Source organism: Amblyomma americanum, chromosome 3, assembly GCF_052857255.1.
Source record: "Amblyomma americanum isolate KBUSLIRL-KWMA chromosome 3, ASM5285725v1, whole genome shotgun sequence".
NCBI classification, from domain to species: Eukaryota; Metazoa; Arthropoda; class Arachnida; order Ixodida; family Ixodidae; genus Amblyomma; species Amblyomma americanum.
The window spans coordinates 132,883,917-133,026,159 of NC_135499.1; the positions used below are offsets into that span (position 1 = coordinate 132,883,917).

Consider the following 142,243-nt stretch of genomic DNA (forward strand, 5'->3'; position numbering starts at 1 on the left):
TATCCAACTCGACAATATAACTTTCAAAGCACTGCGCGATCTTTTCAAAACGAAGTAAAACGAGATTTTGTGTCTATAATATTTCCCCATCAATGTATTAAAAATGTGAGCACGTGTTACACTGAAATGTGGTAACAGTATATATGTTTTAGCGTTTTTCTTGTAATATGTTGTATTTTTCACTTTTTTTTTCTTCTTTACATGTTGTGATAAAATATGCTGTGTATAAACTGTTTTTACGTCATTCCGCAAACTGCCAATGAAAGGGGGCCTGTGGCCCTGTCAAGCTGGCTTCTGGCAGCTTTTTCTGCAGGCTTCCAGCATCATGTAATGTGATGTGAATAAACTTCTTCTTCTTCTTCTTCTTCTTCTTCTTCTTCTTCTTCTTCTTCTTCTTCTTCTTCTTCTTCTTCTTCTTCTTCTTCTTCTTCTTCTTCTTCTTCTTCTTCTTCTTCTTCTTCTTCTTCTTCTTCTTCTTCTTCTTCTTCTTCTTCTTCTTCTTCTTTTCTTCTTCTTCTTCTTTTTCTTCTTCTTCTTCTTCTTCTTCTTCTTCTTCAAAGCCGCGCAAGGACGCTTGTGGGGTATTGGGAGTTTATTAACATGAGTGTTAATCTCAAAACTAGCCATCCCAGAAACACAAAGCACTGGTGTGGTGCAGCTTATCCTTCGGGCGCTCAACGAAAGAACTAACGGAAGCCCAGTAGGAGAGCCCTCTAACCTTGATGTAAAAACAAATTATTTAAGAGGCGATCACAATCTGAAATGGTTGTCACCTGGTTTCCATGATAAGAAGGTAACTTACCAAGAAAGGAGGCCGTGCGAAATGCACTACAAAGCCTTCCACAGAAAGTGTGCCTATGCAATTGCTCCCTTATTACCTCTATACCACTAGGCTTTTTCTACGTCTACAGTTTTCTAGCTTTAAGGCTGATAAAAGGTTCGGCATAATTTGACAGCCACAGTTTCCTCTGGTAACCCTTCAGAAAGCAGGCGCTCCCTGTAACTACCTATGAAAGGAAAATAAAACTGACCGAACGTTTATGCTACGAATGCTAATGTGAATTTTAGGGACATCTGTGGCAATGTGAAACGCTGATACGGTCGGAGTGTTTAGTAAATATGCAAGGTTACTGCCCCCAACACACAAAAGCCAAGCCGCCGTTGTGGCTCAGTGGTTTGGTGCTCGGCTGCTGACCCGAAAGACGTGGGTTCGATCTCGGCCATGACAGTCCTCAAGGATGTCTTCACAGAAATTCTAGGTGTACACGTCAGTTCGGTCGAACGAATACATAGAATTGGTCGGAAACAACCCGACAAAGTACGACCGGTAATCATAAAGTTCTACGACCACCGCGAGAAAATGAATATCCTAAAGAATTTCTTTAAGCTAAAGAACGGAAGTGTGTCTGTCTCGGAGGATTTTTCCGCAGCTACAAGAATGAAAAGAAAGCAACTGTGGGACAGTGCCGCTTCTAACAAAAAGAATGGTCAAAAAGTCAAGTTCATATACGACAAGCTTAAGATAGACAACGACTTGTTCGAATGGGACGAGGAACGAAAGGTCCGAGTTCCAGTTAGCCGGAAAGATAAACAGAGTACATGAACCGTAGCCCCCGAGGATAGTTCGTTTGTGTGTATTCAGCTAAATGCGCGAAGCATCGTTAATAAAACAGTTGACCTAGAAAGTATCGTGCTCACACACAGACCACATATCGTATGCCTAACAGAAACCTGGCTGCACACGGATATCGAGAGCGCTGAAATAGTACCCGTAGGCTACCGAATGTTTCGCAAAGATAGGAACTCTCGGGGCGGTGGCGTAGCAATTATTTTCCGAGAGTCATTGCATGTAACCAGTCTTCCCGACATACCCGATATCGAATGCATACTGCTAAAGGTTTCTTTAGCCGAATTTACCTTGATTGTAGGTACATTCTACCGGCCGCCAGATAGCAACAGCACATTTTTTGAAGCACTGAATGAATTCCTATGCTCTAGTAACATTGCTACTTGCAACACAGTACTTGCTGGAGATTTTAATATGCCTTCCATCAAGTGGGACAGTGAATTTCCTGAACCACTATCTGTCATTTCTGAGCCATTTGTAGATTTAATCTTTTTTCACAACTTTACTCAACTAGTTAAAGAACCCACCCGCATAAAAAAAAAACGCTAAATCAATTTTAGATCTTTTCCTCGTGAGCAGCAGCCTGCTTTGCCGAAATCCGGTTACGCATGTCTACGATGGCATATCTGACCATAAGATGGTATCGCTGAATATCGCATGCGCTCCTGCTGCTAAGAAAAACAAAGACATACGCGTAGTCCCGCAATTCGCACATGCCAACGACGTTGCTATCTTAGATTTGTTGGACAGTTCGTTCTCAGATTTTGTTGCTTTAAGTGAATCTACCGATTGCTCTGTTGATGCTCTGTGGTGTTTTTTCAAGAGTCTTGTTATGAAGTGCGTGAATGATTTTGTGCCGGCTTTGACGAAACGAGTACGAAATACTAGTCCTTGGATGACTAAAGAAGTTATTCGGCTAGAGCGAAAAACAAAAAAGTTAAGAAAGCAAACCCGGCTTTCTCCTTCAGCGGCCAACAAAAATAAGCTCTGTGTGCTACGTACGCAGGTAAAGGAATGCATAAAAAGGAACAAGGACTACTATTTCAATGTCACCATGAAGAGCTTTCTGCTCACCGCGCCAGAAAAGTTCTATCGGCATTTGTCTCCTAAAAAGAAAATAACATACAAATTGTGTACAAATGGCGAAACAATAACGTCACAACCGCAAGTGGCATCTGCTTTTAATCAATTTTTCTGTTCAGTATTCACAAACGATGATGGTAAGAAACCACATCCCGACTTAGTGTTACATTGTCTGCCAATTAATAATGTTATTGTTTCTGAACAGGGCCTTCTGTCGTTGCTGAATATCGACAACAAAAAGTCACCAGGTGCTGATGGTATACCCAATGCTTTCCTTGTTAGGTATGCCGAGTGGTGCAGTAAATATTTATGTATTATGTTCAATCTTTCTTTGACTAAAGCAGAAATTCCCTTTGATTGGAAATGCAGTAAAATCGTGCCGATACCCAAAGCAGATAATTCATCATTACTTTCGTCTTATAGGCCAATATCATTATTGTGTACATGTTCCAAGGTTCTTGAGCACATTATTTTTAATCATATCTCGACATTTGTTGAACATAATAATCTAATCGACAGCAGGCAACATGGGTTCCGAAAAGGACTCTCCACAGTAACAGCACTCCTGGAGCTAACTCACGATTTCGCAACAGCCATTGACATTCAAAGCCAAATCGACATTATATTTCTTGATTTTGAAAAGGCTTTTGATCGCATCTCTCACCCTAAACTTCTTTCAAAACTAGAACCGCTGCTGAAAAACAATTCTCTTCTTGCATGGATCGAAGCTTACCTATGTGGCCGATCCCAATGCGTCAGAATATATCACGTGTGCTCTGCTCCTGCGCCTGTCAAGTCCGGTATACCGCAGGGATCTGTTCTCAGGCCCTTATTCTTTTTAATATTTATTAACGACATAGTTCATAACCTACCCGTTAAAATCAAGCTATACGCCGATGACTGCATAATCTATCACGAAATTCACAACTCCAGCGATCAGGCTCTACTTAATAGTGCCTTAGCAAGGAGTGCAACCTGGTGCTCAGACTGGCAGATGTCAATAAACACAAAAAATCTGTTGCGATGACCGTAACACGCAAAAGGCAGCCATTAAATTTCTCATATTCCATAGGCAGCAGCACTCTCGCAGTGGTAAACACTATAAATACCTGGGCATAATCATAACATCGGATCTAAGGTGGAATGAACATATATCGAATATTGTGAAGAGGGCCATGCGGAAATTAGGTTATTTAAGAAGAACTCTGCGACAATGTACAAACGAAGTTAAACTAATAGCATATAAAACCTTAGTTCGACCAGTTCTAGAATATGGATCAATTGTTTGGGACCCGCACACTCGTGGCAACATAGACAAGCTCGAATCTGTACAAAAGAAAGCAGCTAGGTTTATATACCGATCATATAGCTGGCGTACTTCCGCGAGTACTCTAGTAAAAAAGGCAGGTTTAGACAATTTACAAAAACGGCGTCAGTATGATCGATTAAAATACATGCACTTGCTGTTTCATGATAAACTAGGTATGAGAAAACACGATTACATAGAGCCTGTACACCGACGAACCACCCGATCGCATCATAGCAAAAAATTTAAAGATTATTCCTGCCACACTCAAACCTTCGCTAACTCTTTTTTTCCGAAAACTGTCCGTGAGTGGAACCGGCTTCCGGCCAGCATTGTAGAATGCCCTACTACTGAAGCATTTATGAATGCTGTCAGAATGCGGTCAGATAGTAATTGATGATTACGGAGTGTTCTTGAGATTTTTTTGGGGGGGTTTCTGCACGCAACTTTCCTTCATCTATTTTCGGTTGTGAGTGCATCTCATTTGTTGAAGGCAGCGTGTTGCGCCTTGATTCGTTTTGCGCATGTCACTTATGTTTTTTTTTATTCTCCCGCTCCTGCTTACAGCCTCACCTACAGGCTAGCAGTACTGTGTAAATAAATAAATAAATAAATAAATTTCGATGGAGGCGAAATTTTAGAGGCCCATGTAATGTGCGATGTCAATGCACGTTAAAAAATCCCAGGTGGTCCAAATTTCCGGAGTCCTTCACTACGGAGCCCTCATAGCCTAAGTCGATTTGGGACGTTAAACCAAACTAAACTAAACCGAAACACAAATGCCACGTCCAACCCCTTAACTTGGCTTTCGTGCTTCTTCAGCATTCTCGCTTCCTCCCCCAGAGCCCTTCACTACGGAGCCCTCATAGCCTAAATCAATTTGGGACGTTAAACCAAACTAAACCGAAACACAAAAGCCACGTCCAACCGCTGAACTTGGCTTTCGTGTTTCGTGAGCATTCTCGCTTCCTTCCTCGGAGCCCTTCACTACGGAGCCCACATAGCCTAAGTAGATTTGGGACGTTAAACCAAACTAAACTAAACCAAAACACAAATGCCACGTCCAACCCCTGAACTTGGCTTTCGTGCTTCTTCAGCATTCTCGATTCCTCCCACGGAGCCCTTCACTACGGAGTCCTCATAGCCTGGGTTGCTTTTGGGACGTTAAACCAAACTAAAGTAAACCGAAACACAAAAGCCACGTCCAACCGCTGAACTTGGCTTTTGTGCTTTTTGAGCATTCTCGCTTCTTTCCCATGTTCGCTGAGGTTCCTGCTTTAAAGCGACAGCTGTACATGGGTACGTTTTTCACCAGCTAGTTCCGAGCGAATATTCGCCCACGCTAGGGCTGGGGAGAAGCCCCGAGGCCGGATTGGACGAGCCCGCGGAAAATGTTCCCGCGAGCGCCATCTCGCTGGCGGAGTGGAGCTCTGCGTCGAAACGACCGCGCGCGTCGAGTTCCCGAGGCCTAAGAGGGAACAAGCTGTCTCCCCCCCCCCCGCGCCCGCAACAATCACGCTGTCTCTGGCGTTAGTGTCGCTGCGACACAGGGCCGCTCCAATTTTAATTAATATAACTAGGGAGGGCGCATGGCGGGGAAACATACTTAAAGGTACAGAGCAAGATCATTCCTCATGTGCTGTAAGGCAGTTAGGTGGGCGGATGAGATTAAGAAGTTTGCTGGCATAGAGTGGGCGCAGCTGGCAAAGGACCGGGTTAAATTGGAGAAAAAAGGGAGAGGCCTTTGCCCTGAAGTGGGCGTAATCAGGCTGATTATGATGATGATGCATGAGCTGTCGCGGCTGGAAACAAATTAAGGAAAAGGTAACGCCCACACTCACCTGCATATATGAAGAGAATGCTGGTACGAGCAAAAGAATTCAAAAATAAAATTCCCTGCCCGTGCGACCACGGAATAGATATGAAAGCATATGCACGCGCAATAGTAACAAGAAGAAAATGAAGATGCCGGCATCCTGGCCCAGTCTCTTTCGCCTCTGCCTAAGAAAGCGAACTGCGAAAGGCTAATTCTTTCCAGGACGAAGCTTGTCTCCACGAAACCGAGCCATGACCGTGTCGGAGTGCGTAGGCTGCTCCCTGATCGCATTCGGACCATCGCTGGCCGCCTTCTGGCTCACGGTGGCTGGCGAGCCGAGTCGGATCATCGTGTTCCTCCTGTCCGCGTTCTTCTGGCTCCTGTCGCTGCTGCCGTCGTCCATTGCCTGGTCGCTGCTGGAAGCCCTGTTCGGCACGCAGCTGCCCGTGGGCGTCGTCACGTCGGTCTGCTTCCAAGTATGCCTCCCTTGGCTGGCAGCCTTCTAGTGCATCGTTCGAACAGCACCAGCGAATTGGCTTCAGCGGTGGGCTTCCCTTGTTTAGGATTTTGGGATAGTACGGTATGGCGGGTATGATATGGTATGGTATGGCACGGTATAATACGGTACGGTACGGTATTCTATGGTATATGGTATGGTATGGTATGGTGTGGTATGGTATGGTATGATATGGTATGGTACGGTATGGTACGGCGCGGTCTGGCATGGATTGGTATGGTATGGTCGATGATGATGGGAGAAAACAGGGAAAACAGCATGACAACGAAACATGCCATAACTCCGAGGAACAGCTGGCAATGTTCACAAAAATCTTGAGTGACGTGCGATATTTTACTTCTCTGGAAGTAAGTTGGTTCAGAAAGAAGAGGTCAAATTGTCTTCCACCTAGTCAAAAAGAAAAAGTGATAGAATCATGTCCAAAATACGACAAAGTGGTTTGTTGCAACGACACATTTTTCTGAAGTGCTATAGTATTTTTGTGTTGTACTGACGTATTTTCCAGCACTTCTATCGCTACGAGGAGCGGTAGTGGAATACTCAAGCAAAATTTAATAATGTGGTCGCATACGATCCAAGTCTGCAGTGAAGGTCTGCCGGAATTCAGGACCGCAGAACAGAATTCCTGCCCAAAGCAGACCGTTGTTAAAACTTTTCTTGTTACCTAAGAAGCTAACCGTAAGACGCAATTATAAATTCAAGAATTTCGATGGTTTCGGCTTGTTTGATACAGTCAAACACTAAAAAAAATTGACTGTTGACTGTTGTGACTGGCCAGCGGAATAATACAGGACGCCGTGGACTCTGGCTCACCGTTACCAACTGGAGTTTTTTTTTTTAGCTGTATCCAGCTACACACACAAAAAAAAACTTTTTTTGTTACTGCAGGTTCATGGCCAAAAACACAAAATTTTGTAATGACAGAAGTTTCCTGTTGTCTTTTTCGACAAGGCACCAGCGATACACGGTATTCTTTCAGTGGTACATATGCATTAGAATGATTAGGAGTAACAGGCACAATGCTATGCCTTTCCACGGTGATAAGTACTTCTCTTTTTGATAACTCGCGCCATCTACTGGCTGTTTAGCTCGTCCGCACAGAAACTCCACACCCACGGCGTAAACGCCCTCTCACCCTCACGTCGGCATGCGCGTCGTCCCGGTGTCGCGGCTTCTGGGCGATGTGAAGAGGGAGGAATCGCAGTAACACACACGCGCTGCCACCGGTAACCCGAATACCGTTCGGACTGAAACATTGAAAATTTTCTGTCTCCGGTTCGGCTTCCTGTTCGTCCACAAGTTCGCCGCGATTCCCGGAAGTTGTTCGCCTAAACGTGCCGAAAATACTAGCTAAAAGCATGTCATATGCTTTGAACGCATAACGGTTATGCCTGTGACGATTCTGAGACGGCGTGAAAGCATTACGGCCGTATGGAAAGATGTGCAGCATTGCGTACTCACCATTGTCCCGGGTCAGGAATGCTTCCGCTTCCTGGCGTTCCGGACACTGCGGAAGGCCGAGACGGTGCTCAGCATTGTGGAACTCGTGGGTGGCGACGACGACGTGGCGCTGTCCCGCTACCGCACCGCCTTCTCCTACGTCTCCGGTCTAGGCTTCGGCGCCGCCAGTGCGGCCTCCTCGATGCTCAACTTGCTGGCCGACGCAGCCGCCGGACCAGGCACGTCACAACTCAAGTGCGAAGGCTCTCCTGCGCCCGCATGTACTTTTACCAGTACCGCGTGTTGGCCCCACGTTCCTAGTCACCTTTTAAAGCGAAAGCTTTACTACGCCAGCCAGCGAGCCCTTTCGGCTCGTCGCGCACTTCAGCCGTATGTCATATGCGCTGGCCCACGAACGACCTTGAGCCGCCGTTGCATAGCAACGCCGCAGCCGCGCTCCAACACAGATGGCGCCGCCGTCGACACCGCTGCTGTCTCCGCTCGCTCCGCGAGATGTGTTTCTCTGTCACATGTCACACACTGTTTATTTATGCCGAAAAGTACATAAAAATTGCCGCTTAAGTATGTTTGATCATGCTTTTTTTATTCCCTTTATTCCTGCAAGTCACTTCCCTGCCGCGAGATATTTAATGTATACTGTCGACTGAAAAAAAAAGGTTACGCAGGGGTGAGCAGACTTTTAGGGCTGAAGTTTGAATATAGGCACAGTTAATTAGTCCCCCAAAAAAGCGACCAAAACCAGCAAAATTTGGTCAGACGAGGCGGGTGAGGCTTTTTGTAAGCAGCTATGCTCTTATCTAAGCTACATCTGTGAGCATCTTCCTGCCGTACCGTCTTCATTCCTTTACTTGGATCGGTGTTTTATTTGGTCAGGGCAATATAGAGAGCCCTCTATATAATAGTGACTTCCAATCGCAGAGTTGGAGCACTTCGGGAGCAACGTTTTCTGCTCTTTTCGGAGCAACTGTATTCCAAACGCAGATCTGAGCCACGGATCGCGTCTTCGAATGGTAGACAGGGAGCGGTTGCCGAGCCGAGATTGCTCCGTGGAGCAGTCGGAAAGGAAACATTGAAATTTGTTGCTCGCTATGTTCGAATTACCTTAACATGATGCCATCGTCTGTGACCAGCTGTGGTTTACAGAGAGATTATATGGGAGCACCGAGGAAACGTTATTTATTAGTCTCACCGGCAATCCGGCCGCGCCGTCCAATTCGGCTGCAGGCACGCCGGGCTTCCTCGGCGAAGAGTCGCGAGTGAACTACGTCCTGTACTCGGCCACGGCCGCAGCATTCTCGCTGCTGCACACCTTGTGGAGCGTAGTGGCCTTCAACGCGCTCCTCTTCCGCCGTTGGTGCCTGCTGCTGTTCGTACCGGCCGCGCACCTCTTCGCCTCGTGCTCGACTACGCTCAGCCAGCACGCCCACCAGGACGACCGCTACGCCCTCGTACCCGTAGCCACCGTCGCCACGGTGCTGTGCCTGTCCGCCGTCACGGCCTTTTCTACGGCGGGCGGCTCCCTGAGGTCTCTTGGCGCTTGCCTCATCGGCCTGGTCAGCACCGCCAGCGTCCCTGGCTCAGCAGAAGCCGTGAAGCCGCAGGCGCAGCGGAGATAAGAGCGTCACGTGGCGGCGCATTGAAGACGTAGAGATTGATTGAAACGGTGGGCAGTGCTGTCTGGACTAAGAAATAATGGCGTATTTTATGTTATGTAGCGTGTGACACTCGTTCGGAACACGCACTACGTCACCAGAATGAAGAAAGGACAAAGCGGACAACGGAAGTTTAAAGGTGCATTAAGGCGTAGACACGTAGAACTTCATCGGGTTTCTGTATTGACGGACGGTTGCATTTGGTGTTGCTGTTGCTTTTAGTGGCTGTTTGAACACACCATGCAATTATTTCTTTATGTGAACAGGCTAAGTTGTTGATGCTGATAGTTGAACGACCTAGAGAACGATATCCTAAATACCCTTTCGCGTTTGTGGTATGAGGCCCCAACTACTACATCCGAAGATTTGTTCCACGTATGTACGCTTTGCTGCATGCCACCTTGTTTTAAGCTTCCTGAAATTTTAAATCATTCATAATTCGCCCAAATGATAACTGTGGTCATGTTACTGCCATTACACAACTATTCCACAGGCGATTTCGCACATCACCCGGTCTTAAGCCGCAAACTCGTGTCTTGCCGCTTTATTATAAGCTTAGAACAACCACGCTTTTAAGCTAGCCTCCATGGTGCCATAAAACTAGACTTGTCAAGCGGACTGTTGATGTTTTGCCTGGAAGGGATTAGCTATTCTGCACATTGTACAGGCCCTAGCTGCTGGTGCGGAGACGCTAAGTAAGGAAGGCCTTGTCGTTGAGTGAATCTAGAATACATGGCTGCAATTTTTTAGTGCAGTGCTTTGGTAACAAACTGAGACCTGTGCCAAGCGCTAAACCGCATGGAAAGGCAAGCGCATGGACTGGGGACGCTAGCACCAATTGCAAACAGCAGTCGGATTAGGGCTGTTCAGAGTTTAGAGCCCGGTACGTACATTACAACGTGCGGGTGCTCCACCATGCTGTAAATTACTCTTGCGCTCCGTGATGAGTCTTGCATGTCAAGCGAGGTATCAATTGGAAACAGCGGTCGGCTTCAGAGTTTAGAGCCTGGTACCTTCCTAACTACTCGGGGGTACTCTACTGATCAGCAAATCCGTTGCGGTCAGTGACGCGTGTTACGTGTCAAGCGAGTTTTCTGTACTGTCCTCGCCCTTCAAGTACCAGTACTTACATTTGACGGAGAAAACAATACTGAACTTTGAGAACTTGTATCGGACGTAGAAAGAAACACTGTGCATTCAAAGTAGGTGGTACGCTGCGAAAACAGCGCGTGCACGGCGCTGTTTATTATGAACGCCCCGGCTGAGGCAATTATTGCCACGTGGCATGATTGAACTTCCGTACATGAAAAGGCGGCGATGGGCGACCAGAATTATGAGGCAGTATCTCAAAAAGAGCTTGATTTTTTTTTATTTGTGTCAAGGTGACACGTCTTCAACCACAGCTCTCATTTCCACTCTTGGTTCATGATGTAAAAGACTTGGCGGCGCAGAAACACGGCCAGGACTGGCGAAGCAACACAAAACACAGAATCGCGACAGGCAGGACCAGCGCCAGTCGTCGGTCTTGCATTCCATGGGCAATCCTATATTACTCTTTCTGCGCTCCCAAGTCTCTTGCATGGTGATGTGTGTCCACATTTTCACCTTTGCACAATGTTGATTTTCAGTACGCGAAAAAGTGACAGCCGCAGGACGAAGTGAACCGGGCCAAGAATTTTCAGGCAAAGTTAACCCGCCCTTTCCCCACTCTCATCTGATCCACTGAAGTGGGTTCCTACCAACCAACCATCGTCGCGAGCGGCTAGTAACTAAGCGTTATTCTTCACAGAAGATCCACGAAAACTTAACAAAGGTGAGAGACAGCTACGCTGGAAGGGCGATGCTAACATTACTTACAATTGCGTTTCTTGCGTAACAGTTTATAGTCACCGTTTTATATCTTAAAAATCTGAAAGTTTCAGCAGAAATCTGCCTGGTAGGGAGAGGAAATAAAGAGCAAACTGATACTCTGACTATATTCCGAAGAAGGTGCAAACTCCGCACCTTCTTGACGATTAAGTGCTAGTGTTGCGATGCGCGATGCTTCTCGGTCGACGTTGCGGGTATGGTCTCGGCGAAGGCACGGGTGGAAGGGAAGACTGAAGGAATCCGGTCAGCTTGCCGGCAAAGAAAAAAGGCGTTGAACTCTTCCTTCTTGAGCGACTGCTGGCATTCGTGAGCACGCGCGTTTAAGTATCTTTCGGCCTGGGAAATTATCTTGTTACCTTCTGGCGCATTAACAAGGCGCTTCAACAGCAAGCTTTTCGGCACGGTGTCGAGGTCTCGGCACGTGTTGGTAAATTACATGCGAGTCCGAAATAAGTGTTCTTTTCGGAGACAGTAAACGTAACGCTTTGAAAGCCATGCAGTCTCTTGTCTGAAGTCAGTACCTAAAGATTGGAACGTCAACATTTCGGCAGAATTCTGCCTGGTCGGCAGGCGAATGAGAGAGAAGACTGATGCTCCGACCAATTACTAATGCGAAAACCGAAGTTTCGGAGCCAACTCGGGTTGACTGCTCTGAAGATGATGCCGCGTTGGCACTGAAACGCTGGCTCTCCCATGAGAATTTTGCCGTTGTATGACAGTTTTCTCTCTCATTTATATCTGTTGCCGGCACACACCAGGTGACCAGTGTCAGTTATGACAAACTTTTGCAACTTTAATGGGCACGCAATGATTTCACCATTTATTTATTTTTAAACAGTGACTTCTTTGTCTTCATGTCACCTTCTTTTTCTATACCTTGGTCAAGATGACTGAGCTTTGCATTTGTATTCATTTTCTTTGTCTCATCTACAGCAATAAGCCAATTGTATGTATTCGTGTATATTTATATGTACAGGAGTCCGCATGACACATAAATAATATCTACAAAAGCTGTATTTCTGAATTTTATTTTTAATGTTGCCGAAACTGTATGCGGAGGGAAGGCCCCATCAGGCTCGAAGCCTTTAGCTTTCCCTTCGATTTTTCCTGTGTATATAAACAGGAAAGAAACCAATAAACTCAACCTATCAATCTCGATAGTAATAAGTCTGTTAAGCTCATGTTAAACACGCAGAAAGAGAACACAAATAAAATTCGAATGAAAGAATGCTGTCCGACGCACAAAGTAAATCTGTCCTTGCCTTTTCCATAAAAAAAGAGGTAGCGGCCATACGGCATTACCTCCTCGCCCGGGGGTTACAGGAAACAGGAGCTTTACGCGATAGTTGGAGCACGAAAAGCTACAGAAGGTTCACTGCTGCGGCCGATAACAACAGGTGCGTTGCGGGACTACGCTTGACGCGCCATTCCATGTTGCTTGCTGGTGACCGTCCACCCGGCAGACGCGTGCTGCGGCCAGTGCTCAGTGGACGTGGCTGAGGCATGCCGTCTTGCCATTGGCGCGCACCACGGTGAGCCGACGCTGGGCGTGCGTCCACAGGTGCGGGTCGCCATTGAAGCGGGGCTGCAGCCGCTGCGCCTCGACCAGCACCGCGTCCAGAAGCGGGTGGGCTGGGCCGCACTCTGGCGAAGCCCGAAACGCGTCCGCGTCCAGCTGCTTCAGGGCCACGCCCAGAAGGCGGTGCGCTTCCGCAAACTTGACCTGCACATGGGTTGAGAGAAAGGGTTACTGAAAAACCGTTCACAGAAACTATAAAAAAATGTAAATTTTCCACTCCCGAGCTTTGAAGCATGCCATGGACAAGGACCCCAGATTATTTGAAAATGTCCAGATATCTTTGAACAAAACAATACCTCAGTCCATGAAATTTTTTGCGCATCGTGGAAAAAAAGCACGCCGTAAACAGACGAAAGGCGAAGCACAGAATGGAGGCCAAAGTTATTTTCTTCTTTTGTCAGTTTAAGTTGTTTTCTTCCCAGGATGCATTGGCAACTATCTCAGTAGTCCTTGTTACATTTTAGACGTCACAGCAGTGGAACACTGCCGGCTGAGACTGGGAATCAAGCCCGTTTATTCGTACTCAGGAACAAAACGCCATAGCCACTGAGAGAGAGAGAGAGAGAAAGAGGCGCTAATATACAGGTATTGTACCTAAGTCTTTACACAATAAAAAAACAATTTTGAGTTAGAAGAGCGCTTTTTTCGGCATAGTACTGTCAGCATTGTAGTACACCAGAATACAGCTTAGACGTGCTAACTAGCATTCTGGTTAACTAATGCTAAATAGTTAACTTTTTAAATAATATTGTTACACTCCTTAATATTGAGAGGCCCGTAGCCCACCGTAATTAATATCCATATAAGTTTTTAGAATTTCGAAACCGCGGTTACCCTCGACGCTTTAGCCCTACAAATTTTGGATACATCGCTCTTAAATACACGCGCTTTTGAGAAGTTTGCACGCAACCTCTACAGCGTCAAAAACGCAAAATTTGTTTTACCCGCCACGGTGGCTCAGTGGATAGGGCGCCCGGCTACTGATCCAGAGTACCCGGGTACGAACCCTGCCGCGGCGGCAGCGTTTCGATGGAGGCGAAACGTAAAGGCGCCCGTCTGCTGTGCGATGTCAGTGCACGATAAAGATCCCCAGGCGGTCAAAATTATTCCGGAGCCCTCCACTACGGCGCCTTTTTCTTCCTTTCTTATTTCATTCCCTCCTTTCCCCTTCCCTTACGGCGCGGTTATGTCCGCCGAGATGCGAGACAGATTTCATTTCCTTTCCCCATTTCCTTTCCCCTAAAACCAATTTTCATTTTCATTTTTGTTTGGCCATAGCGCCAAAGGTAACCATGTTTTCGAAATTCTAAAAACTGATATGGATATGAATTGCGCTAGGCTATACACATCTAAAAAATTAAGGAGCCTAACAGTTAAAAGGTTAACTTCAATATTAGTCAACCAGCGTGCTGTTAGCACGTGTTAGCGGTATTATTATGGTATACACGGCTGACTTAGCTATAGCGAAGAAAGCGCGTTTCTAACTAAAAAGTATATTTTAAAAAACTGCGTAAAAATCTTAGGTGGAACATTCTGTAGAGCTGACATTAGACTGACGCCGAGAATAAGGCTGAATGGGGGACCACGCTCGCGTGACGCAATGCAGTAATAAGTGGATTACGTTGGAATAAAGAAACTGAGAGGAGTGCTCGTCGACACATTGTCTTTGTGTAGACGCCTGGTGTACTCACTTCTGAAAAAAGAACAGTGCAGTTTTAGGCATGAAACTATGTCAGGACTACCGGAAGGTAGCAACCTCTCAGTTTTGTTCACGAAGTTTGGATGTACTTGACCTGTACATGCGTTAAGAGAAAGGGTTTGTCCTTAAGCTTGTGAAAAAAAGTTGACAGAAATTAAAACAAAAAAGTACTTATTTTAGACCCGACCTTTGAAGCATGCCGTGGACAAGGACTCCAGATTAATTGCAATGTCCAGATATCTTTCAACAGAACGGTACCTCAGTCTATGGAAATTTAAAGTCATGATCTCGTAAGCTGACTGTGATGAGAAAAGCATAGACGGTGCCTATTATTACAATGCAGAACAGAACAACCCGCTAGCGATAACAATTATGTGTGCTTAAATATATAAACAAACAGCACATCAGAATTTTCTGTTGGATTAATTTCAATAAGGTATCTTACCTGACCCGACAAGTCCCATTCTTCCTTTACACAGGAATAGAATAACTGACATTAGATATCTTACCTTGATGCTATAAAAGATTCTTCAAGAAGCTTTGAATTTTGTGTTCAGAGTACCGCAACACCTTGTTAACGTCCGCTCTACCGTGGATGCGAATATTACATTCACAGCTGCCATCGCCAACTTACTTTGCAGATGACGCTCTCTCTGTCTTCTAAAACAATGAAGCGCATGTCTTTGGCCTCCATGTAGCAGTAGTCGTTGTCCTGCCAGACTTTCGACCAGGAAGGATCGTCCACGATTTTGCACACCTATGAAGCAAGGCAGAAAAAGCGTGAGAACAACAATGAACATTTCGCACGGCCCGCATCTCAGCTGATCGAAAACCAAGACCCTGGAAGGTAGCATCGCTTCACACCACCTGGCCGTTTCACGCTGTAGTCACCTTTACCTGTCAATCCGTAATCGCCCATAAAAGCGCGCAGCCAAACGCGAGATCGGCGGCTGAACCAGCACGCGACGTCTTGCCTAAATGCGGTATCGGGCAGGGTTTATCGAAAAAGTTTTTCCTCACCGCAAGGACACAAACCCATGAATGTCTGTACTGACTCAGCGCATAGCATGTTTAAGTAAGAAGGCCACCGCTCATAGAAACGCGGACGCGCGCTGCGCCGGTAAGTGTGTTGATGTGCAAGTAAGGAGTACGAAACGGGCTGCTACTGTAACAAGGGTGTCTAATTTGGGGCGCTGTTCTATGAGCCACTAAGAGCTGTTAGTTATTGTCCTATGAGCGATTCGTTGATGTGAGAGAGGGACGGGAGAATTTTATTTGAATTAAGGGAAATAATTCAATTAACAGCTGCGAGACAGCCGCCGTACGGGTGCAAAATATCGCAGTTCAGCAGCGCTGAACCTTATAAGTTGAAAACCTCAAAAACCTCATGCCCCGTTTGGAAGAAATTGACTGTGCTACATGGAGCAAGAACGAACGTGGACATGGGAATCAGGTGCACTAAAGAGGACTCTGAACTCGTCTTTTTATCGAGGGAACTCTATCTACACGTTCCGGGCATTCTTCAAAAGTTCGAATTATTGTCCTGTGCGGCCGATTTTCCTATTTTAAGTCGGAATAAACGTCCCGGCTCCCGCCTTTTTTGAACTCAATGAGGTAGGTGGGAGGAGTCAAACGAACGCGTTAGCCAGCCCCGTGCCGGCTTGCCGCTCTGCCATCGGCGGAGTGATACGTAAATCAGAATCCACGTGCATTTTTATTTCTGTGGGCCTAATTTGCGACTATATTGTCTGCGGTGAAACTGTTTACTCATAGATCTAAAAAACAACATAAAAGCGAAAGCGAAGCTGCCACTGCACTGGCTCAAAAGCACTCCCGCGTGGGCTGACTGCCTACGCGGAGTGCTTTTGAGCCAATGCAGTGGCAGCTTCGCTACCTACCGCGTTGAGCCCCCCCCCCCCCCCCCAAAAAAAAAAAGGCGGGAGCCGGGACGTTTATTCCGATTTAATTAGTGCAGTCGGCCGCACAGAACAATAATTCGAAGTTTTTAAGAATGCCCGGAACGTGTAGATAGAATTCCCGTGCTATAAAGAAGAGTAAAGATTGCTCTTTAGTACACCTTTAATTCACTTTTTGCAAATTTTGTTCCCAAGACATGGCTTTAACTAAATCCCATTATTAAAAGAAATGCATTTGAGGCGTATATGATCACCCATCTCAAAACGCTAGACAATTCTCGAGGCACTTACGATGCGTAGAAATAGTTATAGGAAGTCTCAATATAGGTACTGGCTACCAATGACAGCAGCATCCAGCTAAAAAAAAAACTCATACTCCTTAGCGCTAACTCACCTTCGATTTCGGAATTCAATCACTGCCGCTTCATTCTCATTCCGCGTTCAAGAAAAAAAAAGTATAGAAGTATATGCAACAAAAAAATCGGAAGGGACACTTAAGCTCCGCATTGAGGGCACGATGCGATAGATTAATGGGTATAATGACAATATATGCAGAAGGTCACTCTCTACTTAGCATTCAAAGATCTCCGGTAGTCCTCGTACCACGCCTGGCGCAGCGGTGCAGCGGTTAAGCGATGCGTCACCGCCCTGCGATGGCAGGTGCTCCCAGAGGTCGGGGATTGTGCAGCCCAGGTGGCTCTTCCCGAGCGACAAATCCTCATTTAATTGCCACCTGCCACGGTGGGCAGTTTTCTCACAATCTGGGGGCCGGTTGTGATGACGCCACATGGTTTCACGTGACCTAGATGGCCCACCTGCTCGCAGATTTCTCTTCTGAAGATTTTTCTCGGATTTTTTGCTCACGGTCAACGACGCCGACGGCAACGCCGGATTTTCTGCGACACGAGCTCCTTAAAGCTGTCGCGTTAAAAAGCAGCGAAGATTTTCAGGAATATTCGCTAATCTTCCAACCACGCGCCATCAGCGGTTTTTATTCAAGCTTCTGCTGCAGTATTCAGTATTAAGACAAACTCTAATGAGAAAAGGGCATAACAATCATTCTAAGCCTCGTGCTACCGGCTTGGTGATTCTGCAAAAAGTAACGGATACGGAAAAGCTAATACGGGCAAACATAAGAGAGACAAAGATAAGAAGCGTAACAGGCTGTGTAAAGCTAAAAAAGAAAAATAATAAACTTCAATAACTGTGAAAACGTGAAAGGGGTGACAAAAACAAGAAAGGTAACCATAAACAGATAAGGCATGACCGGATGAATGGGAGGCCCTGAAAGGCTCGAATTCCATCAACATACTTCACCTCGGACACCCAACCCGTGTTTTATGGGCCTCGGGCTACGAACCCACGCACCTCGAAGAAGGCCCTCGTGCCGGCAGTGGAATGGTACTGCGACGATTCGGCCAGTCCACGGCAGCCGAGACCAGCGGACACACTGTTGGGTCCATCGAGCGGTTCTTGAAGCTGGAACTCGCGCGACGTGAACGGCACGACGGGCACCAGCCGGGACAAAGAACCCGTGTGAGCGTACACCGCCGCCAGGCTGCTGTTCTGCACGGACCACGCCAGCGTACGAAGGGAGCGTTACGGCGAGAGCCGTTACTGGGTAACCCACCCATAGTAGAGTGTAAGTGAAGCCCACTGTAGTAGTTGAAGTTGTCGTAGAAATCCCCAAGCCAAGCCAAGACAGAGCAGAAAGAAATGAGGAAGAAGAGAAGAAGCAAACAGAAACCAAGCCAAGAGAGAGAAAGAAGAGAGAAAGAAGAAAGAAGGAAGAGGCGAAGAAAAAGAGAGAGGCCCAACCAGGATAGTGAAAAAGAGGATGAGAAGAAACAGAAGAAGCAGAAGAAAAAGCAAAGAACTCAGAAGCCAAGTCAAGAAAGAAGAGGAAGCGAAGGAAAGAGCGGCAGGGAAACGAAAAAAAAACAAGAGAAAGGAGAAAAGGGGAGAAAATGGAGGGAGAACAAGCTCCACTACAGGCCGTTATCAAAATCTTTAGAAACGTTTCAGAACTTTATGCACATTGCCTGATCAAATTTGCACAACAGTGCATTCAGCAACAGCTCAAATTCACTGGTGAACGCATGCGCTGCAACTGAAAGCAGATGTGTGCTAAGGCAAACGTTAGTCGAACTATCACGTATGGTGTCGCCGCCACACGGCCGTCTCCGGTACCTCTTGAGAGTTGATACCGGGCGTCCAACTTCATCTGGCGGCTCCCGCCCAGCTTCAATATTAGATTTTTTTAGCATACCGGAGACGTACTATCGGAGACGTATACCGGTTTACCGGACCCCTCTTGAGCACGCGCAGTGGCTCCCTCTCACCCCAAACAATGCCACTGCGCATGCGCAAGAGGGGTCCGGTAAACCGATATACGTCTCCGGTAATACGTCTCCGGTATGCTACAAATATCTATGGTTAGTTAAGTCGCGCAGCGCTTTTAGCATGTTGTTGCATTTTGGGTTGCGTTCTGCACACCAATGCGCAGCAGGTTAGTATAAAATCTACGTACGCGTTCAAAACACGCACTATGGGCAGAAAACAGAAAACCAATTACAATTTCTGTCTACCACAAAACTCTAACTGTGCGGTCAAAGCAGAGATAAATCTGCGTAAATTCCATTTAAATTCAATCTAAAGAAGGACGTATAACCAAGTAAATTAAAATCTTGGTGTGGCCAAATCAGGTTACTCATCATCAAAATTTAAAGCGATCTGATAGAACAAGGATGGTGCTGAAACAAACAAACGACAGGATTTTTTTTTGTTTCTACGACTGTCTCGTTTTCTCGCGCCACTTTAAATTTTCGGGATAATCAAACTTCCTGTTGAAAACTCTGTGACCAAAGCCATGCTGGTGTGCAGTGTGAATTTCAGCTACGATTATTTCTGGAGCGCTATCGGTGAGCAGCGATTTTAAGCGACGTAAATTGTGAACTAGCCTTGACGGATACATTCTTCAGCAGTGACCGCTTAATCATACAGGTACTCCTTCAGAAAAAAAAAATGTGTTTCCTGAGAGCTCCTATAACGCTTACAAGCAGCAGCTGCCGGATTTTAATTCTGAGTTTGTACAGAGCTGAACGGAGACGTGGAGATACCTTCGCAGCATGCACACCTGTAGCTGCGTAAGTGGTAGTGAAGAAGTGTACAAGTTAACGTTTCTCTATAAAACCGCAGCTGTTTTGCTTGTAAAGCGATCCCTGCTTGAATACATTTGTCTGGGCTTGTCCACGATTTACGTCAGGGAAAATCGGTAAGCACCGTTGGTGCCCCAAAAGAAATGATCGGGGCTGAAATGCGAACTGCAGACCGTCATTACTACTTTGCACCTGGTATCTGGTGCGCCCAAACCGCAATTATTTGTTTCGCCAGCTCCGACGGCCCTTATGCTGAGGTGAAATACTGTCACTGGCTGTGAGCACGGCATATATTTTATATATATATATATATATATATATATATATATATATATATATATATATATATATATATATATATATATATATATATATATATATATATATATTGGAGCGTGCTCATGGGAGCGCGCCGACGATGAAGACGAAGTGTGCGTGTGCCGGTGGACAAAGACGAAGTGTGTGTGTGGTTCGGACAGCCATCTTGTGAGTTTCTTGCTGTGCGCTGGACTTCGCTGAGACTGTGATCTGTGCCGGTCCTGTCTTCGTTACAATATATATATATATATATATATATATATATATATATATATATGCGAACAGGCGCGTGAATGCGCGCTTTTCAACATATTGAAATGCTGGAGGCCACGAGTACCAGTGAATCAGACAAGAGCCGAAACTTTTCTCGGCACTCGCATTTGGACTCCGCATACGTGCCAAGTGTTTCCTCGCTGTCTTTCCTGAGGCGATAACAGCAGCCACGGTACGTGAAGAAAACGCCGCTCCGTGCCATAAGCAGCCGAATGTCTTGCATACAGACCAGCCACACCTGTGTCATATGGTTCCTATCGCACCTGCAATGTCTGTGTACAATGAGCTTGCATGGTGAGAGATGATATGGTGAACATCATCACCATCATCATCGTCATCAGCTTGGCTACGCCCACTGCAGGGCGAAGGGATCTCTCAATGTCTCTACAATTAACTCTGTCCTTTGCTAACTGTCGCCACCGTGTCCGCGCAGACTACTTAAACCCATCCACACACCTAACTTTCTGCCGCCCCTGCTACGCTTGCCTTCTCTTGCACTCGGAGCTTATTCAACTAAGCAAGCAAACTCGCACGAACATAGGCAGCACAGCGCGTCGTAGCTCAAGGCTACCGTGGTTTCCGATCATTTCTTGAGCAACTATATCCGACTTCCAGTGGCGCCCTTTATAGTCCGTGAAAGTTCCAAATAGCCCGAGACATGCCGTTGCAGTGAATATCTGAGCGCACTGTCAGCGGCAGCCAGCACTCTCACCCAGGAGTCCTTTCCATAGAGCGCTGAGTGCGCCGCCGTGAACTGGTCATCGTTCACCAAGTCTTGAGTGTTAAGGACCAGGATGTCGGCGTCACTGCAAAGCGGTGAAAGAAGCGCTTCTGGCCACCTTGTGTCCGCGAAAACACTCAGCACCCACACAGTTCCAGATATTTTACCAGCAGGTTAGAGCGCGGGAAACCGTACAGTTGGTTAACGATCGTTTTTTCATCTGGCGAGCTCCCCCATCGATTAAGGTATATGTTACCTTGCAGATTTGTTCCATGTCTTTTTTATTTTAGGAGAGTTTTTATTACTGCAGTCAGTAATGCTCAAGAGCCATCATGATTGTTCAACGCCTTGACACCAGACAAAACTGGACCAAAATAAAAAAGAAAAAGATCAGACACTTTGCGTAACGTGTGTATCAGAGTGGACACCACAACTCGCTTGGCAAGCAAATGGCACGAAAACTGCAATGTCTCTGGAGCTATGAAAACGCTATCGTAATAGGTATAAGCAAGCTGCGCTAAGTATCTCTGAGAATAAATTGCCTCTGAACAAAAGAATATCATCTTAAGGCCAGTTCAAAGTGTTCAATATACATAATTCACTTGGCCATAAATTAAAGCTACACGATACCTCAGAGCTAAATATTATAAAGATTAATTTCAGGGAAGAAATAACTGAAAACCACGAACAGATTTAGCAGGGAACCACATACCCCACTGTCCAACCGAGAAACTATCGAAGAGAGGACTACACTGAACTGCATGCTTACGACGAAGAAAGTGCGAGAAATGGGTTGCGCAAATATGATGTCCTCTCCCACCAGTTGTCTCCTTCAGTAGTTACCCGTAAACCCGCCTCCCGTGGCTAACTGGCGCGCCTTCCCCCGGGTGGTAGTAGCAGTTGTAGTACGGTTGGCGTGAAGCAAAGCCTGATGCCGCCAAAATCTGGTATCATGTGATCACTTTCTAACCAATGACAATGCACCACTTGTGGCCACGATACAAATAGGTCGATCAGGACCATGTTGACCTGGCAATGAGACCTCTCGTGGAAATGCGGTGGCTGCGTAGCTATCACGCCTACATGGCCTGCGCCCCCCAAGGCAGCCTGATGGCGAAGAGGGGGCGTTATTAGATTTTTGTCTACGACGTGCTGCGGCGTCATCACTGCTGTAGCTAATACTGCGAAAACACAGCATTCTTGATGACCTGTATACTCACTCGTGCAGCTGTTTTAAGTTAACGTGGTTCATGAAGCTGCGCGTCGGGTATATATTCACGCTGAAGATCAGTCTCTGGGCCGGGGCACGTAGCTCGGATGACAAAGCCTGCAGCGTAAACATAAGAGTCAGTCACGTTTTTTTAATGCCACAGCATTAGAGTCGTCTTCATACAAAAACCCCGCGGATGTCTCAGACGAAATTCGCAGATGTCGAGAGAGGTCACATGATTTTGTGTCGCCATGACAGCCTGCCCTCGCGCGTCACCCTGACTGGTTGAGAGAAGTCGCGTGACCATGTGACGTCATCAGAACCTTCCAATCGTGGCAGGTGCCAAACTGCCCACCGAATTCTGAGCAACCTGCCCACCATGGCAGATGGCAATTAATGACTGGTCAAGAAAGGTCCCACGAGCTTGTGACGTAGATGGAGCAGTCTATAGTCTGATAAAACTTATGTCTGCAGTGAAGCTCCGCCCATATATAGGGGTGCCGCACAGGATTCCACCACAACAAAAAAAAAAGTACGTTGCCGGACTTTTCTTGGTACATAAACAAGAAGCTAACCACATGAAAAAAAAATTACAAGCTCTAAATGTTAATGTCTCTGGCTTGTTTGATCTAGTAAAACATCAGAAAGCTGATTTCGTTTACTGCTGTGATTGGAGAACGGAGTAACACAGGGCGCCGCGAACTCCGGCCTATTTGCCAACTACTGTCTTTTAAAGCTGTATCCAACTATTATTACAGCACCTAGCAGCCAGAATATGGCAGTTTATGAACCAAAAATGGCAAAGAAATTGACACAAACACACGCAGAAACTGGAAAAATGGGAAGTCTCAAGCTGTGCTTCGGGCATATGACTCAAGCAAGTAGAGCTGCAGCCGCATTAGATCTCCCTTAGATGTTTGCGGTGCACAAGAAGGCAGGAGGAGACTAAACGTCTCATCGACTTGCCTTTACTAGCGCGTCGTAGCCCACGAGCGGCATTTTGTGCCCAACGTCGAGCTCCAGCCCCTGGAAGCCTTGCTGCCGGAGCCACGTGCCCATGGTAGCGGCAAAATCCCCGGCGTCCAGCACTGCCACAGCAATATCCACCACAAGCACGGACGCCAGGACGGACAGGCCACGCCGCCTCAGGGACAGGAAGCTTACCAGCGGTGCTGCCATGAAAAGTAGAAGGCAGGCATACAGCAGGCAGCGAGCATGCTCTAACTTGGCTGTTGTTACAAACCATGTTCTACAGCAAGAGAAAGGGCGATCGTGGCTGAGTTCCGACGCTGAGACTTCCGAACAAGTCTGTAGAAAGGACAAGACCTCACAGCACTACCGCAGCCTATGATGTGGATGGAGGAAGTGACTTTCAAAAACTGCTTTCCGATCTCGTGGGGCTCCCACGCCAATTCGTTGTGGGGCTATATTTATACCCGTTAATCGTATACCCCGCAAGCGACAAGCGTTGAAATGCATTCCAGGTGTGTTCAGATGACATGCCGAAATTATGATCAGGGCATGTCTCGCGCAGTGCAGAAGGTTTTCCCATTTACTGTAACCGAACCAGCTGGTATACCTTGGAAATGATAGCTGAAAGAACGAGACGAAATCAAAGGAACGCAACTGTTCCCTTGCCTGTGATTTCCCGCCAATGCTTCAGCCCACACTTACAAGACTATGTCATAATCTTCGTTGCCTCCTCAATATAACAAGGTTAGTTTAGCTGCCCCTACATACCTGAGGCGTGATCGGGCAGCTCGACCGTGCGGTTCCTGTACCGGGCGCCCAGGAATACGGCGTGGCTGCAGTGCTCGTGGGGGAAGTGGCGCTGTAGGTCGTAGGCCCAGGCGCCACGCCGAGTCTCGTCGGACCACGCAGGGTCATAGTAGCAGCACAGCACCGGCGACGTGGGCGCCGAGGCTGGAGAGTACAGGCCGCGGGTCTCCGCACGGGGCTCTACGCCGAACGCGCGGAGGCCAAGGCTGCCGTGGTGGCGGCGGATATGTGCGCGTATTTTCTGCCGCTAAGAATCTGCTCGAAAGGCCACGCTTTATTGACGGCTAGAGGTGATCTCGATCACTGGCCGTCGTTCATAGCTTACCTTACGCCAGAATAGCTAATAGGTAACAAGATGGCGCCAGTGGCTGGTTCTCTTGTATCTGAGACGATGAGAGCGGACTCGCGTTCGCAACTTCGCAGAGCAAAAGACAGCAGCAGTACAGTAGAATATGTATACGGCTATCCGAGCGCTTCCCGCTCCCCGTCCTACTCTCGGCTTCTTGTCACTATGCTGGCACCACAGATAACAGACAGAAGCAATCTCTTTCTGGATCTGTGTGCAAGCAGATCTATTCATTCCGCGAAATTCTCTTCTTTTAGCTTGAGACGGACGACCCATTCATCGCAGAGTGTCAAGACGCGAGATTACGTGAGTTTCAGTGTTTACGAAGCTTACTGGGAATTCCATGAGCCGCGTTATGCGAGATTTTGCGCACCTTTCCGCGCATAACGTCGGAAAGCTATGTGCGCTTTATATATCCTGACAGTTGCTTTTTTTCTTATTGCGATTATGTTTTCTACAGTGCACAGGTCTCACTGGTATTCTGAACCGTATATTCATATTTTACAGGGCATGCCCAAAAAATATATTAACTGGTCATTTTGAGAGATGAATGACAATTCTACCAAACCACTTCTCAGCGAAATTTCAAAGCTTCCTATTCATGTATGAATTTCGAAGACCGCCATTGGTGGGGGATGAGAGGCACAGGCAAAATTGATTTGCAAGGAAATTTCACATGAACGACCGAATCAGTACTATCGGTACGCTCGGGCAGCAGAGGAGAGTAAAATTACAAACACGGCGGCCTCCGCCGTCAAGAAATGTGCGGACTATCCCTGGGTGTGCGTCCGAAAGAGTGGCTTGATTCTGCTTAGAATTTAGTTCATAGCCACATGACCAGTGATCAGCAAAGGTATTATTCTGTGAACCCTCTTCCCAACGATAACTACGCGCACCAGCCACATCTAAACGTGACTGCGTCCACATATCGACAGCAGTCGCTGCGTGCAAATTCTGGAGTTTTAACACATAATAATGAGATAAAAGACACTTCTTTCCTTGTCGCTTTGAACACCGTGAACGTCCAATAAACGCAGGCTTACCTTTAGCTGTAGACGCTGAGTTATAGCCTGTTGGGAGACACGATCGTCGGTAATGAACTTGGCAGACGTGCGCAGCTAGGGGGCGGTGCTGCGCAGTTTTTATTCTCCATTACCTTCGCCACCTTCCCGCTAAACGTTTTGCTGCGTGTATATAAATTTTCAGTTGTTACTTGCGGCCGTGTGTTGCGCCCTCTTCTCGTGCTCCGTGTGAACGGGTTTTCTCATCATGTACTTTAATCGGCAATAAATTTACATAGTCTTTGGTCAGAACATCAAGTAGACTAAAATGTAATCCGGACAAACTGGGCGTGTTCGGCAAGCTCAAATTCTGCATGGAACTGACCCCAAAGGCATCAGTAATTCATTAGGCAAGACCCCTGCGAATTTATCGAGAACTCTACTACAGTCACATTATCATCTCCATGCTAACAGCTTGGCTAGCCGGCGCCGTTACATTGGTGCAGTGTGAAAAAAGTGTCTCAGGCAGCTTGGAGTACCACTAGGAAAAAAATAACCATGCTCCAGTTGTGAGCGCGAGTTTGCGCGTGCAGGCATGCGTTACTACAGCTGAAGCTTGGTTCCAGGTGTCAGTGAGTGAACAGCCACTTGTAAAGCAAGTCTTAGTTTAGCATCGAGAAATGTTTTGACACGAAATGAAGTCTCAAAGGGCGCAAAATTGGCAGCGGTTAAGCGATGGCCGAAGAGGATACTATACAAGATAGTATAGTGAAAAAGTTCGGCTTACGCATTTTCATGATACCTACGCGAAGAGCAGGAAATGGTAAATTTTAACCCGCTAACATTTTACGCACTGATTGTGCCCTATACTTTACTCCTCTTGGCATCGCTCACCGTGCGTTTCGAAGACGAAGTAGACGGCTGCGCCGAAGATGACAAGAAGCGTCAGAACAACAGCGGCGAACATAGTGGGAGCCATGCTGCTCTGCACCTGGTACGCCCTGCGCACGGTAATGGGTGTGGTACGTTACGTCAAAGAAGAACTAGACTTTCTACTGCAGCCAAGACATTCCATTAGGAAACGCAAGGAAACAGAACCATTAGGCCAGCTTAAAGTATAATCACATAAATGTGCTGATAGTTCAAGGCCACCGCCCACAAGGAAAATAAAACGAGGTACTGCACTCTCCATATCTTTGCAATCCACTCTAAAAGGCGATGGTAAGCGTTGGGTACTCGCATGATAAGCTTACGGCGCAAAAAAACGTAGGTAATTGCGGAGCATCGATGTTCGATGTGCGCAATATCCCTCTCAACTGCAGTAGGTGCTATGTTCTCAAACCGGCCGCTGCTACTCAGCATTGAGAAGCAACTGAAAGGTTTGTTTGGCGGGAGCCATTCATGGCCACATTCGAAGGAACATTTCTTTGTTTCTCGTATTCGCTGACTAACTTGTCGGCTCCTTTTTATCGCACCTACGAATCTTCTAGAAAAACAACGGACTTGCGTAAATTGAAGGAATGTATGCGACCAGTTTTCCTTTCTGCCGTTCTGCGGGCGGCCGAGCTGAAACCTGATACCGATGCCTCGGCGTCAACTTATTTCGCATGGAAATGTAGAGAATATAGAAGGTTCGCGCGGCTAACGTTCCCAGTAGCCAAAATGGCAACTGGCCGAGCGAAAGATCTTCCCGCTCTGGGCTCCGGCATTTGCCCCATGCATGGTTCCTTAATTCTGCCGTGTTGGGGGCTTCCCAATCATGCGTCGCACCTTTCTACTAGTGCCTGCATGGGCATATCCAGACCCTCGGCTTGCTGTACTTCTCCCCCGTGGACCGGCAGGCCGTTCGAAGGTGCGTTCTCGCCACTGCAAAGGAAGTTGTCGAGCATCAAGCACCGATGGGCAATGGGCGATTACGGCGTGCATACATCAACAAGATTTACGCTAATAACGCAACCTCACTAGTATTTTACAAAGCGGTGCAGAAAAAGACGCTGTACATATACGAACTAGTATCCTTCTCGAAACCGGTATTGCTATTTGGGACTAGCGTAGCAACACCGGAGCAGGACACGAAGGTTCCGTGTAAGTTAAACAACAATGCTTGCATGACACCACTGCGTGCTCCTTCACTGCCAAGTCCTAATCTTATGGAGGTGAATTAAGGAATGAGTAACTACAAGAATCCAGGCGTCACTACAAGAGCACCAAATGAGAGTTGGGTGCGCTATTTAATTTTTGTACTTATTGCTTCGGGCGAAAGGTCCAACGTGACGGCAAAATGGAAGATGCAGGCGACCGCACAGCGTTCATTTTTGCGTCCCAAGTCGAGCGATCAGTCACGCTGTTCGTAGCTTCCTTTAAAAGTACGCTTACAACCAATAGTGGCTGCGAACTTTCCGGTAACTGCTGGGCGTATGCAACCGCATTTAAAGCTGCATCTTCCACAGTATGCCTTTCAGCTCAGAACTGAGAAACCAGCTTAGATTCGTCAAATATGAGCCGCTCACATTGCGCCCGACGTTGCGGCCATGGCGTTCTTCTTCTTCTTCTTTGCCTCAGTAAATATGGCACATACCCACGCGTAGGGGATTGCGTTCCAAATCCTTCTTCGTTTTCTTGTCGCAAGCAGCGCGGAAGCGGTGCTGACCACGATGACGGGCGTATGCTAGCGGTTCAAGGCTGTAACTGAATGCGGGAGGGCGACTGAACGTTGTAAAGTTTATATGACATCTGCATGCGACATTATTGCTGTTATTCGATGAGTTTTGCGTCTAGCAGGTTATCATAGGAAAAACAAATCGAATCGAGAAAGAACGACACACTACAGCTGGACGTGCTGCTGTGGCTCTAACCCGCTAGCACGAGTAATTCTGCACCAATCTCTTCCGGCACCCATGCACATGCGCTCCAGCCACCATCCTCTTCAATAAACGTTAACTCACTCAACTCACTCAGTGCGCTAGTTACGCTGCAGTTAGCAAGTTGACTGTAGTAAAAAAGAATATATGCTGTTGAGCGTCGGCTTGAAAAGGTTTTCGACACGACACAAAGTAACTGCAGTAAAAAAAAAAAAAAACGTTAGCCTGTCCCTTCGCCGAGAATAGGTGTAAGCACTATATGCGTTGCAGGGAAGGTTTAACACATTTCCAGTAGCCTCGCTCGCTTATTGGCCAGGTCCTTCGGCTGCTGGATGGACCGTCACTTTCACTCTCTTCATCGAATCGGGCGGCGCGCGCGGTCTACCTGCTTGCATTGGAGTCGTGAAGAGATGCAGCCATCAGACGCTTCTTTTCCAGCTGAATAGCGCACCACTGGCGTTGACATTTCGAAGTCGTCATCATCATCATCACGAGAGAGAAACAGAACACACAATGCGAACTAAAAAAGGTACAGACCTTAAATCCAGTCATATGGACTCCAGGACACTGTGCGGATGTAGGACACGAAGGCGCCCATGCCACTGTCCGCGCGCTATTACCCTATGTCCCCCGACATTCGAAGGAACATAATTATTCTGAACCACTCTTAAGCTATAGGGGAACAATTGAGATTAATGGGGAAAGTATACGCCGAACCGCACAAAAATCTAAACCGGGAGCAAGGGGTCATTTTAAGGAAATTGCAATCGAATACTTATATAAACCCTGTCAAATCCATCTATATATGTTTTCAAATTCGTACGATCTGCATCTCGCCTTCTGCGGTGCAGTGGCTGACTTATACCATATCGTATGGCATGTCAGAAAAACCCATCTATACCAAGAACCAATAACTCAACTGAGGACTGGGAGGCTGCGCTGTCCAGATCACATTCGGAAGACCAGCTATGGCGGGCAAGAGTGACGGCAAAAGCCAATGGGCTCCTGGAATGAGGGCCCACCCAGCCATTCGATGTATTAAACGTTTTTCTATCTCTATCTCTCTGCGGCGATGGCAGACATAAAGGACGAACTATATCTCAGTCATCTGTACCTTGAACCACTTTGCCTCAACACTTTTAATAACGCAACGGCGCTAGGTGGCTTGAAACCCATGTTTCTTGGCGACCTTCAGGGCCCAACCCACTATCCGGAGTTGTAACTCCGGGTCAGGAAGGAGCAACGCAGTCGCCCACTGACTTTGGTTTGAGATTCGGAGGATCACAGGTGGTTGGTCCTCGCGCACTCGAATAGGATGTGATTGAGGTTTGTTTTGTATTCCGCAGGATACATCAGGGAGGGAGTAAATATAAGGATTTGGAAATGTACCCTCTTGAAGTTGCCGCCAGGCAACCTGCTCTGCTTTGGTGAGAGATTTGTGCGGGGTGGGTATTTGAGCTGATCATTTCAATAGTGGAGACTGATTTCATGGCAAGTTACCAGGCGATCTCCCCAAGCCAAGGGCACCGGTCGATCTGTGGCCGGCTGACGAACCTTCAGTCTGCAGATAGCCGTCAGAATATGGCAGGTGATGGACCGGCAATTTCAAAGAAACTGTCGCAAACATAGAGAAGTTGTAAAAAAAGCTATGGCCAATGTGAAACCTGACGTTGTCGCATTAGACTCTTAAGGTAACTTAAGCGTTCCCATTGTTTTTTGTTTAAAAGCCTCAAACTAGTACATGTACCCGAGGAAACCTGTTTCCTTTGTTCGCATGCGAGCGAATTCTTTCACGCTCTCATTCTCAAGGATAGCCAAGTGTCCTAGCACTGACACGATGCGGTAAAGCAGCAGGCGGAAGCGGCAAGTGCACGGCTCGTTACTCGTGCATGTGGCGTGGATGAGCCTGCCTTCTTTGAAACGTCTACGAGCGTCCTGCGAGTCAGTGAGGATTATACCAGACTGGTTTGTACTATTTGTACTCGCGCAGTGCACTGCATGGTCTATAGCCCTTGCTATGGAGAGCTCTTAGAGGTCCGGGGAGGTGGTAGCGTTAAGTCCGGTAGCAACAACTAAGTGCCGCAGAACTGTCGGTCTTGGCTGCTACAGTGGTTGCTGCCCCGTATCCTGGCAGAAGGGGTGCGTCCTCGCATAGCACATGCTCGGGGCCATCTCCTTGGCCTTATCGCTTCTGAATAAAGCTCGCACGGACTTGTATTCCGGCCGGATATCTGACTTCTGACTAGGGGGAGGGGTCAGGGGGCAGTATACAACTACGTCCCCTTTCTCCTGAGCGACAGCACAGAAACCATTCAGTTCGGCGACGCCTGCTCGAATGTCATCCGGTTCCATGGACGCGGTGCTGTCACCCTTTGCTCTTCAACCTAACACTGGCGGGTCTCCCTGCCAGTCAAAATACCATCGACTGCATAAGACATGCCATTTACGTGGACATTACCATATAGACCACGACGGGCGTTGATGCAGACGTAGAGTATGCTCTCCAGGAGGCAACGGACGCTACCGCATGCTACGCGCAGCAGGCGGGCTTTATATGCTCCAACGAGAAGTAGCAACTGCTCCTGATATGCTCAAGACCTCAAGACCTGCTACGCCTCATGGTATGCCTCAAAGGGCAACTAATCCCCAACAAGGACAGGACCCGGGTCCTCGGACTCTACACAATACCCAATGGCAATGCAGACTTCATGATACAGTTAATCCAGCATCAAATACACACGGTCACGAACACGATAAGGCACGTGTCCAACAGACGATGCGGATTAAGAGAGATGGACATCCTTTGAGTGACACAAACTTCAGTCCATTCGCACCTCACTTGCCCCTTCCCGTACAATAATTTCACCAAAGAAGACCGGCGCAAACTGTAGGCGGCTATACGCAAGACTACGAAGACTGCTCTTGGGCCATCGACACGCATAACTCTTCTTTCTGTCGGCAAACAAAATACGCTCGATGAAAAATGTTAGACGAGCACAGAGTAAGCTAAATATAGCGCCTGCGTGAAACTCCACAGCGCTCTGATGTCCTCGCGCGCCCTATAGCTTCGCAGTGCCCGAGACTACCATAAAAAAAATACAACTCACCCCTGACGAGCGGCCTTGGATTTGTGTCTGTCCCGAGAGTGCGATTTGGTCCGGGGAGTGTCTGCGGAGTTTGTGGGCGTGCGTCTGCCGCCGATGCATCCATAAGCGTTTTGATGTTAATGCTTGCGGTTCAATGCGTGAATGTGGTGGGATACTATTATGCGGCCAGAATAATTGAGGGGTGAGTAGGTTCGGATTTTTTCCGTTTCACTGCTTTTTTTCATGCAATAACCATTTAAGTGCCTCGGACGAAAGTCCCTCGAGCACAGGTGTTTGCCAGATTTTGCCGCTAACGAGTGGTATAATAATAATTGGTTTTGGGGGGAAAGGAAATGGCGCAGTATCTGTCTCATATATCGTTGGACACCTGAACCGCGCCGTAAGGGAAGGGTAAAGGAGGGAGTGAAAGAAGAAAGGAAGAGAGAGGTGCCGTAGTGGAGGGCTCCGGAATAATTTCGACCACCTGGGGATCTTTAACGTGCACTGACAACGCACAGCACACGGGCGCCTTAGCGTTTTTCGAGTGGTATTCGTTTGCATATTCTGGACTGTGCCCTACGGATCACGCTCGTGCTATATTAGTCCTTACAATTTTGTCTTCGAGGTAGTGGTTAACATTTTATTCAATGAAGAGTTTAGCGCCCCCCACCCCCGAACTAAGCGGGGCCTTTAGCCCAGGGCTCCTACGGCCTTAGCCGTGATTCACTGTCCTTGGTCCTCTATAGCTCGAGCTGGACAGTACGGCCTTCCACTGCTCAAGTTGTGGGTTTGGGATCTCTGCAACCGCCAATGTCCAAACACCACTTCATTGTGTTTTGGCGTGTCTTTTGCAATAGGGCCTTAGAAAAGCATTATACTGTAGCTATAGCAAATTTTAATCATGGTGTCCATCTGCAAATCGCAAGCTTAGTTTATTCGAGCTCGAATTATTATTTCAAATTAGACAATAGCGCTGGTAGTACCATCTCGCCGATGGACATTGGCAGCATCAGTGAGTCGGAGGCAGATGATGATGCAGTAATCTACTTCGCTCGACAATGGATAGCGCAGAAGCCATGTTCAGTGGATGGACGTGGACTTCGTGCTTTGGTTTAGTTTAGTTTGATTTAACGTCCAAAAGCGACTCAGGCTATAAGGGCTCCGGAAGTAAAGGGCTCCGGAAATTTAGACCGCCTGGGGGCACTGACATCGCACAGTACACGGGCCTCTAGTATTTTACCTCTGGAAGTCCTCGGGGATCTACCTGTGAGCTTGTGAGAATTGGTTTGGTTTATGGCTTATGGGGGTTTAACGTCCAAAAGCGACTCATGCTGTGAGGGACGGCGTAGTGAAGGGCTCCGGAAATTTCGACCACCTGGGGTTCTTTAACGTGCACTGACATCGCACAGTACACGGGCCTCTAGTATTTCGCCTCCATCGAAATTCGACCGCTGCGGCCGGGATCGAACCCGCGTCTTTCGGGCCAGCAGCCAAGCGCCATAACCACTGAGCCAGCGCGGCGGCCTCCCTGCGCGTAATCATATTGCCCGCTGGCGATAGCACAGTGAAGTGGCAGCGGAACCGGTTTGCGACAATCTCGAGATGAGGTGATTCTGCAACCTCCCTCGTCTGACGGAAAGGTTGGCGGGGTGATGTGTGCGTTAGGTTGTATGGCTCTTAACGTGAGTACGAGGTGGTAAACTCGGGTTGTGCTGGACGTAATATCTGAAGAGAGTCTTTAAAAAGGGCTCCATGGTGCGTAGTCATAGCGGTCGTTAGCGCTAGCACGGTGGAAGTGGCAGTAGAACCAGTTGGTGACATCCTTAAGAAGAGGCGTTTCTGCATCTCCCTCTGGAACACCTGCGAATAAACTTGTCCCCCTAGGGATGTAGCAGGCTTTAAATGGTGCAGTGATGCGTGTGCTCTACGGTTTCTCTCCAGAATATCCTGCCTCCCTCATCTCTCTCTCCTCTTTTTGACTTCTAATCCATCATGTAAACAGTTTGTATACTTTTCTCATCTCCTCATCCTAACCATGTCCTCGACCTCCTTGTCCCTTCTCCGGGCCAACCCCGCTACTTGAATCCCAACACCCTCAGGAAAAATGTATAAAAGCTGTACTTACCTTTTCTCAAAGGTCCCCAGGGGACATTACATGTGGGGTGGGCTGAAAAAAAGGTGTATTACATGATAACAGATTGTCATCGATGGCAGATTTGAAGTAAATGGGAATGATGGTATTACCGGTACTCACCTATGGAACAGAAACGTGGAGGCTAACGCAAACGGTTTGAACACTGGGGACAACGCAGAGCTATGGAAATAAACATGATAGGTGTAACGTCGAGACCAGTAGAGAGCAGACTGGGTAGGGAACCAACGCGTGCTAACGACGTCGTAGTTGAAATTAATCAGAAATGATCATGGCCAAGCTCATTCTGATGTAATGCAAAGGCAAGGTGAAAGATGGTCGTTAATGGTAAAGGAGTGGATTGAGGGCGCATTTATAGTCCGACGTGTTCAGCACGCGGGCAGTCACGCGGCGATCGTCGACCTGCGGGCAGTGTGAATTCCGTTCGCGCCTTTTTCTGCGTCTCCTCATCCGTTTCGTTCCATCCACGGCATTGCGGCTACTATACGAAACATGGCTAGGGTGTTATCCTCGCGACAGAACCTAGCTCTCGCGTTACTAGTCCATCGCTTGCGGCGAAAGCACAGGCGCTCGATGTATGTGCGAAAGATCGGTCTCTCCACGGGAACAACCACCCGTGGGGAGACCGGTGCATCGCCTTCTGTTCCCAAGCGCTCTCTTTGCGCTAGTGGTCCCTGAAACCCAGCCGTTCGTTGTCGTATACACAAGGGTGTTGTTTGACGGCTTCGATAAACCGTTCCAAACGATATCCGGCACAATTTCAATATTTGGGCAACTCGCGCCACTCACGTACGCCGCTCGCACTGGAATCCGCCATTTTTCTTCGCGCGATGCATTGTGGGTCGACGCGGTCGGCGGCGCCGGCGGCCCGTCGGGGCACGCTGGCAGCCGCCGGTTACGTTGGCCGCTGCAGTGCGTCGAACTATAGACAGCTGTTTCACCAACGCAACGCAGCGTGCGCGCGCGCTCGCTTGCGTTACGTCGGACTATATTCGCGTAGTAGGTGGCGGCAGTCGGGTGGGCTAATAATATTGAGTAGTTTGCAGAAATAATGGCCGCGTCTGGCACATGACGGTTAGCTGCCGGGATATGGGAGAGGCCATTGTCCTGCAAGGACGTAGGCTGATGATGAATAATGCCCCGATATGGAGGCCACCAAAATTAAGCTCCGCAGCGAGTCGGTCCCGTTATGCCTACTACGAGTTATAATCCGCTCGTCAAAGGAGTGAACGCGCAGTAAGCACGACCACACTAAGTGCAGAATATCCTGCTTCACAGTCTGACATCTCGCAGGACACTGCACGGGAGGCGGTGCGACAGCTTACGACATTGCGAGGTCGGGTTGTACATGGTCTATGGTTGGACTGGCAAGCCAAATGGGCCGCTTCTAGACTGTTGCCACCACGTTACTGACCCAGCAGCACTCCATACTGTTTTTTTTTCGCACACTAGCCATAAAGGCATAATTAGTAGCGCAGGCTGAGGCATTTTTATTCTGACTTTCTTCGAAGCCTCACCAAAACTTTATGCGGCCACCACGTGGCGACTTCAGCGGTGATGGCGAAGACGAAACGGGAACAGTTCATGAACACTTGCGACCCTTGGGCAGACAATAAACTTCATTAACTGAGTGGGGGGAGCGGAGTTTCCTCATAAAGCGGCATACTAAACTGCGCCTCTGTGACCAACTCAGACCGTTGGACGAGTCGAGCATAAAGGCCCTTCCCCAATGCCTATAGGCCTTTCCCGCTGGAAGCAGTGGGGCCGACCCTCGGAAAGGACCGTGTCATCGGTGTTTACAGGCACCGTCGCTTGGAGGTCGAGACGTCGGCGCTCCTTGTCAAAATTTGAGTGCGTGCAACCATGTAGGCAGGCCCCAGCTCATTGGCGCGCATTTCTAGGGTACCCCATTTGACCGGATACCCCCTCGGCACGGGGAGGAGGAACTTTATTTTAAAAAAAAAGTCCTCAGAGGTGGGCTTCTACTAGTCCAAGAGTCCATGGGCCTGAGCCTCACGGTTGGGGACATTCCCACAGGTGTGTATGAGGGTGCACTTGGTCGCCCAACATGCTCAGCAGAGTGGGAGGATGGCGGTAGGGTGGCAGTGATGAAGGACGTGAAGTGAGATGTAGCAGTTTGTATGCAGTTGCTGGCAGACCACATTGTATTTTGAATCCGTAATGGTGTACGGTGAGTTGGTGGGAGGGTGAAGCGGCTGTTTTTGTAATGAGAGGCGATTTGGTGGTATGCGATTAGAGCACGCGAGGTTTCCAGCGTTGACAGGGGTACCGGATGTGTCTCAATTTTAATGCAGGACCATTTTGGTTCAGTGGGCAGGAGAATGCTTGCGCGGAGGTCTGATGAGGGCCCGCGGGGCATCACCACAGTTTGTGAATAGGTCGACTGGATTGTAATAGTGCAGAGGGTCGCCGTACGTGGCGCACCAGCCGAATGCCCTCGTGACGGGAGATGCCCTGGGAAGAGCCGCCGAACGTCTTGGAGATGTAACAGATCGAGTACAACGGAGTCGCCACGAGGTTTGCGCTGCTTGAGCCACTCTTGGGGCTCCTCGGTTCTGGTGGAAGGGCACGCTGTTGTGCTCGCGCTTCCTTCCTGCTGTTGAGTTCGGCGAATTTAGACATGGGGAGGATTCCCTGAGGACCACCGCGAGGTTGGGTGAGCCCTCTGGGGGAGACGTGGCTGGAATGCCGGAAGCAGCGACGATAACAGCGTCCCCACGTGTTCGTTCCGGTCATCAGGCGACGAAGTACAAGATCAGTGTTGCCCGCTTCAGTCACGCTGGGGTTTAACAATTGCCCGAGTGCCGCACCTTCGACAGAGGTTCCGCGTTCCGGTCATCAGTACAATATCTTTCAACCACTGCTGGGAGACAGCCTGCATTCCTGTGTCACGCAGGCGCCTTCCGGGTCCACATGGGTGCGGTCCGGACACACGTGCGCGCCCACCTGGAGGCCGCGTGGACGACGTGACCGGGTCATGTTCCCTTTCCCTCGACCGAGCTGCGAAAGAACATCAGGACCGCCCTGCCGTGGGTGGTACCATCAGTGCCATCGTGTGATTGGACATCATTCTTCGAACTGTATTCCCCAGCTAGGGATCTGGGGAATACGAAGAGTATTTAAGGAGCTGCTGGTTTGGTACCAGAGGAGAGCGCCCCTCTTGAGAGCTACCCTTTGCTTGGAGAGACTCCCGACTACTAAGAAGCTCTCTTTACTGAGAAGCACTCTCAGTTGCCCTTACTTGTACGTTATGTAAATAGCCTTTGTATAAAGTTTTCCAAGTTTTCTTCCTCCGATCGTCCTCGTCTCTTCTCCGGCCGTCACGCTACCTGAATCCCATTACGCCCAGTATACGTACCCAGTCCTCGGGGGCGCTCAGTCGCAGTACTGCGCAAAGTCTAGTCAGCCTTGGCCGTAGACACTTCTATGCCCGTGGGAGGATAGCGTTAGAAGCGTCCAGAGATCGGTGCAAAAGTTCCACGGCTTCGTCAGAAGAGATGGCGCGGTCGCAAGCCACAGTCCTGATCGTGAGGTTGTAGGCATATACCGTGAAGCGAGCCCTGGGTTTCGAGGAGACGCCCTTGGACAATCGAGAGAATAGGGTTGGTGGGTCCTTGAAGGACGCCGGAGCGGTTGATGGTGTGGCGTGTCCGGCTGACCAAAGACGGCGTCAGGATTCATAGCTTGATGGAGAGTAAAATTTTGGACATGATGCCGCTGTGGTATATAGCTGCTCAAAGATAAATACATAAAATGAAAATATATAGCGGAGATAGCGTCACATACTGACCCGAGAGGGTCTGAATGAGGGCTGAAGCAAGCGCTGAAATTTTTTCATAAGGGCTAGCAACTTTTGGGTTGGTGGACGCCACCCCCTTGGCGCTCAGTTGGCCAGATCGTATTTGGAATGTACCGCCTGCCAGAAACGTCCACACTGGCTAGGCTCCTGCGGGGCCTCCAGCTACGCCTCCTGAACGGCAGTGTCGAAGGCCTAGCGTAGGCAGCGTCCTGTCGCTTACTTCACGCGCAGCTGAGTCGCGGAATACACAAGGTCCCGCGCTTCCGGTTTATTCCCTCGGGACGGGCAGCACAAGTGTGCGGCGATGGTTTGTTACGACAACGGCAGCCAGTTTGCGTTAAAGAACTACGGCACAGCGCCCTTTTAGCCGACCGTCGGCCTGAAGAAGTCACGTGCGTAAGGACCCATTCTCCTTGGAAGGTGGAACCTCCAAGGAAAGGCCGTCCAGAGGAGCGCCGCAAGAAATACCATTACGGGCCGAAATGACGGTGGAACATCCAACGTATCAAGCAACGAGTCATTAAGCTTTCCACCAAGAGTAAGCCAGGACTACCGGTTCCGAAGCCCAACGCTATGCGCTTGCTCAAAGCTAGTTTCCCTTCTCTACAAGAGGCGATACTGCGACGTCATCAACTGCTTCAAGTACGCGGGAAATTCAAACGGTCATTTTGAAAACTGGAAAAAGAATGGGTCAAAGTTAACTCACGCAAAGTTTGGTAAATGTGGTTAGCATCAAATTTTCGAAGCAAAACTCACGACAGGATCTTCGAGCTCTAAAGTTTGGACACTCTAACGACAGCGTCCGTAACTGGAGCGGTCATCCAGTCCACGGTCACCAACTCACGATGCATCTATCCCCTGGGCAGTCTGATAAATGCACCTGCGCTTGAATTCTGGAAGCATGCAGTAAGAGGACATGTTCACTCCGGCACATGTAGGTTGGTTTGTTAGCTTCTCAGCGTGACGACACGCCTTCCCTGAACTCGGCCGAAACTGCATTTGCCATTGCATTCATAACTGCAAGGCGAACGCAATTGTAAAAACATTTGGCAGAAATCGAACTCGTACTAAAGAAACACCAAAGGGGAATTACCAACCAACTATGCAAGATACTGCGCTAGACGGATAGGTTATTCCTCGGAACACTACCAACGTTTTCTCAGTACGGAGATGTGCCTGCGTTGCCAAAATACGTAAACGAAATTCCTGATATTCTCACATTTATGACCCCCCGAACTTGCGAGACGATCCCATCACTGATGAGGTGTCAGCCGAAACTGCCCAGACAGAGGCGCCTCAGCGCGAATGCCGTCGAGGGCTTGCAGAGTGCACATAATGAGAAGTGAAACCCGGCGCGTTTGTGTCCAGACAGCACGGTAGTTGCCCACTGGCAGCGGAGAATGCACGTCACCCAAAGCAGTTGAGAGAATGGTTTTTTTCACACTTGTTCTTCGCATTGGCGCAGTTTCGCGACCTATCAGCCGTTCTCGGTAAAAATGAATTTGTTATCACGCGACTCTATCCTGTCAGCTTAGGTTAAAGGGGCCCCGAAACACATTTTCAGTGCATTTTCGCCTGTCGGTTGCATAGAATGAGTTATAGTGATGCTATTAGCATCGGTCGTACCACGGTTTTTTAAATTTTAATTAGCTCGCAAAAACAAATTCGTGGCGCTGACGGTGTCACCATACAGTGGTGGTTTTTAGCAGCGGACATGACGTCAGTTAGTGGGAGCTTGATTATTGGACAGAGTAAATATACTGCAAATTGTGTTAATAACGATATACGTTTTGTCAAGTTTTTGTTTCATATTACATTAACAAAACCAACTTGTTTGCCCTAGACAAAAGCACTGTAAAGCAAGTAAAACAAAAATACACCACCTGAGGCTCTCGCTACTTTTTCCATCGAAGGACTTTGCGCCTCTCTGTAAACATCCTACGACCTAGCACTCAACACTTATGGCTACTCACTGAGCGGCTTTGCGGAATAGATCCGATCGACACATTGCACTCTGTAAACGTTCGTTTAGGTCCCAAGGAGGGATACGTTCGTTTCACATTTAGCAGGCAGTGCGCATCGTCAGCTTGTGGAGGATCACCGGGCGGCGGCGCCAGCGCCACGTTCCCGTCAACAGCGCGCGCTCCTTGCTCGCCGTGACCAACCAGCGCGCTAGGAGCGACGGGCGATGGTTGGCGGCAAGCAGTAGCGGTACGCGCTATGCTGAATGTGTCTGATATATTGCGCAGACTGTCACACCGCCGCAGTATCTCGCGTTCGGATCCATAAGGGAACGCCACTGATCAGTGTTCCCTTCTGCGCCGTCGACGTGACGATGAAGCATCGCTGGGCGTTCACATCGTTGTTATAACCATGCATACGGCGCTGCCAGCCTTGGCATGAACGAGTTAGAGAGCAGGCAACCATGGAGTGCAAACTTCCGCGACGTGCTCAGATAGCCTGTTTTGATTGGTCCCATCAAGTGTCGTCATTGGGAGTGAAATGGGAAGCTGCGCGAAAATCAGTTGAGGGCAGCATTTTGTTTCCTTCTATTTTGAAATTTCCTCATTGAATAACCTCCGTTCCTATGCATCGATTCTCGCAATTCTTTTTGAGACAGCATCTGCATGACAAAATATCCATCTGAAGTGTAACCGCATCCGTTCAAACGGTTTCGCAGCCCTTTTAAGTTAGTATTCCCCTATAGTGTCAATTTAATCTTGTGCAGCATAAGCGATTAATAGGACATAAGGATTAAAAGCCCACACAGAGCGCAAATGTTATTTGCACACGTAAGCCACACTTACTGGTTCTGCTGCTTGAGTACTGGGCGATGTCATCGAACGCTAAAAGGAGAATTGCGACGCATGTTGGTTGCCGAGCTGACGGGCACCCCAGCGATAAAATTGCTTGCCGCTTGCAGTCTTTTAGAGTAAAAAAAAAAAAATGCCCCGTCTAAGCCATGCCCAATTGGACAAGTCCGCATAACGCGTAGTTCAAAAACATGGCCCATGCTTAGAATATCCTAAAGGGGAATTGCCATTTTGATTTTGATGTCGCAACAACATTGAGGGTGTCAAGCGACATTTCTCACACTGCATCAGGACTAAGGGGCTTGAATTGGCTCTAGATGACCAAATTTACACCCATCACAATTTCCGGTGCCAGTAAATAAAGCAATGCCGCCACTGCACAGCCAAACGGTGTTTCGGAGCTTTCACAAAAGCCGCGAAATGTATCTTAAGCACCGCCCACATCAAGGTAAAACAGGGCAAGTGGCCAATGCCAAGTATTCTATGGGGCCTGGATAAAGCATGTCTGCCTCGCGACAACAATATGCTGCTTTTGAAGCCCTGCTGAAGTGACGTACTTCAAAGAAGAATCTGAACTCTCACCTTCCGGGCATTCTTACACACTCCGAATTATTCTCCTGTGCGGCCGATTGCCCTAATTAAATCGGATTAAACATTCCGGCTCTCGTTTATTTTTTTTTAACTCAATGCAGTAGGTAGGAGTCAACCAACGCGTCAGCCAGTCCCGTGGCGACTTGCCGCTCTGCCATCGGCGGAGTGATACGTAAGTCAGAGCCCACGTGTACTTTTATTTCCGTGGACCTAATTTGTGACTATACTGTCTGTGACTGAAACTGTTTGCTCACAGAAACCGGAAAAAAAAAGCGAAGCCGCCACTGGACTGAAACGCACTCCACGCGTTGGCCGACTCCACCTACCGCGTTAAAAAAAAAAAAAGAGCCGGAACGTTTAATCCGAATTAGGGAAATCGGCCGCACAGGACAATAATTCGAAGTTTCTAAGAATGCCCGGAGCGTGTATATAGTTCCCGCGATAAAGAGTTCAGATTCCTTTTTAGTACACCTTTAAGTCCCAATAAAAGCTTTCATAGTAGGGCAAACTGAAATGCCTCAAAATGTTCAAAGCATGAATCAGACGAGACTAAAAAAACAACCTGGCCTAAAGTACTGCACAGTGGCCCTTGTAACTTCAGTCGTCAACAAATATTGGGCGTCGCATGTGGCAGAACTGTTCTGCTACCAGTGCTTCCTGGAGTCCAAAGAAGCTCACTAATGTCGCCCACAATGAATTCTGTGCGAGTTGTGTCCAGAGTTTAATTGGACTGGATTCGGTCTTATGTACATCTGTACTTCATTGTTGGCTTAGATTCACATACGATTATGTTCTACAAAAGCCCATCCCGGCTTGACAAAATGTCATTCGTCATGTAATTTGTGTGTTGACCCTCTTCCTGGGCCGCCGAGGCCGACACTACATTGGCGACGAGGATGGGATTCGTTAGGCCTACAGGTCTAGCGAGAGTTTGCTGTCACGAGCCTTCAGTGAACCTGCCCTAGCAGCATTTAAGCTTGCCATGCATTTAAGACCACTCACTTCTAAAAAAAAAGGTAAGATATATTTGGGATGAGAATATTGTTCTTTTATGATTAAAATGTTATGTTATATAATGTCAAATGTTCATTGTTCTTTTGAGATGAAGTATGAAATGTTTTGATTCAAAGCTAATTTCTTTGTTCATATATTTATTCATGTTTGCATAACTTTGTATTAAAAATTTTTTCATTCAATTTTAAATCTTTCACTAATGTTTGCTTTTCCCCAAAGGGGAGGGAATATGTTGTGTCCCGAGTGTTTCGGTTTTTTATAATTGAATTGGATTTGGTCTCATGTACATCATTGTTTGCTTAGATTGCCACGTGATTGTTTTCTATAAAAGCCCAACCCGGCTTGAATAAAACGACATTAGTCATGTGATTATGAGTGTTGACCTGCTTCTTGGGCCGTCCAGGCCGACATTACAAGAGTGCTCAGATTTTACCATGCAGCTGCTCTAAGAACACAAACAGCCCGGCCATTTCACGCCAGCCCAAGCACCTACTGGTGTGTCCATGGAGTTTCCACAATAATCCATGATGCCATTCACAATGAGCCATTCATTCCACACTTTGAGCGTGCAGATCTCATCACCTCAAACCTCTCAAGTCTGGACTAGCAGCATTATGTCAGACACAAAAACACACATGCACACAGATGAACATATATAAAAAAAGACCTGTATTGCATCCAGACTCTCATACATGTACACTTCGAGAGAGGGGAAAAAATTGTTGCACAAAAACAAAGCCAATTCTATAATTATGCCAACAGAAACTTAAAGTATACTGCCACATTTTAAGCACACACTAGGAAAAACTGAATAAGGGCTAGATATAATTGAGGACAACACAGACCACCTGCAATTTTCCTGGAACGCCACACAGCCAGCCAAAGGTGCAGCCATATACCCCAATTCTAGCAATGTCAGAACTGAATCACTGTCGGTTCGAGTGCAGCGCACCATATGTGAGGCTTTGGTAGCAAGTTCTTCTGCATCAGATGACGAATCAGTGCTAAGATGGCCAGAAGTGCTGTGCCATGCAGCTGTTTTCTGTAACCGCACCAGTAACTGCATCACCAGTACCGGTACTCTAAGAAACCAGGCGACAGGAGAACCAGCAATGAATAGTCGCAAAGCCTGTGCACAAGGAGAGAACCCGTGAGAATGCTGTTGATCGCTTCCTTCAATCATGTTGGAGCTACAGTATCTGATAGGCTCGAGCATCGAGGAAAAACAGTGCCGCCATGGTTACATCTTGGCGAGCAACAGCTGTGGGCACAGACATTACCAACTGCAGAAAGGCGAAGGAAAAAAAAGGAGAAAGTGACGCACTGCACACTTCCATACAATATGCAATTTAGTAGTGCTCCCAAACTAACGTTATTCAGACAAGATGGAAAGAAGAAAGCTGCAGGTTTCATGCAGAGTAGCGACAAGAACTTAGCAGTACGTGCCTTACAAAAAATTATTTCACGCTGAAAGGCTTCAAACAGCCGACACATAGACAACAGCATTACAGCCAATTATGGAAGCTACTCTACATTCCGTGTAACAAACGAAAGAGTCAAGGCAACTAACTGCTGCTGGGAAACAAAATAAGTACACACTCTGAAACCGGCCACAGTTTGACAATACTAACAAGCTGAAGAGAACTGTGTTGCAGCACTGAGTTTTTTTTGTGTGTGTGTACCAAACGCTAAACACAGACCTGGTCTCATGCACAATATTACTGTTACAATGCCCTGCCTACCAAAAACCCACGAAGAGCAGACTGGAGTTAGCTAATGAAATACATATGTGAAAGAAATACTAGCGTAACAAATTTTCTTCCTTCCATCTCAAGCAAAAACATATGCCAAGCTACAAAAGCCAAGTACTGAAAAAGGTGTTTTGCTAATAGCCATGGGATAACAAAATGTTAGAAAAACTAGCACGAAATGCAGCTTGAGGCCGCATTCCAATCAGCTGTGACATAATTCCAGCCAAGTGCAGTAAGGATAAACAGCAGGAAGCCACTGCTATATATGAACCAAAACACTGCCGATGAAGAAATGTCCCCGGGGCAGGCACAAGAGTCAACATGTCTGTCAAAGCAAGAGCTCCAGCCAGCAACAAGATACACGTCAGTCGAAGCTCAAGCAAAAGCTTGAAAAAACAAAGCAACAAAGAGAAGGCCCAATGTGTCTAGGAACGAACTTTACCCTAAGAACCAAAAATCGCAAGGTAACAGCCACGAACAAGAAAAGGCAATAAGCTATGGGCAGAGTGGGGCCCTGGCAATGAGCCAGGAGACTGCATGCAGGGCAGCAAAGTTGAAAACTCTAGGGGCGAACAGTTAAAGAAGTGCACTGGTGTAGAATCAGGCACCATCAGGAGAAAAAGGGCTAAGCGCCACAGAAGCTGATCCCTTGAGCAATACAAGGGATAGCCTGATAGAAATCATTCCGTTTACAGCTGCTGCCGCCACCTCGCCAGACATAGCAGCAAACACTTGCCAAAGAAAAACGGAGCAAGAATAAGGACTGCACAAGGGAATGCACAACTGCTCTTCCAGACCAGCAGCCACAACAGTGCCAGGTGGAAGAGAGTGGGCAAATCAGTTGCACAAGGGGCACGGTGCCCTCTCCAGAAATATGGTCATTTGTCACTGTCGTCGTTTTCATTTTTTTTTCTCGGTACCCACTGTAGGCTGCAAATACCCCCATTTCTTTGCCAAGGTCTCCCTGCTAGTCGACGCTCACTGCTGCTGAATGCTAGCAAAAGCCCAACCAAGCAAGTGCTACTCCCACAGCCAAGACAAGCCAAATTCCAAGTGTGAGCGGGGGTAGCAAAAGAAATGGAGAAGAAGCAACCTGTGTAGCACAACTCCAATGCCTGAAAAATGCAGCTGGAAAGCGTGAGGAACGTTGTCATTCTTCTTAAAAAATCCACACTGCAGTAGTTCAACTCTCTCTCCAGAGCGGTGGCAATGAGGAAACATGATACCAGGAAAATCTGACGAGGAACAGCCTTCCCCTTTGGGGCAGCTGTCCTCCGTCCCATCGGTAGTGCAAAAGCCGAGTGTATAATGAGGCAATTCAGGACATGGGAGGAATCAATAAGCAGGTGTCACGGTGAGGTTTCCACTGCTAGGGCAGCTCGTCCGTCTCAGCCTGTCATGTCAACTGTTAGCCTTTACTCGCATTTGTAAGGTGGTCGTGGTCATTGAGGAACTCTGGGAGTTCCTAGCTAGGAGAATCAATCTCCCCCCCGTTTTTTTTATGATACAAGTGAGGTAGCGATTGAGGAGCACTATTCTTGAGAGGAGCTCTGAAAGAGGCACTGCAGGAACCGTGCTCCTCACCAGTGGACTCAAATGTTTCGGGTACTTAGATACATCCTCAGAGAGAGAGAGTAGCACGGTGTGAGAAAGTCAGTAGTCTGTATCCTGAGGGAGGGGCGTTGGAATAAAAACTGGTGTACATCGGCGCAGATTCAGCTTGCCTCATAAAAAGCATACTTGCAACAGTTATGAGTGCTTTAGAGCCCCCACCCTCACAAATCAGCAGGATTTAAAAGTGGTGACGCATGCTGATGTCCGCAATGCTTTCAGGCGTCCTAGTTCCTACTGCTAAGGGTAGCTGTATTCAACCTATTGAGAGCCATGGTCCAGTCAAACCAATATTAAAAACAGTAGTTTGTTTGCAAATACTCAATGCACCTAAAAGAATGCCCAACTGTGACATGCATTTGTAGGCACACTTTTACTGCAGGCTACAACCAGAGCAACTAAACCAGCAGCAATAAACGAGAGCTTTTCTTTTTTTGTTTTCCTGTGGTCTTAGCTTCCCTCAAACGTCCACAGGTAGCACAGCAGGCAGCCATGATGCTGGTTCTGACAACTGCTAGTAAAAAGGGTAGGGGGTGGGGGGGAACAGCTGAACTTATTGGAGAAACTTGCAAAAATAATTCATCTTCCCTTCCTTTCTTTTTGTTTTGTCCTTCACAAGCAGCACATACTGCATGTAATGGAGGTCTCAGAACCCCTTACACCCTGCAGACCATTCTAATGTGCAACATGTCCAAGGAACAACAGCAGAAGCATGAAAAAGGCTGCCGGCAATTCAGAAGATGTGCACGAAGTTTTTCAGCTTTCTACTATCTGACCGGTAGCGTCAATAAATTTTCTCTGCTTTTTTTGATGCTTGTTTTCATCTCTCGGACAGACATTTTGCTTTCTTTTACATTTTTTTTCCCATCGCACACAAAGTCCCGTGTCTCATCAGGTCATCGAGCATCACAAGAAAAAAAAAAAAAGATTGTGTGTCGTGGCAAAAGGCGCCACATTGTCATGGGACACACATACACACGAGCACGCAAAAAAAAAGTTTCTCCAACAAGTATCAAAAATAAAAGCTCTCGTTCATCATTTAACATTTATACAAAAAAATAATAAAGAGGGAGGGGGAAACACAAAGACAGGTGTTTCCCACAGCTGAAACTCCTCCGCTCGGCAAAAAGGTGGGGGCAGACCTGTGGCGAAGGCAACAACGGCCAGCGGACAACCCCCACCTTGTGAACAGCCGTTGTTTATTTTTTGTCACGAGTGCTGCTCACCGCACCCACAGTTGTACACATGCTCTCTCGCGTGCGCTTCACACGCGACATCATCTCGAGCTGCGCACATATGCCTAAAAATAAACTTTAAAAAAATTTGCGACATCTATATGACCCAGCAACCGTCCCCTCCCAAAAAGCCCAAGGTTGCCGAGCCTCTGCGCCCAAAGGGAAGGAAGGAAATGGCGTCCTCGATATGCCGCAGTCACTACTGGAGGGAACACGAAAAGCCCCGCAAAAGCAACAGCTGCTTTTCTGCACACCTTCACTTTCCTTCCAGTACGACAGAAGCTCTTTCCTCCTTCCCCTCCATGTGTGTGTCTATGGTACAGTACAATGCATACTCCTGCACACTCCCTCCCTCATCACTACTCCATGCAGGAGCACTCTCTCTCTTTCACACTTGCACTTTGTGCCGCTCAAAACCACTTTCTCCACATTTGTTTCCTAAAAAGAGCAAAAAAATGACACGTTGATGAAGAACAAGGTCAACAACATCATCAACAAACAGCCCCTCCCCCATTTTCTCGAGGCCAACACTTCTGTACTAGACAAAGAAGACAAAAAAATTAAAACAAAAATATGTGCACAGCATTGGCCCACCTTTTGAGCCAAGACAGCTTCCCTCCCGTCAAACCAATCACTCTCGACTTCCTACTGTCACGCTTCCTCACAAGGGGGGCACAGGCAAATGCACGCAATATGTACAATGCAAAAATCATTCGTCTTTGGTGATGCCAGAGCCCCACTTCTGAAGACCATCAAGGAGAGCCGATGAAAGTGGCAGCGCAGAAAACACTACCTACATCAATTTCAATAAAATGTTGTTGCAAAAACAAACCTTCACAATGTCCACAAGCCCCTTGCCCTAAAATGTAATCGTAATGCACCACAACTTCAAAGAAAATCATGTCCAAAAACAATACTAATCTTGCCCAAACCTAGGCACTTAAAAACTCAGATAACCACAAACAAGCCAAGAGGCTGAGCAGCAACCCACCTCAAAGAAAATTTCTGAGGCCAAAGGAGGCAATGGTATTTACACTAAGCACTGGCACACAGCGGCACAGTTGAAAAAAAAATACAAACAATTCCAAATGCATTTCAAATAATGCTCGACGGCAGGAAAACAAAAACAATGCTTGCACAGCTTACTTAGCCCTGCACCAAGATTTGGAACACAAAAGCTAGATTAAAACCATCCAAAGACAAAGTTCAAGATCAAGGCAGGCGCGATCTGCTGTTTCCACATTGCCTTCAGTGCAACACACAGCGTTAGGCACAGCCTCTAATTAAAGATGCACCCCTGTACACATTGCCACTCTTGCAGCGACAGTGGCTGATTAAAAACTAAGTGTTGATAAGGGGTACCTTTGAAACAAGTTTCCTCTGCAACTGGAAATGAGCACCCGGTAAGAGAAAGCATGGATAAGGATGCCAAAGTATCTGCACACTTCCTTCAGGGGCAACAGCTTTGCACTGCTCGGCAGTGTGAAACAAACTGTGTGCATGCAAGGAAAAAAAAAAAGCACAGCTCATCTACAGGGCAAGAAGTGTGGCCACAAGAAAAGGGGGGACGGGGAAGCTGTGTTAGCCCTTGGGGACTCAGTTGCTTGGAGGCGAGTCAGCCTGCTGCTGCTGCGGCTGCTGCTGTGGCGGCTGTGAGGAGGAGGAAGAGGACGGGGGCGAGTGGGGTGCCTGCTGCTGCTGCTGCTGCTGCCTGTTACCCCCCTGCTGGCCTCCGACTCTACGTGGTCCCAGCCGGGAGTGCATGGGGTAGGGCCCCGGACCCACCATCTGATTCCTGCTCACCAAGGCCCGGATCTGGCGCTGGGCAGCCTGCAAGGCACAGGTGACCAGGGTTTCACGCCACCGAACCAAGGAAGCTTTGGCCAACTTCAAGTTACTGCTATACACTATTGCACTTCATTGATAATGCGATTTTCAAGCGCAGCAGCTGCACTAAAAAATCGCAAGGCTGCCGGTGAACCTTGCCATGGGTAAACAGCCAGCGCATTTACAGAGAGCACTACGCTGGGGCAATCCCTTATCAATGATATCACTTATGAGCAGACAGCACACCCCACAGTGGTGCCGCGGGTCACTGCCTCGTGACCTCCCTCCACGCTACTGCCATGCACTCCTCCTTGCTCTCATTGCTATCAGTCTTACATCCTCCACTGCGCTCCATGCTCAATTATGCCGATGACTGCAACGCACACTGCTCAATGCGGGAACGAGCACCTAAAAGCTGCACTCGAAAAGAAAAAATGTACCAGCTTGCAAAGTTTTCCATTCCTCTGGGCAAAGCACCCAGGCTTAATAATATGCTGGGTCTCAAACGAAATAGAGTAGAGCCCTGGCATAACATCCCAGAATGCTACATTTTCCCGAATGGTATGTTTTAGTGAGCCAAGGCCGCTCTAGCTCCCATAGGACACCCAAGCAATGCAAACTCTGCTGTTGCATCGCAATTGCAGCGGCAATGTCACATGATACGCGGCATGCCAGGCATCGTGACAGCCTATGTTTAGCGTGTGCAGAATGGCAACAGCAAGCCGGCCAAAGAGGAACTCTTATGTTCCATCAGCGCTCGACTGCTCTGCTGACACTGCACTCATGCCTTGCACATTTATGAGTGGTAAAAATTTTTGCTGCGGCTGTTAGTGCAGTTCCATCATCACTGCAACGAGAGTGCAAATGGCCAATGGCGCAAAAAGGAAACTACGCTGCGAGAGAAGGCACACAGGCAGCCCTATATGAGATGCAGTTGTGCAGGTTGGACCCGGAGCTTTTGTTTCTGCCACTTGCATTTTTCTGGTCTTTTCCAGTTTAAAAGCCGCTTTTTCTAGATTCCATTCAGAGCGGACTGTGAAGGAATTACCCTATAAACACATGTAAAGGCCGCACCCCGTTTCCCCAAGGAAATAATAAAAAGAGAATAATATTCCTGTAAGAGCCGCACCCAAACTTTCCACGGCCTACGCAGGAATAGGCTTCGAAATGCACGCGCCGTGGCCTCTGCTATCAGCTCTGGCTGCGAGGAACGGCGCGCTCGATCACGAAGGCGACGCATGCACAGAAGAGCTTCCAGCTGCTGCCCGTGGATGGCGCCTTAAGCCACGGCTCATCATCATCGTCAATGTTTTCCTCTGCTGTGAGCTCCCGCTATCCATATTGGCATCAGTATCACCAGCTCCAGCCTTTTGTTATGGTGGCTACTTTTGTCGCTGTCAAGGGCACGCGAGTTGTGGCAGCGTCAGTAGTGTGTTAGTTCACCGTGGTTGTGGCTTTCATGTACTTTCGTCGAGCGTTGCAGTTTTAGAACGATGGGCAAGCACACTAACAGCTACACGGCTGTGAGTTCGCTGTCGAACACGGCAAGCAGGCAGGAAATTTGACGTAGCCGAGAAACGCGTCCGACGATGGTGCAACCAAAAGAATGCACTGAGGAACACAAACTGCAAAAAGTGCGCTTTCCAAGGCAAGGCGTGCAAGTTTCCCGAACTGGAAGAAGAGCTGCTCTGCTGAGCGATGCAACCGTGGAACAATGGCAACGCGTTGGCAGCGGACATGCCGCGCTCCAGCTCGGAGTCGGAATACTCCACGAGTGATGACTGAACATGGAATAAATGCCGCTCATTGCCTGACTGGTGAGTTTTTACATAGAAAATTTTTTTTTTCCCACACATCCCATGTATGGGCTGCACCCCGAAAATCAGCCTTCAAATCTGGAAAAAAAGTGCGGCCCTTACACACGTTTATACGGTAACTGGCTGCCATGAAGACGGCGCACAATCGCATGCGTGCTGCTACTTTGTCCGCTTGGTGCACGCATGCGCTCTCTCATTGCCACCATCCCTTCCACAGACAGCTGCACAGGCAGCAGACAGTCATCGCTGAGTGTTATTACAGACGTTCTACACAGCCACAAAGTCTTGCAAATCCCAAAAAAGCATGGTGTGCTTAAAAGAAATAATATAATAAACAGCAGATGACGAACTTTTTTTTTTTTCATGCTGTGTGTTCGGACACTACCGTATTTACAAGACTGCAAAGTTGACCTGTTCTTTTAAATTTGAAAATCCGAAGCGGAGGGGGGGGGTACTTACAACCTTTGTCCATAAATTTCAGAGACTCAGTCCATTAAAAAAAGCGTTTAACATTGAAATCAATTGCGCAGCGCCCATTCGAAATAGTCTCCCTTGCAGTCGATATACAGCTTCCAACGCTTATTGAGGTCTTGGAAACAGTTGCAGAACGCTTCTTTTGGCAGGGCTATCAGGTCCTTTGTCGTGGCATCTTGAATGGCCTCCACGCTCCCTATCCAGCGACCTTTTAGGGCTCTCTTCACACGAGGAAAAAGGAAAAAATCGCACGGGGAGAGGTCATGCAAGCATGGCGGATGGGGAAGTAAAATATTCTGTGCTTGGCGAGAAATTTTGTCACAGAACAGTGTGCGGCCTTGCGTTATCGTGGAGGAGGCTCCACTGTCCAGATGCCAATAAGTCGGAACAAAATTCGTCACAAAATTCGGTGCATATCCGAAAAAAAAAAAAAAACGGCGCTACGCGTAAGCAATAGCGTCCACACGCAGTAAAACAAACAAAAAAGAACAGCGGAGGAGGAACCCCAGAGAGCGCGTAGTTTTTGGTTTGCTGCTGCCCTTTCCGTTTTGCTCGCCGGCGCGGCGCCAACGGAGACATGGCCGCGCGTGCCATCAATTGTTCCAGAATGTCGTAATATTTTCTACTCGTTGTCGATGGAAAGGGGGGTAACCTTGTCCGTGCTGAAGTGATACCCTCTCCCCTTCGCTCTTGCGTTGACTTCACGTTGCGAGAAGGACCCAGATTTTTCTGGAAGGCGGGCTCCGCGCTCGACCAATGGAGTCGTGTGTCCAGGGCGAGAAGGAGTTTGTGCAGTTGATACTGCGTGCATGTGTGCGCCTGCCTTGGCGCGGAGAACAGACGCGGTCTGCACCTATAAATGAGGGGCTTCAACCGCTGTCTGTTAGCCCGAGCCGCCGTTTAGGCTTCTCAGAAGCGCGCCCGCTCGACTCCCAGGAGAACACCACTCGCTCAGCCATGGACCAGCAAGGCTATGTGCACCAGTCTGCGGATTGGCCCCGTCGTGCTCCTCAGGTCGTCGGACTGTCGCAGTGCCCGGTGAACAAATTGTGTTTTGTTTGATTGTCTCTCTCTGTGTTAGTGCACTTTAGGTGCGAAGATTCTTTTGAACTGTAATCTCTCTCAAGTGTTACTTTGCAAGAGTTGCATTGTATTTGTAAATCACTTTGTATGCGCTTGTATGAGTGATTGCAAAATCCTCTGTATCGTCTCTTCGCTGTATAAACTTTTTTTTGTTTTGTGAACCTTTGGCTCCGACCCATCCTCTGGCTTGCGACCGGCGAAAGCTGGGCACCAAACGAACAACCCCCTTGTCACTTGGTAGCCGGTCTTCGGCTGAGCTTGCCATGCTGAGTCGAGGGCACCTCCTTTGTGACCGAGACCGCTACCCCCACACGCTCTAAGGGTGTCTGGGAGCGCACGCAAAAGTGCGCGAAATGGTGACAATCGTGCACGTGTTGGAGCACGCGGATATAAAACTCCTGATTCACTGTCTGCCCTTGTGGGATGAACTCGTGGTGTACGACACCTCTGACATCGAAAAAAATTATCAGCATCCTCTTTGTTTTGGTCTTCTGTTGCCGCACCTTTCTCAACTCCGGAGAGCTTGTGGACAGCTTTTCGGTGCTCTGCCTCTTTGACGATTTCGCCATGTTTCGTCTTCAGCAATGATGCTGTCGACAAATGCAGCATCCTTCTCTGCCTCGGAGAGCAAATCAGCACTCACTGATGCCCACGTGTCCTCTGGTCCTGTGTTTGGGAGTGCAGCACAAGCCTGGCATTCAGCTTTCGTTTCCCAAAGTTCTCACGCAAAATTTGGTGTCTTACTAATGTCGAGAGCATCTGATAGCATGCGGACTGCAATGGTGCGGTCTTGCTGTACGATTTCCCTGATCCGAGCCACGTTGTTTTCATTCCGTGAGGTTGAAGGGCGCCCCTGCCTTGTGTCGTCTTCATCGACGTTCTCCCCGAAGGGAAGCTCTTGTGCCACTCGAAATCTTGCGCCCGCGATAATGTCTCGTTGCCAAAAGCGTTCCGGCAGAGCTCATACGTCTGTGTGGCTGTCTTGCCAAGCTTCACACAGAATTTCATGTTTGCACGCTGTTCGAGGTGGACGCCCATCTCTCCACATTCACTCACAGTAGAATGTGCAGACGACTAGTGACAACGTATTTTTCTACATGTAGTGCCATCTAGTGGCTGCCACAGCAATCAACATAAATAGCTCAGGTTAGCCCGAAAATGTAGCGCAACACATACGCACCAACATTTGTTTTGGGGAATCATTTCTAGAGAAGAAAATAAATCAGTCTCGAAACTTTACGGACGACGGTTGTACGATTGAAACCAAAGCACGGCACTGCCAATAAAAGGAAGACAAACCATGCATCAGGCACGATAAAGGCAGGGTTACAGGTTTATGTTTGTTCTACGGCTCTAACCAAAGCAAGCTAATAATTTTTGATTTTTTACTTTTACTCCACACATTGCACTCACGGAAGTGTTGATAGCTGATGGAAGGGCTGCTATTCCAATCACGAAGACTGTGGTGGTGACGCTTCCAGGAAGTGTCGATGGCTAGCGGAAGAGCTGACACCGATCACTCGTTTTTTTTTTTTTTGTGCTGCTTGGAGTTCGCATTCACAGCAGCGTTCAAGAGGGCGACCATCATTTACGTCGGAAGAAACAAACAACTGTGTAGCAAGCCGCATGCGAGACATTTCTGAACAGGTGGTGTGGGAGTGGCGGAGGCAGCAAGGCAAAATTATCAACTGTGTCGCCAAGTGAAGAGGTTTCCATGGGTCGAAGTCTGGACGCTTTCCGGAGCTGGAGGCTGCTTACAGCGTATATCACTGAAATAAGTGATTGGTCCCTGCCAGTGACATGCGAAATGATCACGCAACAAGCCCGGGTCTTCGCTGCAGAAGCTACGATACCCCAAGCAGCCTTCAAAGCCAGCAGAGCTTAGGCTTCGAAATTTACGAAGCGGGCTGGCTTCTTTCTTCATCAGTGTACTAGTGTGTGCCAGAAGCTGCCTGCCACTTGTGAGGAGAAAGTTCACGCCGTCCATAGGCACCATCTCAAACTCCGTGACTCATGGTAATACTTGCTCATCCAAATCGGCAATGCCAATCAAACTCCTCTCTACTTTGACATTACGAGCAGCGCGACGGCGAGTGTGAGGGGGAGCTCGCGACGTGAAGCTTCTCACAACAGCAAATGAAAAACTGCAGTTCACAGTCATTCTGTCGGGCTTGGCAGATGGCACAAAGCTCCGCCCATACAACAACTTCAAGCAAAAGACGCCACCGGAAGTGTTCTCCAAAGCAATAGTTGTACAAGTGAATGCGAAGGGCTGCATGAAGGATGGCATGGTGGTCCAATGGTACAGTTTGGTGTGGCTTCTGAGGCTGAGGGCATCCCTCAAAGATCGCACTCCCAACCTCCACGTATTGAACTCGTTTCGAGGCCACCTTACAGGCAAAGTGAATGAACAGCTGAGAAAAGAGCATATGGACATTCTCGCAATTCTCAAGGGTTTGAAGGGGCAGCTGCAACCTTAAAACGTTTTCGTAAACAAGCCTTTCAAGGATCTCCTCCTCCACCGTGAATACGAGTGGCTGGTGCGGCTGTTCCACGTGATGTTCTGGCTCTTTCTTTTGCGAAGTTTGGGATTTTGCTGGAGGACAATGTGCTGTGGGGCCATAGCAGTGGTGACTACTGCAGCACTATTGAGGAACATACCACAAGTGGGAACTGGCAGTCCAGCCAGGTAAATTTTCGTTGCGGAATGCGTTGTGGAACCAGTATGGCACCTCCACCGGACAAGTAATTCGGGAAGGGGGGGTCGAATTACAATCGTGTAAAATACGGTACATTTTTTCCCTGTGAGCTAATGAATAACAGCAGGATTTCACCATAAAAGCCACAAAGCTTAGAAGCACCAGCACATCATCGCTTACACTGCATCCCTGTTCAAATAGGCAAGTGCAGTCCCTTAGCAAGGCAAAAGTGGTAAAGATGAACCAGAGGTTCAGAACGAGACTATAAATGATGACTGATGGGTACTGCAGCAGAGTAATATGTCAAGACCTGCCTTTGTCTTTCCTGTCAACACCAAGAGCAAGGCAGCTGGAACTTACGTGGGTGCTGAAAAAGTCACCCAAGATATGCACTGGGGTCTCCTCTGTGTTGGCGTTCTGGCTCTCCTCAGGCAGCTTGATGAGGGCACGCGTCAGCCGCTGCAGCTCCCTGACCTGCATCACACACGCATGGGAGGAAAGGCACCACGATGTTAAAGGGCTGCGAAACACTGCCTGAACGGATGCCGGTTACACATTTAGATAGATTCTTTACGTCACACAGTCTTTACGTCACACAGATGCTGACTCAAAGAGAATTACAAGAATCGATGCATAGGAACAGGAGTTATTCAATGAAGAAATTTCAAAATTCAAGCAAACAAAATTCTGCCCTCAACTCTATTTTCGCGCAGCTTCCCACTCCCATTTCACTCTCCCAATGACGATACTTGGTGGGACCAATTATAACAGCCTATCTGAGCACGTCGTGGAAGTTTGCACTCCATGGTTGCCCGTTCTCTGTAACTCTGTCTTGGCAAGGCTGGCAGCGTCGTTTACATGGTTACAACCATGTGAACGCCCAGCTGACCCAGTGATGCTTCATCGTCACGTCGACGGCGCAGAAGGGAACACTGATCAGTGACATTCCCGTACTTTTGGATCCGAACTCGAGCGCGAGATACTGCGACAGTGTGACAGCCTGCGCAATATATCAGACACATTTAGCATAGCGCGTACCGCTACTGCTCACCGCCTACCATGGCCTGTTGCTCTTAGCGTGCTGGTTGGTCATGGCGAGCAAGGAGCGCGCACTGTTGATGGGAATGTGGCGCCATCTAGTGCCGCCGTCCGGTGATCCTGCACAAGCTGACGATGCGCACTGCTAAATGTGAAACGAGCTGCTTTTTTCTTTGCATCCTTCCTTGGGACCGAAACGAACGCTTAGAGTGCAACGGCTCGATCGGGTCGATTCCATAACGCCGCTCTCAGATACTTAAGCCATAAGTGTTTAGTGCTAGGTCGTAGGATGTTTACAGAGAGGCGCAAAGCCCTTCGATACAAAAAAGTAGCCAAAGCCTTTGGTGGTGTATTTTTGTTTTACTTGCTTTAAGGGGGGACATGGGTCTTTCGGGCCGAAAAATCTCGAAAAAATCAGTTTTTAGAAAATGTTATTTTCGAAATCAGCAATCATTTATCTACCTCTCTGTTAAATTTCTCGCCTCTAAGGTCAGTATTTTACTCACAATACCAATTTATATAATCCATGTCGCCCGAATTTGAGCTGAAATCGGCGCAGAAACAGCAGTATTTCGCAAAGCGTAGCTCCCGTTTCATGCGCGGCACCGCAGCCATCTTGGTCTCATTTGAAAAAGCCGCCTTTCGCCTTCAATTTCCCGCCACTACGACTTCCGTTCGCTTATTGGTTGCCGAGAAAATAGCAAAAAAGAAAAGGTAGTATTCAAAATTCTATTGGCTGCCGCGGATCACGTGACAGCAGGTCGTCATCCGATTGGTGGAGCGGGCTGGCAGCGTCTGCTTGACGCGCCCGAGCCGCGGGGAGACGCGACTCTTTGTGCCGGACCGTGCAGTGCAAGAAACGCGCAGCGATGCCTGGTTCAGCGCGCAAGGTGCACTCAAGGCATAAATTCGGCAAGAAAAGGAAGAAGTCGCTGGTCGATAACCTCAAGAGACGCCCTGCTGTGCGCCCCGACAATGATGAAACTCCTGCGCTGAACGATCGTGTCGGCGAGGCCGCACAGGTAGGCCTAACGCGCTCCGCAGCACGGGAAGCTGTAAGCGGCAGCGCCCGCATCCGCCGTGATACAGTGATGCTGGAGCCCTCAGATGTGCTCCAAAATAAGATGAAGACTGAACAAAAACTGCGAGAACTCGCCTCAACTCCAGCAACGGAGCGGAAGTCTCGTTGTTTACGTGACGGCAGCACGTCGGACTGTCTGCTCGACGAGGCAAGCTTCACGATCGTTTGTTTGGAATCGCTCAACAGTTTGTTGAAACTTGTGAAGTGTAAAATTTGTGGCGGCAATGACTTGAGCTTCGTAAAAGATGAGCGAGAATACGGCCTTGCCGTTAAACTTTCTCTTCAATGTGCGAGCTGTGGAGACGCATCGTCTACATGGAGTTCGCCGCGGGTACGTGGCGATCAGAAGATCAACCCTTTTGTGGTGAATGTGCTCGCTGCTCGTGCAATGCAGAGCACTGGCAACCAGCAGACAGCTCTAAATGACATTTTTTCATCGCTGAACGTTTCGCGCCGCGGTCTCCACAATAAAACGTGGCAAGACTATGTGAAAAAAAAGTTGACACCTGCAGCAGCTCGTGCAGCCGAAGAAGTTGCACAAGAGTGTGCGCGGTCGGTTCGAGAACTTTATAATGAATTGAACCTTGGGAACCCCGGCAATATTGCAGTATCATACGACGGCACTTGGATGACACGCGGCCACACATCCCACATTGGTGTGGGAACCGTCATCGAACTGTTTACCGGGCTTGTGCTGGACTATGTTGTATTGTGCAACTTCTGTGCCGGCTGCGAGCGAGGCCCAAAAGGTGACCCATCATACCAGTCCTGGAGGGCTGGGCACCTATGCCAAAAAAACTCAGAAAAAAAGGCTGGAGAGATGGAAGTTGAGGCAGCCCTTATTCTTTTTGAAAGGTCGTTGAAGAAGTGTGGCCTTCGCTATACCACAATGCTTTCGGACGGTGATAGTCGGGCTTTTCTAGCTGTGCAAGAGGCAGATGTGTATGGATACATCAAAGTAAAAAAAGAAGACTGCATAAACCACGTGCAGAAACGTATGGGAACAGCATTGCGGACTTTGTTGTTCAAACACAAAGGTGCCGAAAACCTTGGAGGAAAAGGCAAACTGACAGGCAGCCTCATAACAAAGTTAAGCTCCTATTATGCCTGGGCTTTAAAATCCCATAATGGGGATGTAGAGGCTACGCAGAAGGCTGTGATGGCCACCTACCACCACATTACCTCTACTGATGAGGCATCAAACCATCGGGACTGGACTCTTGGTGCCAGCAAAATGCGGCAGCAGCCCGAGGCGAATCTGCTCCAAAGCATCGGTACAACATTCCAACCCATGTTGCTAAAGCATTGCTCCCTGTCTATGAGCGACTGTCGGATAGGAAGCTCTGCCATAGCGGTAAAACCCAAACAGTAATGAAAGCCTACACTCTTTGATATGGGCCTTGGCACCCAAAGAGCGCCACGCATCATTGTTTACTGTTGAGGCTGCCGTGGCTGAGGCAGTAATGCGGTTCAACGCAGGCAGCAAAAGAACTTCTGCAGCAATATTACAGGAACTGGGCCTCAATACGAATTCTATGAGCGCAAAAAGAATGCGAGAGAAGGATGAGCGCCGAGAGCAAAAGTGCGCTCGAAAGCATTCCATTGCGGAAAATATTCAAGGAGTGCTCAAGAAGCGGCACCTGGATACTACTGGCAATCAAAAGGACTACATTCCTGGTGGCTACTAGCCATTTCCTATTGTAAATATATTACTGCACTTGTAAATATTTATTAAACTGTCCCCTGCTTGTTTTTGGGGCTTTTCTCAAAATGCATATGGTTGACTGCTAGCAGTCTTGAGGCCTTGATATCTCAGCAACCAAGTCACATAGAGCTGAAATTTTGGTTGCAATGGAAAGCCTAATGTATGCTGTGTGAAATGTTGGGAGCAGATTTTTTCATTTTACCTTAAAAAAATAATTATTTTCGTTAATTTACCATTACTTGGTACACACATTTTTTATACTGAAATTCAGAAGGTTGTAAAATGAGTAATAATTGACATATCAAAAATCTGCTCTCAACATTTCATAATTCACTATTCTGGCTATCTAACCATGCCTTAAAATTAATTTTAGATGAAATCATTATTTTGCTATTTGGGCCTCAAACAATGGGCATTAATTGTTAATTATCTTGAAAACTAATTGGCCTACACCTAAAATAAATGCATATTTGAAATCAGCATAAAAATTTGAATAAGTCTATGCATTTTTATTAAGATTGGTCAAAAAACAACAAAAATAGCTTTAAGACCAGTGTCCCCCCTTAAGGGGGGACGCGGCCCTTGAAAACCGAAAAATCGCGAAAAAGTCGATTTTTGGAAAAGTGAATATTCCGACAGTTTGTGTCATAAACTACCTGCTCTGCAAATATCAACGCCTAATTCGTCGTGAAAGTATTTCAAATTAAATATCGAACAAGCCGCGGCAGCCGCTGAGCTGCGAGAAAGCGCCGAAAATACCCCAACTTCAAGCACATGCCGTTTCTCGGCCAGCGAACCGAGCGCCGCCATCTTGGTCCTGTTTCGTTCGTGAATTCTTGCTCTTTTTTTTTGCCTCCTCTGACGACCGCGGCGGCAGCACGGTGGAAGCGTGGCTTGCTTGTGATTGGGGCCCTCAAAGCGCCTTTCAAGCTTCCCGCATTTGAAATGCGAGGCTGCGATTGGCCGAAGGGCGCGCTCCTCGAGAACGTGGGGGATCGTGCGGCCGCTATGGGCTGCTGCACGCGCTGACGAGGCGGTCCCCTTTCAGCAGCGGCTGGCGCATCGCCTGCACTGGCCGCCATGACCCTTTCCTTTTCTCGTTGTTGGCGGTCTTTGTAGTTTGTGCGCTCTCTTCACATTTCGCCAAGTTTGTGTTCGCTGTTGTCACTGTCTTTACGATATCTCGCCGTGCCGTCCGAACAGTTTCCTGCAGACTGTTGCGCGGTCAGTCACGATGCGTCCAATAAAGCGAAAGACGCTACACGCGTTCGGTGCGCGGAAGCGTGCTATGAAGTTGGTTTGTGCGGTGAAGCGTGCCACCAACAGCCACTGTGTCGATGCTTCCAGCCGCGTAGCTTCTGCTACATCGCTACCAGACAGTGACTGCGTCGCCGCTTTCAGCGACGTACCAGCAGCTCTTTCGGTGCATGAAAGCGTTGCTTCGGGCACGCCTTGTGTACCGAACTCTAACCTCAGCGATTGCGGCCTCCAGCTCCGGTTTGGAATCTACCCCGAAGCGTGACAACACGTCGCGCGCCGTTCACTTGGAAACATATTTCCTGACGCGCGAGGAGATCGAGGCGGCAGATGCACAACGTGCTGTTGTTACAGAAAGACTTGGCGCCATGCCAGCGACACAACGGAAGCTTGAAGCGATGACGCCCGATCCCAGATCTGCCACCGCTACAAGTGAAGGTGCGAAATTTTGCCTTGTGCAAATGGATACCCTAAGCGACTTGCTCTCCAGCACCTTGTGCAAGCATTGCCTTGCGCCCGGGTTGACCGTTCAAGAAGGCACCCAGCTTGGACTGGCAACAAAGCTTGAACTGATGTGCCCACATTGTGGGATGATTGTAAGCTCGCGGAACTCCCAACGCCAGAATGAAGCAATGGCCTTTGAAGTGAACATACGAGCCGTTATGGCAATGAAGCAGATTGGCAAGGGCCAGACAGCTCTCAACGACTTCTGGGCAACGATGAATGTATCTCACAGAGGGCTTCACCATAGCACATTCCAGAAGCACCTGAAGAAGACATTCAGGGACAGAGAGATCCAGTACATAGACAAGTTCTACGCCGAATCAGCTGCTGCAGTGAAGGAGGTCTACAAGGAGATGGACCCAAGCTTTTGCAGAGACATCACTGAAGCATATGATGGAACTTGGCATAAGCGTGGCCACACATCCCACATTGGAGTTGGGGCGGTGATTGAGTACCATACAGGCCTCATCATGGATGCTGCGGTTCTGTCTAACCAGTGCCTTGGTTGTCAAGTAGGACCAAAACCTGGAGATGCAGATTACTCAAGCTGGCATGAGCATCATGTTTTCCAGAAAAACACTGATGCTAAATCGGGGAGGATGGAAGTAGAAGCAGCTTTGATTCTTTTCAACCGTTCAGTCTCAAAGCACAACCTGCGTTACACAATGCTTGTTTCTGATGGAGACAGCGCCACCTTCTCAGCCCTTGTGGAAGAGAACGTCTACGGACTAGTCCCCATTGTTAAAGAAGAGTGCCTCAACCCCGTCCAAAAGAGGATGGGCACGGCACTGCGGAACCTTGTGCAAAAAAGTGAAAAGTCACTGGGAGGGAAGGGCAGGCTGACAAAGGCTCTCATTGATAAACTGACAGACTATTATGGCTGGGCCCTGAGAAACAACTCCAACGATGTGGCTGCAATGCAGCGTGCAGTGATGGCACCATGCTACCATGTCACATCAACTAAAGAGGAGCCTCGCCATGACTTCTGCCCAGAGGGTGCCAACTCATGGTGCCGTCATAAGGTTGCCGAGGCAAGTGATTCACCACAGCCAAAGCACAAGTACAGCCTTCCAGGCTACGTCACTGAGGCTATGCTGCCTGTTTACCAGCGCCTCTCGCAGGCTTCTAACGCTGCCTGGGTGCAAAGACGCAAAATGCGTCCGAGTCTTTCCACTCTGTCCTATGGTCCCTGATGCCAAAGGAGCAGCACACGTCTTTGATTGCTGTGCAGACAGCACTGCATGAAGCAGTGCTGAGATATAATGCCGGTTGTCAAAGGGCCACCAAAAAAATCTGTCAGTGGGGCTCACACCTGGCCACCTGGTCATCCAGCGAGCTGCAGAAAAAGATGCCCTGCACATGGACAAGGACGAGAAAAAGGAATCTGGTGAAGAATGAGAGGCGGCAAAGGAAAAAAGTGCGCAAGGACACCACCAGCTATTCTGCAGGGTCATTTTAGACCTAGGAATAGGTTTGAAACTTTCTCGAGGGCCATGTTTAGAAATGACTTTTTTTCCTGGTGTGGCTGCTCATTCTGACTGCATTTCGGGAACCACTTATCGGATTTCCATGGATTTTTTTTATTTCGTACCTGAATAAATTTTTGAGGGCAAGACAAGCCCACTTTTCCAAGTTATTGTATCTGAAATTTGTCATAAGCAATTAAAATTTACCTAATGAAGGTCTAATTAGTGACACTAAATTCAGTGCTGTGCTAAAATTTTTCAGCAAGGAAATTCAGCAAAGGGCCTTGTCTTGCCCTGCAGTACCTATCTAGCAATAACCATAACGAATTTCACAGTGACAGCGCTGTTTTCAAATTCTCCAGGCCTGGAATAAGTGACCTATGTGAACCATTTTGATATACTCCCATAAATTTAAAGCCAGTGTGCACAGCTTCATGAAACTTGGTATTTCTTCAAATGTCTGTGTTCTGAGGCTACCCTAAAAATTTCATTCAGATATCTCAAGAAACAAGAAAGCTGGTGTTCTTGCAACCTTTGAGGGCTGTTTTCTCGGAATGTATTTTTTGCCTGGCTTGGCTGCTCATTCTGGCTGCTGCTCGGGAACTCCTTATCGGATTTCCATGGTTTTTTTTTTATTCCATACCTGAATAAATTTCTGAGGGCAAGACAAGCCCGCTTTTTCAAGTTATTGTGTGAAATTTGTCATAAGCAATTAAAATTTGCCTAATGAAGGTCTAATTGGCAACACTAAATCCAGTGCTGTGCTAAACTTTTCCAGTAAGGAAATTTAGAAAAAGGGCTCTGTCTCACCCTGGGGCACCTATCCAGGAATGACCACAATGAATTTCACAGTGCCAACACTATTTTCAAAGAACTGGTGCCCACAGCTCCATGAAACTTGGTAGTTCTTCAAATGGTTATTTTGTGAGCCTACCCTGAAAATTTCATTCAGATATATCAAGAAACAAAAAAGTTTGTGTCCAAGGGTAGCCTCCCCCCTTAAAGCACTTTTATCTAAGGCAAACAGGTTGGTTTTGTTGATGTAATATAAAACAAAAACTTGACAAAACATATTTCTAGTTATCAACTCAATTTGCAGTATATTTACTGTTTGTCCAATCATCAAGCTCCCATCAAGTGATGTCATATCCACAGCTAAAAACCGCCACTGTATGACGACACCGTCAGCGCCATGAATTTGTTTTTGCGAGCTAATTAAAATATCAAAAACCGGAGTATACCGTATTTATTCGAATCTAGGCCGATAGTTTTTTTAAAAAAAACGAGATGTAGAACTCTTATGTCGGCTTAGATTCGAGGATTTCGTTTCGAGGTTTCGTATTCGTAAAATACGAATAAATGTAGCACGCAGGTGGCGCCCCCACAAAACGCCAACGAAAGACAGCACTGTAGCCGTTGCTATCCGTAGCCGATACTGATCAAAGCACACATGAGCACTGGCTGCCATTTTGGCCTTGTTCTGTTCTCGTGCGGTGGCGTGAGCACATTCGCAGCAGTGAAGTTTTCGTGCGTAGTTTTTATCACCAACACCATGGCACCAAACAGGCGGTGCCATTATAGTGCCGCCTTCAAGCGGAAAGTTATAGTCGCTGCAGAGCAGTCGTCAAATCTTCAAGCCGGGCGGGACTTCGGCGTGGATGAGAAGAATGTTCGCCGTTGGAGGGGGCAGCGTAACGAAATTTTTGCTTGCGCGGCAACGAGAACGGCTTTCACGGGCCCCAAGAAAGGCCGCCATCCAGAAGTGGAGGTAGCTCTGGCCGAGTTTGTGGAGACGCAGAGGTCAGCGGCACTTCCAGTGACCACGGAAGTGCTGCAAGCCAAAGCAAGAGAGCTGGCGAGAGAGCGAGGCGTCCCCCGGGAACTGTTCAAAGCCAGCCGGGGCTGGTTGCAGAAGTTCATGAAGCGCTTTGGCTTCAGCCTCCGACGTCGCACGTCCATTTGTCAAAAGCTGCCGGGCGACTTCGAAGAGAAGCTGATCTCATTTCAGCGATTCGTAATAAGGAAGAGGATGGAGCACGGCTACGCCGTAGGACAAATGGGAAACGCTGACCAGACGCCGGTATGGTTTGACATGCCAGTGGCGTGCACCGTGAACGAAAAAGGTGCCAAGGAAGTGAAAGTGCGCTCGGCCGGATACGAAAAGCAGCGCATGACTGTAATGCTGGCCTGCACGGCGGATGGCCACAAGCTGCCGGCGTATATAATTTTTAAGAGGAAGACTCTACCAGCTCGGGAAGTGTTTCCAAGAAATGTGATCGTCCGCGCCAACGAAAATGGATGGATGGCGAGCGATATGGTTGAGCAGTGGATCAGAATGGTTTGGCAGCGGCGTCCAGGGGCCCTCTTGGCCAAACGTTCCCTCCTCGTCCTGAACTCTTACCGTGGACACCTCAGACGGCGTAAAAGCTGCGCTTTCCGAAGCCGGTACCGACGTCGCCATCATACCCGGCGGCATGACAGGCCAGCTGCAGCCTCTTGATGTGTGCCTCAATAAGCCTTTCAAGGATCGGCTGCGCAAGTACTACGTGGAGTGGCTTAGTGAAGAGCGGCGCGAGCTTACACCAACAGGCCGAATAAAGCGCGCCTCACTGGGAGTTGTAGCCACTTGGATAGCTGCAGCCTGGGATGACATCCCAGAAAGCTTGGTTGCACGCTCATTCCGCAAGTGCTGCATCTCTAATGCACTTGATGGCAGTGAAGATAGTGCACTGTTCGAGGAGGCCAGCGATAAAGAAGTCAGCGATGATGACGACGAATGAGCGGGGGCTGATCCCGGGCTGGCGTTGCATGTCTCCTCGCCCAACGCCGCCTCTCCTCCTCCTCTTCTCTCAAAGCTCCTTTGGCAGCTTTTTTTTTTTCAACGGTCCCTCTCGGGGCCATCAATCACGCTTCGGCAGAGCATGCAGGCACGATGCTTCCCGCTGTGTCTCACTCGAGTTCCTCTCTCTACACCAAGTCGCCTATGCGCAGACACATGGTGCAGTCGTTTCGCGCCACGCACTTTCACGTGCACGGCGACGTAAGAACAGTCGTGTCGCGTCATAAAAATAATTGTGATAATGAGGTATAAACCGTGTTGTTTTTTCGGCCGGCCTACAATCGAGGTAAGTTTTTTTTTTTCTGTGGCCTTCAACTTTCGGGTCTCGGCTTAAAATCGTGGCCGGCCTAGATTGGAGTAAATACGGTACGCAGTAAGATCAAAGCTAATAGCATCACTATAACTCATTCTATGCAACCGATAGGCAAAACAATGCACTGAAAATGTGTTTCGGGGCCCCTTTAAGAGGAGAAGAGGGCCTTAAGGGGAGAGGCTCCTCGAAAAAACTTGTTTTAATTATGAAGTTAGAGGGCTGAAATTTGCACAGCTGGCATAAATTGAGCTTCTGTTTTTAAATATGTAATCAGTTTCTTGATAACTATAGAAGTTCAATTTTTATTCTCAATGAAATGTATAATTAGCTTCTTTTTTGTGCACACAATTTTTATTAGTAATCATTATTACAGAGAATTTTAAAACATCCTGGGTAGTTCATTACAAGCTGCAGAATGTTGAAATCTAGGTGAAATTATATTTGTCTGCATCTTTTTCAGCCAAAAAATTCATGAAAATTAGGGTGTCATTTTCTTTTGTACTTCAGTCTGTTGGTATGATGCTCTAATAAAAATATTGTAAGCCTAATTATATAAACTAGATTTCCACACTCTATGCACCCCAAGGAACATCTGTGCAAAACTTCATTGTGATCCAAGAAGTACAAGAGGAAAAAATTGTGTGCACAAACTTTAAAAACGGGCAAAAACACCAATTTGAGAAAAACTCAATTGAAAGTTCATTTGTATGTTGGGGGCCAAAATTTTGTCTCAAATCACATAAAACTTGGTGGCAATATAGTTTAACATGTTGGCCACTAGCCCACATGATTAGAACTCTCCTGCAGCATATGTTTGGCCCTCACGGTTCTTGCGAACGGAGTGCTCAGTGTGTGCTCGCTTCACCTGGCTGCGGCGATGAGACTTTGCTTCAGCAGTCAGCTTGGCAGACATCTTTTTAACTCTGCTCTGGTCACTTTCCAAGCTGAGTCTGACCAGCTGCTTAGAAGGGAGGATTCCCAGTTCTTCTAGCACCTTTTCGAAGCTGGAGTGGCCCCTGTTGAACCACAGGACTGCAGTCCGTGATGCGAATCGGCTCTTTGGACACAGCATCCAAATCTTGCTGTTGAGGGATTCAGCAGCGTTCCGAGTCTTCCCTCGCAAACAGCGGGTAAGCAGTTTCGAGTCTGTCAAGCGTTTGTATATTGGCAGCACTGCTTTTCCTTGGGCTTTGGTTAGGAGGGGGGTGTGGTCCGGAGCTGGTTCTCCCAGAGCTTGGGCTCTCTTCTGCCTGCACCAAGACTCATTCCCATCAGGGCAAAACCTGTGGCTGCTTGCACCATTGCTGGAGCACGAATGGAGGTAGGACGCCCAGATTGCACAGTACATGCCTCTTACACTGCCCCGGTTGCTTGTTATTGCAATCTGATAATAGTTTTGCAATTTCTGGATGGCCTTCTCACCAAGTTTCTGCCCACGTGGCAGTGGTGTCTTCAACTTCCTTAGTGCAGTGCCAAGACGTTTAGAAACGTGGTTTGTGCAGTCCTCTTTGGTCACTGCTGTCGGCCCATAAACCTGTGCGTGAGAAACTGCAGCATATGCCTTGCTGTCACCATCACTAAGAAAATGTGGTGAACCGCATGTTGTAGGACTGCGTCCTGCTCCAGATGCGTAGTGCTGCTTCTGTTTCCATTGCATGCGATGAGCACTCAACATTTTTTTCACACAAAGGAGAATGAAAGGCCTTCCATACTTCATCCTCTTCGTCACCAAGTGCTTTGTGGCTGCTACAGCCGTGGCAGTAGTTGGTCAGCACTTAGAAGTCTAGGCAAAGGCCAGTGTCCACAGAAATGGCAGTGCCAACACCGTTGTGGCTCTTGTGCCCACGCTTCTGCCAGGCTCCATCAAACATGACCGCAACGTCAGTCTCAGCAGTCTCCAATGCAGTTATCCGTCTTGCTTCTGCAAGATTGGTGGCGGCTGCTTTGGTGGCGGCGATGTGTATTTTCTTCGCTATGTTTAGGAATGTCTTATGGTGAAGTGGCTTTTGTAGGCCAAGAACGCCGCAATAATGCAAACAAGTGCTCGGTAGCCGTGCTAGGCGATGCAACGCGAGCGGATACGAAAGTGCGGAGGTGGCTCCACTACACGGCGACAGCCAATGGCGGCCTCGGGTTCGTGTCACGTGACAACAGGAGCGCTCCGCAGACGCGGGAAAAAAGCGTTTTCTTTATATTTTCTCGTGAAAATACGAAACTGACGGAGGTGCCAGTCGAAAGAAGAAGACTTAGCCTAAATTTTGCAAGTGGCCGCAATGGCGGCCGGCGCCGCTGCCATGAGCGGCGGCAGCTCAAAGATGGCCGAAATTGGGCAGCACGCGCGACTTTTCGGTCACCGCGGGTCATTTAGACACGTTTTTAACGAACTTCTCGTACAAATCTCACTTTCATATTTTGCTGCATGAAAGTAGGATGTTCAAAGATGATAAAACAAGCGAAAACAAAATTGAAAATTTTCAAAATAATGTCGATTTTTCGACCCGCGTCTCCCCTTAAAAAAATGTTTTGTTAATGCGTGCAGCAGCACTTTGGCAGGCACTTGGTGGCCGATCGCGGGCACTCAGAGTTTGATATATCCAATGTGAAGTTCATTATAAAAAAATACACTTTACACGCATAATGCTAGAACTTCAGAGTGTTCGAAATAAAGCATAATCTGCTCTATCCGAGTTAGGTATATTCGGGTTTGACTGCAGCAATTCAGCAAAGAAAAAGCTCACCATTTATGTTTTCCGCTGACCATAGTTAAGGAGAGACGCGGGTCCAAAAACTGGCATTATTTCAAAATTTTTCAATTTTCTGTTTTCGCTTGTTTTATCATCTTTGAACATCCTACTTTCATGCAGCAAAATATGAAAGCAAGATCTGTATGAGAAGTTATTTAAAAAAGCATCTAAATGACACGCAGTGACCGAAATAGTCGCACATGCTGCCCAATTTAGGGCATCTTTGAGCTGTCGCCGATCAGCAGACAATGAGCAGTAACATGAGCCACGCGAGAGAAAATAGCGATGAACCCTGCACCTAATTTCATCCCCACGGGTTTATTATGCAAATGGGCATTTTTGAGTTTTGTACGAGGTACGTGGCCAGACACATTTTCTCACAATCAGAAGCAGATTGCCACAACTGCTGAGAGGCTCGGCTGAACCATTCAGTGACAATCTACACAACTTGAATGCAACCCACTCCTTGCAGGAACACTATGCCTTTCACTCGCTAAAGGGCCACTGATAAATGGTTTTCTGTTACTCAGTGAGCATGGAGCACCCCTCATCCCTTTCGCACTGAACTGGTAGTGGCGGAACTGCACACAAAATACCACTACAGCGCCCCTCGCCTCCCTTGCAACTACTCACAGTCTGGCCACCCTTGCCAATGATGCGTCCCACTTGGCTGGAAGGCACAAAGATTTCCACCCTCAGGGTACCGTCCTGGTTGGCCACGCAGCCCTCGTAGCACACCTTGTTGAAGATCATGCTTTGCGCCTGCGATGAGGCAAGGGGGAGGGGAAAAAAAAAGAAAACTCCGCGTGAAGTACAAACACTCGTTTCTGTATTGCTCTCTCTCCATAGTCTACCACAGCAAGGCAGGTTTTGTTTCAAATGATGTGGTGCTAACAGCCATGCTAAGCAGAACTTAGGGTCACAAACAATTTCAATGCTGAAAACCAAATGTTGGACACTGATGGTGAAGATGGCAGGTGCATAAATCAGACAGCAAATTTAAAAGCCGCTTTTGGCAACCTACTACGCGACTCTACATCTTGAGCCCCAAAACCGCACATGCCTTACCTGAACGGGACGTTAGTTAGTTCCACGTTAGTTGGTCCGTTAGTTCCTTATGGAACTAACGGATGACGCCATAGTCAGTAGCGTGCGCAGCACTGACAAGAGCGATGATGGCAACGAAATCGCGACCAAGCAAGCGAGCCAGCGAGATCTGTTTGACGCACTCAACACCATGCAGTCATTCCTCGTGACGCATGATGACAATGTGGCCATACAACAAATTCAGAGTTGTGAGGATCAAGTGTTAAAAACTCCTCCGAGGCCGTAGACCAAGATTAGGCAACTTTTCCAATAAAACGCGGTTCCTGTGGTATGCACTTTTTTTGGCTGAGTTTTCCATTTTCGCAACAACGAAATTCTCGCCAGAACAAAAAAAAAATTACTGTCCCTGATGATTTCATAATTGCGGGGTTCAACTGTAATAGGCGTGACTGAAGTTGACAGACGAAATCACCCACCCTCCATTGAGACTCTGGAGTTCCAACAATGGTGACCTTCCTCTCGTGAGCATCAGCAGGGTCATCCTTGTTTGGTTGAGCAACCTGCGACAAAAAGAGGGTGCAAAGACAAGATGTTACTGCCGCCACAAACCATCCTTTAGAGCAACACAGCTGCGCTAACAATGGCACACATTTTCGAATCTCTATTACCGTAAAACCCGGAATATAGATCGAACTTTTTTTAAAAAAACCACGGTGAAAAGTAGACCCCCGTTTTATATACCGGTCATTGGCGGAAAAACTACGGAAGTCTTGCAACAATGGGCGGCTGAAGTCAACAGCCTCCATCACCATCGCCATCAGCAGCAATGGCGCCATTTTGCGTTTCTGTAGGTGCAAAGTGGAAATTGCCGTCGCCTTCAAGAAAAACACGATCGAGTACATGGAAGCTCACGGCAACCTGGATGGCACAGCGCGAATTTGGAGTATCCAAAAAGAGCATTCAGTACTGGCGGAGGCAGAAGCTGCGTATTACAACTTGCAGCAACCAGAAGAAAACATCATTCCGTGGGCGGACCGCAGCGTATCCAGAATTGGAAGGAAATGTCGCGCTGCGTGCAAGATCGCCGCCTGTGACTGCCGAATGCATCCGCGTGAAAGCGGTAGAGATCGTGCGTGCCTCTAGACTCACGAGGGCGCAATTCAAAGGCTCGCTATCCTAGGTGCGGCAATTCATTAAAAGGAAGGGCTTCGCTCTAAAAGGCGCCTGCATGCGTGTGCCAGAAACATACACGCGGGTCGATGGGTGCGCGATATTGTTGAAAAATTTGCCGGGTGTACATACGAGCAGCATTTAAATCAAAATAAATACTGTCACCATTGTGTAACCTGTCGAGTCGCATTTGTTTCAAGGTAAGGGTGTCTTTCGGTACTTTTTCCATTGAAAAGATTTTTTCCATTTTTAGAATTGGTTAGTTAGGGGGTCGACCTATATTCCGGTCCGACCTATAGTCCGGATTTTACGGTAGTTTTATTTCATCTTTGTCACTGTCCATCACTGACCCCAGCTTTGCATCACTGGTTCCTGTTATCGTTCAAACATGCATTCCGCACTAATGGCAAACTGGATTTAGTATTGCACCTTGCTAATTTTTTGTAACGAGATATCAGGGACACTACGGCTAATCTGCGTGCTTTTCTTTTTGTTTTTAACCGCATACTCGGCACTCATGGGAGTGTCGGTAGCTGACGGAGACCGCTGTTCCAATCAGAGAGGCACTGCCACTCGGAACATCAGCGCTTCCGGGGAGTGTCGGTAGGTGATGCGAGAGCAGACGCTGCTCACGTACAGTTCCCCTTTGGCTCTGCTTGACGCATTTGACATGTTGCACCGGCCATTTTGAACCTGTTTCTACTGTTGTGCTTCGTCAATCGTCCTTATTGCTCCGGGTGCAGTAAGCATTCGGCGCTCGTTCATGAATACATTCAAGATGGCTGTCATTCTTTGCAACGAAGAAACAAACTGCATGCCAGGCTGCAAATTTCGACATTTCGGGACAGGTGATTCAGGTGTGGCGGCTGCAGCGAGGCAAAATTTTTAGCAGTTCTGCATGATGTCACGGTACAGTTGTTAGCGAAGTGCGGAATTTCGGTGGATAATGAGGTTGGGACGCATGCTGTGGTACCTTAACAATGATGACGACAATAACACTAGAGGCTGGTTCACATGCAAGCGATTGAGTGGCACATCGTAGTGAAAAATTTTCAACTTGACGTTCGAGCCGCTGTAATGGCCTGACAAAGGTTTCTCAACTGTGGCGATAGGAATCGTGAGCATGTTCACTTGCATGTGAAACAGGCTTGAAGACAATGGCTAAAGTGTGGACGAGCAGCCCAGTGATGAGGGTGGGGGCGACTTATATTCGAGCCGACTTGCAATTGTGCAAATACGGTAGTGATCACAACATCAGGCGATAAGCGGAGTGAGTGTGTGCCTCCATTCAATGCCCACGATACGTCCTGCAAAACTGTCGATCGCGGAGTCTGCCATGTGCAGACAGCACTTAGTGCTTGAGAGTGCAGTCACTGCTCGTGCATTCATATCACCTGCAGTGGCATACGAGAGTTTTCAGAGCGCCCAAAATTCTGCTAATTCTACTCAATGCACTCTGGCCAAAAAATTTCGCAAATTCGCATCACCCCGCAAGTCATATCAGCCGTGATCGTACCAAGATTCTAATGAATAAGGGACCAGCGGAGTGTGACGGTAATAATAGTTACAGGCAGACTAGACTGCGCACACCTCTGCTAAGCAAGTGTCACAACTATGAGTCGCACTACACAGTGCAAGACCGACACAGAACCCGTGCAGCACTCTCTTTGAACGCGCACCTTGATGGAGGCCCCTGAGATCATGATCATGTCACGGATGCTGCTGCCCCCCGTGCCAATGATGGCGCCGACGGCTGCGTTGGGGATGTACAGGCAGACCAGCTCCCGGCCCTCGCCCCCCGGTCCGGCCGGTGGGAAGCCCATTGGGCCATGGGGGCCCCCCATGTAGCCACCTCCGCCAACGGCAGGTGGGTGAGGCCCACCCCCGTAGGGGCCCCCACCACCCCCGCGGTAGTGGGGTGGCCGAGCGGGCCCATGCATGGGTGGTGGGTAGGCCGACAGCATGGCCATTGGGTGCAGGCCAGGGAACATCATACTCTGGGGCGCCAGGGCCGCCAGGTCGCTCTCATACGACTGGCGCAGCTTGGCGCTCACCAGCTGCTCGGCCCGGCACACACCCTCAGGCTTGCCTTTGATGCTGATCACCCGCTCCAGGTGCAGGGCACTGCCATCGTGCAGGCTGAGAAGAATACGGCACACAAGGGTACAGTTGACAGCATTAAAAGATTTATAATAAAAGCAGGAAGAAAAATCTCTGCCTTTGTTAAGATCTGAAGGCTTATCACGAATAAAAACCACATTTTTCAAAGAAGCACTTCAATCTCTGGCATATTCTACTGCAGAGATATTACAAAACACCAAACAATCACAGGCTGTATCATTACGCATCCCTGCGCAAATCAATGTTGCCGCTCCGAGAATAAAGTTTCACTCACATCAGCACAGTACTTTCTGCCCAAAAGTACAAGACAGCAAACTGAGCCCAAAAAAATCTGCAGTGCTTTCACAATGCAGCTGTGCTAGCAAAAATATTGACTTGCACACCACTTACACATCTTGGCATCTACAGAACAGGGTTAGGCTGCAGCAAGTTTTTCTTCAAACCAACAGGAGCTTGAGTTTTTGAGCAAGGCATTTACAGTCTGAGCATTTGCGTCCCAACACAGGAGGTTACCGTATTTACACGATTGTAAGCCTACCCTTATTTTGAAATTTAAAATTCCGAAGTGAGGGGGTCGACTTACAATCGAAAACGAAACCTTCAACTGCCAATAAAAGCAAGAAAAACGATCTATCAGGGATGCTACTGCGAGGTTGCAAGTTCTTGTTTGCTCTATGGCTCGAAGCGTAGCATTCAGGTATTCCGCGGGCTTTTTGCCAAGGATTTTTCGTTTTTTACTTTTACTGCGCACACCGTTACCCGCCGCGGTGCTTCAGTGGTTAAGGCGCTCGGCTACTGATCAGGATACCCGGGTTAGAACACGGTGGCAGCGTTTCAATGGAGGCGAAATGCAAAGGTGCCCGTGTGCTGTGCGATGTCAGTACAGCACATTAAAGATCCCCAGGTGGTCGAAATTATTCCGGAGCCCTCCACTATGGCACCTCTTTCTTCCTTCACTCCCTCTTCCATCCCTTCCCACTGAGATTTGAGACAGATACTGCCCCATTTCCTTCCCCAAAAACCAATTTCATGTCATTTCACTCGCGGGAGTATCGATACTTAAGGAAGGGCCGCTGTTCCAATCGCGGAGTCTGCGCCAGCGCCCGGGAGTGTCGCTAGCTGATGGAAGAGCCGCTATTTGTTGGTTGCATAATACGACGGCTAGATGATTATACGCGTAACAACGGCGCTGCTGGGGAATGCCGATGTTTGCTGGAAGAGCCGATGCCCCGACACCGATCACTTTTTGTTTGGTGGTTCTTGGAGTTGGTGCATTTGACGCGACTGCCGGCAGCGTGCTTCGCCATGAGCTGTCCAGGTTCGAAAAGCATTCGGCGCTCACTCACTGCAGCGTTCAAATGGGAGGCCATCATTTACGCCGAAGAAACCAACAACTGCGTGGCTGGCCGCAAGTTCGACATTTCTGAACGGTTGGTGCGGGAGGGGCGGAAGCAGCGAGACAGAATTTTCGACTGCGACTCCAAGCGAAGAGGTTTCCGCGGGCCGAATTCGGGACGCTTTCTGGAGCTGGAGGTGAAGCTTGCAGCGTATGTCACCGAAATACTTGATCGGTCCCTTCCAGTGACATGCGAAATGATCACGCAACAAGGCCGGGTCTTCGCTGCGGAAGCTGGGATACCCCGAACAAACTTCAAAGCTAGCAGGGCTTGGCCTTCGAAATTTCTGAAGAGGGCTGGCTTCTCTTTTCGTCGGCGTACTAGTGTATGCCAGAAGGTGCCTGCTGCTTATGAGAAGAAAGTTCTCTCTTTCCATAGGCACTGCCTCAAGCACCGCGACCCGTGGCGGTACTTGCTCGGCCAAATCGGCAATGCGGACCAGACTACAGTCTACTTCGACATGACGACCAACACAAGAAGTGAGCGTGAGGGGAGCTGGCGAGGTTAAGCTTCTCACGACAGGAAATGAGAAACCGGTTCACTGTTATGCTATCATGCTTGGAAGATGACACAAGGCTCCGACCGTACACAGTCTTCAAAAGAAAAACCATGCCACTGGAAATGTTCCCGAAAAGTGTGATTGTGCGAGTGAATGAAAAAAGCTTCATGACAGACGACTTAGTTATTGATTGGTACCGTTGGGTGTGGCTTTTGAGGCCAGGGGCATCCCTCAAATATCGCAATCCGAACCTCCTCGTGCTGGACTCATTTCGCGACCACCTTACCACAAAAGTGAAGGCAGAGTTACGAAAAGAACATACAGACATGCTGGTGATTCCTGGCGGTCTGACGGGGCAGCTGCAGCCGCTAGACGTTGGCATTAACAAGCCATTCAAGGACTTGCTCCGGCGTGAGTATAACGAGTGGCCAGCGGCGGAAGGACAAGAACTCACGCCAACGGGGCACGTGAAGAGAGCCTCCCTGGCGGCTGTGTGCGGGGTGGGTGATCTCCGCTTGGGCGGTCGTACCACACGATGTCGTGATGCGGTCATTTAGGAAGTGCGGGCTTTCCATGGAGGACGATGTACTGTGGGACTGCAGCGGCGACGACGACAGCAGTACCACTGAAGACGACTCAAGTGAGGATGAATAGCCCATCTATGAAATAAATTTTTGTTTTTGAGTGCGTCCACCGACGTTTTTTTCGGACATGCGATTTGAGGGGTCAACTTACATTCGCGTAAACTTTTTTTTTCCGGATAAGCGATTTGAGAGGGGGGGTCGACGTAAATTAGAGTAGACTTACAATCATGTAAATACGGTACACTATCAATGGTTACAGCTAACAGTAAGCAGATGCAAAATGTCACGGCTCATAACTCTCATGTCAGTGAGCCCAGCAACAACAGGTGGCCAAGAGCGGCCTCAAACGTGTGCATCCTTACCTGGACACTGTGATCTTGGTGTCAGTCTGCTCCATGATGCGCTTGATGGTGTTGCCGCTCTTTCCAATTATGCGGCCAATCAGGTTGTTGTGGGCCAGGATCTTCAGAGGCACATCTCTGCACCAGCATTATCACAACAGGAGTGAGAGGAAATAGAAAGGTTCATTTCTGCACCAAATGCAAAGCCAACTAAATATCACACTGAACAATGCATGTCTCAACAGAGCACAGACATAACGTATTTACTCGCGTATAACCGGCACCAAAAATTGAAAAAACATTTAAAAAGTGGGGGTGCGGATTATCTGCGAATTTTTTTTCTTCTGGGGGAGGGGGGTTGGCTTCACGGCAATGCGCAGTGGCCTCTCCCGTGTAGTCTGCCATGCCCATCGTCATCCATGCTTGTCAAGCCGATAAGGGGCCAACGAAAGGCATAGCGAAATCCAAATTCATAGTGTTTATTCTTCCCTACACCACAGGCGACGTTTTCTTCAGCCAGCGTTGTTGAGCCTAGTGTCAGGCACTGTTTCGTGTGCTGCACCCCAGTTTGCACTGTTTGTCTGCTTCGTTTTGGTGTCATGAGTGCGACTCGGCGGCAGTGTTTCACATCGAAAGAGAAGCTAAAGATTATAGCCACTGTCGAAGAAATCGGCAACGGAGCTGCTGCGAGACAGCATCACGTCAACGAGTCGTGCATTCGCGACTGGAGGAAGAAAAAGAAGAGAGTCTTGAAACAACGAGCCAGGACAGGAGAGCGTTTTGTGGTCCGAAGACTGGCGCATAACCCCACCTCGAGACGCAGCTTGCCAAATTCACTGAGGAGCATGCCGTGGCCATGCCGTTTCGACTGAGATGGCGCAAATGGAAGCCCCGAAGTTGGCCCAGAAAATGAGCAATCCATGCCAGTTTCGTGCCGTGGATGGCTTCAGTGCTTCATGCGAAGACTGATTTTCTATGCGGCGGCGAAAAACCAAGTGCCAGCGGCTTCCTGACGCCTACAAGGAAAAATTGCTGAACTTTCAACGATATGTCATTGCACTTCGGAAAGAGCACCGCTATTTGCTGTCTCAGGTGAGAAACGCTGATCAGACACCTGTGCACTATGAGATGCCGATGGACATGACCATGGAAAAAAAAACGATTCCAAATCAGTCAGTGTGCTGACCAATGGAAATGCCAAGCTGCACTGCACAGTCATGTTATGTGCTCTGACTGCACCCGTATATGATTTTCAAACGCAAGATGCTAGTAGCACACCACTGCCCCCAGGAATTGGTGTGCGTGCGGAAGAAAATTCCTGGATGAACAGTGGTCTTGTAGGCGACTGGCTTCGAGTAATCTGGGAATGAAGACCAGGTGCTTTGTTGGCACGCGGTCCATGCTCGCCTCGCCATGACTGGCACCGACCTCGTTATAATACGTGGTGGCATGATGTCCACGCTACAGCCACTCGAAGTGTGCCTAAACAAGCCGTTCAAGGCTGTACGCCCAGTCGATGGCTGACTGCCTTTACGCCCTCAGACCGGTGGGACGCGTGTGAAGGGCCAATATTCCATTGCATTGCTGTGCCAGTGGATCGTGGAAAGCGATACCGGCCGACTTACTGCGTAAAAGCTTTAAAAGGTGTGCCATCGGTAACAGCTCCGATGGTTCCGAGAACGACTACGTCTTGGAGAGTGGCGGTGAAGCCTCGGATGGCAGCAGTGAGAGCCGTAGTTTGAATAAATGTTCTGAAAACCGAGTGTGCAGTTGAACCTGTCTAGCGCTCTTTTTTTTTTTTTTTCAGGTAAACGTGCGAGTTATACGCAAGTTTCTTTTTTCCGTGGAGTACAAAGTTAGGGGTGCGGGTTATACGCGAGTAAATGCGGCACAATTGCAGGAAATGTCACAGCCTAAACGACGACCATCCGATGCAACAGACCTCGGCAAGGCTATTTTGAGCAGTTTCTAGAGATGTCTAAACCTCTCTCTGTCTTTGTCCAGCCATACAGAAATCGGATCATTTAAATTCCACAACAGGCACCAGTTTATTGTAAAGCCGTTCTACGCTTTCTAAAGACCCCGGAGACTAGCAATTGCTGATCAAGCAGGCGCACCGGATCACGCCAGCCATAGAAGTCTCTAGACCCTAGATGGCTGTAACTAACCCTAAAGAAATGCTTTTACCATCACGTATCATAAGGATGGTGGCCCGTCACTATACAAGTGACATTCATCCTAAAAACCGGCTACCAATGAACAGATTCTCGCTGCCCTCAAGCATTTCTCCTGGTTTCACACAAGTGAAACAACTGAACCCATTTTTGCACTGCCAGCTGTGCTGGCAGCCTGTACACCTGCAAATAGTCTACTGTCTGAATCAGCCCTTGTGATAACAAAAAAATTTCTGCCGCAGTACTCTTTGCCTAAAGCACCCTTGAATCAGTGAGTCCGCACAACATTTGACAGTAGTAGATAGGGCTCATTACCCCCTGTTGGTGTTGCTGGCCTCCTGCTGCATCACTTCCAGGATCTTCTGGCAAGCTGTGGAGCAGTTGTCTGGGTTGCCATAAATTGTGATCACCTGCAGGAAAAGAACACAAGAGCACTGTCACACTCCAGTTCGCTCTGGATTGTTTCCAAGAAATTTCCGCAACTTCTTTGAACACAAAAAGATCTCAGCAGGAGGAGGCTACGCAATCAAACAACAAGGTCTTTCTCTGAGAACAGTTTAGCCTTCAAAACCAAGCCACAGCATTCATACCTTTTCAAGGGAGCCTGCATTCTCTTTTCGGTGGACGTCCACCCTGTGGAACAAAATGGACATTCAGGCAATGACTCTTGTGAAAGCACATGAAACAACACAGCAAAGCAAGCACTGGGTTGGCAAATGCACACTCACCATAAAATTTTTAGAATACAACTTTGCAGAGAGAATTAATTTTTTTACATCAAAAGTGTACAGCTTGAGATTTAATGGTGCACAGTGTAACTTGTACAATGCCAATTAGGCTGCATGTGTCTTTTCCAGGTTTCATAGAAAGCGAATTAAATTTTTTGGCCAATACTGCCTTCCATAAACTTTTGATGATAAATTTTATTGGCAGCTTGACCAAAGAGCGTCATGGCACAGGTGGGTTTTGTCTACATAAGACGCGGTCGAAAACCTATTTTTTGAGCATTTCCCCTGAGAGAAGCCAAGCAACAGGCAAGGGAAAGACTTGCACCCATTGCACAACCAACATAGTGCGTTCATATTACAGTAATCCCTCGTTATAACGAAACCGCTTTACTCGAAGTATTGCTTCATTCGAAATTTCTTTCGGTCCCGACCCAAACGCATCCATTTTAGGTCGCATTACTCGAAGCGCACGAAGAGCTTGACCCGTTTAAAGCGAAGTGGTAAGCGGAGGCATCGCCGCCGCGGCGACCCTTTCGCGCATGCAGTGCCAAATTAATACAGCCGACGAATCAGTCTCAGGCAGGCACAGAACAGGCCACAAAAGTAGCAAACCTACGACTGATGACATGCCTAGTAACGAGTACCAAGCGAGTGCCGAGTGCCCCCAGCTGTTTAAAGCGGATGCAAACGGAAGCGCGCCCGAACTGGTCGCAATCGCGTCGCTGGTGTCCCCCGTGATGGAATCCAAACAAAAATAAAATTTTCGTGGCGCTTTGCGATGCCAGAAAACCGCGGTCTCTTGGATGCCGAAAAGTGGCCAAAAGACCGCGGACAGACTTGCGACGTAGCATTCCATGGAGTGCACTCGGTGAGCAAAATTTTACCACTCTAAAGAACATTCCTGGCACTGAAACGTGCCAAAAAGCGCAAAAGAAGTGTCCCTCCGACTATGAGCCCATTCACGCTAGCGAGGTGAGCTTTCAGCAACGAACTTAGCTCCTTCCTGGCTGCCGTAGTCGTTGCTAAGCCTAACCGTTTCACATCGGCCAAAGCAGGCGAAACTCTCGAAAGCACGCGAAATGTCTTTCCCGAGAGTTTTCGCTTCAAACGAGAAGGCGACCCGCAGGTCGTGCTTGCAAGTGTGAACAACGGTGCTGTCGAGCTGCTGCCTGGTTGCAAGCGACTGCTGCTCGCACGCCCTTTGCCGTGTTCAACGCGAGGAGCTACGTTAAAGGTGTATTTATAGTCCGACGTGTTCAGCGTGCGGGCGCGCGGCGCTCGCAGTCAGTCGCGCTACACCAGTTTCACTGCGCCGGCCGAAGCGCCACTCCCTCTATATCGATGCGCCCAGACGGCACGTGGCGCTTCGGAGCATACGCAGAACGACCGCCGCCTCGCGCGCCGATCGTCGACACATGGGCAGTTTGAATTCCGTTCGCACCTTTTTCTGCGTCGCCTCATCCGCTTCGTTACATCCACGGCGTTGCGGCAGCTACATAAAACATGGCTAGGGTGTTATCCGCGCAACAGAAAATTCCTCTTGTGTTACTAGTCCACCGCTTGCGGTGAAAGCGCAGGTGCTCGGTGTATGTGCGAAATATCGCTCTCTCCACGGGAACAACTCACCCGAGGAGAGACCGGTGCTTCGCCTTCTGTGTTCTCTCTGCCCTGGTGGTCTCTGAAATCCAGCCGTTTGGTGTCATATACACAAGGGTGTTGTTTGATGGCTTCGATAAACCGTTTCACAACGATATCCGGCACAATTTCAATATTTGGGCAGCTCGCATCGCTCACGTACGTCGTCTGCGTTGGCATCCAACATTTTCCTCTGCGCGATGCATTGTGGGTCGACGCAGTCGGCGGCGCCGGCGCGCAATTGGAGCAGAAGAAAAATCTGCGCTGGGCCCGTCGGGGCATGCTGGCAGCCGCCGGTTATGGTGGCCGCTGCAGTGCGTCGAACTAGAGACGGAGCTGTTTCACCAACGCAACGCAGTGTGCGCGCGAGCACGCATTCGCTTACGTTACGTCGGACTATATTCGCGCCTTAACCGGGAAAGACGACTTTAGGGAAGCCGGTCTAGAAATCTGCTTGCCGCTCGTCATAATCGGCCTGCATTGCAATAAAGCACCGACCCTAGCTTCACTGCACTTTTGACGGTGCAAATAGATCGATAACTTGCCGAAAACACGAACAATTTGAGCGCTGGCGAGTCAGGCTGTCAACATGGCGGGTCAACGCAACCACGGTGTTTCCCCGGCGATTTTCTCGAGTTGGTCATGCTTGATTCGCGCCATCAGACTAGACAAACGGTCTAAATGAGTGGTAGGGTCATTGAATTTTGTTCCTAGACATCTGTCAACGGCGCGGACGCGACGCTGCACGAACACTGACACTCGAACCGTAGAATTAGCACAGTGTCGTCAACAATGGTGCGCCAAAAAACTCAACTGCAAACTTCACAGCTGTACACATCGGAAAAAAGACTGCCCAGTAATCATGTGAAGCCCCTATTGCAAAACCGTTCAGTTTTTACGATCGCGCTGCGTACCTACAATGAGCGGCTAATCGTATTTTGAGCACAGCAAACACCTCAGATTCGAGCCACAGCAATTTTTCCCGTGACCCCCCCCCCCTGCATGAAAGCGCCCACTGCCTTCGAAATACCCAGAAATACCCCGATAAAAGCGACCACTGCCTTCGCAATTCGAAATACCCCGAAGGCTGAATGCATGGGTGTGGCGACCGCGGCCTCGTGCAATGCTCGGTCAGATTAGAGCAGGGGTTGCACGCACCCGTTAAGAACTTGAAACAGCCAAAGCTCACTGCCTTTCTTGCACCTGAATAAAGATTTGCTTCACTGAATACATTGTATTTTTGACTTCCTCACCGTCGCGGCGCAATTAAAGCTCGACTGCTTTAGATTTTCTCGGGTGGTCGTTTATATCGAATTACCGCTTATAACGAATTTTTCCACCGTCCTGCTGACTTCGTTATAAAGAAGGATTACTGTACTATAATTGGTTTGAGTTATTTAGTTTTACCTGCTGCAGCCCCTACATCTTGGGTGAGTTCTGTATTTTTTAAAAATTCATACGCTAATTATACTGCGTGCAATCGTGCTCAATATGACTTGCAACACACCTGGAATGATATCAAGTGAGGTTTCTGCTTTATAGTAAACCAGCATGCCTTCACACAGTGCATCCAACTTGCACTGACTGACTTTCAGGGTACATTGTGCTTTGAGTCAAATGCTAAATGCATAAACTTCTAGCAGTGCCGGGTTCACACTGCTTTGAGAACTGAGCTCTTACCACATGCATGCTGCAGCTCATACTGAGAGCAACACTACCTGTACACACACTAAAAAAGGTTCCCTATCTTCCACAAGCGCTTAGAAGCCCCCATGCGCCTTGCCTTCCACCTCTTCCTGCTTTACAGAACATGCAGATGCACAGCCCCTCAAAAATTACCAAAATTCAATTACCAGCAGCTGGCTGCATAGTGGTTTCACTACAAGCTACAAGTCAGTCAGTCCGAAAATAAAGTTGGTGAAAGGAAAAGAGAGGGTCGAGGCATGCATGGACCCAGGTGCGCGGGAACACCAAAGCACAACCAAGAGAATCCAGTTTCAGAACCCCTACACACTACACTTAGTGTAGGTGCACAGGGAATGACGATGGGAATTCTAGCTGTTTTAGTGTCATTTTATTTTACAAAATTTCAAAACTCGAACACCTATGCAGAGGCACCAAGAATTTCAAAAGCCGTATTTCTGGAAACATGGACAAAAAAAAAAAAAAAAACATTACCAGGCAAACTTCAAGTTCATCATGATAAATTTCAACCTGGATATACTGAAACTGAGAAAGCCCCACAATTTCTCGTTGCATGCAGTTTTCATGTGAACACTCAAAAGGTCAGAACAGAACGAAAACCAAAATGAGAAATGCAGGTAAATCACATAGTAAACTTTAACAGTAAACCTCCCTATACTCAAAGTTCTGAACGTGGAGAAACATTCTGCGATCACCGGCAGCAGCCGCCACAACCGCTGCTACGGCTCGCACAAGTTGCGACGCATTGGGCGGGGTGAGTTGGGAAAGAGGGGCAGTGGCAGGAACCTGCCGCTTCCCGCATGTCGCCGCTTGGCCTGCTCGGCCACAACTGCCTTTGGAAACGGGCGCCACCTTTACCACAAGTCTTCTCTGCAACCTCCACTCTCAAAGTGCTGTCGGCACCAGAAACACGGGAGCAACTGTGTGGCAGCTATGGACACTCACTTCTTGTCCTGCACCTTCTTTGCTATATCCCATTGCTTTGAACTGCTTTTGAGCACGAACTATTGCACAGACACCACTTTTTGTGTTGTTAAAAAAATATTAACGTGGATTAGCCCAGCTAATCCAGGATATGCAAAGCGAAATCGAGATTGAGGTCTCTACTGACTCACTGAGCCGGTTGTGCGACTTTCCTTTCGTGAGAATGAAAGGTCTTTGCAAAGTTGTCAAAGCCAATGAACTCTATGAACGTGGTCGGCTCTCCTGTTTTGTTTGGTTTTTGAGGAAAGGAAATGGCACAGTAACGGTCTCATATATCTCGGTGGACCACCGAACCACACCATAAAGGAGGGATAAAGGAGGGAGGGAAAGAGAAAAATGAAAATTGAAAGTTGGATTTTGAGAAAAGGCGCAGCGCTGGGCAGGGCAGCGGTGGAAAACCTGTGGCTTGGTGCTACTAGTGGCGCATGCGCAGTTGTGACTAGGAAGCTAGAGAGAGAAATGCGCCGTGCATCCTCACTGCTCCTCGCGCATGCGCACCATGGCTCTCCAGGAATCACGCGGAACTGCTCAAACTGCAGCCAGTAAAGCTTTCGCTTTAAAAAAGTGGAAGCTGTGGATAATACTCTGTTTGCCATGTAGAGGTGCTGACGGCGTTGGAGCACAGCGGACCACGTCATCTACATTCGCTAGTTGCGATCACAGACATTCCTATTATAGCAGTTCATGTTTTATAGTCATGAAATTTTTGCATGCCTTCACTGAAATGCACCAATGCGTAAGACACCATTTGCTGAAACAAGGCACTCCACTAGATGCTACTTCAGATCAAAACAATAGGTTGCCCAATCCAGTGAACCATCACAGGTGCCCCCTTCCCCAACAAGAAGTCAGTGCACACGACATTCACAATCTCAAAACACAAAAGGAGCGACGCACCGTGCCCTTGACTGCTGGGTAATCTGCCGGATGGTGCCACCAGCTCGGCCAATGATGGCTCCAACCATGTCGCTCAGCACAAGAATCCTGCAGAGTTCAAAGGAAGTATGCTTTAAGGGGAGACGCTCCTCATGAACATTTTTTTTTTAATATTGATGCCAGATAAATGAAAATTGCACAAGTTATAGAGATTGATCTCCTCTTTCCAAATCTGTTTTTATTTCCAAGATAGTTTCATGCTTTCATGTTCCAAGTACCATGCACATGTGAAAAACTGTGCTTGCCAAGCCCCCTGCTAGACATGCCAGTGAGCACGAGAAAGCAGTGTAAAATAGTTTTTCTTGTTCCTAATACTCCACTAAGTGCAAATAAGCAAGGAAATTGTGCACCTGTGTCATGCACCATTTTACCAAAATTTAAGCTCATGCTTCCTTTTCAGAAGCCAGCGCATAAATATTTTGGGACCTTTCATACTTATAAACAATACCAATTGTATTGAAACCTAAATACTTGCATTCTACATACCTTAAAGATTATGTATGCCAAATTTGGTCTTAATCCGAGTACAACAAGTACATAAAATTTTGCATCCAATAGCTATTATTGGTCCAAAATAAGAAGTTGAGAAAAACGCAATTGAAAGTTGCAAATGTTGTTTACTACTGTTCTACAAAGTATATTTACATGAAAATTGGAGACAATACAGGCCAGAGCATTCTCCTAGAGCATACAACTTTAGAATAGGCCTGCACCATATGTTGGTCCCTCAGAGCTTTTCTTGGCAGCATCTTGAAGACAAGCCTTCTTGGCTAGACGGCAGCGACGAGCCCTTGCCTCAGCTGTCTGCTTTGTGGGCATTCTTGAAATTCTGCGCTTGTCACAATTCTTGCCCATAGTGAGGAGTTATCTTGATGGAAGAACACCCAGTTCCTCCAGCACATTCTCAAAGGCCTTGTGTCCTTGATTAAACCATAAGACAGCAAGTGGTGTTGTCATCTCCACAACTGTGCGCGAGGCGAACCTTGTCTTGGGGCACAACAGCCAAATCTTACTGTTGAGTGATTCGGCTGCATTTTGAGTTTTCTCCTTCACACAACGAGTGAGCAGTTGTTCATCTGTAAGCCTCTTGTATGTGGGCAGAATTGCCTTGGCCTGGCTGTTGGTGAGAATGGGGGTGTGTGCTGGGGCTGCCTGACCCAATGCTTCTGCCCTCTTGAACTTGCACCATGAGGCCTCTCCATCCGGGAAAATTTGTGGCTCTTGGCTGCATCCGTCGAGCATCAGAGGTAGAAGGATGCCCAAACTGCACGATACATGCCTTGCACACTTACTCTGTTGGCAGTGATGGCTACCTGAAAGTAGGTTTGCAGGTTCTGTATGACTGCATCTGTGAGCTTCTGGCCTCTTGGCATTTTGAGCTTTTGTAGTGCAGTCCCAAGCCGCTTGGAAACATGGTTAGTGCAGTCCTCTTTTGTGATGGGCACACCATTATACACACTTGGCGTTGACACAGCTGTAAAGTCCTTGCTGTCTCCGTCACTTAGGAAGGTTGTGAATTTCAGGGGAGTGCTGTAGGACTTTGTCCTATTCCATATCCTCAGAGCAGCATTTGTTTCCATAGTGTGTGCTGAGCAATCAACATTTTTTTCACACACTGGCATGTTGAAGGCTTGCCATATCTCCTCCTCCCCTTTATCTTCATATTCCTTGTGGGTACTGCAGCTCTGACAGTAATTAGATAAAACTTCAAAATCTAGGCAAAGCCCTGTTTCTACGGAAATGGCTATGCCTACACCATTATGGCTCTTATAACCTCTCTTTTGCCCAGTGCCATCAAACATGACAGCTAAATTGGCAGATCCAACTTCCTGGGCTGTCACTTTGCGAGCCAACTCCAAGTTCTCGACCACTGCCTTCATAGCCGCGAGGTGCACCTTCTTTGTGATGGCATTGAACGATTTCTGATGCATCGGTTTGGGTAATTCAAGAATTGCGCAAAATCGGACGAGTTGGTTGTGTCCTGCTCCAACAGCGCGCCCCGCAACCATGGCCTTGACATTCACGGCGAAGCTCTCCCTAGTGCTGGCAGATGGACGTGCTTCACCGTTGTAGTCGCCCGCCGGAGTTGCACGCCGCGATGAATACGTCGATGAAACAACGGATGTGGGACATGCTTCACTGTTGCAACGCAACTCCAGAAACGACGCGAGGCCTTTCTGCTTCCCAGCCAGCTCATCGATCGTAAGCTCGCATCGTCCGCACTCCGGGCATGCTGCGCCGCTCACAAGGTCATTCACAGCGCCGATCTCGTAGATAAAAGCACTCGCTGACTCTTCACCACCCCTACCTTAGTTTTGGAAGAACCCTATCTTCTTTTCCGACGCGCTAACGAAACTGTCAACGCTTACGATGAAGTTCGAACATCCAGCCAGCTTCGAAGCGTCAGAAGCGTCGCCTCGGCCGAGGTTAGGCTTAGCGGCCGCGGGCATCTCCGTCGCACGCCGCTTCACTTTCCTGCGAGTTCCCTTGAATTTACGCTTTGTCCGGAACTTGATACGTTTCTTCTCGGCATGCATACTATCGAAAAGCAGAAATATTTGCAATAGCTTGCGGAGCACGTAGCGAGAGGTGCGTGTTGCAGAAGAGCAGACGCCGTAATGCCACTTCGCGAGCTAGGAGCCAATGGCGTGGCCACGATCGAACCACGTGATGTGGAAGCGCTCAGTTTTGGCCGTGGAAAATTATGTTTTTATTATTTATTTCTTGGCAGTTTGCGTAGCGGCAAAGCCTGCATCCGGGAGAAAAAGCATACGCCTAGCTCCTCCCGCAAGCCCAGCACAGTACGATTCCGCGATTTGACGCCTCACGCATTTAAAAATGGGTCAGATCTGCACCTTTTCTAGCCACCGCGAGTACTTTAACAGGGGTTTTCGATAATTTCCAGATCAATTATGGTTCTGATTTTTGCATACATGAAAGAGGAATGCTCAAGTTTACTAAAGCAGTCAAAAACACAAAAGTGATTTTTTTACTTAAAATTGCCGTTCTTCGACCCGCGTCTCGCCTTAATATTGGACTTAGCATAATAAAATCTTCAGCTATTATGTATTTTAGTGTGCTGATTTCAAATATGGTGTCCATTTTTGTGTATATTATGTCGTTTGCTATTAATCCAAGAATTTCGGTAAAGCTATTCTGACAACTTTTTGAAAAAATTGGCTAATCAGATTCAAATAATTTTTATCCCAGTGGATTCTACTATTATTAATGCTTGCAATAAGAGTACTTTTGGTGTTCTAGCCCTTCTGTAACCAATGTTACAATGTTTTGAAGTTCACATAAAAGTGGCAAGAAAAAAAGTGATTTTTATTTATGCCGTTTAACATAGGTGCATAGTGAATAGTCTGAATCGCATTTTATGCCGTTGCCGTCACTTAGCAAGCTGCAAAAATGATTTCGAGGGTGCACACTGTATTGTGAAGCAGTCTGTCGATGATCGCCTCCAAATCTGCGACCACATCGGTAGCTCCGCGGGCAATGGAGGGTTGGCGTCTACATGCTCGTTCGCTAGCGTCCACATCTTGCGCTAGGTTGCGGAAATTGCTACCAAACTGGCGATTTTATCATCGGCGTGCTTCGCAATCCTCGCGATCAGCGCTGGGCAGGAATGTGTCTAATCTGACCCGCTGCTGCCAACACGCGACGCAAGACGAGAATTTTCTGCCCTATTTTCGCGAGCTCTCTTGTCAAAATTGCATCTTTGCGTGTCGATTTCTCGTAAACTACGCGGTATTCAACCATGAAACTTGAAATTAAGATGGAAAATGAGACTTATCCATCATCATCATCATCATCATCAGCCTTACTACACCCACTGCAGGGCAAAGGCCTCTCCCATGTCTCTCCAATTAACCCTATCCTTTGCCAGCTGCATCCACCCTTTGCCTGCAAACTTCTTAATCTCATCCGCCCATCTAACCTTCTGCCGCCCCCTGCTACGCTTACTTTCTCTTGGAACCCACTCCGTTACCCTTAAAGACCAGCGGTTATCTTGCCTTCGCATTACATGCCCTGCCCAAGCCCATTTCTTTCTCTTGATTTCGAATGGATGTCATTAACCCGTGTTTGTTCCCTCACCCACTCTGCCCGCTTCCGATCTCTTAACGTTACACCTATCATTTTTCTTTCCATGGCTCGCTGCGTTGTCCTTAACTTAAGCTGAACTCTTTTCGTTAGCCTCCACGTTTCTGCCCCGTAGGTGAGTACCGGTAAGATTATGCTGTTGTACACTTTCCTCTTGAGGGAAATTGGTAAACTGCCACTCATGATCTGCGAGAATTTGCCATATGCGCTCCACCCCATTCTTATCCTTCTAGTTATCTCCCTCTCATGATCCGGATCAGCTGTCACTACCTGCCCTAAGTAGACGTATTCCGGCACAATTTCTAGGTTCTCGCTGCCAATTGTGAACTGTTGTTCCCTTGCTAGGCTGTTGAACATTACCTTGGTTTTCTGCATGTTAATTTTTAGACCCATCGATCTGCTCTGCCTGTCTAACTCGTTGATCATGATTTGCAGTTCACCTCCTGAGTGACTCAGCAAGGCAATGTCATCAGCAAATCGCAGATTATTTAGGTATTCTCCATTTATTCTTATTCCCAACTGTTCCCAATTCAGGCCTCGAAAAACCTCCTGCAAACATGCGGTGAACAGCATGGGCGATATCGTGTCTCCTTGCCTGACGCCCTTCCTTATTGGAATTTTATTGCTGACTTTATGGAGGACTATAGTAGCTGTACAGTTGCTATATATATCCCAAGGACCCGCGTCCCCCCTTAAAGTGAATGATCTATCCATAAAGACACAATCAGGGTTGACTATATATTTGGTTTTGTCTATTCATGTTCTTGAATGAAATATATTATGAAACAATTTTAAACGCAGAGCATTCCTATGTTTTGAAGTGCATCCCAACCCAAAGCTTTTTTAGCGCTCGTTACACTGAAACAACACCCATTTTGCGTTCTTAAGCGTTGCATTACATTTGTGGTTTCATTTTCCCCACTGGGCAGCATGTAAAGTCACCCCTTGCGTTACATTAGAGTAAATACGGAATATAAAGTATAAATTGCATGCGTTTGTAAAAAAACTTATGAACAGTTCAATATAGCCAATAATCTGTAATATCTGTATTCAATATATAGAGGTATGACTAATATTGGTGAGCTGAGCGGAAGCACCACCAAATAGGAATAATGACCTGATAGCATGACTTTTTTCTTACTTTTTCCCAGTCGCTACTAGTCTGTACTGTGCTGTAACTATCAAGGATACCCTGCCAATATGATCATTGATGGGAAGGAGAAATACCACTAGGAGGCCACAACTTCCAAAAGACACAAAAGCGACCTACTAGCAAAGCGCCCTAGTGCCTACATTACCTTTAAACTGACAAGCGAATAGTAAGTCATCAGAAAATCTGATGTCAAGGGCAAGCATGGAATGATAGCTGTGGGTACTTTGACATCTGGTGTGATATCAAAAAGCTAGGCTCGAACAGATCTGACATCAGATGAGTACACTTTAGTCACATTCCTTTGCAGCCCAGCTGTAACAAGTGGTGCTCAGACTTCACCACCAAGATCATTCTTCAGCACGACTGTAACCGGCCGACAAAATGAGAAAGATATTCATCACATCAACCCAGCCACTCTGGGATGAGTCAATCTGCTTCTCGAAATCCTGACCAACCTGAGTGGGAAGTCGGACGGCCTCATGGGGGACGCCTGGCTTCCCGCATAGGAGAAGGGCCTGAACATGGGTCGGTTGCCACCACCTCCGGGGCGCAGATTGTTGCGGCCACCACCATTGCGCATGTTGCCATCCATGGGGTACTCTGCCTTGAGCACGCTGCCTTCGTACTCGTAGTCCCTCAGCTGAGCCACAGCCCTGCACACAACCGTACAAGTGTGAGGAAGCGATGAAAACATCAGGCCACGCCGCATGTGGAATGTGATGCACGGTAATTATCGCACAGCCAAGGACAGCACAACCGTCATGATGTGCAAGCGTGTGATACTCAAAAAGTGCCTAAAATCTTGGCTACCACAGTATATGCACAACAGGCCCCTCACTAGCCAGGGACCAGAGCACTTCTCTTTCACATGCCCCTGCACACCTTCACTTAAGCAGGTGCGCAGGTTTTTCCTTCTCTTTTCTCTTGTTAGAATCAGTTACAACCTTTGGTTCTGCTCTATACTCAGCAAGTTCAAACACATTGCTTTTCATTTGAGTTAATACTGAAGTGAATGAATATGAATTCCTTCAGTTATGCAGACAACCTCAAACCCTTTTCAGGGACCCTTTAACTTGCCCACAATGAAGTTTCAATTCGTTTTGGGTATGCAAGGCCGCTGCCTAGCAAATCTGCTCTTAGGTGGTGAGATTAGAATGTTTGCAGGTGCCCACAACTGGCACAAGACGAGTTAATTGGGGAGATATGGGAGAAGCCTTTGTCCTGCAGTGGGTGTGGTCAGTCTGCTGCTGATGATAACAAGCTGCAACACTAAGAGTATGGGTAGCAACTTGACCTTCTCGAGTAACTACTTTTGCTTCCTGCCAACTTCTTTAAGTTTTGCTTTTTTCCACTCCAATTTGCCACCTAGCTCGCTATGATGACTGCTATGTGTAAACCTGTGTTGTTTGAAATGACTATTAGCAGCTTGCAAGAGAAAGCACGCCTAAACTTTGAGGAGCTTTGGCACGGTTAGAGCCTAAAGAAAAAAACATGGCGTTGTGCTATAACTGCATCGACAGGTAGCATAATGGAACTCCCGCATAATACACTGATGGCCAACGCTAGCAATGAAACCGACAAACATGCGCACAGCATGCTTGCTATGTTGCGGAAGGCTATGCAACAAGAAACTTAATCGCCACATAGTGCTCCCTTTACTACTAACAACTTCCACATCCAGAGCCACATGGCAAGTTATAACTAGTGGCCACACTAAAACAAGTATGTCACACTTGTACTTTGGCTGCCCAATTAATTTTCACACAGATGTTCCCATGTTACATCATCCACCTTAACTGGTTGTATACAACTGCACAGTACTGCAGAACCGTAGCTCTAAGAATGACCGCAAAAATAAAACTCGGGGACAGACATGAGAGGAAGTGGTGCTAAAACTGCCTATACAAAGCCAACCCTTTACAATGATCATGTTTTAAAGAATCACCATGCCAATATGCATTCATTTTAATTGATCTCAAGTCATCTTCTTAAAATACAGAGTTGAAGGCAATAAGTGTCCAAGTAAATAACTGAGGATGAACCTACACAAGGTATCATATCAGAGCACCCGGGAGCACAAAAAGACAACAAAACCTTGAAGATTTGACACTGGTTAATACATAATCCCAGATAATTCATGGAATTTCTGCAGTCCTGTAATCTATAATGCAGATTTAAGCTACAATATAAATTCGAGCCTGCATCTTGCACAAGCTTGGTTAATTCAAGACTCAGGGTGTTATGCGGGAATGGCAGTGTTCATCACAAACTTCAGAATGGCCGAGTTAATAGATAATACAGCGTCAAGTCGCTTATAATCGATTAAGAAACAAGCATTAACTCTTCAACAAGGTTAAAAAGAACTAGTGCCTTATTCCCCATCACACACACATCTGCAACACTGACTTAGCTGCACCCAGCATGGTGATGTCACACCGGCCAAAGCTAACCCCTGTAGTTCACCACAACTTGACCACCAACATGTTCAGCAGCACCCAAAGTGCTTAGATCGAGTTTGCACTCACAGAGGGCAGTTTCTCTACTGTGCATGCTACGCGCCGCACCATACTCATCGATGCAAAATACACTTTGCTAGCACCAGACTACCCGGATGAAACGTGTACTCTTTGTTCCTTTTCAATCGACAGCTGCTCCTATCGGGAACTTTTTGCACGTGCTACTTCCTTAGAGCTGTGCCCTGCCACTGACCAGGTGTATCCAACCTTGGCCACCGCCCTCGCAAAGGCACAGAACATCTAAATATAAAAGCGCTGGCAAACAGCGAAGAGTTACAGAGATATGTCACCATATTATGCAGCTGTCTAAACTGGCAATGGCTCAGCAACCACGAATCCAAACAAGCTCCCACTGCACGAATTACCGTATTTACTTGAATGTAACGCGAGTCTTTTTTACCGAAAGTAGAAAGGAAATGTCACCCCCGCGTTACAATTGAATACTAGGTTTAAAAACGCTATGAAGAGCACCAAACACACACTATTAAAATCATTCCATGTGTCAAACGTGTGCGCTGATCGTATTGGTCATTCGAAATCACGCACTCCAACTCGCCGGTCAACCAGTACGCGAACCACAGGTCACAACTACTAGGACAAAGCGGCAACCTAATCGCAAACGCAGAAAAAAAAAAAAACGCCTGTGAGAACAAGCCAACAAGAGTCGACGCCAGCTAAAGTCACTGGCATGATGAGAGGGCGCCACCTCTTGGCGAATGCTCGCAACCTGTAGCGAGGTTGTGTGGCCTCCGTGACCGCAAAATGAAACAGCCATCTCGGAGGCACCGAGCGCTCGCAATCGCCGCCAAGACACTAGCAAAGGAGCGAGCAATCCCACCGCCATCTGTCTGTTAATCCTTGCAACTGATGCAAAAACGTGGCCACGTGACTAACAGGCAGCAGGGCATGGAGCAGCGCGCTTTGTTCGCTCTTTCTCGTGTTTGGTGCCAGTGCATGTAGTTGTGCGTTCCGTGCTTCGAGTCTTAGGCCTATCCCCATCAAACGGTCGAGTTGTCTTCAAGCGGAATGGCGTGCTCACGCGCTCAGTATACAACTGGCTTCAAGCGCAACGCTATTCTGCTTGCTGAGAAAGTGAGAAATTCAGCGGCTGCAAGACATCTGAATGTCAACGAATCGACGATCAGGGGATGGAGGAAACATCGCGAGGAATTGTTTAACTGCAACAGCCGGCGAAAAGGCTTTCGGGGGCCCAAGAAAGGCCGCTTCCCGGAGTTGGAGCGTCGCCTTGCAGAGTTGATTAGCGAGCAACGTTCCCGACTACTTGGAGTAAGCATCGAAATGCTTCAGTGCAAAGCACAGGAGCTTGCGCGGGACACGGGTTTGACCCAAAACCAGTTTAAGGCATCACGAGGCTGGGTGCAGAAGTTTATGCGAAGGGCCGGGTTCTCCCTTCGACGCACGACTTCTATTTGCCAGAAGCTGGCCGGGGACTTCGAATCAAAACTTCGAGAGTTCGTCGCTCTACCAACATGACGCTTGGACATATCGGCAATGCCGACCAGACCCCCGTGTATCTGGACATGCCTATGTAAAGAACAGTGCACAAGTCTGGTGAGCATGAAGTTCGCCTTAGAAGCACAGGCAGCGAAAAAAATTGGATTACCGTTATGCTGGCATGTTTGGCTGACGGCCGCAAGCTCCCTCCATTCATCATTTTTCGCCGGAAGACGATCCCGAAGGAAACTTTCCCGAAAGGTGTTATCGTGAGCTGTCACGAAAAAGGTTGGATGGACTCGAATCTTGTCAAAGATTGGATTCAAAGCGTGTGGGACCGAATGCCAGGCGCATTGCTGCATCCGGAAGCAATATTGGTTCTGGACTCTTTCCGAGGTCACCTGACACCCGGCGTCAAACAAAAGCTACAGCGTGACCGAACACATCTTGTTGTTATACCGGCTGGCATGAGCTCCATTCTCCAGCCTATGGACGTTTGCATGAACAAGCCCTTCAAGGATCGCTTGCGACAATTATGCTGGGAGTGGAGTGAAAGCGGATCAACAACAATACCTGCAGGTAGTCTGAAATGCCCAAGCGCGTCTACCGTTGCCCACTGGGTTTCAGCAGCCTGGTACGGGCTGCCTCATGATTTGGGCTACCGCGCATTTAAGAAATGCTCAATTTCAAATGCTCTAGACGGAAACAAGGACGACCTGCTGTGGGAGGCAGCTAGTGACAAAGAAGAGTCAAGCTGTGATGATGACAGTGACGGCGACAACTGCCGTGAGGATGAGGGTGTATAGGAATGCCTGTTTGGCTTGTATTTCAATAAAGTTGTCTTTGACCCTCAGAACTGTGCATGTCGGTTCCTCGCGTCACATTCGGGTTCTTTCGGTTTTTCTGTCGCACACCCGAAGTCTACCCTCGCGTTACAATCGAGTTTTTTTCCCCTTTTCACACCCGAAAAGTCAACCCTCGTGTTACAATCGTGGTCGCATTACATTAGAGTAAATACAGTAATAGTTAAGCTTCAACAACAGCTTTGTTGAGAGCAATGGTAGCGACTCTGCACGTGGTTGAAAAATATTCTGCATTTGCCTTTTTCTATTTCATATGATTCGAAAACTTAATTAGAATATTTTATGCACTTCTCAGATTCTGAATCAATGAGGTTCTATTGTACAAATAAATGATGCATGTTCCAAGATCCATGAAGCAAAAAATGGGCCCACAGCAGGGTTTGCAGTTATAACTGCATAACACTACTTGGTAGCAATCTTGGGAATAAATTTCTAAAAGCAAGTACCCACTACAAAGGTTACAGAACAGGTTTTCTGGGCCAGTGATTACAATCGAGTACCATTTTAAACTTGCACTAATTCGTATAATGAACATCATTTTCAGTAAACCTACGTGCTGGTCACAGCTTCCTAATAACATGCCAGTGCTGTGTCAGAACTGAAAATAGCACTTCTTTTTTTTAACAGTGCAGCTTACTACACTCCAAATAACCACTTGCACTGCAATAACCTTGCGCTGTAATAAACCTGCACGGGTTACCACACAGCCTTAACATGCGAGTGCCTGCAAGACTTCTTGTTGAAGTTCACATTGCAAACAGAAACACAACCCCACTCACTGTGAATGGCACACTACTTGATACAGAACAAGTGACAAGACAAAACAGAATCAAGACAAAAACAAAGAGGCATACATACTGCTGTGCCTGATCGGGAGTTTCATAAGTTACTTGTACTCGATAGGTTGAGCTCTCGGGCTTGGAAGGAACTGAGGGCAAGAAAAGAAAAAAAAAGTGGGGAGGTAAACCAATCTGTAGAAAAGTAACACAACTGCAAATTCAATGGCCAAACTGAATTGAAACCAACGATGCTATAACAAAAAGGACAAAAAAAAAATGTGTCATATATATAAAGCATATTATCATAACACAGTTGAGCTCACAGAACATCCCAAGTGCAAATAAAAACTCCACTAGCAGCTACCCTAGCTTCTACACATCTCACTAGAATATTACAGAGCTCCATACTCATGTCGATATAATGCAGCATTCAACTCTGCCGATTTTAAATTATTTCAACATTTGTGATCCAATACAGAGTTTTGCCACAACCAGAAGAAAAAAAAACTTTTTGACACTTATCTGCACAAAAGCAGCATTCTAGTCTTCCTGAAAAAGAGGCTTGCACTAAGAATAAAACAGTATTGGGTGAACACGAAAGTTGTGCGCCCTAAAATTTCGCCTAGCATTTTTTCAAGTGGGGACAGCCGTCTTGTACCTTAACCTTAAGCAGCATTAAAATTGTTTATTAATGGATAGAAGCATATATCAGATAGTCTGCAGCCCAGCAACGAGCCGAAGGTAAGCATTCACAAGACTAAGGACCCTTCCTTTCATGCAGTTTGCCCATAAACACTAGCCTTGTGCAAGGAATGCAGGTGACTTGCAATACTGTTCATTACCTCCTTGCACTTTCAAATGAATTCAGCAGAAATACAGCTGCAGCACTGAAGCTTCAAAGCAACTCCACTCACAGATATCAACACAAATAAAAAAGCCAGAATCAAGGACAGTTCCAAACGCTATGCAATGATAGATTAGATGTGGTGAAAAGAAGGAAAATAAATGCGCTTCCAACAGCTCTGCTTTCTATACTGCTCAATCAGCCTTACACAGGATTGGCTTCAGAGTTACTGCCGGCACACTGCCAATTAAGGCAAACTCTGCAATGCTAGGGTCCTTTCGGTGAAGCTTACAGATGCAGAGGTGGACACTTACGCGCACACACATGCACACCTATACAATTCAGAAAGACAGCAGTGACATCTCTCGGTTTATCATCCTTAAGAAGCAAAATGCAGGAAGCTGCAAACAGCAATACTAATTCCTAATTCAACGCTGGTCTTCCAGATCAAGTTGTGCTAAACAGCACCCTTCATCATAAAAATACTAACCCTATCCTGTGTCTGCCATGATTTGCAACTTGTGACACCTTTCACCCAAAACCTTTCCTCAATGCTGTGCCAGTTGACCAACTAAGCACATGTAGCAGTTTGTCCCTCTGGCCATCTACACGCTGCTACCCACCACTGGCACACCAAGCCACAAACTGCATGGCACAGTGTCCTTGAGACCAGGCAAAGCACCCACCTAAATCGAGGCTCTGCACTGTGCCAAAGGTTGACAGAAGCTGGTGGACCTGTTCCCGCAGAACATGGCTGGGAATGTTGCCCACTTGCACCCGGTTGCCACGACTTCTGGAACAGGCAACAATTACAGTCGAGCCCACTTATAACGGCCACAGTTATAACAAACGCTCGTTTATTATGAAAGAGCGGCGTACTACCATCAAAATAAGTATTAGAGATATGGCATCGTATCTCAGATAAGACGAACAAATGTGGCCGCACAACTCGGTTACTGCGAACGAGAGAGACCGTAAAATTGTCCCTGGAGTCGGAACCCTCGTATCTCTCTGGAGCAGAAAGTGATGACTGCCTCCAGGCCTCTGTGAAACCTCCCCCCCCCCCCCCCCCCCCTCGTTTCTAAAAACAAAAACAACGCGACCCCCTAGAAAAAAAAAAGATTTATAGAATGCCGACGATAGTTCAGGACAGATGAAGCCTTTAATAATGCATGCCTTGAAAGGCGGCACTTCACACTGGTGAAAAGAGCAGCAAGATTCGCGTTACCGTCCTTCTAATGCATGAGCTTGGACGGCAGTGCGGCGGCTGCTGTGCATGCTCGGGAAGACTAGCAAGGCACAGTACTGTGAAAGCTGTGCTCTGATGTGCAAGACAAAAGGGGCTTGGCGATGCACAGCTTGTTTTCGACAAGTGTAACACTATTTAGAGGGGGCGTAAGGATGACAGGCAACTTGTTCGCCAAGTGTCTTGAAAAAAAAAAAAAAAAACAGGAATGTCCAGTCTGTGCTCAACAACCAGGCGGAGCACCACATGCTGCCTTCTCCCTAGTGCGGTGACCACGCTCTTCTCCAACCGAACGCGACGAGAGAGACCTGCCACTTCACATTGGCATAATTCATTTGCGTCACCAGTGCACAGACAGTAACTGATTGACCAGGTGGCGACGTCCCAGTTTGGGTAACTGTTTCCCGCCGTGGAATAAATTCGAGTGGGCGGAAATGACTGCATAGTGATCAACAGTTGCTTCCGTAAGACTGAGTTTATAATCTCATTAACGATAGAGGGCGCTGTCTAACACCAACATTATCTGATGCCTGTATAGATTTGTGGCAGTGCATCGTTGATGCGCAGCTAGACTGACCTGATGTTGTCAGTGATGACGCTGACATCGGACAGCCATTCACAGATGAAAATATTACTATGTTATAACTACGAACAGTGTCCGATTTCCAGGAAAATTAAGGCGATGATGAGAGGAGGTTTCCGTCACGATTAGTATATCGCCTCCCTGCAACAGCTTGTGGATAGCAGCGTGATAGGCGAGGGGTATGCGACTGATCTAAAGAGCTTGGAATGCGCCGTAATAAGGTCTAGTTTGAATAAACAGACACGTATACAGGACTTACATGATCCGACAATGTACTTTTGGCTCTAGCATGGGAAGTCCACTTACTACGAACTTCGGATACGACAAACGCAATCCACGTGACCGACCATTAGGTTCATTACAAGTGGGCTCAACTACACCCTCAGTGGTCATCAAAACTGCACACCTGTGAGCAAAAGCAAAGAGACCATACCACAATGTTCTAACTCCACTGGCAGACTACCAGCGGCAACTGGCAGGTTTCACTGTGTTCATACACAAAAGCACAGGCAGTATCTATCGCACTTTTGCAGACACATGGCCGGGGTCTCTCAATTAGTCAAGGTGGATGCAAATGGTGCCAAAACAACAAAGAGAGCTGCACTTTTTTTTTTCCCTGGCAAATATACCTGAGCAAGTGTGGCTTGAAAAATGAACAAAAAAAAATTACACGGCTGTCTAAATGGAGACAGTTACAGGTTACCTTCCCTCACTAATAATTGTATGTGCCCATCACATCATAATTAAAGACATACCATAGTGACGGCTAGAAATTAATTTCGACTATGCGGGGTTTGCTGATGTGCACCAAATCACAGAACAGGGGCATTTTTGTATTCTGCCGCCAGTAAACCACGGCCACTGAAACCAGAGTCCAACCCAAAGAACTAGTGCTCAGAAGCTAAAAATCTCAGCCACTGGGTCACTATGGCAGGTGAGCTTGCTCATTAGCAAGATAAAATGCACCACTGCTGTCTACTTAAAGTCCTTATTACGGGGTAAAAGCAGATTTTACCACATTCTTGCATCCCAAACGTATCTCTTAAAATTAAATCGGGCTAAACCCAATTTCTCCTCAAAAATGAGCCTTCAAGAAATGCTGGTTTTCTATTCTAGTTCACAAAGCTGAAGACACCTAAAAAAAAGGAATATCTAGTGCTTATTACAGAGGTGCCTTCTGTCACTTAGGTATCTTAATCCTCTTTTAACAGTCCTTTTTATGAGACGGACAAATTTTAGAATAAGTTCGAAAACGGCGATGCAGAAGCGAGAGGCCACCATGGCTACAGACAAAACGGTTTATCGCAGTCACTGTCTGAAACGCTACCCATGCTAACAACTACCTAGTCCAAGACCTTCCGCTTTTAAAATCATCGCTATGGTGTTGAATGCTTTCGCATTGTACAAAAAAAGGCAGGTGCTCCGATGCGGGAGTGCTTTGTAGGAGACAAAATAATTGTAGTAATAGATTGCGGAAATTTTTCAGTGAAACCCATGATTTCCAAGTTGTTTACAAAATAATGAGCAAAAATAGAGCATTTTATGTCTAGCAGAAAAACACTGTTATATTAAACTGTCTTGTGCTGCAAAAAGTGACAAAAACCTTTGGAAATTTTTCCTGATTAACCATAACTTCATCCGAATTTTACCACCCGAATCCCGGAAAACAAAACCCGAAACGAAGGGCTCAAGTTATGCTGCGGCCCAAATTCTAGAGACTGTTCTCATCGCCATCTTCACTCTACTGAAAGGCAAAACCACACTTTACATTTGGGCATGTTCCTGATGGATCCGGTTCTGACGTACCTTCTGTTCTGCGGTGCTGACTGTTGCGGCTCGACCAGCAGTTGCGATCCCATGAAGGAGTGTCCTACAAAGGCAAGCAGAGCCAAGTTCAGTATGCATGGCAGCTTTCCTTCGAAACACAGCCGGCAATGCAGGATCCAACATAAAAAAAAAAGTCTGCAAAATTACTGACGCAGGCACACAAAAGCAATTGCCAAAATACAAACTATCACTCCCCAAATCTATCAGCGTCCACTACAGAGCAAAGGCCCCTGTCGTTGACCTCCAGTTAACCATGTCCTGCTCCAGCAGAATCGGCCACTTTATCCCCGCAAACTTTCTAATCTCATCCACCCCCTGCAACAGTTGCCCTCGCATGAAATCAACTCCGTTATCCTAAGGGACCATCGGTTATCTTCTCTTCATATCACATTCTCTGCCCATGCCCAATTCTTCTTGATTTTCAATGGGACATCATTAACTCTCATTTGTTTTCCGACCCATTCTGCTCTTTTCCTGTCCTTTACCATTACACCTATCGGTTTACTTCCCACAGTTTTCTCTGCTGTCCTCAATTTAACTTAGCCTGCAAGTTTCTGCACCACAGAAGAGTGCTGGCAAGATACAACTATAGATGCAACCTTCCTCTCGAGAAATACTAAACTGCAAATTGTGGGGTTTCCCTTCACAAAGCGACAATAGGGCTATGAGAGACATCACAGTGGGGGGCTCTGGAGGAATTATAGCCACCCCGGGTTTAACACAGTACACAGGCATTTTAATTTTAGCAGAGATACTGGTAAGCTGCTATTCATGACCACAGAGCACCTGCCAAATGCACTCTACCCCCCCCCCCCCTTTTTATGCTCCTAGCAATTTCACTTTTGTGGTTCAGATTGGAATAGAATACACACATGGCGATATACAATCAACAACCAGAGGTTACTCTGAAGAATGGAAGTTCGGTGGCTTCGACTACCAGTTTTTCGAGGTCAACAATCCAAGAATCTGTTCAACTAGGGCACTGCACTATGCTAATTGCACTTCACTGTTATACACAATCTGGTTCCTTTCTGTGCAAATAAAAATGACTACCACGAATGTCTAGCAAGCTCTCGCTTCGTTCAAGCAGTCTGTACTATGTGAATAAATACATCTGGTTAGCCTCGAGACACAAAAGCACCATGCTAACGAAGCGCATTACCCAATGCTGTCTCTGGGGCAACAAGCAACATGACCCAGTCACAAGAAAAACATGCCGGCAGCCAGACCAGATGAACTAAAAGAAGACTGCCTGCATATAGATGGCTTGCAGTGATGTTACATTCAGCAGTTATGATGGCAAAATAGGAATACAGTGAGATCATGTGCATTTGTCTAATCTGCTTGCCACCACCTGCTCTGTGGGCACCATGCCTGGTTGCACTGGCATGGTGCTAGTGACGTCATGTGCAAGCCATCTATACAGAATAACGATGCCACAGACTCACACGAGCAAACTTTTAAACTGCATCAACGATTATTCTCACATGGGGCACTTCGCACAGAGGGTTCCAGAGAGCAGAAAAGCCGCCGGTACCAGTATGTGTGCCTGCTGTACTGATCTAACATAGCCCGTACAAACCTGCAATTAACATTCAATGTCAACCTTTAAACGAACAATGCATATCATGCTTACACTAGCCAAATTTCACACAGAAAAAGAACTCAAGAACCCAATATACCAAGAAAACTGAATTTTCCTTACGCATCAATATAGCAAAGCAAGTTTTCCATCATTACAATTTCTGCAATACGAAACACGAAACCGTTTAGGCATAGAGTGCAAAACATGACGAAACGTCGTACTGCGAATCATAAACACCGCGTTCATGTTTAACTTAGCTGTTTAGGTACGCTTCCTCTTCGTAAGTATGCTCGTTCCCAAAGGAGACTTCACTCGCGTCAAACAGCATCATTGCGCCGAAGTGGTTCAACTTTTCGGGACCAGTGGTTTTTACGATCTGCACTGACGCCGATTTCCCGACGACTTCAACGCTGACTCATCCTGGCACGCCCATTATCAACATTCCCACTGGGGTTCCAATCATATCGGTAGGCGAAATCGATGGCCCTAAGGAAAACGTCTCGCATGTGTGTCATCTTATCGTCCGTGCACTTGCACTGGTGCGGGCCACATGTTCAAGGGAGCGAAAGTGCTGTGGCTTACAAGATAATCTCATGCCTCGTGCGCATTTCCTCCTTTTCAATCTGAGACGAGTTTGTAAAAGCTGAGCTGTTTCCATCATTAACCCAGCACAGAAAGCACCCCGGCAGCATTTTACCAGTCAAATTTTAGAATACATGGCGGCGAATAAGACTTCCATAAAAAAAAAAGCCGAACGGCAAAGTTGGCGAGCCCCGAGCCAAACACGAGCACGATATGTGAAGAAGTAAGGTCGTTGCCTCTAAAATAAGTTACGGAATACCTAGCGCCGCACGGCGACCGGCGCTCCAACAAGCAACTGGGCAGTGCCGCTGAAATGGCACAGTAACAACCCTGAACAACTGTTCCGTGCTAGTAACTATAAGGGCACGTACCAGTATCGCTTGCTATGTCTCCCGGAGTCGATGTCACGCGCTAATTTAAGTCTGTTTCCACTGATTTTGGCTAAGCCTAACCCACCCGGTAACCATGTGTGTGGCAGAATTTGCTGCAAGGCTGACGACGCGCGCCGGTACTCGAGTGGCGCAGACTTCAGACACGTTGGCGCCGTTCGCCCGCTGCTAAGTCATACGACAGACGCGAATACTTCACAACACCTGCAGCAAAAACGTGACGAGGTGCCACCTCCTGGCCACGCCGGCCGGAGAATTTAGATTAGGCGCCATTTTGAAGGGAGTCCATGCAACCTGCGTTTCTGAGCGACCCCTCCAACATGAGTCAACTGTCGGCACGCTACGTTTGCTACATGTGCGTCTTGCCACTGTCAGAGAACGCAGGTATATTGATGTCTTACCGTTCAGCGTCTCGATGGCCTTGCTAATCGTCAATTCGTCAGCGCACTCGACGAAAGCGTAGCCCCCCTTCTTCACGAGCACAGATTTTGGAATAGCGCCGGTTTGCTCATGAAACAGTTCTCGGATAGATCCTTCGTTTACGTCAGCCGGTAGATTGCCGATGTAGAGCTTGTTCATGGTGGAGACACTGATCTATTGATAAAGTTTTGAGGCGGTATGGGATGAGGAAAGAAGAGAGAAAGAATAATAAAAGAAAAAAAAAGCTAACAGGCCGATGGTGCACAGAAAAATGCTAGTGCGAGTGCCGCCTCGCGTCGATCGCCTCCCTCTTGGGGTAATCTAAAAACTGGCATGAACTAACCCACGTGGCCAAAATTTTTTGTGTGCCTTATTTCCGCCAGGCGGGTGTCACAAAACAAAGCTTAGAAAAGTTTTCAGCTTAGTGAAAAGGTACAGCATAAATTAGTGAGTGCCGTTTTACGACAGATTCAAACTAAAACTTGGAATTGCGCTGTAACAGGCGTCTGCTACCCGCTCCAGGCACCGTGCATTGTGAAAATAACTTTTCGGAATGAAAAAAAATGTAGCGTTTCTAACGTGAGCAGTCCTCATGTAGCTAGGTGAGAAAAGAAATTAAACTTGCCGTAGTCCTTAGACACCTTAAGTAAATCCATGCGTGATCGAATAAACTCAGCGGCGCCATTTCACAAATAGAACGCTGCAAACGCGTGCCGCTAACCGACGTTCTGCGGTGGCATCGCACAAAACTCATTTTATGTCCTAAGCACTGCACGAGCCCGCGAGCATGTGATCTCCCGCACACTCCGTGAGCTAATTCTCGAAGGTTTTTGAAATGGAGTGGGAATTATGAGCGCGAGAGCTTCCACGAGTGTGACGCGTCTTCACGCGCTCGCGTGCAAACGAAACTATTATAAACACTAGGAAACCATCGCCTCGGGCACATGTACTAGCTCCGGTTCTACTGTCAGTTCTTATCTCTGCATCCATTCCTCCACCCTACCTCCACACACACGTACTACACCCGTTACATCAAAGCGAGGGTGGGATGTTCACTCTCCTTAGGAACGAAAACGCCTCAGCTCTGTTGGTTTGGTTTTTTCAGGACACCCGTACCGCGCCGTAAGGGAAAGGTTAAAGGAGAGAGTGAAGTGCTGTAGTGGGCTCCGGATTAATTTCGACCACCTGGGGATCTTTAACGTGCACCGACATCGCACAGCACGCGGGCACCTTTTGCGTTTCGCCTCCGTCAAAACTCGCCCGCGTTCGAGGAACTCCGGCTCAGTAGCCGAGCGCCCCAACCACTGGCAGCATACTAAAAACAAGCTTTAACTGAGAGCGGTTGCTGGAGGCACAGAGAACGGTATGCGGAGAGCTGGGTGCCGTCGTTTTGAGAGCCTCCAAGACCTCCACCGCCCCCGTCTCAAGCGCGGGAGCTTTCCGGCCCTCATCCTTCAGGTACCATGCAGTACTTTTTTTTTTTTAATCTCTGTAAAACTACTCAGAAATAAAGAGCGTGGCTTAGAACTGTTCAGAAGGGCGCGCTACATGCCTGCCCGACCAGAGGTCATTGAAGGTTATTGCCCTTCGATTAGTATCAAGACTGCCTCCATGCTTGGGGGAAAAAAATGCGTTTTGTGAATGCGAACGCATCCTTGGACCTACATGACCCAATTTACTATAAAGGCCTTTACTCTGAAGGTCTTTACCATGAAGGAATTCACCCTAAAGCACCCAACTATACTTGATAGCCCATGGCATAATGTTATCTTATGGACTATTAGATGTCACCAGAGATCGTGGTGGTGTTACTAGAGGTTTTGTGGACACTTTCTGGACACAGATGATGCCGCAGGGCTTCGCAGCAAAGGAGCCATACAATGCATTTGTGTGAGCAACACAACTTCTTTAAAAAATATTAAGTACCTTAACTCCCAGTGCGTCGCACATTGTAACTGAAACTTCCAAGTTTACCTCCTGGTTGCCAGGAATATTATTCAGGTTGGTGGACACTTACACCTTGGTATATCTATAGCTGAGATTTTCATACCAATAGTTCCTTGGATTGCTTGCAGTGTTCCTCAAGCGCCTTAACTTGTGCACCTCTCAACCAGCATCTTTCCTTTACACCTTAATTTTAGACCAATCGAATTCCAGTTGCTCTCTACAACCAGTCAATAACTGAATTTGGCAATTTTTGAGGTGCTGTGCATTTTTTTTTTCTTGAACATTAAGCAGGAAGAGACTGAAAGCAAATCATGTGGGGTACTTTAATTGCTACTAAAAACCATCAAGGTTCTCAGAGACCAAAAAAATGAACCTCTGTTTTAACAAAGTGCATATTAGAAATTGAAACTAAACCTTATTGCAATGCTCAGAAGTTGTTCATGTACGTGACAGGCTTACATGCTTTCACGTTAAGTGGAAAGAGGCATCTCCACAACCGAAGAGAATAGGAACCAAATAGCAGCGAATATGCCGCACGATGCACTGACTGCACACTACGGGCACTCATTTCACTAAGTACGCAGTAGAGCCAAGAGTGTGTTCCATTTTATTATCCTTGTTGAGAAAACGGCAATGCTAGGACAGGGACCAAGGCAGAAGAGTAGGCAGTAGTGAGTGAGGTGGACGTGTCCCAATCATTTTGGTCTGTTGTTCTGGGCGTCTGCCATGACCCTCTTGCGCAGGTGCTCCTTGTAGGAAAGGATGTCGCCCTTCCATTTGGTCACTGTCTGGTTCTCGCAGACCCAGATCTCTTCGGCCACCCGGCTGATGAGCCGGAAGTCGTGGCTCACCAGCACCATGCCGCCGTCAAACTCTGCGATGGCCTCGGCCAGGGCATCGATGGTCTCCATGTCCAGGTGGTTAGTCGGCTCGTCCAGAAGCAGCAGGTGTGGCACCTGCCATGCCAGCCAGGCAAACACGACGCGGCATCGCTGGCCGTCCGACAGCTGTCGAATTGGGCATATCTGGTGCAGGGGAGATGCCAGCAGGTCAAGACAGTGCTGCTACAGAGCCACACTTGTGGCACATCTTGGCATGCATTAAATCACGTTCCTGATGTCTCCTTTATGCACAAAAGAACTGTGTTACCGCTGTGCAACTACTGCTGTAGCCAGGCACAAAGTACCACACACAGCAGAATGTATAGAGCCCCTAATTCTTGCTCTTCTCTTCATTGAAATGCCTGGGCTAGAAACAGCTCTATACTTTAAAGTAACAAGAATTACTTGTTTACAAAGTAGTCAGCAATAAAAAACTGCACTCCACTGCTCTCATAGGCGTGAACAATGCTGACCAATGAAAACCTACAAGTAAACGCTCAACTGCTGAAGCAAGACAGTTGCCAAGGCTCCCCATGGTCCCAGTTACTATCCATATTTTGCACAGACAAAATGTCCCAACACCCTCACCTGTTGCCTTCCAGTGAGGCCATAGCGTCCAATGATCTTTCGCATCTCTTCTTTCTCCTTGACCTCCGGGAAGCTCGACATCATGTACTCGAGGGCAGACATGTTCAGGTTCAGTTGTTCCGACAGGTGCTGAGCAAGGTTTCAAGGAAAACAGAACAACAAAGGCTCTCAAAAGATGCACACAGCATTCCATGACTCTGCGTGTGAGCACGGCCTTTGTGAATGAAGTTTCAAGACTCACTGATATTTAGGTCAATGTAAATGCTGTACCAGTACGGTGGAATTTGCATGGTACCGTAGCAATATGTACTTAGCCCTGCTGGGCAGCCAGTCACAGCAGAAAGAGTCACGACAGACGGTCAATTTGCGCAGTTCAGCCAAATGCGAATTAGGCGCACTAGGACTTTGGTTTTCATTTTGATTCCGGTGCTATGATCCATTAACGGGTTAATGCACACATATTCGGAATTGGTCATTCTCTCCTTTATGTTCAGAGATCTATAAGAGTCCCCATATCATTCCTGGCGCAGTGGTGCAACAGTTAAGCAAAGCGCCACTGCCTTGCAATGGCAGGTGCTGCCACCGGTGGGGCCTGTGAGACCTAGGCTGCTCTTCCCGAGCAATCTCTCGCAACTAATCAACTGAGCTGCCATGGTGGGCAGTTCGCATGATGGGCAGTACACGCATGCACGCTCGCACCTGGCAAGTTGTCCACAACCCGGTGGGCGGCCTGCCACAAGATTGGGGACCAAAAACAAACTGACAGCCAACAGCTTTTCGTTTTGAGTGGAAACCTCAGTGCTAGTGCACTAAAGCATTTTTTTCACATGCTTATGGCAACTCTTGCAACCAGACCAGGAGAGCCATTCAATATGAACAGCATGTCCAGGTCAGAAATTAGGTGCACCCAAGTAAAAAGGTCAAACGCTGCATATATTATGTGGAGGTTTACAATGATGAAGCCTTTTGCACAAAAGGAGAAAGTCCTGAAAGGACAGCAGCATGACGACACTGGGATCAATCAAGTGACTGCAACTTAAAAAAGCTCAAATGAACACCGAGGCAAAGCACAACACAGCCTGCTTTAAAAGCTAACTGGTACCCTGGGATATGTGCACTGACTATACAACAGACCACAGTGAAGGGAACTATCAGGCTGACAGATATGTTTAGCTCATTTGGTAACTCGGTTTTGAAACTTCAATGAAAAGCGGCATTAAATTCCAATACTACACTTGTCTATGAGGGTGCTGAAGGCAAAGGCATACACAAGAGAGAACGAAATGAGGATGAATCCTGCAGTAATGAGTTTCTCTGGCAACAAATAACTTTCCTCTTTAAAGCCAGTTTTTACAAAATTTATAGATTTCATTTGAAAAAAAAGTATGCCTTCCGACTGCAATCTCTTACACATACAAAAATTTCTGCAGTAGTTCACTGGTCTGACCAAATTTCAAAAAAGAACACAACTTCAGGTGTACATGAGAGGACTGGATGTATGAGACAGGAGAATAAACCACCTAAACATAGCAGAGGGCAATAAAGTGGTCAGCAACAGCTGTAGTTTGACTTTACCAAATGTTAATTTGCCATATTTACACGATTGTAAGTCGACCCATTTTTCAAAATTTGAAAATCCAAAGTGGGGGAGCGAACTTACAATCGAAACAAAAGCACGACACCATAAAAAAAGGCGAGACAAACGATATATCAGGCATGCTACAGCATGGCTGTATTTTTGTTGCACATTGTATTTTTGCTCCCTTGAGCAGCTGCTATGTCAACGCGCAGAACCAGCATCCCGTCCCCACGCGCGGCGGCCGTCGCTAAGCAGCAAACCCGCAACACCCTCCTCCACTCCACTCCCCAGATGTGGCTGCAGATTGAGACTGCTGAGAAGCGGCCCGATAACTCATCACCCCTTTCATTGCATTTCTCCATTCTGCCTGCTATCCTTTACTTCCGCTTCACCAGCTCAGGTGCTTCAGTATCGATAGCAGATGCTGGGACTAGAAAAAACTTTTCCTTCCTTGTCTATTATTATTTCTAATGAAACCACTTACTACTACTATGATAACTCATTGAACGTTATACTCTAGAAGAGGCGCACTCATCTTTTTACCGTGGGAATTCGATCTATAATACCGAGCATTTTTAGAAATTTCGAATTACTATCCTGCGCGAACGATTTCCCCAATCTAAATCCGATTAAATGTCCCGACTCCCGCCTTTTTCTTTTTTTTAACTAAACGTTGTAGGTAGGAGGAGTCAATCAACGTGCGGAATGCCTTTCAGCCAGTCCCGTGGTGTCTTGCTGCTCTGCCATCGCCGGAGTAATACGTGAACCAAGGAGTCCACGCGTATTTTTATCTCCGTGGGCCTAATTTGCAGCTATGTTGTCTGTGACTGAAACTATTTATTCACAGAAACCTAAAAAACAACAAAATAAACGCAAAAGCGAAGTCGCCACGAGACTGGCTGAAAGGCACGCCATGCATTGGTTGACTCCTCCTACCATCTGAGTAGAAAAAGTAAAGACGGAAGCCGGAAAGTTTAATCCGATTTAAATTAAGGAAATTGGCCGTACAGGACAATAACTTGAAGTTTCTAAGAACGCTCAGAACGTGTCGATCAAGTTCCCGTGGTAAAAAGAGAGTTCAGATTCCTCTTTAGTGCACGTTTAATAGGCGTCCTCCAAGTTTTTTTTTTTTTTTCAGTTTCAACTACGCACTCGGCACTCAAGGGAGAGTCTATAGTTGATGGAAGGGTAGCTGTTCCAAACACGGCGGCACCGCCACTCGGAACGGCAGCAGCGCTGGGGAGTGTCGGTAGCCGACAGAAGAGCCGACACCGCTCACGCTAGTTTATCTTTGTTTCTGACGCATTTGTCTACTGACATCCGTGTTTCACAAGTTTTTAATGTAGCGCTTCGTCAGTCATTTGCGCTCCGGGTCCGGTAAGCGACCGGCGCTCGGTCGCGGCTACATTCAAGATTGCTGTCGTTCTTTGCGCCGAAGAAACAAACAATTGTGCGCCGGGGCACAAGTTCGACGTTCGCAATGGGTGACACAGGTGTGGCAGCGGCAGCGAGGCAAAATTTTCAGCTGCTCCACGCATGTTGTGATGTGGCTGTTTGCGAAGTGTGAGTTTTCGCTAAACGACGTTAGAATGACGTGTTGTGGGACCGCAGCAGCGATCATGACTGCAGCGCTAGTTGGACGATGGCACAAGTGCAGATGAGTAGTCCAGTGACTAATACATTTTCGTTTTGGAATGTGCCCACGGGCACGCCTGCGCTCGGCAACGGATAGCGGCTGGCGATAAGCGGCAGCTGCAGGATAATGCTAGCGCATTCTATCGCTATCGCAAGCTAAAAACGACCTCCCAAGTTTTTTATTTCCTGAAATGTATGAGGATGTCGACTTGCATTCGGGTCAACTTAGAATCATGTAAATACCGTAACTTGAACTGAATTCATAATTTCACGATTGAAAAAAAAAAAAAACTACCAAAGATAAGAGTTTCCTGTTCCTTTCAATCATCTGGCATAATGCCCTGTGCAGCGATCCAAAGTGCACACAACGATCAGTCAATATAGAAGCCAGTGTCCCCCACTGTCCATGGGTTTTCCAGACAGCCACATGTGATAACACGAGAGATAAGGCATTTGTTCTTGCTCCCTTCCAGCTTGCATTTATCACCCATTAGAGGTTGTGCGTGACCAGCAAGCATAATGAGCCTCTTAACACATTTATCAGGGACTATCAGAAAATCATATATGTATGTCACACCTCTTCCTTTCAAATGAATGGCATAAAAATGTTCACAATGTGCAGTGGAACCCGAACCTGAGTAGCATATAGAAGCACAGGCGCCAATAATAACGCATCTACTCATGTAAGGGGAGCACTTTTTTTCCTGCAGATTTGACGGGGTGCAGATTTTACACTGAACCGGCATTTTTCCGTAAAATTTTTCCAACTATAGAGGAACCCTGAATATGTGTCCCCCCCTTTTTTTTGATGCTGTCACATGCATTTTTGTGATGAATTAGCGCAGTCCCAATGAATCCTTCCAATACATAATGCATTGAAAGTATGGGTGATGAGACGTGTGCCTGACGATCAGCGCGACATAACTGCATAAAGTAAAACAGGTTGCTAGATTAATTTCCTGGCAAACGTCATGCGATTCTAAGTTAAGATCAAGATCCCTGAATATCGAGCGCTCGACTGACAGCAATGATGCCTTGGCCGACGGCCCAGAGTGACGCACCATGCGTGCGACCTGTGGCAGTCGGTGTGGGGTGGTGTTCGACTGGCTACTTTTCCGCACGCTTCACATACATTATACATTCATTTTAATGAGAAGTTATTGCGTGATGATAAACTGGTAACAAGGCCAGAACATTACAGTAAACCGACTAGAATCAAAGCACTGTAACTGCAGCTTTGATGCAAAGCATGTTACACCTAGTGACACTGGGCAAACGGCACGTTGCTATGGTGCGTATCGCTTGAGCCTCGCGGGCAGCACTTTGCTGCAAGGAAACGTACTCCTCATTCTAGTTCTTTGCATGGTATAATATTTTGTCCTTTCTGTTGCGAATGCCCAGCGCACAAGACAGGAAACGCACTCCTCATTCTAGTTCTTTGCATGGTATAATATTTTGTCCTTTCTGTTGCGAATGCCCAGCGCACAAGACAAATTAGCAGCGCTGAGGCACCGCATGACAAGCCAAAGCCAGTGCGTTGCATGGCTATACTTAACGGGGGACACACACGGGTCTTTCGGGCTGAAGAATGCCGAAAAAAATTGTTTTTCTGAAAATGTTATTTTCAAAATCACCGGCTATCTACCTACCTATCTGCTAAATTTCTCACCTCTAAGTTAAGAATTTTGGTCATAATACCAATTTATATAATCTTGGTCGCATTTGAAAGAGCCGCCTTTTGCCTTCAATTTCCCGCCAGTGCTGCTTCGTTTCGCCCATTGGTTGGCAAGAAAATAGCGAAAAAGGAAAGGTGGCATTCGAAATCCTATTGGCTATCGCGGCATGTGACAGCAGGTCGTCATCCGATTGGTGGAGCTGGCTGGCAGTGTCTGCTCAGCGCGCCCAGGCCGCGGGGAGACGGGACTTTGTGCCGGACCGTGCAGCACAAGAAACGCACAACGATGCCTGGTTCCGCGCGCAAGGTGCATTCAAGGCATAAATTTGGTGGCAAGAAAAGGAAGAAGTCACTCGTCGATAACTTCAAAAGGCGCCATGCTCCAACTGTGCGCACCGACAGCGACGAAACTCCTGCGCTGAACGATCGAGTCGGCGAGGCTCCGCAGGTAGGCCTAACTCGCACCGCAGCACGGGAAGCCGCTAACAGCAGCGCCCGCATTTGCCGTGATACGGTCATGCTCGAGCCTTCAGATGTGCTTGAAAAGAAAATGAAAAGTAAACAAAAACTCCAGGAACTCGCCTCAACTCCAGCGACGAAGCGGAAGTCTGCTTGTTTCCGTGACAACAGCTTGGCGGACTGTCCGCGCGACGAGGCAAGCTTCACGATAATTTGCCTAGACTCACTCAACAGTGTGATGAAACACGTGAAGTGTAAAACGTGCTGCGGCGACGATGTTAGCTTCGCAAAAGGAGAGCGGGAATATGGCCTCGCTGTTAAACTTTTTCTTCGGTGCGCAAACTGCGGGGACACATCGTCTACATGGAGTTCGCCGCGGGTATGTAGCAGTCAGAAAGTTAATCCTTTCGTCGTGAATGTGCTCGCTGCTCGTGCAATGCAGAGCACTGCGAACCAGCAGACAGCTCTGAATGACATTTTCTCGTCGCTCAACATATCCCATCGCGCTCTTCACAGTAAAACGTGGCAAGACTACGCGAAGAAAAAGTTGACGCCTGCTGCGGCCCGTGCGGCCGAACAAGTGACACATGAGTGTGCGTGGTCAGTTCGAGAACTTTATAATGAACTCGACTTTGGGAACGCCGGCAATATCGCAGTGTCATACGACGGTACTTGGATGACACGCGGCCACACATTCCACATAGGTGTGGTCACGTCGCCTTGCGGCAGAGATGAAGCAGGCTGAGGCTGCACGCTTCTGCTCGGAGCCTATAGCTCGGCGAGTCTTTCTCCTGTACCCTCTGGCTGGCTATGTGGTTTTGTTCCACTTGGAGCTCTTGCAGAATGTGTGACGCAGCCTCCTGTGTCCCAGAATTAAACCGCATGACTGCCTCAGCGACAGCCACTTCAACAGATATCAGCGAAGCATGCTTTGTCTTGGGCATCAAGGACCAAATCACTGAATGCAGTGCCTCATTTGCATTCTGCGTTTGTCCTCGCTGGCATCTGCTGAGTAAGTCTTTGTGTGCAAGGCGCTTGTACACAGGTAGCAATGCTTGGCTGACGCAGTCGGGCGGGTTGTAACGGTGTTTCGGTGGCTACTGACCCCTGCAATCGCAGCATTCTGTGTGCACCACGAGTTGGTGCCTTGTGGGCATAGGCCATGGTTTGGGCGCTTGTCGGTCGACGTCACATGATAATATGTGGCCATTACTGCCCAATGCATTTGCTCCACATCACCTGCATTAGATTTTAGTGCCCAACCGTAGTAATTGCCGAGTTTGGTGATAAGGTCTGCAGTCAGTCGACCTTTACCACTCAAAACTTATGCCCCGGTGAATGCAGTTCAAGTGATCAAAAGTGGCGATGTAACGGCTTGGTGCGTCGCCAAACCTTTCACAATCCTCTGCTTTGTGCTTTTGGAGAAGATTGCGCAAAGCACTGCCCATCCACTTTTGTACATGATTTGTACAATCTTCTTTTTCAACTGGTATGAAACCATATACCTTTGCTTCCTCTACCGCCCAAAAATGCTTGCTATCTCCATCGCAGAACATTGTGGTGTAGCGCAGGCCGTGCCGCTCCAATGATCGTTGGAAGAGCATCAGAGCTGCATCCACCTCCATCTGCCCGGATTTTGAATCTGTATTCTTTTGGCATACATGCTGTGCCTTCCATGCGTTGTACTGGGGGTCCTCCTCTTTGGGTGCATTTTTGCAGCCAAGGCAGTAGTTGCACAGCACTACATAGTCTAACATATAGCCTGAAAAAAGCTCTATGACAGAGCCCACACCAATGTGGGACTGGTGCCCTCTCGTCATCCACGTTCCATCGAAACAGACTGCGATATTTCCGGGATTACCAAAATTCAGTTCTCTGTATAGTTCTTTCACTGAGGAAGCACAATCAGTCAGCACACTTTCAGCAGCTAGCGTCGCGGCAGGCTTCAACTTGGACTTGAGGTGTGCTTGGTAGGTCTTGTTGTGAAGACCCCTGTGGGAGATTTCCATGGTCGAAAAAAAGTCATTCAGTGCTGTTTGGCCGTTCCCTGTAGTTAGGCAGCAAGAATATTTACCTGGAAGGGATTGCACTTTGCGCTTCCAGGTAGACGCTGGGAACTCCACTCGCGCACGACATCGCCGCAAACAGAACACTCCAAGCACAACTGTACAGCAACACCGTATTCGCGAGTGCTTTTCTGAATGGACACGTCGCCACCGCACTGGCGGCACACGGTTTTTTCGAGCAGCCGGTTGATTGCTAACAGATCGACGATCGTGTACGTTGCCGCTGCCGTCGCCGCCGGGCCTGTGTCACCTCTCTCAGTGCGAAGAGCCTGCAGCTTGCGCTCGGTCACAGATATAGAACAGAGCTCTGAAATTCAGGCGTCAGCTCGTTCTTGTAGTCGCTCCAAGTCTTGGGGGCTCATAAACGTCGCGTCGACGCGCGTTCGTTACTGGCGGCCACCCGTGTCATCGGAATCGGCCGCGGAGACGCCCGTCGCGACACAACTGCCTCGCTTCGATCACCTGCTTCGAGAGCGCACGGACGACCTTCCACTGCATCCTTTTGCTTGTTAGAAGGCTTTTTACGCCTTTTACCGAACTTGTGCGCACTGCAGAACTTTCGGTACGGTGGAGACATAGCTCGCTTCCGAAATCAGGCTGAGACTTTTTCAAAATGGCGTCGCATCCGTCGGCAGCGCGGACCCCAACAAAATGGCGTGGGCCAATGAGCTGCGCCGGTTTTGACACGTGACGGGCAATGACCGATGGCACAGCGAGATTCCGTCTTTCCTTTTTCTTCTTTTCATGGCTAGCAAATCGACGCTGAGCATGCAGCTCCGATGGAGAGAAAGAGGAAGAGATGCTCTTTCAAACGAGACCAAGATGGCGGCTTTCCGGCGCGTCATTTGAAAATGGTGCGCGGCGCAAAATGAGCATTCTTGAGGTTCTTTCGCGAGACTTTTGGTCAGAATACTCCCGTTATTTGGCTTTTTCTGAAAAACTACGGGGTTTCTCCGCTTTGAAACTTTACCCACATGTAGAGAATGACCTCACGGTCACGAATAATCCAAAATTGAAAAACTAATTTTTTCGCAATTTTTCGGCCGCAAAGACTCGTGTCCCCCCTTAACGCACTTTAAGAGAGCAGCTTCAACAGCAATGAGGACAACAATGCTGCATTTTGGTATGATGTCACACCCACTCAAACAGGAAATCCCTCACACAGCTTGCTTTCTTACCTGATGGTATCGGGCAATCTTCAAGTGTGAGTGAGTGCGGATGAGACCATCATTAGGCACAAGCTGCAATGAGAAGGTAACAACAGTTCACACAGGCTGGCAGAGACCTAGATACTCCACCACGCAGTGACACTTTCAATAAACTCAGTCTGCCACAGGGAAAGCACTCCAGTAAGCGAGTAAAGAACTCCTACTTCACACTGGACTATTATTGAAGTTGGCTCAAGAACAGGACAGCCTAGGCTCTAGAATACAAAGCGTGGGCCATTTTAGGAAAAAAAAAAAAAAAGCCTTTCCGAGTTCAAAGCAAAGACTATCCTATTACAAACCTGAATAACGGATCACTAGGCTGATGCTTCAACTAGAAAACAGCTTGGCATGCAGTAACTTGTCCGCTTCATGGCGTGTGGAGCTACGGGCTGAGCAGGCGTTATAGAATTGTTGCACGCATTAGCAAAAACTTTCTCATCCAAAATCACTTCCCAGGGACTGCACATGAACAGCTTAACCAGGCCTTAGGACAAAGTGGGCAGCACGCATGAACACTATGCAAAATGTCAAGAAGAGACAGCATGATGAAGCTCAGTGGCACAAAAAAAGCTTTCACCAGGCACTGCACCTTCCCTCCCCTTGGACTTAAATGAGCAGGTCAGCTTCCTCTGTGACTACTACACAACCGTCTCTTGAGAGTCACTGACGCAATGCTGATCACCCACATGACCACTTAGCAGAACCTAGGGGTGGGCAAATATTCGAAATTAAGAATACGAATTGAATGCTTTTTATTCGATTCACGTTCGACTCGAAAAACGAATATTGAAAATTTCCGACTATTCAGCGGCAACCAAATGCTGCCAACCTTTTGAAATCCGACCATCAGAAAATCACAATATACCATGTATATACTCTCGCAATGAACCCACTTTTTTTCCGTAAAAGATGACATCAATTTGGGGAGAGGGTTCATTATGCGGGGAAAAAAGTTTCAACAGAATTTTTTCAGACAGTCGAAATTTAATATACGTCCGCCTGTCAGTGGTGGTACAGCCATTGCAAGATTTGGAGCAATTTTCGCAGCAGAAAATTATCTACGTTGGAGCACCTTTGTATCAGAATGATAATCCTGGAGCAATCTGGGAGCAGCAAGAATAGAATAAAGGAGTCACCCAGAAAAGTTTGTTCCTAACGAGATAAGGCTCAGCCATGTGTAGCTAGGAAGAAAAAAAACAGAAGAAAGGTGTTCACAAAAAACTGACAAAAAATTTTACCAATGCTGACACTGTCTTGTGTATAAGTTCAGCCAACCGTGCTTGACTAAAAGCCCAAAGAACACATCCACTAGAATCATTTTTCTCCCATGCTAGCTCTAGTTAAACCTGGTCGTAATGAAATTACAAAACAGTGATACTTTTCGTTACATGCAGTTTTTGCGAGAAGGGTCGAAAGGACTGTGCAGAATGGAAACCATAATAAGAAATAAATGTAGGCGAAATCAGCTTGAAAATGTTTACAGAAAAACAGCAGTATTCGCAGTCACAAACGGAAAGAAAAGTTTCACGATCACTCTGATAGCGCGACTGCGGCACTGCGGCCAAGCCAGCGGGGAACGCACGCGGCCGCGCCGCCGCCATAGACCGACCGTAGAGGCATATGCTTCTTCCCGCATGTTCCCTCCCTCGGTCTTCCCCTCGCAGTTGCCCCAAGAAACGGACTCCTAACCTTGCGTCGCCGGCGCTCTCCGCCGTGCCCGCTCCCAACGCGTGAGAGCTATAGGCGCCGGAAACACGCAAGCAACTGCGCGACAGTGATGGCTGCACACTGGTTGTGCCGTTTCTTCTTTTGCTATGCCCTAATATTGTTCACTGCTTTTTAGCCTGAACTGCTGTAATGCTACGTGATATGACGTTCCAAAAGAGAAAGCGCCAGAGATGCGCCGGCGGTGCTGGAGCACGGCACTTTGTGTCAACTACAGCCGCTTCGCTGCGATCGGCGTTTCTCTCATGTCTGTTCCAAGCTTTATCATCACGAAACTTTTGTGTGGTTCTGTCAAATTTTGAGTGGCTAAGTACTAGCTAACAGAAGGCGTAGCCAGTTTTACATCAAGGTCAACCACCAGACACCTTCACTACATGCAGGTCTGAAATACACGTGCTTCAATGGGGGCGGCGCTGGGGAAATTCAGAAACTTTGTAATACCAAGGAATTCGCTATATGGAGGTTTGTTACATACAGGTTTAATTGTATCTCAATGCTTCTAGGAAATTTTTAAAAATTCATCAAGGCCACGAAGTGAACCAGCAAGGCTGAAATTCCCTTGTTACAATAAAGCTTGACCTCGTTGGACCTGTTCCAGCTTTTGTTCTTCAACCAAAAAGACACTTCTTCAGCCCTCGTCAGGGTTGACTGGCATGATGTAACCGTTTGATCGAACCGACCGAAGCTTGGAGACTTCAGCCATCCCGTGCCTGCACACCACCCACAGCAGATTTTCTTTGCAATTTCAAAATTTCGTGCCAAAAGTTTGCCAGAGAGCACACTGAAACTTTTGTGCCACCTCAAACAAGCACTGGTTGGAGAGATAAAGTGTGAGACACCAAGGATGACACTGACCTCTCCACAGAGTAGCTTTAGGAGAGTAGACTTGCCGGCTCCGTTAGGTCCCACAAGAGCCACCCTAGTGTCCAAGTCTATACCAAACTCCAGGTCCTTGTAGATCCAAGGCTGCACACAAACACCGCCACAAGAAAAGGCCACAATCAAAATGCTAAACCCATGACACTAACACATGCCCTGCCAGTAGAACAAAGCGTCAACATGAATAAAAAAGTACAAAACCAATGACAGAAAAGAAAAAAATTAAAAGAAAAAGGAAAATGCCAGTTTCTCTTGTCAATGAAATTAGGAGTAAGCACAAAGAGCACTGTAGTTTGCAGCTCCATCAACCTGGGGCTACGCAAGCAAGCATGACAGCATTTTAGTAGCTGTTGACACACTTTTATTAGGGCTCAAAATACAGAACAACCGATTCCAGTTGACAGAATTTAGGGATGATACGAATTCGTAAAATGCCGTGGCCAGAGGGCACTGTGTGCAATGGGCAGAATTTCAGTTTTTACAGACAAACCACTGCCCAAACGCAAGGGCCATGACTTCACTCTTGAGCACTCAGTACTTCCTGCCTGTACGACGCTGGGATCACGAGGTGCGCACCAAGAGTACTGAGAGCCGTAGCATGGCCCATATGTCATCAACGCCACTATCGCCAGTTGCGCAGTGCACACTGTGAGCAGTGAGCAAGCGGCACGCAGCCCATACATCACCGACGCCGCGAACGCTAGTCACGCAACGAGTGGCGGCGCGCAACCAACGTAGCGCTGATGTTAACAGTCACATTTGGCACACAGCTGTAAGTAAACCCCCGTCAGGCAAAAATTGAAGCTGTAAATTCTGCACACGAATTCTGTTCATCTTGGACGATACAAATTTCGGATGACATGAATATATTTTTGTGACCCCTCGAAGATTCGTGCGATAGAGCTTCTAGTGAAGTTCCATTTTCACTGTCTGTCGATGCAGGCTGCTGATGCCGACCCCAAGCGGACTGCATTTAAAAGAAATGAGCCACAGAAAGCTCCTTCGGTGCACTCACCCCGTCATCGCTGTACCTGAAGGACACGTTCTGTACCATGATCACCGGTGGTGGGATAGGGCCGCACGATGGGAAATAAAACTGTACCGTCTGCAGCAAGCAAGGAAGCAATGCACAACATCCGAGTTAAAACAGTGCACAAAGACTCTCTGTCCACTATTTCTACAACTAGTTTTCAAACCTTCAGCACACTGTTACAGAACGGTGCGACATCACAGAGCAGATTAAGGTACCAAATGATCCTCTTCCAATCGAAGTCAGTGTTTAGTTCGTGATACCTACAACAACGTCACAACACCTCCAAAACCTCCCGTGTTCAGCTATCGCTGCAATTTAATGTTGTGGAAAACTCGGGAAAAATTTCCTCTTGCTTTCAATCATTCAGTCAAAAAATTCGTGACAATGAAACTTCACGCACTTCATTAACTTAGCCCGAAAAGAAAAGTTTGCAAATGAGACCCACATCTTTGAAGCTGATTATCAAGCAAGTTCCACAAAGAGCTCGCAGGAACAGCTTAGCACACGCAACATGCAAGCCAAACAAGCCTTCCAATCGAGCTTTACACTTTAGCTGCACCGTGGGAACGACAGGCAGTGCTAACCATCAAAGCAACACAGAGTCCTTGCAAAATGCCTGCGATGATTGATGTTTATTACAGCTGCAGGCCAGAACCGGAGAAAAACGGTCACCATCAATTAGCTAATAAACGAGAAAAAAAAAACCGATGACCTAGTGCTTGCTTTTCTGCTGTTCGGACCTCCAAATTGCGAAAGTAAAGCTCCGACAGCAAGAGCTCAAGACAGCCATACCTTGTCAGCGATGACCTTCTCAGTCAGGCCAGCAGCGACCATTTTGCCAAGGGTCTTCTCCTTACTCTGAGCTTGTCTTGCCAGCTTGGCACTGCCGTGACCGAACCGGGCTATGTAGTTCTGAAAGGCACAGCAAAGTATGGAGAATTGAGACTCTTGCACCCATTGCCCATGGCACAGTAGTGGTGGGGGCTCTTGCAGTAAACAAAAAGTGTGTTCGATGTGCAAGTAGGTTTCGTAGCTAAAGTGGTATAACGAACACAGATATTGCGAATTATTGGCTATATCGAAACCTTCGCAAATATTTTTGACAAACGCATGCAATATATACCGAAAGCCGTTGGCCATGAAAAGGATATATCGAACGCCCCAGTGCCAAACTGTCAAACAGTGTCCATTCGGATTGCAGGGGGCAAACTTGACCGCAATGCTCAAGTGACTGGTGGTGGTGATGTGGCAAGTGTTCGTGCCAAGATTTGCACTTTTATCTCGCACTCGCCAGTAGCGGCGTGTAGGGTTGCAGTCCAGCAGTAAGCACACATTCACGCCTCTGGCATCCGTCGACAACGCCATGGAGGCAGAAGCGCAGGAGGTTGTAAGCTTGCAGTAACAATCCTGTGTGCATGTCAGCTGTCCCGGAGGTGGTGAAAACGATAGCTTTCGCTCTGGTGTACCTTTTTCCACGCGACACGGCTGTGATGCGGAGAAGTTGCCATAGCTGGCGCTTAACCTGCGTTTGCAGGGTGATGCGGGGAAGCCAAGCTAACTGGCGCACTGTTTTTTTCGGTCTTTGGAAATGCCGCAAGCGCCTTCGAAACGTCGCCAAAACCTGGAAAAATGTCTCTCCGTTTCTCTAGTAAGGATCACCAGAATTGCTGTCCTTTCAATGACGCTGCTCCGCGCGTTTCTGACGAAATTTTATATTACGAATTTCAGCTATAGCGATGTTTCACTGTAAATATGCAAGTAAATCAACATCTATTAACCTCGCATTCTACTGAAAAGCACAAACTATGACGGCATACGCACCTTCATGTGTGCAATCTGGCTCTGTTCCCAGTTGTAGCGCTTCATTTGGTTCTCTAGCAGTTCAATACGGGTCTTCACAAAAGCATCGTAGTTACCCTACAAACAGCACAGAAGATGATGCAGAATGCACATTATACGTGGCTGTACGGTGGAGAAGAATGCAGCCAGTAATCACAGTGACAGTATAAAGAGATGGAAAGGAACAAGGACTTACACCGTAATACTTAAGCTTTTTGTTGTCTAGATGAATGATGTTTGTACAAACACCATTCAGGAAATCTTGAGAATGGGAGATGATCACCAGGATTCGTTTGTACCTGCACCACAGAAGAAAAAAGAGACCATTGCAAACCGAGAGCACCGTGAAAAAGAAAAGTGTATATATTGGTATGCATCAGAGATCAATTATGTAGCTAAAAGCTTCTTAATGTCCCAATCTAATTCCTTCAATCCATAAGTAGAATCTAGATGACACCATCCCTGCCGATACAAATTCGCAAAATGCCTTACCCGGAGTGCATTGTGTATAATGTGAAGAACTTCGGGTGTTGTAAACACTCTCCCATGCAACTATGGATGATACAACTGCACGAGCTGCAACCTTAATCGCTAGTTGCAATACGTACAGCAGGTGACTGTAAATATATCCCGTCAGCTGCAAACAGATCTGGGTGAATGCATTTCTCGTGTTTCTCCATATGCACTTTGTTCAATTTGGATGGTACAAATACTTCATTTTTCACGACCCATAAGATTTGTATCACCGGGATCGTGCAACGCAAAAAGACTGTTCATACAGTGGAGCTCCAACTATGTGTGCCCCGTTCATGCAACGACCTGCATTTTATGGCAAATCAGTGCAAGCCCAGCAAATCCCTGTAGAGGCCATGTAATTTTTTAAGGCCTGTCACGAGAGAATAACATGCCTGGAAATCTGGCTTCGTGTGGTTTCAGTTCGGCGTGCCTCCTCTGGGATGCCACGGCATACCTGTGCTCCCACATGCAAGCTGAAGCCAGTCTACGTATGCTCACAGCAACAGACGCAAGCAGGAGGAAGTGTGGCACCCAGATCTGTATTTGCCATGTGTCTGTGGCCGTGCTGCGGTGCACGCGCACCGCAACCGCCATGGTGGCGTGCATCAATAGAGAGATTTAGCATAGCATCATCTGCTTCCACATTCCGCAGATCGCCAGTGTGCATGCGCTGACTGGTCCTGATAGGGCAGGCATGCAGGCATGCAAACAGCTGGCCACTGCCTGGTGCCGTGTGGCACCCTCGGGGCAATCTGCAAATATGCAGAAGCGGATCGCACTATGCTATAACTCTCTAATCAGAAGATGCCCAGCTCCCTTGATTTCCGTGCAGAGTGAGTTGACTGCAGGTGCCACAGCCGTTCTTCTCCGCATGAAATTCGCGAATCAAGTGAGACAGCGTGGGCACCAAGCGGAGCTAGCATGAGGCACATGGAGATGAGTGCCCTTCCCATCGCCTGAAATGGGGTGGTGCAAGGTGTTCATGAAGTCGTCGCTAAAAAGCAGTAACTGCGTAACGACACATCGCAATTAAGACCAGCAGTTGGGGCTCTCACAGATAGGTCTCATGCCCCACAAACATGTCGGCTGTTAACAACTCACGTCTTCAGCTCTTCCTCTAGCCAGACACAGGCATCCAGATCGAGATGGTTGGTAGGCTCGTCCAGGAGCAGCACGTGTGGTCGGACATACAGTGCACGAGCCAGGGCAATACGCATTCGCCAGCCTCCTGCACCACCGCAAGAAAAAAAAAGGCTACAGTTGAGACCGCTTATAACGAACATGAGCATCACGCGGCGTCCGTTCGTTATATCCCGAAGTTCATAGTAAGTGGACTACAGCTTTAAAAACAGTTGCTAGTCAAAACACAACATTTTTTCTTTGCAGAAAGTCTGTGATGGATGTCTGTTTCTGCAGCGCGAATCCGATGAGGGAGGATGCCAGTTTATTTAAAGCAGAAGCGTGCTATCGCCGAGGCTCTTGGCATAGACAAGCTGTCTGAGGCTCTGTATGTAGCTCATTGCTACAGGCGCACTTATGGGTGCTGGCTCTGAAGTTTCATCCTCATCTCATTCCTCCACGTCACTCTCGTCCCGCACTTCAGAAATGATGCCCTCGTCCATGCACGGTTCTGTGGTGTCGGCGTCGTCGTCATCGACAGAAATAAAATCATTCCAACCAATGTCATGACCCCCCATGTCAGAGTCGACAACGCGCTGCCACCAATCGCCGCCGATCTGGTCATCTTCCGAAGCATCAGGCTCGGCATCAGACACTGCATTGACGAAGCTGGCCTTGCGGAAGCAGTTCCGGTCGCCAGTGGCCGTCACCTCTGCCCTGGCCGCTTTCATGATCTCTACCGCTGAATACAATAAAAATGGGCACGGTGTTCCCGTCCACCATCCCGAATTACAACCAGGGCCCAATATTTGAACGAAGCCATCGAAACGTCCGCACCGGAGCAAGAATGACAAAAGCGCGCGATGGGGTAGACGTGCAACGTGCACAGGCGGTAATCAAGCCAATCAAGCTAAAGATAAAGACACACAGTGCCAGTGGAGAGACCAATGAGGGGCATCTGTGAGTGTCAGTGCAGCCACTTCATGGCTCCCACGGAAGGCCTGCTTCACGGAGCATGGCCTCCGCGATCGGCACCGGCGGCGGTGCAGTTGATCGCGGAGGCCACGCGCGGATTTGCAAGAGAGTGAGGAGAGGAGAGCACAGTTGTGAGGAGGGGTGGGAGGGCAATGTTGGAAGGCACGTCGGCGGGGAAGGGTAGCTTGGTCGAGAGCAGTGCAAAACGGGGCGGACAGTTGGCCTGTGATGAGTATTGGGAAAACATGCCGCACGCCAAGCACACAAAGGAGTCGGAGGCAAGTTACTCGCATCGCAGCGCCAGGTCTACGCTGTCCATTCGCTGTAACCGATCAGCAGGGCTTAATAACGTTCGTTATACGTGTGATCTTGTGCCATTAAAAAAAATGTACAGTCGACGACCGAAAATTCGGACACCTGATTATTCGGTCATGCTTGATTATTCAGACTTTTTCGCGGCACCGCGACATGGCCCATAGAGTCAATGTATAAGAGCGCTTGAAATTTTGGACGCACCGGAACTGACTGCTCGATTTTTCGGATCTTGTTCGCAATCGCTGCCAATACCCAAGCCGCCATATACCATATTTACTTGCGTATTGAACCCACTTTTCTTCCAGAAAAGTTAACATCAGTTTGGGGGGAGGGTTCATTACGCAGAAAAAAAGTTTAGATTTTTTTCGAAGGGTCAATATCTCATATCATACCTCCGCTAGTCCGTCCATCCTTCCATCATCAACAAACGTGCACGGTCAGACGAGTTTGTGTTCGTGCCGCTGCTGTTAAGCATCATTCACTTTGACGCGATCCGGCAATTTAGTGGTAGCCCGTGGCGCCGGCCATTCCCTTCAAGATAGCACGAACATGCCGAACACCGGCCCTGAAGGTCAGGCGCACGTTTTTTATGCGAGGTTAAAAAAACACACAGGACGGTGAGGAGTGCGTAATGCGAATGACTATGCCTGGGCACTCTGCCAAGTTCGCCACGCTCTCCCCCTCCCCTCCACCACCCCTCTGGCAGGAGCTCTCCTCAAAAAATAAACAAGTGGTGGTGTTATCGGCGGCGGGCAGTGTCAGAATCGGCGATGCCATTGGCTGGAAGGAGGTCTTTAAACGGGGAAAAGCCGCTGCATTCTTAAGTTGTATCAGACTATGGCAACAAATGCATTGTAGCTTTCCTCACTGAAAGAACAGCGATATAAGTTTGCATTCAAAAGGTTGAAATCAAGCAACTGTTGGGTTTCATGTCAGAGGTTCAAGAATGTGAACAACGTGATAACGGCAACTTCACAAACTCTTACCACCATGCACAACTCAAAGCATGATGGTTGTGTGCAGGGGCGGTCAATATGAAAAGGAAAATATTAAAAGCTTGTTAATTTGACCCTGGTTAATTAGAGCTGCGACTCGATACTGACCATTGCCTCTGCAAGTTTATGGCAATTCAGACACTACAGGTCTGGCACCAGTCAATTCCAACGTGCTATTTCAAACCCCCACTTACAAAGCACCTTTCCATTGCTTCATGATGCAATCAGCACGAAACCAGCTATCAGGAAGCAACACAGGAACCCAACCAAGGCGAAAAACACAAGGCTAATGCAACTCACAGCCTTGTTTCACAGAGAATGCCGGGCGCAGCAGTTTGACAAGCAGTGTTTCAGAACAAAAGCCACCTCCATATCGAGTGCAAGGTGGGTCAGCCGTTACTACATACTTACCAGAGAAGTCTTTGCACTTCTTCTGCTGCATTGCAGGCGTGAATCCTAGACCATGTAAAATGTAGGCCGCCTTCATCTCAGCCACGTCTGCACAAATGTCCTCAAGGCGCTCGTAGACGTCGAGCAATTGCTCCTGGGCATCTGCATGGACAGCACAGAACAGGCATTCATACATATGTGGTCCATTTACGGTGACGCCATCAAGACAAAAGTCTTGGTGCAACCGCGTAAGTTTTGTAGAACTCCACAACGCTAAAAAATATGCATAACAACTTGTTGCCCACTAGTAGGACAAGACTGGCTTGAAAGCCAACAATAAAAAAAAATCAAAATTGGGTACATGGCACAATTTAATTTTAGTTGACAGTGCTACCACAGCTTCACACACCTTCTGATGCGCCAATGCCTTTCAAGGCTGAAGATGCTGACATTGGCAGTGCAAGGCGCGGACTTTTTGTGTTGAAATTTGCTCTGACTAAGGGAAGCGATACCAGAATGTAGGACATACAGCGCTTTAAATCCCATACACTCACAGTAGAACCTCGCCGATATATTCACATGTCATGTGCTCAGAAGCAATGAAAATGTCCCACAGAGTTATACTCATCTGGTTAATACGGTCCTGGATAATAAGATTTCCCAAATGTATGTCCAAAATTTCACCAATTCTGATCATATCATGCATTTAGCGAAGACTCGAATGTGAACATATGAGTGGACAAAGCCACGTGACATTAGATAGTTTAGCTTTAGTTTATGCGGGTTTAAGGGGGGAAGCTGGCCTTAGAAAAAAAATATTTATTAATGAAGTCACAATTATGAGATCTTCAGGAAACATGTATTTTTGCATGCTGATTCCAAATATGTCATTCAATTTAATCTACATGAAAACCTTGTGCACCTGTGCAATATGTTATGTAACTTTTTGTGGAGAGCTTTCAAGAAATTCTGCTGCACGAAACTTGCTAGAATGCATGCCATTGGTTTCTCTTGACATTAAGCTATGCAATGAAGGTAAAATTATCATCCTACCTGTCATAGAAGTTGAGTTATAGGATTTCGAAGTTGTCAGTTTAAAAAAAGGAATACAAATTTTTCTTCCCGTTTGTGAAGTAGCAAGTTCAAAACCCTGTAACTCGACTTCTATGATAGGTAGGATAATTATTCTACCCTTATTGCATAGCTTGATGTCAAGACAAGCCAATGGCATGCATTCTAGCAAGTTCCCTGCAGCAAAATTTCTTGAAAGCTCTCCACAAAAAGTTACATAAATTAAATGACATACTTGGAATCAGCATGCAAAAATACATTTTCCATGAAGATTTCATTATTAAGACTTCATTAACAAAAATATTTTTCTAGGACCCTCTTCCCCCCTTAACGTCCCAAAGCGACTCAGGCTATGAGGGACGCCATATTGAAGGGCTCCACAAATTTCAACCACCTGGGGTTCTTTAACGTGCACTGACATCGCACAGCACACGGGCCTCTAGAGTTTCGCCTCCATCGAAATTCGACCGCCGCAACCGGGATCGAACCCGCGTCTTTAGGGCCAGCAGCCAGGCGCCATAACCACTGAGCCACCACGGCGGCCGTCCACGTGACATCAGAAGCTCACCGGTAGTTAGCTGACAGGGGTGCTATTCCGCAGTGCATTAGAAGCAATGGGGCAAGGTATCCAAAAACAACACTGATCAGCATGAGACGCCCGACCCTAGGAGCATGAAGATCACAAGCACAACGGCAGTCAGCAACAAGAGTGGCTTCTCCACAGTGCATAATGCAAAGGGTCAAAGCATCCAAAAACATCTGTGACAACGAAGAGTCCTGGCTATTTTGAGCCTTGCTGTCACCGGCCTGGATACGTTAAAGTTTATGTCACATTAAAGACAACGAAAATACAAAAGTCTATATGCGGCATAAAAGCTTGTCAAATTCTATGCCAAGAAATGATAATCCACACTTACAGAAAGTGAGGGCGTCAATAAACGCCTTTGGACTTCACTCTCAGTAACAATTTTCAAAATCTTGGTGGTTTTGGATCAAATGTTTTCTGCAGATATGTTTTCCTCCAAAATTTTTCAGAAAACTAATGAATGGGTTTCTAATGTTCTTGCACAGCTTAGCTTCATGTTAAAATTGGCACCCCAAAATGCACAACAGGCTCTTGGTGTGGCATGTTTTTCTCACAGCCACCAAATGCCCTCAACATGTGAATAGCTATTTCCAAGTGCTCAAAGCCTGCATGACACTAGCACATCGAAATAAAAAAAAAAATGTGCTTTCCATTTTCATATTTTTTGCCTTCCACCTTCAGCCAATTAGTACCACACAGTCTGGCTTAAAAAATGCCTCGCTCTACCTCTGATTCGTAAGGAAAAGAGATGCTAAGCATGATGCATAAGCATAAGAGAACCCAAAGGAAGTCAACAAGGAAGAGATGAATAGAAGAAAAAAAAAGTACCATCGTCTTCGATGTGTGCCAGCTCCTCGGCGAGCTTCTCGAGACGGTTGCGCTCCGAGTCCACCTCAAGCACCGCCTGCAGGGCAGTCTTCTCACTGGGTGCAATCTCCCGTGTCAGATGGTAGATATCCAGCTGGGACTGGATGGGGACCTCCCGCCGGCCAAGGGCTGATAGCAGCGTGGACTTGCCTGCACAGTCGACCAACCACAACACCACCACCAGCCATCAGCTAACAGATACACAATGGGGACAGCCAGCTGATGAAATGTTTTCCCAGCAGCAGCAAACATTCACAAGAGCCACATTACAAGGAATCACAAAATCTTGGAATGCTAAAAGGCACATTCGCTCGCAACGTTGGCCAAGCTCTGCACAACGTTCACAATCTGTAAACAATAGCAAGAAAAGGAAGGCGCACACACACAACACAAACTTGAGCTGAGAATATGCACTTATTTTTCCTCGTTAGCTTTCTCACTTTGTGCACTACCTGTAATATCAGTATGTGCCAATTAGCCAGGCTGATCACACTTCAGAAAGCCAACCTGCAATATCATAAAGTGAGTTCTGACACAAGCTAAATAACTGGAACTATCCGCCAGAGTCTATAAGCTATGAGAAGTTTAAATGTATGAGTCGTGCCATATTCCTCAGATCTAAAGTAACATCTGTCTGTGTGGTCTGAGCAATACTACAAATTATAAATGAGCACAAGTGAACGCTGGCAGCGAAATATGCACAAGCGAAAGCTGGCTTTCTTTTCATCAAAAAAGATGTTTGTCAACCAATGCCAAACTGCAGGTGCATCAGTTGCACCCATTGTAAAGGCTTATTTTTCGCAGTTGTTAACCTGACCAATCCAGGTAATGTTGCCAGAGTCTCCTATGAACAGCTTGTTTATTTTAGGCACCAGTATTGTCTTATATTTAATGGCCGCCTCAGCCTGTATGGCACAGTAAAACCTCATTAATTCGTGCCCTGTTAATCAGGAAACTAGGGTAATTCAAACTGCCGGCATGGCCCCGGCCAACACTAACACGGCTCTATGGCATAGGTTAGTCGCTAATTTGGCACCTAGAAGTCTCGCACTGGTTAACCACACTGGCACAGCAAGCGATTGTCAAAATAGCCCTACCCAGACCTGATGATTGCTCTAAAGTTGCATGCTCCAGAGTTGCCAGCGCACCTCTGGCATGCTTGCAACAGCAGGTGTGACGAAAAATGCACGGCCCCGTCTTCAAGTTTCAGTTTCATTTTCCTCAGCATAGCACCAGCTTGCGGCAACACAACAATGGCTGTCGGCCATGCATAAGCCAAACCTGGCTGCCTGCTGCTTCGTGTTTTTCTTCTATTCTTCAAAAGCACGAAGATTGCGTGCTTAACAGCTCGTTGTGCCATCTGGCAGTGTGGGCAGGGCACTTTTACTTTCTTTTTATAAGCCCTTTCTAACATATTTCATGTGCCATGTCCGTGTTGTGCAGCGAAATCTCCACACATGCAACGCAGCCGCCTGTGAGGGGACACTTCGCTGTTACCACGTTGCACCAGGAAAGATGCAGGGCAGGCCCTTACAATTTTGGAGGAGCAGTTTTGCTTTGACACTCCTGATAGTGTGCATGCAATACAGCACTGATAGAAATACAAAAAAATATTCCCCATTGCGCTGTTCTCTACTCAAAAGCAGGTGACCATAGCTCACAATTTCACCAGAAAAGTTTACCGTGGTGCAAGCAGTTCTTGTCAGTTTTTTTGGGGTCATTCGATAATTCGAGCATCTCTTTTGGTCCCTTGCAAATTAATGAGCTTTTACTGTACACCAAAAAAGAAGCAAAACTCAAATTAGACCCCCACAAGAGCAAGAGAGCAGGAAAAGTAAGCCGAGAAACACCCACCGCTGCCATTGAGGCCAATGAGCCCATACCGCTGCCCACAGTTCAGCTCGAGGCGCGTGTCAACCAGGATCTCCACTCCATGGAAGGTGATGGACAGGTTATCAATCTTCACGTCCCGTGAGCGTGGGTGCACACCCAGCACACCAGTGCAGGCCCGTGCAGCAGCATTCAACCGAACATCCTCTTCAAGCCGGCGTATAAGCTCACGTTCGGCCTCTGCATATGCACACCGCCAAGAAACAACGTGGTACACCTTAAAAATGGCACTGGCAACCAGAAATCCCATTTATGAAGTATGGTCACAGAGAACACTGACCTCCTAATACACCTTGTTTTCATCCCTTGCAGCCACAGTGCTCATGCTTTGCTGCTGCGGCAAAAATACTGCGCATGTCCTAACATCCTAGTGGTGCCACTGAGAAGCTCCATCAAATTGGACAGCTGAATGAAACTGCTGCCGCGAGTGTCAGCTCCAGTGACATTGGCCAGCACGTTTCTACATCCAATATTTGATTACAAGGTTTTGCTGATTGTAGAAGGCCAAAAAGAGAAACTAAAACTAGTGCACATTTAATAAAGATCTTTTTACTCATTGCTTGCTGGCCAAGTCTACCTGAGCACCTAGGCCAGGAAGTACAGAACAGTGCTCGCATGTGGGAAAGCTGCCACTCTTTTGCTGTTGCAGTTAGGAACTCTCAAAGCCACAGATTAAGACCATAAGACTATTTCACCATGGCAAGATGAAAAGAACAGTCGACCAATCTCAATAAGAGACTGCAGCACAATTTGCCCTAAAGAACCTCACCTCATACTTCTATGGCTGCTCCCTTCTACATTTACTGTTCATGGGTATGTGCACCAACTAGCAAAACAGGTTCTTATAATACAAGCCTTACAGTGCAGATAAAGCTGCAGGGCATGGCAATGACACTTGATGCAGCTAATATTCAGACTCCCAAGCTACATGTCCTGATCAGACTTGTCCACACAACCCAGATTGATTAACTGCCTCGACTGAAATGATATTGCCAGCCCACCTTGCATGAATTCAACAAGCGCCGAAGGATTGTAAAATCATTTAAATGCTGCGTATTTTCACAATGTGGTAAAATGTGATTTGCTTATGTTCAGCCTAAATCTTGCTAACAAGAGCTAAAAGTATTTCAGCTCAGAAAAAAAAAAAGGCAAACGTGCCTCAGCTCAAGTTAAAATTTTTAATGCTTGGTGGTAATATTTTGTCCCTTCCCGCCGCTCCGGCCAACGCACAGAGTAGGGTCCAAATATATGAATTCCCCCTCTAGACAGGCGCAGGAGCCGAAAATAGCCAGAGAAGACAAAAAAAATTAACGCCACGAAAGAGGAGCCCTCAGACATCACCGACACTGCCAAGTAGTACAAGAGGAAAGTACAGCTGATCGCGAGTTTCTAAAGCGACGCGTGAACCTGTCGACGTACTACGATGGAGTTTGTTACGCAGCCGCCGCTAAAGAGTTGACAGTTGGGCATTTCTCAAAAAAAAAAAATGCAGGTGGGGAAAGCACTCACCGCTTATGTTGCCATTCAGCAGGTTGTCTCCCTGGGCATCGCCGTTCTCGATAACGTCGGCGGCAGCATCGCCGTTGGCCGCATTTTTGGCCGTGTTTTTCTTCGGCTGCTGTTGGTTCCTGCTCTTAACTGCCTCTTTCTTCTTGGCATCGCGCTTCTTTTTGGCGTCGGACGGCATGACTTCTGGAAACGCACGGCACCCAGTGACGTAATTAGTCACGGTCGGGCAGCAGGTTTCGTGACGAGGGCGCGAACATTGTAAGCCTAAATTAGGTTAAAGCGGTTTCGCCTCTCGCGACGACTGCTCCACAATCGGTTTCCACGGTTAACCAGCGCGGAGAATTATAATAAACGTAGCGAACCGTGGACAGGCATCGAAAGAATACGGACCTCACCAGTTGCGACAAAAGTACTTAACATTTTTGGCGGTACCTGCACTAATGCACAATCAGCGGCACTTCGTGTCAAAGGCTGCGATTTCGTTTACAATACCTCAATGCCAGACAACACACGAGCGGACCGAAAGCGACGGGAATAACGGCCCAGGCAAGAACTGATACCGCGAGAACAATAAAAGTTAGAGGAGCATCGCTCTTCCTCGAAACCAACGTGAAAAAAAAAAAAAAAAAATCCCGGTCATCGAGTGCTAAGCGAGCAAAACAGCTGTAGCCGAGAGAAATTTCGTCACAAGCGAGACACTCCATACACTCGCATATCAAGGCAGAAGAAATACTGGAAGGCAGCGCTTTTTGAAAACGTATTTAGAATCTTATTCAATACCCCCAAAAATTTCAGTCTGCGAGGCGTATGACAAAGGACTACACTAAGCCACTCATTCATTCATTCCTCCGCCGACGATCTTGCTAAACTGTTTCAACAAAAAGTATGAGGAACAGAGATGAGGTACGGCGAGAAAAGACAGACTCGCGTCCTTCACTTACCTGTGGTTTCTGCAAATTTCAACACGTTATTTACTTGTTTCCTTTATATAATAGAGAGACCAGTGTTAAAACCAAATCCGTATTCCAGAGACAGAAGAGCAGAGAGCGGCGTGGTCCGCGCTCGGACAATGCACCGCAGCAAATAAAACTGAAGTAATAATTCTGAGCAAGTCAAGCCTCTTGTTGACATTATATAATTATACAATTAAAATTAGAACAAATAAGGTAATAGGTAATATTATTGTCTGAATTTTATAAAATTTGTGGTTAAGTTGACGTCATGGAAAAATTGCACAAATGTGACCGTGGTTGGGCAAGAAGCTGCTGTGGAAGAAGACATCTTACCTCTAAATTTGTTTTTAGTGGTTGTTTTATATGTTTTAGCTATCTGTAAGCATCTAACAAAACTAAAGGCATAATCTTGAATTAGCATCTGGTGTGTCCGTGTATACAGATTATTTTTACGAAGTAGCCTGGGTCAAAATTGTGTGTCACCCCTCAGGCATCCTCCATGTGGTTGCGCTGTCGTCTGAAACGATGTCAGGAGCTGATTCATCCATAACGTCATGTGAACGAATACATGGAGGAATGAACGAATGTCAGCCGTGGGCTCTAGTGTAAAGCAGCGACCAGACGTTCATCATGCGGTACCTGTCCATCGTTCGGATATGCCATCGCGCAGCATACGGAGCTACAGTGGCTGGAATAGTATACAGTGGCTGGAATAGTGGCTGGAATAGTATTCCAGCCACTGTAACGGAGCGGTGAACGCTCATTTGCGGCCTCCGAGATTGGGAGTTAAAAAACCGCGGGCTGTTTCTGCGCCCGTCCTTGTCTTTTCTCGTCCGTGTCTTTTTTAGCGCAATTCCCTTCTTTAAGTACTACTGGGCACTACAGTCCGATACAACTTAAAAGTCTGCAGTGAAGCTCCGCCCACATTCAGGACCGGCGCACAGAATTCCTCCACGACAAAAAAGTAGTTCGTTGCTAAAACTTCTATTGCCGCCTAAAGAAGTAGCTAATCACGAAAAAGAAGGAATCGTCCACACATGCTCTCTGACGAAAATAAAGTTTTTCCATCCATCCATCCATTCGAAAAAAAGTTTCGAGAAAAAAGTCTAGAATTTTGATACCTGCCTTGTTTAATGGAGTCGTACATTTAAGAGCTGATTTCGTTTACTTTTGTGGCGTGGCTTTTTGGGCTTGTTGGTACATAGTTCCAATACACTGTAGCGCAGCAAGAGAGAGAGAGAGAGAGAAACAACTTTATTGCCATAGATTGGCGGGATTTAGGGCAGGCGGGCTTGGTGTGGCCCCCAGGTGGGGGCGACTTCCTGGGCCCACGAAATGAGTGCCAGTTGGATGCTCTTGTCTGGCCTTTTGAGGAGTTCGTTCCATCCATCTTCGGAGGGAGCTGGCAGTAAGGTTCGAGGGGGCGGATTTCCCGCGCAACCCCAGAGGATGTGAGCCTGGGTGGCGATTTCTCCCTGGTAACAATTTTGGCAGACGGGGTCGTATTCCCCGTCTGTGATGAGTGAAAGTCTAGAATGGCTAAGGATAGAGTGTGTCTGCAACCTGCGGAGCAAGGTGGCTTGCGCTCGGTTCAAGTCGGGGTGTGGAGGCGGGAACTGGCGTCTCATCTCTCTGTAGAGGTTGGTAATTTCGGGAAAGGTCTGGGGAGCCTCGGCAAGAGCGTCTGGGTCCGTGGGGCCGGCCGCCCGGTTGGTTAGTCCTCGGGCTAGTCGGTCGACCCCTTCGTTTCCAGAGTTTCCCGCGTGGGCGGGTACCCAGACCAGGTTGATCTTATGGTCGGGAGTGCAGCCGCGAAGGATGCGTGCAGCGGGGTGGCAGATAAAACCTGCCGAGTAATTTTGTATTGCTATTTTGGAGTCGCTGAGGACTGTGCGCGTACGTGGGTCAGCGATGGCCAGCGCGATGGCGGTTTCTTCTGCCGCTGTCGGAGAGTGAGCTACTACTGTGGCGGCGGTGACGAGAGTAGACTGTGGCGTGGCTGCACAAGCCACGTATGTGTTTGCACTTTGCCGTGCAGCATCTACGTATATTGCGTGTTCGTCGGCAAGGTATGTGGCATCTAGTGCTTGGGCTTTCAGCTGACGGCGCGTATCATGGCGGCCAGGTAGCATGTTTTTGGAGATTGGTTTTATAACTAGGCGGCTATAGACCCCTATCGGAATGGGCGTCGTGGGGTGGACGTCGCCTATGGGGTTGATGTTGAGACGGTCAAGTATGAGCCGCCCGTGTTTAGTGCGGGAGAGGCGGTGGATTTGGGCGGTCTTGTGTGCCTCTATGAGTTCTGTGAGCGTGTTGTAGATGCCGATTTGGAGGAGGTGCTGTGTGCTGGCGTACTGAGGTAGCCCCAGTGCCGCTTTGTAAGCTGAACGTATAATGCTGTTCACAGCTTCCTCGTCCTTCCGGCGGAGGTGATAGTAGGGGTAGGAGTAGACTATCCTGCTAATGAGGAAAGCTTGCGTGAGCCGACAGAGGTCATCCTCCTTCATACCTCTGCGGCGGGTGCTGATGCGGCGGATAAGGCCGTTGATCTGGTTGGCTGTGGTGCGGAGGCGCTGAATGGCCTCCGAGTTTTGCGTGTTGTTCTGTATTAACATACCCAGAACGCGAATAGTGCGGACCTGAGGTATGGGATGTGTGTCGACTTGAAGCACAATAGGTTCTTGCGGGTCGGGGACAGGCAGGCGAGCTCGTCTGTCCCTGATGACTAGTAATTCGGACTTCGTGGAGGAGCATGTGAGCCCGTTCGCCTGTACAAAGGAGTGTACTTTATCGATTGCTGTTTGGAGGGAGTTTTGGATTTCCCCGTCAGAGCCAGAGTTGGTCCACAGGGTAATGTCGTCGGCATATATTGAGTGTTTAATGTGAGGTATCTTTTCCAGGAGCAGAGGGAGGCCTCTCATTGTAGTGTTGAAAAGGAACGGAGATAGGACTGCTCCTTGTGGTGTTCCTCGGGTGCCTAGTGTGATCTTCTCACTGTGGAGGTCTGCAATATGAAGTTCTGCTGTACGGTTATGAAGAAAGTCGGCGATGTAGTTGTAAGTGCGAGTGCCTACATTCATTTGTGAGAGGTTTGCCAGGATGGAAGCATGTGACACGTTGTCGAAAGCCTTGCTGACATCTAGGCTTAGGATGGTTCGTGTAGCTCGGATGGGTCTCGGATCGAGGATGTCGTGTTGGATTTGCCACATAATGTCTTGAGTGGAGAGGCCGGTTCTGAAGCCGATCATAGTGGGGGGGAAAAGGTCCTCTTGGTCTACGTGAGTGTGGAGTCTATTGAGTATGACGTGTTCCATGACCTTTCCCAGGCAGGACGTGAGCTAGATGGGCCGAAGGTTGCCCAGCTCGAGTCGTTTGCCTGGCTTAGGTATGAAAATCACTTTGGCATGCTTCCAAGTGTCTGGAAGGCGACCCTCATGCCAATGTTGGTTGAAGAGGTCCGTGAGTGCTTCGACGGACTGATCTTCGAGGTTACGAAGCATCTTGTTGGTTATGTGGTCGTCGCCAGCGGCCGCGGTGGTTTTAATCTGGTTGAGGGCGGCGCGGACTTCTCCTGCCGTGATGTCGGCGTCCATGTTGGTGTTCTGAGCACCCGTGTATCCTGAAGGGATGGGAATTTCAGTGGAAGTATTGATGTATTTGTCTTTCAGGGTAGCGAGGAGTTCCTCATTTGTTCCCTGAAAAGCGTGTATGACACGGGTGAGGTTCTTGTGAGATGTGGATTTGGTGTGAGTTGGGTCCAGTAAATGTCTGAGCAAGAACCACGAGTTTTTGCATCCTAACTGGCCGTTAAGACGGTCGCAGGTTTGATGCCATTGCTCCTGACTCAGTTTGACGGAGTAAGCTTCGATCTCTCGCTCGAGGCGAACGAGACGGAGCTTGAGGGGTCGATTGTGCTTTTGGCGGAGCCAGCGAGCCCTAAGACTGCGCTGGGCCTCCCACATGTGTATTAGTTTGGCGTCGGGAGAGGGGCCATCCTCGTTCTGGGTAGTCGTGGAGGTGGCATTGGCGGTGTCTTCGAGAAGTGCGTTTGCCCATGCGTCCAGGTCGTCTATGGGGGCCGAAGTGCGTTTGGCGCGCACGTATCGGAAGGCGTCCCAGTTAGTGTGCCTGATTGTTCGGTTGGGGGCTTTGCTGTGTGTAGCCGTGAAGGTTGTGCTGAGAACATAATGGTCGCTACCTATGTTCATGCCGAGGTTTTCCCAGCGTGCGTCTGGGATGTTGCGGGCGAAAGTGAGATCGGGGCAGCTGTCCTGTGTGACACTGTTTCCAATGCGAGTAGGCCTGTCGGGGTCTAGGAGTAGTGTCAGGCCCAGTGTTTGGGCTGTCTCCCACACTTTGGCTCCCTTACGACCGCATGCTTTGCGGGGGTAGCCCCACTCGGTATGCGGCGCGTTGAAGTCACCTAAGATGAGTAGCATCCCTGTTTGTGCAGTCGCGCAGGCCTTACGAACGAGGGTTGCCACTCGTGTGCTTTTGTCGCTAGGGGGGCTGTAGACGTTAAGGATGTGGAGCGGGGCTTGTGAGCGACTGTTCGGTAGGACCTGTACGAAAGTGTGCGGAACCTCGGGGTAACTAAGGTCTATATGATTAGCTGCTAAATTTCGGTGGACCAGGATGGCGGTGTTGGGCCGTTGGTCTGGTGTCGTTTGTTGGTTATATGCGGCGTAGCTGGTAAGTTTCGTGTCCATGTATGTTTCCTGAAGTGCGATGATGTGGGGGGTGTGCGGCTGGGCCTGCAGGGTGTGCTCCAAGGCTCGCCGCTTCGCCTTGAAGCCCCTGCAGTTCCATTGCCAAACTGTGAAGGGGGAGCTAGCCATCGCGTTTCCCGTAGGGTTCGGGGCGCCGTGATAGCGCGACGGGTGATTTAAGAATGCCGCCTGCACGTGAGCGCGCGGTTGCACTCTCCGATGTGGCGACAATAATGGGTGCTGGGTAGTTAGGAGGGGTTGGCGACTGCAAGGGGGTTGTTGATGTCGGGGGATTCGTGAGGGTATCGAGCCTGGCATGAAGGGTTTGGATGTTGGCTGCCATTGTGGCGCAGCTTTCTACTAGACGGTCAATGGTGGGGGCGAGTCGAAGGAGGGCGCCCTCGAATTGGGCCATTCGCGCATCAGCTGCCTCGAATTTGACATCTATGTCTGCTTGTGAGGAGGGGAGAGGTGCTTTACGCTTCGTGCGCTTAGGCTGCTCAGTGTCCATGCGTGGATCACCTACAGGGTCGGATGTGGGAGCGTGAGCCACCTGCTGTGGTTGCAATTTGGGGTTTGCCTGTGCTGATTCTAGGCTATGAATTTTAGCGCAGCAAAAGACGAGGACACAAGAGACGAGTGTGGTGCGCTCGTGGTGTTCGTCTCTCGTCTCTTGTGTCCTCGTCTTTTGCTGCGCTACAGTGTATTGTTACTTTTGTGACTGGGTGGCGGAGTAATACAATACGTTGCGGGCCGTGGGCCAGTGTTAACAACTGCTGTTTTTTTTTTAAGTTGTATCCTACTATAGTGCTGTCCACGCGTCCCCCTTGATTCCGTCCGCATGAGAGTATGAGCCTTGCCGTGGGCAGTCCAGAAGCGTTCTTCGTACAGTTCTGTATAACTGCAAATGATGTGCAGGTGGGCCTATCCCATGTGGACCTGCAAGTTGGTGAAAGAAGTGTGGAGGCGAGGAGGTTCGGGGAGCTGTACAGCGATACAATTTCACGGAGACGAAATGCTAGAGTCCCGAGTACTGTGCGAAGCCAGCGCACGTTAAAGAACCCCAGGTGGTCGAAATTATCCGGAACCCTCCACTAAGGGCATCCCTCGTAGCCTGAGTTATTAGGATGCAAAAAGGAAAAACCAAAAAAAGTAATGCCGACAGCTCTCCCTTGCTTCTCTGCTTTCGACGCGCCTAGAGACCGCGCCAGGCGAGGCTAGCCTCGGTGGTGGCGCCGCTGGCGTGCCTGCCCTAGCAGACGCCGCTGACCATGGCCTCCGCGATCGGCTCCGGCAGCGCGCTGTAGCAACGGCGCGCTTGATTGCGGAGGCCACGCTCTGACACGCTGCGGGAAGAGATGCATGGTAAAGTTTGTTCGAGCCTTGTGGGGCGATTTTTCAGGCGTGATTTTCTCCTTCGGTCACTGACTAGACTTGAGGAAGCCACGTTGGGTTGGCGTATAAAAAGAGATAAAAGAGTCGATCTTCAAAGGGGAACTGGGTTTTAGAATTCGATTAGTTTAAATGAGCCGAATGTGTGAAACCTGCAGGTAAAGCATGCAAAATCTTTTTGCGCTAGCATTTGAAATGGTGACGTGATCATCGAGTGAAACGGCGTCGGCGTTCAGGCTTATCAATGCGCGAGGCCTACTCGAACATACAGAAAACAATTGCACTGATATCGGTCGGAATGACCAACATTAAATAAGCATCCAATCAAGGCAATTGCCACAAATAAAAGGAAAGCAACTGAAGCACATCTGCAAGAGTAACATAGTACCAGTCATTTAATAGACGTTTTTAGCATACCGGAGACGTACTAGCGTAGACGTATACCGGTTTACCGGACCCCTCTTGCGCATGCACAGTGCCGTTCTTGGGTTGAGGGGGAGCCACTGCGCGTGCGCAGCCGGCGTTCGGTAAACCGGTATACGTCTACGCTAGTACGTCTCCGGTATGCTAAAAACTTCAATTAAGGCAGAACAAACTTGACATATATACGAGGGACTTTCAGTAAGTTGTCGACCCCAGTATGATCCGCAGGTATTGGGGACTGTGGTGGCGTCGATGTATCGACGCCAGAGTGAAGAAAGACGCGATGTTCCATGGGCGGCGACGGGCCACCAAATCGCCCCGTTTATTCCAACCAACGATGTATATATACAGACGAATGTAGATGGTGCTCGTGATACCTACGAACAGTAGCGCCCTCTATACACAACAGGGACCTAAGCTCGTCAGTGCAGATTGAGACAAGTCCGGACACGAGCATACAACAGCAGTTCAGTCTGATTAAAGCACTGCAAGTGACAGGATGGCAAGTGCGGTTAAGTGCGGGGGTAAAAAGAAAGTACGGGATTTCAAATTGTTTCGCGATTTAACTTCCTTACAAAAAAAAAAAGATGACAGCCGAAATGCGGAGGTCATTATTATGGAAGATCTTCGGCGTTATAGCGCATGAATTAGGCATTTCAGTAGGCGCAGTCACCAGTATCATTCACGATGTTTGCATGGTGTCAAAGGTCATTTCCCGGCCGCTGCCATGTATGGAGGTTTAAGCCTGAACAGAAAGCATGTCGCCAGCCACACAGCCAAGAGAGTTCAAAAATTCTGAGAAAAATCTAAGAGACTTCTCGGTTTCTGATCGGTGATGATCCCCTCCATGATTCAGAACCTCAACAAGAGTCCATACAATAGAAGCACGAAATTCACAAGCTTCAAAGTAATTTCGTTGTAAAATGTCAGCTGGAAAGATGTTTGGAAAAAACAGTGCAAACTTAAGACATGGACTCAGAAAGATAGGCCGACACAGCGCTGTGTCGTCCTTCTTCATCAGTCCATCTCAAGTTTGCGCTGTTTTTACCAAACATGGGTTACAAACTAGCCCGTTCGACCACGCTTGCAAGCTGGAAAGATTACGGCAAAAGCTGTATAGGATTCAGGAGGCGTTTTATTACTAAATTCACGTCACACGGGTGATGATGGATTAACAGTGTTCGAATAACCGTGCCTGGGAAGCTTGCTCTCTCTTCTTTTGTCGACTCGCTCCGCACTGGGATATCCGTGCCAGTTAACCGTCGTATCAGAACATGTATAGAGAACGCCTGTTTCAGTTTCAGTTCAGCTGCAACGTCGTGAGTCACAATACCTTCGTTGTAGGTTTTGTCACTGCCTAACAGCCGGCGGCGACACGGTGTCCTTTCATTTCGACTGATGACCTTAGGACCGCAAATGGAAACGAAGGTTGGCACTGAAATTTCGACAACGTTACTTCACAAAAGTTAGCACTGAACTCAGCATCATGGGTCTTCTTGAGCACATTTCGAGCAGGATATCCCCATCCCTCACCCCTAGCTGATTCGTGGCTCCATCGTTATATAATGTTGATTCCAGCATCAGTTGTAAAACAACAGCAGCAACCTAATTACTGTCTTTGCCAGCCTACCCTTAATTCGTTCAGCAAACCTTTTTCATATAGTCATCCAGTTTATGCTTGAATTGGGGCAATAATCAATGACAAGAACATACGCGGATCTCATAAACAGCACTGAACTGATGAAGCCAATGAACAATTTTATACGCATGAAATATTGCTTGTACAGTGCACAGATCGGAGGCCAGCTGCTGTGGCGAACCAGTCGTTTTCTCTAAATTATGACTAATGTTCTCTAATGTTCATCTTTCTCTAAGCAAACCGACTGCGTTGAATTACTCATCTGCTTCACAAACTACAAAAGCTTTTAATGTCCGAACGCTTCCTTTTTGTGCGTCACTTCAGCATCGCCGGACTCTTGGACAATGCTCTGTTTATATAATGGCAATGTGGTATTATTCTTTTTCAGAAATCAGCAATTGCGAATGGAAGCCACTGCATAACATCATGTCTGAACAGAATTACTGGAGTGAGAAAGAGAGAGAGGATGTTTTATCAATTTCTGCCTTCGAGGCCGGTGCTATAATCAGAAGAAGAATAAACTTTATTCGCAAAGGCTCATTTATGGGAGGTGAGTCGCTCTGGGCATCTTTCGTCTAGCCCACGGCCCCCATGGAGACAGCTGCCGCACAGGCTCTTTCAATAAAGGCGAGCCGGTCCTCCAGGACAGTACTGGACAAGGCCGCCTCCCGCTCCTCCAATGAGGGGCTTTGGTGTGAAGGCACCGCCGGGTTACGTTGGCAGGACCACGTGGGTTGAGATAATGCAGCCCTAACCGCGCAATGTGGACATCTATTCTCATAAGCGGTGGGATGAGTTTTGCTGAGCATTGATAGGCACGGAAAGCACCCTGTCTGAAAGTGGCGTCAACGTGCCACCTCCTCTTTGTCAGCTTAGGATGAGGCGGAGGGTACCGCCTCCTACTGCCTCTGATGTGCTCCAGAATTACGCCGTACCGCTGGGGTACAGGCTCCGGGAGCCACGCTTCAGCCCCTGCTCAGAGCATAGGGTGCGCGGTCCTTTCGTTTAGCGCAGAGTGCAACTAGAATGTGACAATGAAGTTTTTAGAACTAAAGTTCCATTACGTTTTTACCATTTTTGCTTTCTGTTACGACTGTATGACTTTTTCTGCAAAGAGCTCTTCAGACGGTCATTTATAATTGTGCATTCTACTTACTACATGAGCGGCTACTTATAAAATAAAGGTTAATATAAATTGTACGGCAATTTTCACCACACAAGGACACCATAAGTTATACCGATAAGAACCGAAAACTTGTATGTGGAAAATAATAATCACCGAAAAAACCCGAAAGCAGCCTTTGAAATAAATTATCAAATCAAATCAAATCCTTTTATTCAGCGTTTTTTTTTCCATAATAAGCCAGGAAAAAACACTGGGACAGGAACAAAAAGCTACTATCCTAGTAGCTTGACGGGGTTCCTGCCCCTGTCTTGGCATGGGTAGCAGACAACAGGCACTTATAATAATAATAATAATTGGTTTTGGGGGAAAGGAAATGGCGCAGTATCTGTCTCATATGTCTTTGGACACCTGAACTGCGCCGTAAGGGAAGGGATAAAGGAGGGAGTGAAAGAAGAAAGGAAGAAAGAGGTGCCGTAGTGGAGGGCTCCGGAATAATTTCGACCACCTGGGGATCTTTAACGTGCACTGACATCGCACAGCACACGGGCGCCTTAGCGTTTTTCCTCCATAAAAACGCAGCCGCCGCGGTCGGGTTCGTACCCGGGAGGCACTTATGTACAAATGTACATATGCACTTATGTACAAAATGTGCATTTGAATGTTTTATCCTTTTTATGTTTTCTGTCTTATTGTTGTGGTTAATCTGACCTGTAAATGACTTTTACGATGTTGTGTTTGAGCGCGTGTATGATTATGGCGTTATTTAAGTTTTGTACAGGCACTTATGTACAAAACTTGAATAACGCCATAATCATACACGCGCTCAAACACAACATCGCATAAGTCATTTACAGGTCAGATTAACAACAACAATAAGACAGTAAACATAAAAAGGATAGAACATTCAAATGCACATTTGTGTCAAATACAGTCTTTGCCACTCCGGAATCATAAAAAAAATAGCAGTTACATGCTTTGTGATATGAGCTATTCTTTCCATTTTTTCTTTGAGATGTTACATATGTCAATATTATTTGCTTCCAATAGGTTAAGGTACTTCGGTATGTGGTACTGTAGTCTGTGTAGGCCATAATTTGTGCGTGAAAAGGGAATTGACCAGAATTCTCTTTTTCTAATGGGATAGGGTGCTTCTGGATTTTTTCTGAGATTACAAAGCTTTATAAAAGCGACGCTGTCATCTTTTATGGCTTCTTTGTATTTCATAATGAGGTTAAATTGGTGGACATGCGGTAAAGGAAGCACATTAAAGGAGGAAAATAATACTTGTGTGTGGGCATCATAGGGAGCATTTGCTACGTGACGAATGGCTTTCTACTGCAGCAGACGCAATTTGTTTATGTTGCGTTGGCTTGTGTCAGCCCAGATAAGGCTACAATAATTGATATGGGGGAGAAACAAGAAATTATAAAGCATAAGTTTAATTTTCACTGGAAGCATGTGCCGGAACCGAGAAAGCAAACCTGTAGCTTTCGCTAGCTTTCCTTCCGCATGGTCCACGAGCGTATTCCAACTTAAGTTTTGATTAAAGATTACCCCTAAGCTTTTAACTTCACTTGCTAGTTTTATTTCCTCTGATCCAAGCTGCATGTTGAGAACCCTAGTAATATTTTATTGCACAGTTGCAAATAACAGATCTTTTGTTTTGCTAGTATTGATTTCTAAACCGTTTGCTTTAGTCCACTGAAGCAATTTCATTAGTGTTGTATTTGCGGAAACCTTTAAATCGTTTAAGTCATTCGACTGGAAGAAAAGGCTAGTGTCATCTGCATATATAATGAAATATGCATGTCTGCTAATATTTATTATATTATTTATATAGATGTTAAATAGTATCGGTCCCACTACGCTGCCCTGTGGTACCCCTGCAGTAATATTTAGTACACTAGAACGCCATCCATTATTTACAACACACTGCTTGCGATGATTAAGATATGATTTAAGAAGTGTACCAGGAATACCGAAATTAGCCACATCACAGCAGAAGGCGCAATGCGGATCGTACGAATTTGGAAACATATAACTGAATTTGACTGGGTTTACATAGGTATTTGCAATTTCGCTGGCTCCTATGTCCCCCGCGCGGCGGTGGAACCAGCCAATGTTCCCGCTATAGAATGCCACGAGGCGGGCACCAAGGCAATAGTGCAATATACTGGCACTAGATATCTTTATTGAATCCTTCAGTACTCTTCAATTCTTCAAAGCGCAACCCGCCTCACAGAAAATGTGGCCACAGGAACCACAAGACACCATCACTTCAGCGCACTTGTCTCTCGTGGTTCTTGTGTCCATATCTCCCGAGGGTAACGCTAAATCTTCTAGCGTCAATTTCACACCGACAATATATAACAAAGGTCCAACCATTGCTCGACTGAGCGTTTCACGTGCCTCGATCGCACGTAAGCGTGCCGCATCGTCGTCATCTTTCTGTAGCGCACTCTACCACGCGAGGCCAGAATCCTTCCGTTGCTGATAGCCCTAAACGCTTCTCGCTCCCGCTGTGAACACGCTACCAGTGCATTCGAGACAGGCCGTTTACCGCTCCGCACACGACTCCTGCTATGCAACTGCGACCGGACCGGCTGAGCTCCCCGTACGAAAGGCTGATCGAAGAACCCCGCGAGGGACCCACTCTGGCCGATGTTGAACAGGGCGCTCTCTCGGCCCACGGTGCACTACCCGGCAGCCAAGACTTCGTGCCGGCAGCACCCGCGTACCCGGCTGTTGCGTCGCCCTCGGGCTGGAACCCGCAGGCACCGGCTGAGGACGTGGACCCAGGGGCGTACACGGTGTTACCGGGCTATGGCTATGGCCCTCTGATTCCGGACGATGGATGGCCGGCCGCATCGGCAGGGTATGCTTCTAACCTTTTTGCTGCGCCGAGTACTCGCTTCTGTAGCATGCATGCAAGCCCTTTACGCGCTGGTTGAGAAGACATGAGAAAGGGCCCGCGCATAAACTTTTCAGAAGCTTCTATGCGGTGTACTGGATCCCTTCCGTGCATATTTCCACGTACTGGTGATGACGGTTGAGCAAACGTGTGCCCGCAAGGAAAAATAAGCAAGGTCGGTGGCTGCGCGGTAGCGACACTTACACTTGACGGTCGTCGGATAACAATGGCGTTGGCAGCCGGTCAGGCCGTATATAAACATTAGTCGAAACTATGTAGATAAGGCCCTTACATTTCGTCGAAAACAGTCTGCGCAGAATCAGCCACGCGTCTTCGCACTCCTTCGTGAGCAATCATAGTCATAAAAGATAATTAGCCACGTGCTTTTCCTTTTTGTTAACTGCGTTCAGGTGAATAGCCACCCGATTCTTGGCCGATCCCCCAGTGTGGGTGTGTGCCATCTTTTGATAGGCTAACAACAACAACAACACCCAGTGAAAGAGAAAAGGTAACAAAACAACATAGTTGCACGATACAGACGAGCTGCCGGAATAGCTTCACGATT

At 47.8% G+C, this 142,243-nt stretch overlaps 5 protein-coding genes and 2 pseudogenes across 9 annotated transcripts; 2 read left to right on the forward strand and 5 right to left on the reverse strand.

The window, feature by feature from the left end:
• Positions 1-5,984: 5,984 nt before the first annotated feature.
• LOC144124128 (gamma-secretase subunit Aph-1-like) lies at positions 5,985-9,426 on the forward strand. Its single transcript, XM_077656790.1, has 3 exons — positions 5,985-6,308; positions 7,827-8,109; positions 9,035-9,426. Exons 1-3 carry the CDS (start codon positions 6,084-6,086, stop codon positions 9,424-9,426), a joined length of 900 nt encoding a protein of 299 aa, XP_077512916.1. The 5' UTR covers positions 5,985-6,083.
• Positions 9,427-12,336: 2,910 nt separating this feature from the next.
• On the reverse strand, positions 12,337-22,537 carry LOC144123317 (endochitinase-like). The gene is made up of 5 exons (XM_077656167.1): positions 22,216-22,537; positions 20,987-21,080; positions 17,894-18,091; positions 15,244-15,366; positions 12,337-13,054 (listed from the first exon to the last, which is right to left on the reverse strand). Exons 1-5 carry the CDS (start codon positions 22,335-22,337, stop codon positions 12,815-12,817), a joined length of 777 nt encoding a protein of 258 aa, XP_077512293.1. The 5' UTR covers positions 22,338-22,537; the 3' UTR covers positions 12,337-12,814.
• A 528-nt stretch (positions 22,538-23,065) lies between these two features.
• On the reverse strand, positions 23,066-27,191 carry LOC144123318 (uncharacterized). 2 transcript variants are annotated; one of them, XM_077656169.1, is made up of 6 exons: positions 27,102-27,191; positions 26,226-26,332; positions 26,119-26,133; positions 25,374-25,400; positions 23,946-24,128; positions 23,066-23,377 (listed from the first exon to the last, which is right to left on the reverse strand). In XM_077656169.1, exons 1-6 carry the CDS (start codon positions 27,125-27,127, stop codon positions 23,160-23,162), a joined length of 576 nt encoding a protein of 191 aa, XP_077512295.1. In that variant the 5' UTR covers positions 27,128-27,191; the 3' UTR covers positions 23,066-23,159. The 2 variants fall into 2 exon arrangements, with proteins under 2 accessions (XP_077512295.1, XP_077512294.1); XM_077656168.1 differs by having other exon boundaries at positions 23,946-24,164.
• A 15,125-nt stretch (positions 27,192-42,316) lies between these two features.
• Positions 42,317-101,109, reverse strand: Imp (IGF-II mRNA-binding protein). 4 transcript variants are annotated; one of them, XM_077657900.1, is made up of 15 exons: positions 100,341-100,680; positions 99,290-99,384; positions 97,782-97,845; positions 94,833-94,939; positions 93,382-93,451; positions 88,145-88,342; positions 82,394-82,480; positions 77,036-77,078; positions 76,761-76,855; positions 74,293-74,409; positions 71,009-71,468; positions 68,636-68,719; positions 67,746-67,874; positions 54,526-54,639; positions 42,317-48,095 (listed from the first exon to the last, which is right to left on the reverse strand). In XM_077657900.1, exons 3-15 carry the CDS (start codon positions 97,832-97,834, stop codon positions 47,862-47,864), a joined length of 1,791 nt encoding a protein of 596 aa, XP_077514026.1. In that variant the 5' UTR covers positions 97,835-97,845; positions 99,290-99,384; positions 100,341-100,680; the 3' UTR covers positions 42,317-47,861. The 4 variants fall into 4 exon arrangements, with proteins under 4 accessions (XP_077514026.1, XP_077514025.1, XP_077514024.1 ...); XM_077657899.1 differs by lacking the exons at positions 99,290-99,384; positions 100,341-100,680 and adding an exon at positions 100,760-101,109 and having other exon boundaries at positions 94,833-94,936; XM_077657898.1 differs by lacking the exons at positions 99,290-99,384; positions 100,341-100,680 and adding an exon at positions 100,760-101,101.
• Positions 59,615-61,454, forward strand: LOC144123319 (uncharacterized; annotated as a pseudogene).
• On the reverse strand, positions 65,159-66,020 carry LOC144123320 (uncharacterized; annotated as a pseudogene).
• A 2,204-nt stretch (positions 101,110-103,313) lies between the features above and the next one.
• Positions 103,314-129,603, reverse strand: LOC144124937 (ATP-binding cassette sub-family F member 2). The gene is made up of 14 exons (XM_077657902.1): positions 129,467-129,603; positions 128,526-128,708; positions 126,981-127,196; positions 125,088-125,276; positions 122,624-122,764; positions 119,910-120,036; positions 118,489-118,591; positions 118,275-118,370; positions 117,246-117,365; positions 116,436-116,525; positions 115,397-115,507; positions 112,787-112,849; positions 104,195-104,323; positions 103,314-103,750 (listed from the first exon to the last, which is right to left on the reverse strand). Exons 2-14 carry the CDS (start codon positions 128,701-128,703, stop codon positions 103,421-103,423), a joined length of 1,893 nt encoding a protein of 630 aa, XP_077514028.1. The 5' UTR covers positions 128,704-128,708; positions 129,467-129,603; the 3' UTR covers positions 103,314-103,420.
• Positions 129,604-142,243: the final 12,640 nt, after the last annotated feature.

What these genes read in the sequence shown, in the direction of transcription:
- LOC144123317 (XM_077656167.1), bottom strand. Translation starts at nt 22,337, where the DNA reads ATGTTTACGCTGCAGGCTTTGTCATCCGAGCTACGTGCCCCGGCCCAG. An exon ending in AACTTAAAACAGCTGCACGA is followed by an intron (nt 21,081 to 22,215) that starts GTGAGTATACAG and finishes ACCGCTTTGCAG; the next exon opens with TGACGCCGACATCCTGGTCC. An exon ending in TCTATGGAAAGGACTCCTGG is followed by an intron (nt 18,092 to 20,986) that starts GTGAGAGTGCTG and finishes TGGTCCGTGCAG; the next exon opens with AACAGCAGCCTGGCGGCGGT.
- LOC144124937 (XM_077657902.1), bottom strand. Translation starts at nt 128,703, where the DNA reads ATGCCGTCCGACGCCAAAAAGAAGCGCGATGCCAAGAAGAAAGAGGCA. An exon ending in GAAGTGCAAAGACTTCTCTG is followed by an intron (nt 120,037 to 122,623) that starts GTAAGTATGTAG and finishes GCGGTGGTGCAG; the next exon opens with GAGGCTGGCGAATGCGTATT. An exon ending in GCCAGATTGCACACATGAAG is followed by an intron (nt 117,366 to 118,274) that starts GTGCGTATGCCG and finishes TGTGCCTTTCAG; the next exon opens with AACTACATAGCCCGGTTCGG.
- LOC144123318 (XM_077656168.1), bottom strand. Translation starts at nt 27,127, where the DNA reads ATGCCCATGCAGGCACTAGTAGAAAG. An exon ending in ATGCAGGCACTAGTAGAAAG is followed by an intron (nt 26,333 to 27,101) that starts GTGCGACGCATG and finishes TACCGTGCGCAG; the next exon opens with GGCGTACCAGGTGCAGAGCA. An exon ending in GCTGCCCGATCACGCCTCAG is followed by an intron (nt 23,378 to 23,945) that starts GTATGTAGGGGC and finishes TTTTCATGGCAG; the next exon opens with CACCGCTGGTAAGCTTCCTG.
- LOC144124128 (XM_077656790.1), top strand. Translation starts at nt 6,084, where the DNA reads ATGACCGTGTCGGAGTGCGTAGGCTGCTCCCTGATCGCATTCGGACCA. An exon ending in TCACGTCGGTCTGCTTCCAA is followed by an intron (nt 6,309 to 7,826) that starts GTATGCCTCCCT and finishes GTCCCGGGTCAG; the next exon opens with GAATGCTTCCGCTTCCTGGC. An exon ending in GTGTTGGCCCCACGTTCCTA is followed by an intron (nt 8,110 to 9,034) that starts GTCACCTTTTAA and finishes ATTCGGCTGCAG; the next exon opens with GCACGCCGGGCTTCCTCGGC.
- Imp (XM_077657898.1), bottom strand. Translation starts at nt 100,937, where the DNA reads ATGAACAAGCTCTACATCGGCAATCTACCGGCTGACGTAAACGAAGGA. An exon ending in GGCCATCGAGACGCTGAACG is followed by an intron (nt 97,846 to 100,759) that starts GTAAGACATCAA and finishes TTGCCTTTGTAG; the next exon opens with GACACTCCTTCATGGGATCG. An exon ending in CTCCAGAGTCTCAATGGAGG is followed by an intron (nt 67,875 to 68,635) that starts GTGGGTGATTTC and finishes GCCTCATCGCAG; the next exon opens with GCGCAAAGCATGATCTTCAA.